Here is a 142,900-nt window from a genome sequence, read left to right as displayed (position 1 = left end):
AGATATAGGTGCCACTCTACAGAAAGCCCTGCATTCTCTATACTGATAATTCAAATTTGGGGGCGGGGGGTTTTCCCAGCTAATCTCATAGCTCCTTTGATCTGAGTCTCCAAGCATTTTACAATTTTCTTAATTTGCAACCCTGATAACAAAGGCCATTACCACTTCCTCCTCCTCCTCTTTTAACCTCCTGTCCAAGAAAAAACAAAAACAAAAAACAACCTTCTTCCTATGGCTTCTAGTGCCAATGCTTTATGGTACAGTAAAAACGTTAACATTCTTTTCCTGATCAATACTTTCTGTCTTAAAAGACACTGAGAGGAAAATTCATTCCCTAGCTTGCTAGTTATTCTGGACAACCTGAAACCATTAAACACACACACATACCACAACAACCTGCGTCCCACAGAGATAAATTACATGATCTTGTGGTGGAAACAAGAAAACAGGTAAATATTTCTTCGATCATTTGTAAAACAAGATTAGAAACACTGTTTTAGTGGGCAATCCTATATCCACTTACTTGGAAATAAGCCACATTGAACTAAATGGGACTTACTTTTTAGAATTCATTATTACTTTTATACCCTGCCATTTCTACAAGGAGTTCCAGGTGGTGTACATGGTTCTCTCCCTGCCTCATTTTTATCTTCACAACCCTGTGAGGTTAGTGAGGCTGAGAGGTGACTGGCCCAAAGGAAGCTTCATGACTGAGTGAGGATTTGGACCAAGGTGCCTACAGTTGTAGCTGAACATGCTGATCACTACACTGGCTCTATACATCGCATATTTTATTATTATTTATTTAATGTATTAGTTACCTGTTACAAAATATCTCTCAGTAATTTACATACTATACATCTATATCTATATCACATCAGTATATGTACAGGATTGTGCTGTTAACAATCTGTTACACCTTAAAGGACCCATAATTCTTTCTGAATATCTAGGATATTTTTTAAAGTTGAATAAGAGCTTCATGGTTGTTTTTTAAAACAGCAACAACAATCGTCATTTCCAAAGTGTTTTCACAAGCACACCAACAAAAACATTCCTGTCTAATTATACCTTTTTTTTAAAAAAGGACCCCTGACAGTTAAGTCCAGTCGCAAACGACTCTGGGGTTGCTGCGCTCATCTCGCTTTACAGGCCGAGGGAGCCGACGTTTGTCCGCAGACAGTTTTTCCGGGTCATGTAGCCAGCATGACTAAGCTGCTTCTGGTGAAACCAGAGCAGCGTACGGAAATGCCATTTACCTTCCCACCAGTGCAGTACCTATTTATCTACTTGCACTTTGACGTGTTTTCGAACTGCTAGGTTGGCAGGAGCTGGGACCAAGCAACAGGAGCTCACCCCGTTGTGGGGATTTGAACCGCCGACCTTCCGATCGCAAGCCCTAGGCTCAGTAGTTTAGACCACAGTGCCACCCATGTCCCTCTGAATATCTAGGAACCCTTAATTATTTTTTTAAAGTAGAATAAGAGCTTCATGGTTGTTTTTAAAACAACAACAATCTTCATTTCCAAAGTATTTTCACAAGCACACCAACAAAAACATTCCTGTCTAATTACAACTTTACCTCTTGATAAAATATTTTTTATAAGCACTTGAGGAGTCCACAATCTCAGCCCAATGCAGGTCTCGGGAGATATAATACGGCCTGCTTCTTCTATGCAGAGATGTTCAGGAACATCCCTTCAGGCAATGCGTCCCCCCAACCCACAACTTTGCATCCCCTCCTCCCCTCAGCTTCAGCCCTAATTATGGCTAGCAAGACATCCACACTGGCACTTTTGTTTATCTTTTGCTCAGCAGCAACTGGTGCCTGATGGAATTAGCAGGGCAGAAGGTAGGGAAACCAAAGTTGGTCAGTAGCAAACTAAAGATTGCAACCCTGGTTTTAAAATTGTGATTTGAACTATCTACAGTTGGCAGAAACACTGATGTATGCCTAGTGCTTACCATGGTTATCTTGGAAATGGTAGAAGAAAGGGAAAGAAGGAGGGCTCATGCTTCCAGGACACTCCCAATCTCCTAGCCATGGCTACAGTATGTCTGCACTGGGCCACAGAGTTAAACATGCTTAAGTTCCCTGAAAATAAATACAGCAGGGGTTGGAACTTGCAACAAAATGATATTATCTGCAGCCCCTAAAGGAGTTCTCCCTTAGAGGTCTCCAGCCAGCTTGGAACAGGAGACCTGGAGTGCCTTTCAGGGCTCTCGGAGAACTTCAGTTTAATTCCTTATCCTTTTGAAATATCCACCTGCTGTGCTGTGTTCTGCTGAAGGGCACAGGATCAGGGGCGGCTGCCATTCTTGAACTTCAGCGCTTTTGCTTTATAGCTGAAGGCAGGGAGCTTTTTAACCCCACTTTGCGCATCCCTCCCAACACTGTTTGGAATCATGTAACACTGATCCTTTTTGTGCGTGTGTTGTAGTCCAACACCTGGGGACCCAAGGATGGGAAAGGCTGTGCCCTGAGCATCACAATACCTCCCCTGCCTCTTGTTTCTCCGTGATTCCATCCCAGCTACGAACCTGTCAGCACATACCACCTATGTTTTCCATTAGAGGGAGATATGGTGGTTATTTGCTCCATCGTTTAAAACGGCCTTTTAAAATATGTTGTATTGTTTACATACACACACACCCAAAAAGAGAGAGAGAGAAGCAATGACATAATTAAAAAAAAAGTAGTGAGACCACACAGTGATGCTAAAAGACAATCAGCCAGAGAGACAAGGCATGCCCGTTTTCTGAGGTTAATGTTTAGACCTCTGTCTAATGATTCAGTTGTAGACCCAGAGCTTTGAGTTGTGGCTTTGCTGTAATATCTAAGGGTTAGGATCTCGTAGCACAGGAGCAGGTCCATGTACAAGTTTAATAAAAGGGTTTTGTTTTCAACCCGTTTTGTTGTCTCTCAGGCGTCTTATATCTTCATTTATGAGAGTTTTAATAAAAAAAAAAATACTATCTTGGCAGAAAGTGGAGCAACAAAGATTAAGTGCTCTTGGAACTTTCACATCCCCTTGAAATGCTTGATTGCTTTCTTGCAGTGTTTTCATCATTTTTTTATTATTAATTTATGGACTACTCTTCAATTTAAATATCCTCAGGACAGCTTACACAGTAACAATAAAACAGGTATCATAACAAGAACAGCAGATAGAAACTGGCAGCAATCTTTTAAAAAAGAAGAACAATTAAGAGCCTGCGAAAATAAAATAGCTCTTCACCTGGTGAGTCTCTCTGGGGAAAGTGTGTCTATAAATCGGATTGTAGTATCCTGTGGGTTTGGGAAGGGGACTCAACTGTGAGGAAGCCTTGAAGTGGGTCTGCCCTAATAGCAGGAAGCAGCTGCCTCCATCACAGCCAGATAAAGTTCAATAGCAGTATTTATTTGTGAATAACAGGTCAACCATTCAGCATAGCCACCAGGACTTGCTACATAGGTAAGACTAAGGGTGCATTCAGACAAGGGGATCAATACATTGGTTTTCCTGGTTAAAATGATAGAGGTTCTGTGCCAAGTTCTAACTTTTCTTTTATACAGTGTTGCCTGTTGCATTGTGGAACTGTGGCTTTTGGATCAACATACTGCCCTGTCATTCACACCAGTGGGTGTGGTTTGACACAACCGTGGACATCATCTGACACATCGCCACCACTTTTGCACATGCGCACTTCTGTTCCTTCATGATTTGCCCATGAAAATGGCAGGAAAGAACATTATGCTGGAATACAACCCCAAAATTTGTCCCATAGTGTGATCAATGAAAGTGGCAGGCACCAAAGTCCCATGACTTTCTAGGCTAACAGGGTGGGAAATTGATATATTTTTCCCTAGAAGCAATTAACATATAAATGAGCACTAAACTTCCACTAGATTCTGCTGGAATTCCAGAAGCGTCACATAAAATGTGGAACTTATCAGTTAAGGAAATGTTGGGAAAACTGAACAATGTGCTGTCTGAATGCAGCAAAAGATTCCTGCATTGCAGGGGGTTGGACTAGATGACCCTCACAGTCCCTTCCAACTCTACAACTCTATGATTATAAGGTTCCAGTTAGTTTCCACTGAGCTATAGAGTGCATACCATCCAACTTTTTCAGATAAAAAACTGGGATGCACATCTTCCGGGATGCGCTCCTGGACAAGTCATGTGACCTGCACTGCGCTCTCGCCACCCAAAAAGCATCCAATTGGTGCTTACCCTAATGTAGGTTGTAAGGCTAGCCCCCCAGCAGGGGAAAGGCAATACAAGTGTGGGTATTAGAGAGGGGGGAGAAATTTGATTCAGTTGGCATTGAAAACTAAACCTACCTCATTTCACTCTCTAAAGCAGTACACAAACTGAACTACAGCCTTTCTCTGAATTTTTGCACTCCTCCAAATTTTGCAGTGCAGTTCTTCAGCCAAGCAATGTGATCAAGAATGCAAATGCTCAGCTAACATGTGCATAGAAAGGCACAGCTCAGGGGGGGGGGGCACCTGCAGAAATGCGTTTGATTAGGGGGGACATAAATATTTGCAAAAATGTTTATATTAGTCAAAAATGTGTGCTTCAGGACAAATTTGCCCCCAAAATGCTGGCGAATTTTCAAATTTACTTTTTTTTAAAAAAGTGATGTGTAAATGTGGAGAACTGAACTTAAAACTGAGATAAATTATAACAGATTCACACATCCCTAGTGTGTGTGTAAGTGTGTTGGTGGGAGGGTGGGAAGGAGTGCACATGTGTGTGCATGTACAAAAGCAGGCATCAGAGGTGCTACTTGGGTCCCTGCAGCTCATAGCAGAAGAGCCCAGATGGCCAACCTCAATTAATCGAGACTATTTTTAAAACATGATCAAGCCATTAATCAGCTAATTGTGCCAATTAATCACTTTACACATTCTGTCCTAAAGAGAGCGTGTTAACAGAGCGCATGGCTCCTAGTGAGAGATTCACTGTGACTGTAAGTGCCATGATTCTGCTTATCTGTACAAGAAAAGGGTTGAGGGGGTCAGGCAGTATGGAGACTTTACATTCTAGTTCAGCGTTGTGGAATATTGGCATGAATTAGATCAGCCGTGATGCTGGCAAGTGCAGCCAATGACTGTTCTTTTGGAAACCACCACCAGTCTGGGTCAGCAATCAATTCTCCCAGAAAGCCACTGTGAGAAAACAGCTAAGAGTGAAGGTGAACCCAGAGTGGTCACAAGGATATTCTGTTTGCACAGACACCATACAGAGGGATGCTTGAGGGATCTGGTTTTTGCAGATTCTTAAATGAAAATTTACCTGACCCACACCTCTTGAACTAGAGCTGGCCAATGCGATCCCCTCCAGATGTTTTGGACTACAACTCCCGTCATTCCCAGCTAGCATGGTCAATGGTCAGGAATGATGAGAGATGGTACCTGGAAGACATCAGGTTGGCTACTTCTGCAGCAGTTGTCTGGAGATTAAAGTAGGGTAAGCCTGGTTCACTAGAGGTGTCAAGTCAGGAGCATCCCAGGGGATTTCAAGGCTCCAAGGTGGGACCTGGTGATGTCACAGGGGGTGGACTGCAGTTGCTATGAGCATGTCAAATAAAAAGTCTAACACATGAGCAAATATGTCACTAGTTGAAAATTAAGATAGGGCATGGAGACTTCAGGTCAGCCCGGTGGGGTGGGGTCTGGCAACCCTATGATTTACACTATGAGCTCATTGAACCAGGGCCGGGGAAGCTGATGCTCTCCAGACATTGCTGACACCAACTCCCATCGTTCCTGACCATTGTCCATTCTGGCTGGGGTTGATGGGCTTTGAGTCCCTTCATCTGGAGAGCTACAGATTCCCTGCGTTGTAGAATGAGTGTGATACAAATGTGCTTAATAATAACTCTCTTTGCCATGCTCTCCATCCCTCCAGTGGCTCCACTGACCCTCATTCACTTGGGTCATTAGGGGAAATTGCTTGAAAGAGCATTAGGAGAAGTATATACTAAGATGTCTAATTTCCATGAGAGTTAAAAAAAAAATATTGCAGACTGTTGTGGAAATGTGATGAACTGAATGTAATCTGGAAAGATGAGAAACTGAGAGACACCGAAATCAACATATTTGCCTATCGCTAACCAGTGTACTACCATGAAAGCATGGACATCTGACACCATTGTTGCAACAGCATTGTGTGCCTGTTGCAAGCAGATATGGAGACATAAATAGTAGTGTGGAAAAACCTGAATGCCAGCTTAGGATCCAAAATGAGGTGGATGATGAATAGTAAAGATCTTGCACTTGTCCAGTTTTAACACAATAATTTAAATGTTGTGAATGACTGTATACTGAGTTGGAAGAACTAACACCTAGTCTTCTACGACCCAACACTTGCTTGTTAAAGGATTACTTTCAGGGGGTTTTTGTTTTCATGTGTGCAAAGAATTAGGAACAATGTTCACTAAAGGTAAAGGACCCCTGACAGTTAAGTCCAGTCGCAAACAACTCTGGAGTTGCGGTGCTCATCTCGCTTTACAGGCCGAGGGAGCTGGCGTTTGTCCGCAGACAGTTTTTCCAGGTCATGTGGCCAGCATGACATGGCACAGCAGAACACCGAAACCAGAGCAGCGCAGGGAAATGTCATTTACCTTCCCACCAGAGCAGTACCTATTTATTTACTTGCACTTTTTGGTGTGCTTTCAAACTGCTAGGTTTGCAGGAGCTGGGACCGAGCAATGGGAGCTCACCCCACTTCGGGGATTCGAACCACTGACCTTCTGATCAGCAAGCCCAAGAGGCTCAGTGGTTTAAACCACACTGCCACCCACAGTCATTGGGTTGATAGGCAAATGTCATCACACCAAGAGCTGCAGAACAGAATTGCTCTTTAAGGACAGTAAAATATCTCAAATGGGACGCACAAAGGCTTAGTCAAAATAAACATGAGATCAGAATGCGCAAAGGCAAGAGAAGTACATCAGAAAGCCGAGGCAAAAGACTCAACTGGATGCCCTCTTGGTCTCTGCAGCATCCACGCTTAAAGCCTCTGGACACTTCGCATAAACAGATCATTAGCACCCTACATTTCAATCGAAACAGAGAAGTATGCGAGTAAGAAGCAAGCAAGTGGATGTATCAGGAAACAAAAATGCCCTGAAGAGAATGCACAAATCCTAAGAGAAATCATGTAGGTACTGGCGTTTGGCTGCTTTTTCCCGTTTGAACAAATGTTGGGGTGGGCATTGTAGGGAAGAAGTGTGCCCTGTTTCACATTAGAAGAGACAAACTGCTTTCACAATTGACTCACCTTCCTTCTCCCTCTCCCCAAATGGCTAGGGCCAGCCCAGACCATTTTGCTGCCTCAAGCAAAGGCCAAAATGACACCCTCCACTCCACATATAGAAGCTGTCCATATACAGAATCAGTGAGGTCTGACCATCAGTCAGGTTGGCTTCTGCATGTGGTATTAGACTAGGGGAATCTGGCCACTTTGGTATATCTCTCTGTCGTCCCCACACACGCACTATCTCCACCACAATTTGCATTTTTGTGAGAATTTCTCCTAACATACAGTTTTCTATGCAATTTTGTATAATATACATGTTTTTACAAACCAATTTTCCCCTTGTATAATGCATTTTTGCATATTATGTTCACTGATGTACATTTTAATGCACATATTCTCCCCCAACACAAGCATTTTTGCACATGTTGGAGATTTGCATTGCAAAATTAGGAAAAGTGTGGAATTTGAAAGGTGACTGTGTTTCGGTTCGCACGTTGCTTTGGAAAGTGTGAATTAGGTAGGCTTGCCTTCAAATGCACATTGAAATGACTTTCTCCCGTACCCATGGGTGGTAGCGGAGGTGCCCCAGTCAGGAAAACATCTTGGGCTAGCGCTGAACAGGTACTTTGAAAAAAATGCAATGTGTGGAGCAGCCTTTACCACCCTTCAGGGAGACAGACTTCGTTTAAGGAGAGTACACTGAGCTTTAGAGGGAAATGGGCCAGCAAGCCAAGGCAGACACAAGGTAGCTCTGTGTGTGTGTGTGTGTGTGTGTGTGTGTGTGGTGATCATGCCTATGCCACCACCTGCTTCCCAACTGAGCGGGGAACGGGGAAACAGAAACATGAATCAAGTACTGTTCTGCAAAATTAACAGTTTCCACTCACACCTCTTTTCCATGTCTCCTTTCCCTATATAATTAAGCAATAAGACAAGTCATACTGCGAGCTGCCACCGATTAATATACTCCTCAGGTGCACAGTGAGGCACAAGGCAATTGTAAAACCGGTATTTTAGAAGCGGCTATTTTCTTTCTTTCCCTTTTCTTAATGTTAAGATATTTACAGTTACACACATGCTTTTCTAAACGGCAGTAAGTTCAGCAAACCTGTAGTTTGGAGTGGGTGGCATCTGCGTGAGAACATTTGGTCTCTTATGTTCTTTGTCTCGTGGAAAAGCTCCACACACATTTAATGCAAGGTGGATATATTTGAACCCATTCGGAGGAATTAGTCTAAATGGCCTGCAGCCTTCATTTTAGAATAGGTTTTCTTAGAATAGGAGCTGAAGAATATTTCCATGACGGCTGGCTAGTCCCAGATTCCCATAAGTGGACAAATGATGGAGGAGATCCATGATTGCATCTCTCTGCCCCCACTTTAAATTTTGTAAAAAGCAATGGGTGCAAGTATTTATGGGAGAGGAGCCTGGACCAGAAGGGGGACCATGAGTAAAAAGCAGTGGAAGGAGATTATGGCACTGCTTGGGAAGGATACATGTTAAACTATTGTCACAGGTGTACGCCAGCCAGTAATCACACAGTTCAAAGTTGGAGTTAACACTTTATCAGCAAAACCACAGACTTGGCTGAGTGTCAGACCTAATGAGCTCATTCCCAGTAGTCTTACTCCATGAAGAGTTACCAAGACTGAAAGTCCCCACCTCTTCACAGCCAACTAAATCCCCTCCTCTCCAGGGCTTTCCCCAAGCAATCAGAGACTACGCCTGTGTGCAGCCAACCTCTCATCTGCCCTTTTTATGCCTCTTATAGTGCTGGGTGACAAGGATGGAGGGGAGCTTGTTGCAGCAGGAACAGGAGACAACTGTGACTCTTCAGCAACTTGAGTCATCTCACCCTCTTGGCCCACTGGCGGAGGAAGAGGAGTGCAGGGGGAGCGCATCGCCCCCGGTAGCGCAATCCTGGTGGGGAGCCATCGCAGCTGCCCCCCCGCCCGCACTGGGTGCCATGCCCCCACAGACGGCGTGCCACGCCCCTGTGGACGGCGCACCACGCCCTCAGGACGCGCGCCAGCCCCACCCCCGTCTGCTTCCACCCCCCACCCCCCGGTGCCCCCGGTGAAGCTCCACCACTGTCTTGGCCTTCAACTCTCCTGGTTCAGCCTCTGCCTCTGATTCTGCAACTGGGAACTGTAGCTCTGTGAGAAGGTAAGCTACAAGCTCCCAGGATTGGGGGTGGAGGCTATATGCTTCAAATGTGCGTGTTTGGTGTGGATGTGACCTATGTTCCTACAGTGGTGGTAAGAGGCACCATCTTGCCCTTCACCTTAGGCAGGTTCTCATGCTCTCTCTCCTTCTGTCCCACACACTTGCTTTTTACATAAAAAGACGAGAAATCCCAACACACATCTCCATAATCACATCTTATTTGGTCAAATTTCCAGTTTTTTTCTGGACAGAAGCTCTGAACCCTTCACTCCTGTATAGCAAAAAGGAGCCAACAGGCGAAAGCAACCCCTATGGCATCATCTTCAAGCTGTTAGTTCCCCAGACTCCTGTGGAACTACTTCAGAGTAAGTCATTTGAATGTGGAAACTCACCTCTTTTCAGGGTCATTGTCTGACATCTCCAGTCAACTGGTGAAAGGCAGGCTTGGTGGAAAATCCAGACACGTTGCTGTGCAATTTGTGAAAAAGTCCACACCTATGAGTGGAGATGAGGGAATTTGTCAGTTTTGCTCTCTCTTCTTTTCTTATTTTTCCCTAATCTTAAATTTAGCTCTCCACATTTCCACATCAATTTGCGATTTATTTATTTTAAAGCTCTCATGAAAATTCATTAGCAGATTTCTCCTAACATAAACACAGTTTTGCAGGCACTGTTCACAAATGCAATGCATTTCATATGAGTTTTTTCTACAACTATAATGCATTTCTTAAAAGTAAAGGTAAAGGACCCCTGGATGGTTGAGGCCAGTCAAAGCAACTATGGGGTTGTGGTGCTCATCTCACTTTCAGGCCAAGGGAGCTGGCATTTGTCCACAGACAGCATTCCGGGTCATGTGGGTAGCATGATGAAACCGCTTCTGGTGCAACAGAACAAAAGCCAGAGAGCACAGAAACTCCATTTACCTTCCTGCAGCAGCGGTACCTGTTTATCTACTTGCACTGGCATGCTTTCGAACTGCTAGGTTGGCAGGAGCTGGGACAGACCAATGGCAACTCACACCATCACAGGGATTCGAACTGCCAACCTTCTGATCGGCAAGCCCCAAAGGCTCAGTGGTTTAGACTACAATGCCACCCGCATCCCTAATGTATTTCTAGGCACATGTTACCCTTGTATATCTGTTTTTGTACACATTACTTGGCTAGAGTACTGCATTGCAAATTTCAGAGAAGTGCGAATTTAGAAGGACTGTGTTTTGGTTCATACATTGTTTAGGGAAAAACAAACTTTTTTTGAAAAGTTGTACCTCGGGTAAGTATTTGATAGCAGCTATAATTTGTGCACTAGGAACCATATGCACAGCAGCTGCCACCATGCAGATTTGCAGGTAGCCTCCTCATCTGCTCTGGAGCCCTGTGTGTTAAGAAGCTCTGCTTGCTTCAAGACCTCCAGTCTGCTTTTCATCCCAGATAAGTGCTCCCATTAACTGCAATGCGTGAACAAGCGCTAGACCTGAAAAAGATACTAAAACTGTTCTTCTAAAAGAAGTAGCACAGTTTCTGCACAGAACCGTTTCTGTATTTCCACACACACACTCGGCATAAGAGGTTTTCCTCCGTTAGCTCTGGATGGAAAAATCTTTTGAGACCACAAAGTGGGCAGGATGATGGCTTTCTGTTAAATTCCTTGCCAACTGATTATCTTTGGAGCCTGTTCGAAGGTTTTTAAGGAAAACATTGTGAAATGTATTATTTATCTGAGTAACCTTTGAAAGTCTCAATCCAAATATGACCCATTGAGTTTTATCTGAAGGGGGAGAAGATGGTGCAAAAATGACAGGTCCTAGGTTGTGTGTGTGTGTGTGCGCGCGCGCGCAAGAGAGAGAATGGGAACAGCTATTAACCATCCATGTATTTCTTATTACAAGTGTGGCACTCCAGACCAGCAGACCCAGCAAAGATCCAAGAGCTGCAGAGGGCAGGAGGCGTCTTACAGCATCAGGAGCCAAAGGGGAGAAGATCAAACAGCAGGAGCCTTTGCGAAGATGGAAGGCAACAGCAGGAATGGGAGAAATGCTGGAGGGGATAGAGAAGGCAGAACAGTCAGGGCATCCAGGGGGAACAGATAGGGGGCAAGAAGTCCAAAGCAGTGGGAGGGGAGATCAGAAGGAAAAAGGAGGCGAAGAAGAGATGGAGGACAGCAGGATAGGAGGTAGAAGTGCAGAGAAGCAGGGGGTAAGAGAAGGTCAAGGCAGAGCAACAGGAGAAGGAGGCAAAGAGGAGTGGGAAAGAGGTTAGGAATTGGAGGTGGGAGGAAGAGGCAGAGAGAATAAAACAGGAAAATGCAACCGAAACCAGCACAAAGAAGCAAAGGAGCTGCAGATGCTAAAAGCCTGAAGGAACAACAGCTGGGGAAGAGAAGCAAACTCAAGTCATCCTGGGGGGCACCTTCTTGCTCCATGCTAACCAATTCTGCCTGGGGATTCACAGGTCCAGAAGGGTTCTCCCCCCCCCCCTTTTGCAGGTATATTCTATAACATGTGACTGCCTCAATAATGATGGATTTATACTGGAGCATCCATACATCAATCCACTTTACTAGTTGTTTCGCAGTGCTTCATATTTTTGCTGTCTGGGGAGGCACTCTTTGTGCTATAGCATAAGAAAAGCAGGGGCAATTAGTGCATGCCCCATAGCTTCCTGCTGAAATACTTTAGCAAAACAAAAAACGCACTTTTATGATAACAAATAATATTCCAAAACAACGTATACAGCATTCATGCATCAAAACAGTACTGTATAGCCATATACAGCAATGCATGATAACATCAAATCTCAAGTGCAAGCAAAGAGAAGGATTTCTAAAAATCATTTTTATACCACACTAATGTTCTGGTTTATTTGTTCTGCTTTTGTTGCACTATAACACAAGAGTGCTCCTCCAGAAAGATCTCTGAAGACTCAAAGAGCAGTACGGGTTGTTTGAAAGTCCTTTTGCAATCAGTCTCACGCTGCTTTTTGAACCTCTGGTTTTTGGCGGTATATGGAGTTGTGCAGAGCTGTTTGCAGAGCCCCCTAAACATCCCAGCACTGTGCTTTAAAAGTCCCAAAAACTGGGACATCAATGTGCAGCATCACCTGGCATCACAGTTACTTCAGGTGACTGACAGGTGGCCACTCACCTTGTCAAATTTGCCCTTCCAGGGGTGGGGAGATAAGGATTTGGCCTGCTGTCCAGAAAAGTTTAGACACCCCTGTGCTATAGACAATATGGATCAATAGACTGACTCTGTGTAAGTCAGGTTTGTGCGCCTGCACAGAATATGGATTTGAAGCAGGAATAGCACCACTCATGCCTTGTAAGAAAAGCTACACCTGTGGAAATCCTCTTTTCTGGAAAGCCAAGAAAGGCATAGGGACCCCATCCTCCTTTCCATCTGCTTACCCTCAGCAGCTGTTCAGAGACCCTTTATGCCCCCCCCCCTCCCTACAAGCCAGGAAAGGGATTTTGGCAGGTCCCTACAATGTCTGCTTTCTTGCTTTAAGACAATCATTAAAATTCCATTTGGAGAGGCCTGGATTGAATCTCTATTACCTCCACTCTTTTTAAAAAGATCCTCCTGGTTTTAGAGGAAACTTTCTGCATGTAAGAACTCTGAGCCACATGGATAAAACATGAGAGGCAGGCTGAGCAGAAGCCCTAAACCAGGGAGATAGATAATGTACTCCAGGAATGCAGGAGATCTACAGGAATCTGTGATCTACATTAGTTCCTTGCTTAAGGCCACCAAGCGAAGGAGCACAAGGCTAATCCTCCGTAGGCTGAGCGGCAGACAGCACCAGTCAAACAGAAAAACAACACATTGAAGGGATTAAGGAAAAACAACAACCCACACACCCCACAGACAAAAACCAGCATTACAATTTTTGAAAAAGGGTGGAGGAGAATATGGCAAGCAAATAAAGAGCAAATAACTCCCATATTTGCTGAAACCGGCTCACACCGGAGGTGAGCACAAAAATCAGTGTATTATGTATATGTGTGTGGTGGATCACCACCACTGTAGCAATGAGGTCTAACGCAGGAAAAGCTTCCTGTCCTTCTCGCATCATGGCACAAAGGCGATATTTTTTTCCAGGGGGTGCCAATGGCACAAGGGGCCCTAAATATGCCTCTGCATGCACACACACCATTTGAACAGAGCCTTGTAGTCTAACCATCTCTCAGACAAGCAGAGCTAGCCCTTCTGTTAGGCAGAGTGATGCAGATGCCTCCAGCAGTAGGTAACGGGGGGAAACAGAGTGCTTGCAAGGTGTTGGAGGGCATCAGAACATGAGGCCAGCCTGCTGGATCAGGGCTGGTGCAGCCGTTAGATGGGGTAAGGCTGCCACCTCAGGTAATGAAAGACTCTGATACGGCACCCCATGGGCACCTTGCCACTTCTGTCGGTGGGAGAGAAGTGCCACAAAATCTTGCAGAACGCATGAGATCTCACTCGAAATTGGCACCAATGCTGGTGCCACTTCTCGACCAGAAGTGGAGGTGGTGGGGCAGGTGGCACAGACAGCAGCAGCAGAGCAGCACTTCCTGTTTTGCCACATGTGGCAAAACAGGCTGTACCACCCCTGCAACGACCCATCTAGTCCAACATCCTGTTCTCACAGTGGCCATCCAGATGGCCTAATGTTCTGGTCTGCCCTGACCCCCGCAGTCAAGTATGGCACATGTCCAATAGTTAAGTCCTTATTGACAAAGAAACACTTACAGCAGCTCCCACGGTGCTCCGGATACACCAGTGGCGTAGCGTGGGGGTGCAGGGGGGGGCCGGCCGCACCGGGCGCAACATCTGGGGGGGGCGCTGGGGGGCGTGCTAAAATCCACGGGTTAGGGGGCGCAAATTACTTGCCTTGCCCCGGGTGCTGACAACCCAGGCTATGCCACTGGGATACACACACACACTTCTTACCTCTAGGCAGCTGTCCTCAGGTCTGTGCCCTGTCGAGCAGTTGCAGCAGCAGGGGGACCATGCCCCTGTTGTAAGCCAAAAATGGGTTATCTCCCTGGGTTTATGCCAATAAAAACCCAGAAGCTTGAGGAGTTAGGAGTCCAAGGTTTATTGCAAAGCAATAAGTTACAGTCGAATCGTTCCACAAAACTACAACCACGCCCAGTGGTTCTGGCAGTAGAATTTATAAAGTTCCAAACAAAGGATTTCAATTTTCACCAATCATGTACATCATGACCTCATTTTATGGTTAATACACATGCGCAATAAGCACTGGCAATTTATGCTGATTCAGGTTTGATTCTCACCAATTTCTGTTGGCTAAGCTTTGATTCTCACCTTGTGCTGTTACATTGTGTTAGCATGCATGTTGCGAACCTGTGTTACATGTAGCCATTTGCACCGTGTAGCAACTTATGTTCTAGCTTTGAGCTGCATCTTTGTGATTCACATATTAGCTGTATTTCTGCCCTAATGGGGGGGCCAACAACTTGCAAAATCATCAGTTTCCTAAAGCAACAGGTTACCATAACTTCCCTATTAGAAGCTTACTCAAGGATTTCCAGGGGTACACATTATCACATTTATTGTGGCCCTTTGGCTTATGTACCCTCATCTGACGGATGTGCACACACACAGCCTGAGGCTTGTCCTACACAGAAGTCATATCTGCCGTTCCTCTTCGAACTCCTCCCGATTCTAGAAGACAGGGGGGAGGAAGATGGCGGGGAGCCTACTGGACCATTCCTTACCTGAACAGTCTCTTGCTCTACCACATCCTGAGCACCTCCCTCCATCTCAGACTGCCCTGCCCCTTCCTCCTCTTGCTGGTGTCCTGACTCCTGCCTTGCAGGGAGCACCAAACCCCATTAATTGCCATCTCCCTTCCCTGGGTCATTCCTTTGCCCTCCCCACAACTCTTCAGAACCCTGCCAGTCCCTGACACCTAATGAGAAGCCAGCAAGCTGGACATGAAGCATGACTTGGGCTAGTCACTCTCTCTCAACCTAACCTGCTTTGCAGGGTTGCTGTGAGCTTAAAATGGAAAAGGCGGGGTGGGAGAAGAAGCATGAATGTTATCTTGAGCTCCTTGGGAAAGATGGGATCACATGCAGCAATAAATAAATACAGCATGGCCTGCGTTCTAGCAGCGTCATTCAAACACATTGCTTGGCCCTGCAAATAACCATTTTGGAGGCAGGTCCTGAGCGTGTGCCTTACAGATGACATTATTGCTCTTCCATCAGCAAAAAAAAAAAAAAAAAAGTTGACGTGACTAAATGGATCAGAGGAGGCAGAACTCATGGTGCAATTATCATTAATAGCCTGTCTTCCGGTTCTTAGCAAGACTCTGGCGCTGCAGTGCTTTACCTGGGTCTCTTATAGATCCTTGAGCTGGGGGAAATCAATGGGACAGGGCTCTCTAATAACAGCAGGCTCTTCTATTATTTATTTATTTATTGCCACATGAGGATCCAGAGATACTCCCCCCCCCCCCCGCTGTACCAAAACAAAGAGGCAGCTAGTTTTAGTCTGTTTGCCTGTTTGATTTGCCAAGATGCAAATAAGGGCAAGTATATGAGGAACCTTTGGCCCTCCAGATATTGCTGATCTACAGCTCCCACCAAGGATGATGTGCATTGCAAGATGCTATTTGGATTCCTTAAAAGAAATTTCCCATGGAAGAGGCACTGAATGCACTGGCCTGCGTAAAGTTGGGCTGCAATAATTCATCAGTCTGACTGAGAAACTTTTTATTGACAGTAGTTGAGCTGTCCACCAGTGAATGAAATAAGTAAAAGAAGCCACCAGCCTCTTAAGGTGGTTCCTGGTTTCACCTAGCCTAAGAAAGGAGTGAGGAGTGTCCTGTTTAGTAAATCAAAGAAGCCATGCCAGTTTATTCTAGCATCTCTTTTCATTCTGGATAGTGATGTATGGTCAACAACATTTCTAATGAAAAGTAGCCTAGTGGCGACTAAAATAAAACGGTGGTCAGTCTCCTAAAATAGTCACTTAGCCATGTTTTCTGCAATCAAATATGTGTATTTCCCCCTTGCAAGATAAACCCCTCCAAAGAAAGTTTCCTTGGAGTTCTACCAAATTCTTCTAGCACTGTCATTATGCTGAGAAAGATTATGATGTAGTTCAACTTTAATTTCACTTTAGGATGAAACTTAGGGCTCCTTGTAGCCTTACCTGCAACCCCATATTTCAAAGACAAATTTTGTTTTTTGTTTTGCCTGCCCCCAAACAATAAAACAAAAGAGCTTGGAGGAAATGCAGGAACTTCTCTGTGTTTTGTCTTGTCTTTAGTTTGTTAAAAAGAAGAATAAAAAGAGGTTCTCCGTGGCTTTCCTAAAGGTACGAATTCCTCAAGGGCATTGAAACTTCCGAGAGAAGCACTGTAGCTCGAAGATGTTACTTGACCTAGCATAGCACTCTGCCCACCGAGGCCAGTAGAAAGATTATGAAATTTTAATTTGTCTGAGAGCAAGATACAAGAATAATTGGAGCCCAAGTGTCTGCGGAAGGCTGAGAACCAAGAAGAGGATGGAATGCCGCAACGCTGAAGCTTTTCTAGGGCCACTCGGCTTCCCTCTGCTATAATATTAAACACAAAAGCCAGGTATTCCTCTTCAAGTTGCTATCTGGGGCGCCTTTGCAGAATTAGGAGAGGCAACCTGTAAGGCTATATACATGAATTCTGCCTCTCTTCAGGCCTGTGTGTCTTTCATTTCTCCACCCTGGTTTGAGGTTATTGGTGCCAACGCAGAAACAGAAAGGCCTTAAAAGAAAACCTGTGCCAGAGCTGAAGCAAGCAGAAAACCCAATAAGGCCCATAGCTAGAAATCTTGTGCAAACCAGCTTAATGGGACAGGGAATCATCAAGCAGCCAGCATGTTAAGTAACATAGGCTATGTAAATACTATACCTTTAAAGCAAATTCAAAGCACAGTCTTACCCACAGAGAATTCTGAGCACTGTAGTTTGTCAAGGGTTGCTGGGACCTGGGACTCTAAGAGGGGTAAACTACAGTGCTCAGAATTCCTTGAGGGGTAGAATATGCTCCATTCCATCACCACCCCCAAACAGTAGGTGAAGCCACAGCAAAGGAGAGGCAGAACAGAAGTAATTTTAGTTTTGTCCCTATCTATCTCTGCTGAGTTTAAAAGGGCAACACCAAGGAGGAAACAGACCACCAGGGCCACTCCCTGGCTGTAAGCAAGAGTGCAGGAAGGTGGGGACTGGGCTGGCTGAGGACAGAATGATGTTGGCTGGGCACTACCCCATTTGCCCAAATGGATCATCCTCCACAGGCACACCAAAGACAGGGTAAAACCCATGTGTCAATACTGGAAGCTGTGCCTGACAGGCCCCTCCTAGTATGGCCAGCCAGAAGGGCCAAAACAGCTCATTTTACTAAAAATAAATAAATGTGTACCTCTGCAAACTGGGGTTTTTTTCCCAAGCTTGCTGAAACCTCCCTCTTGTGCATAGATGGTATCATTTTGGCCACATTTAAATATCCACATTGGGAGAATGATTTCTGTATTAGTATACTGAGGTTGTAATTATATTTGCCTTACCTGCTTCTTGTAATTAAGTGGATTTCTTATTGTGACTGTTTAATTTGGGCAAGATTTAATTCTGCTGTATTCTACTCTGAGATCAGTAATGATGAATGGAGGATTAGAAATAAACAAACACAGGGACAAAGCTATAAAGCTGGAGGGAGTCTTGTAAGCCATTTATCACCATCATCTGATTGATTTCTTGCTCACCCTTTGCCATAATGTTTCAGGGCAGGTTACAACAATATAAAAACACAAAGTTAAAATTCATTTTAAAATGTATAATCAAGAATTCTAGCAAAGGCACTCAGGAGGGGAAGGGCCTGCCCACCTCTGCTCCCCTCTCCCAATTAACCTCTGTCTCCAGGACCCACCCTGTAGGTCTCAGGTTTGGATCCTGAAATCTCAGGATCTGGACTGCTCCTGACTTGGCAACCCAAATTCCTAGTGGATATGAGCCATGCATCTGAGTCATGGGGGGACCACTAACAATGACACCCCTGGAGACCCCACCAATTGGGCAAGGTTATAAGGGCTCAGGCAGTCCCTGAGGCATCCTGGGCCAAAGTGTTGGGCCAGCCCTGTCTAGAAGCAGGTAAAACACAGGCTCCAAAAAGGAAACTATTATATGGCTGGTTAAGCCAGGTGCTTGCTATTGTAATTACCATTTCCATACACCGTCTGCAGGAGCAGTAAATTAAGCAAGAACTGCTCCCCACAAGAATCCCAGAGGGAGCTGTAACATTCCAGGGCACATACACTGAACCTCCCAGGTGTGTTTTTTTTTTTTTTTGAGAGAGAGAGAGAGAGAGAGAGAGAGAGAGAGAGAGAGAAGGCAGACTTAATGAAAGGCAGCTACCCAGATGTAACTGTCCCAACCTCAGGATGGCAAAGCTGTTAATGCAAAATTATATTAGGAACATGGCTTTCCTCTTTCTAGAAACGCCCAGCCTAGAGTGCTTGGAGAGTGCCTGGAACAATAGACAGCATTATCTCCGCCAACCAACTTGGAGGCCAGAGCTTTTCCTTTTCTTTTTTTAGGCTCAAGAATTCAATTTTGTTTGGATGATGGTTGTAGGTCTGGTTTGTTTCAGCATCACAACAGTAAAGTGGGGAAAAAGTAGGAGCTGGAACAGATTCAGCTCTCCTGTGCCAAGGTGAGGTTTTGCTGAAGAGGCCGGCCGTCAGTCGCCTTTGATTTTACAAATGGCCTGTGATAGGAAGCAGGCAAACTTTGAAGGTAGGTAGGGAGATATCAGAGGCAAGATATCAAGCCCGCCCCCATTAACCGTGAAGAGGGTTGCTTGTTGTGCTTGTTGACAGCTGGTGTAACACGGCAGCGGCTAATGTTGTGCGAGCTGTAAGGCGGAAAATCCCTGCATTAAAATCTCACCACAGCCACAAACAAACCTGCTACTATGCTTCATCTGTTGTATCTGTGATACACGGATAACAACACTCAACTGCCTTTGCATCTTGTTGCGCAAATAGCAGAGATAGAATATGAAATACCTTAAACAATCTTAAATTCTAAGGGCAGCTTGAGATGACCTGCTTATTCAGCATTTATCTCAATTTGCCTTCCACAAATGTGACATGATGGTTAGACTGTGTCTGGTCTTTGTTGAGCATTTGTGCAGATTTGTTTAAGGGGCTGTTTTAGGACAAGAAACACTCACCCTATGTTCATCCTAGCTTGCTTGTGGGATGTCCACATCAGGGTCTGCCAATCCATTCTCAAAGGCCTTCACTTTTGCCTGGAGCAGGTGCCTCAGACCCTGAGCTTCCTTTAAAAAATAAATAAGTTTCTAGTCTTCATAAAAAGAAAGTTATGGGGCAAAACGCACAGGTACCTTCTAAGCGTGTTCTGTGAAATGAGAGTGAGTGTGTTGTGGCCACCTGGTATATTTTCCCCAGTATAATACTGAGGAATGTTGCCTGTTGCTCTTAGACAATCTCTCTCTCTCTCTCTTTCTTTGTGTGTGTGTGTGTGTGTGTGTGTGAGAGAGAGAGAGAGAGAGAGAGAGAGAGAGAGAGAGAGAGAAATCAAAATTCACCATCAGGACATAGCTGACTTCCCATTGTAAGCATAACATTGTTGTGGATGCCTGTCTCATTTTGTGTCACCATGGCAGCCATTTTGGGTTATGCCATGATCTCCATCAGCCATTTTGTGACTGGTGTCCCCAGCACACACATTTGAAATGTGCCCTCTGATCCAAAAAGGTTGTCGACCTGTCAGTCAGTTTTCCTGTTAACCGTTTTTTCATCCCACACTTTTCAATGCATTTCCCCATCACTTTCCAAACTGGGAAAGGTTCTTAAAACAAAAAAAGGTTGATTGTTACACAAGTCCGAATAGCTCTTTGAATGTGCGCTTGAGTTCATCCTACGAAATACTTACAATCTGAAGGCATCCTTATTGCAATGATAACAAAACAAAAAGGCTGCAATCCTATGCACACATACTGTGTGTGTCAGTGGCAAATTTATTCAAATCTAGTTTTCCTGGCCAAATGGTGCTGAGAGCAGCTAGCAACATAAAATCTATTCATATCCAGTATACAATAATTTAAGTGACAGTCGTGACAATTACAATGTCTAAAAGTGAGCTACCTCCCTTCCAAATACAGTGGTACCTCGGGTTACATATGCTTCAGGTTACAGACTCCGCTAACCCAGAAATATTACCTCAGGTTAATAACTTTGCTTCAGGGTGAGAACAGAAATCGTGCTCTGGCGGCGCGGCAGCAGCAGGAGGCCCCATTAGCTAAAGTGGTGCTTCACGTTAAGAACAGTTTCGGGTTAAGAATGGACCTCCAGAACCAATTAAGTACATAACCAGAGGTACCACTGTAGAATGAATGAACAAATAGAAATGCCTTCAAATTCTGCCTGAATATGGCCATCAAATGGGGTGGCCTGATCTCCCCCAGAAGAGAGTTCCACTGGTGGAGACTCAGTGTTCCCTAGCTATAAAATGGGACTTTGTGCTTAAAAGAGCAGTTTCAACTTTTCTGTTTCATACCAGCATATGGCTTATGGAAGTTACTTGAACAGTGTATTGCTTATGTGATCAATGCTCATCCCTATGTATGACTCATGGAGGGGTAGCTGGGCACCCCCTCAGCCATCATTTTGTATCTGGATTCCCATCTTATGCCATGATTTGGTACCTAATTTAAGTCAATTTACCTCAGGGTTTCAGAACCCTACCACCACCAAACTAGATCCTGAAAACCTAGTGTATTTTATTTATTTATTTATTTATGATCTAGGTTTATATTTCATCCTTCAAATTTATTAATGGGGCCTGCTCTTGATACAATCACCCTACTTATATCTGCTGTGGGACTTCTAAGCTAGGCAATGTGAGAGGAAAAGTCATTTGTACAGGAACAAGACTGGGCATGCGCTGCTGGTGAAGAGGTCAGGGACGGCTCTACCATTAGACAGAGCGAGATATCCACCTCAGAGCAAATAGCTCCTGGCTCCTAGCTGCTCTCTCTGCATCCCCTAGCTAATTCCCATTCACCTGAGCCAGTGCCCCGCTGGCAGCAATGGTTTCTTGTCACTGTTCTGAGGTAACGGAACATGTCAGGTCTAGTCATTTTCTCCTAGCATATCACAGTTTTTAAACATGTAAAATGATGCCCGTTGACACACAGACAAAAAGCATCAATTTCCTATTTGCGTTCCTGGGGTCCCAACTGGAGGTGCGTGAGTGTCTTGAATCCTTGGCCTACCTGGCAGCAAGTTCAGTATGCCAAATCCAAAGTTCAATCCACATGAGCAAAGTCCAGAGGTCAGGAAATGGAGTTCAGAGTCAAACCTGAAGCACAGTCCCGTAGAGACCCAGGAGCATCCAAGTCAAGGTCCATCAACATGGGCAGCTGAGCAGACACAGCACCTCAGCTCTGCTTCCCTTTTGTAATTTGCATGCTGCAGCATCTGGGCTTAACGAAGCATGTGACCCTCACCTGTCCTGAGCCTACCTCAGCTGAGGGATGACACCTGGCCCTTGCCTGCCTCAGCCTCCCAGAGCACCCCTCTCACTGCTTCCTACACCTCAGAGCCTGCTGTGTTCGTGGGGACAAGGCCCCTCTGGCTCTGGTGATGGGTCCTGCTGCTCTGGTTCCTGTGCACTGACTTCCATCCCCTGATCATCCTCCATTGCATTGTGAGCGCTTCCTTCCCCATCCTTGTACCGGCTTCACCCCTCGCTGAGATTCTCTTCCTCCTCTCCGTCGTCCTGCCAGTTCATGACAGTGAGCAGGGATGAGACATTGGAGACCTGACAGATCACTTGACTAAGATGTTGGCTGTCTGGTAGCAGCGGGGGACATAATCTTGTCCTCTGCCTCAGTCAGCAACATGCCTTAGCCTGACCCTGTGAGAAAAGCCACTTTTTTGCATTTTAATTGAACACAACCAACAAAATAACTTTGGCATAGATTAGGGGGTTTCCAGGCCAGAGAAGCCCACCCCATCCCCAGGTGTTGTGGAGACCAGAAGCCAAAGGTTCATAACCAGGAAAGTGCAAACTATACCTCCTCATTGATTAATTGTCCTAAACGAGAAACTCTGAGGAAATCGGAGACGACGGGGATCACTGCTAGGTTTTATCGCTATTATCTTCCATTATTGCCAGTTCCCCCCCTCCTCATTATTTTGCTCAGTAAGAAGCATGCTTTGCTTTTCCTTTTTTTTTTTTTTTTAAAAAGGAGGGGAATAAAGACAGATTTAAATGAGTGTCTGCAAAACGTGGGTTACGGCGAAGCAATTCAAATAACAAGATTTTTTTTAATTGCAGAAATAAATGCTATTAATACCTCCTTTCTAATTAAATTCCTTCAGAAATAATACAGGGGTATTCTTGTCCTCCTGCTCGTTCTTCTCCCGTCATCTTTTGATTAACTCTCTTCATGCGCAAGGAATTAAGGCATGACCTCTAACTTTGCAAAAGATGTGCTGTTTTTAATATTAACATTGGCCAGCCCTCTTCACTGTACTTCGGAAGGGTGTTGGGAGGAGAAATCTAATTACACACAATGGGGGTATGATTCATACATTACGAGCTGCATTAGAATGATAGGCAGCGAAACATAACAACATAACACCTTGCCTATTGTCCTTTTTAGTGGATTACAGCACCCTTCCGACTCCATTACAAACCGTTCACTCTCGAGCGGATACGTTGCACAGATCGCACAATATATATTAAAGCTGCCCGGAGATCCTTGGGGAAAGGCGCTCAATACTTTGGGGATCCCTTGTGCAGAAGCTTTCAGGCCATCTAATTTAAACTTACTCTGAAACTATATTTCACCCTGAAGCTCCGTCTGAGGAGCCAGGCTGCAGGATTCCCCACGGTACGCGGGGGGATGCGGGGAGGCAAGGCGCACCATGACATATTTTCTGATACTTTCCCTGTATTCAATCCTTCTGGAGGGGGTGTGACAGACCAAATATTGCAAATTTCCTCCAGTGTAATCCCAGTGCTCCTATTAGGAGAGAACATTATGCAGTTTGATGTATCTGGGGCATCAAAGGCCCTAGTACATGCGTGACTTTTTTCATTTGGAGGAGCAGACCCCCTTGTCCTGGACATATTCTCTTTTACCAAAATAACATAACTGAGCAGTCTTCAGCTGCCTGGAAAGGAAAATTTAGCTTTAACAGAAAAACAGAAGGGTCTCCTTTTTAAAAAAACAAAACAAAACACCACCACATACACCTGATACGTGGCCTTCTTCCTTTAGTTTAGACCTGTGTATCTATACGACTTTTGTAGTTGCGTATTAGGATTTCAGCACACGATTTTCACATATTAGCGTAGCAAACTATGATGCTGTTTAATTCAGCCAGTTTTCAGCATAATCTACCCCTAATTCAGGGTAGCCAGCATGGGGTCTTCTGGATGTTGTTGGAATTACAGTGCCATCAGCCTCATCCAGCATGACCAATGGTCAGGGATGATGGGTAGCTGTTCCAACTTACTTAGTGTACTGAGTTGATTATCTGTGGACAGCACCCTCTCTACAATTCTATGATTCACTGCCATATTTTTTTGGGGGGGAAAGGGCACATTAGCCCAATACAGTCTTGTGCTTTTCTACCAGATTTATTGATGCAAGCATTATCTGATGCAATATTTTTGCAAAAGGCAATTATGGGCTTTAGCGATTTCTTTTTACACAATCAGTCTACAGGGAGTAACAGCACCAGGCTTAGCAATGCTTCCCAAGGGGTGACATCATGTTTGGGTGCTGCTGTGGTTGACTGCAAACAACTGGGCGAAGTAAGAGCCATTGCCTAAGTCGAAACAACTCTCTAACTCAAGCCCACATAATATAAATGGGATGAACTGCGTCTAGTCCTTGACATCTCACCAGCTGCTTTGAAAGCCTGTTGAAAGCGTGATCTGCTCACATTTTAATATCCCTCTTCAGCAGAGGCTTAATGTACCTTTAGTTCAATGCCCTCATCCCATTGATGAGAGGTTTAAGGTCAATGCATGGATAAATCCTTTCTGGTTCAGATTCTTAAAATATGCAAGCCAAATCTTTGGCACATCTGCCTTGTCAGAGGTTAGAATGGAGAAATATCAAGGTCTCAGAAACTTTAACATCTTCTGCCCAGGTTTCATCAGCATTCCTTTAGGTGTCATTTCTTTTGGTTTTGACATTTTCCTTTTAAAAGCTTCTAGTTGTTTCTTTTTCTCAATGTATGTAAATGCTATCGGAGCCTGGGTTGGCTAGAAGTGGGTTTTTAGATTTGCTGTTCTGATTACTGTGAAAAGGCATTATCACGTATCAATTTTATTTAAAGGGACGACTGCTCAGAGTCTGAGAGCTGAAAAAATAATGTTAATTTTCTTTAATGGATGGTTGAAGTCTTTTTTTAATGAGAGCTTAATTCTTAGAAGATGTTTCTTAATATAGTGGTACCTCTGGTTACGAACTTAATTAGTTCCGCAGGTCCGTTCTTAACCTGAAACAGTTCTTAACCTGAGGTACCACTTTAGCTAATGGGGCCTTCCCCAGCTGCCGCGCTGCTGGCACACAATTTCTGTTCTCATCCTGGGGCAAAGTTCTTAACCCAAGGTACTACTTCCGGGTTAGCGGAGTCTGTAACCCGAAGTGTTTGTAACCTGAGGTGTTTGTAACCAGAGGTACTTCTGTACAGGGATCTCTGGGGTATATTTGAAATGGGAAAGCCTTCAGAGTTGGGGGGAGCTGGATACAGCACACTGAACTAAGTGGGGGGTGCAGAGGAAGAAAACAAAAAAGAGAATTTGGAGGAGAGGTGTACTTAAGGCTAGAAGCATCTCTCTGAGCATCTGATGGATCTGCTGCCTGTTTTAAGTGTGCCTAATGTTTGCATCCATTTATGCTCTACTTCTAAATTTGTGAATGAAGCAAATATTACCAATCAAAATGCACATCCAAAACAGTTACACAGAAACACAAGGGATGGTCACCCCAGCAAGTGAATAGCCAGTGCTATTTTTTCTAGAAAAAGAGGTGCTGGAGCTCACCGCGAATTTCTCCCTTGTTCTTAGAATGGCCATGGCGCCCACCTGAGAGGTGCTGGAGCTGAGCTGATGTGAGCTCTGGCTGAAAAAACCCACAATGAATAGAATTTAGTTTTACACACTCCAAAAGCGAACCTTTTCAAGTATAAGGTTGAATCATGTCTCCATTTTTAATTAAGGAAAAAAGCTGTACAGGTGACCCTTTGAAAGATAATATTCACAAGGATCTTATTGACTGCATTTGGATGTGGCAATAAACCATGGCTTAGCATGATGGGAATGAGTCTAACTAAGCCTTTGGCTCATGCTACTCTTCTACTCTGATAGAGCCATGTAGAGGTGTATAGAAGTGCTCCCTTTCCTTTTTTATTAAGTAAAGTTTGTTGTTTTGCCTGCCTTAACTATGGTTTGCCTCCAATCATTTGACTTTACCCCCAATGGCGCACTCTTCCATTGTCTCTTGAGACAGACGGATGCCAACATGCTAACATGTCTTTATATGTCTGTATAGCTGTCAAGGATAATACTTCACGTGTCTGATGAACTGAGCCCTAGTCCATGAAAGACCATGTCTGTTGGTCTTTAATGTGCTACAAGACTCTTATTGCATTTAAATTTTAACTGTGTAGCATAACAGTTCTGTTGAATGAAATTGGTTGGTGTTTCCTCTTTCCCGTTTAAAGGGGGGAAAGGCAAGGAAGGACCACCCATGAGAAAAAAAGAAGAAAATGTTTTTAAAACACACTAATAAAGAATTAATTTTTTTAATAATTTCAAGCAGAAAACATATAGGATTTCAATTTTTAAAGCTATTTTCTGCTTGAGGCTATTACAATATTAATTATTCACTTGTGTGGTTTCCAACACTTTCTATGGTGTTTTTTCCTTTTTTGAAAAAACCCCCCAAAACAGTTGATGCAGAATGGGAACAGGAAATTAAGTTTTGAATGTTTCCTTCATAAAAATAGGACCGTTTACTCAAGGTAACAGTCCACCTTCACCTTCAGAGCTTAAGGATATCTGATGAGATGAGTTCATTGGCCCTCTCAACTTGCCAATTGACTAGACATAGATCTGATTTCTTCCCGCTACGTGTATAAATATACTATCATGGAAAGCTGATAAGAAACACCAGTCAGGAAGCCAAGTAAGAACTTGGTTGCCTCTCTTCAGAACAGACAAGTGGCAGAAAAATTCTGACACCACCCAGAGAAAACTAAGTCCAGTGACACCTAGTGATTAAACGCCATAATGATACTATTCATTCATGCATCTTATGAGGCTTAGTGAGCGGCACTCAACTCTGGCTTCAGGCAAAGTTTATTCTTGGCCTCTTTCTTCCACCTCTCTCATCTTCTCCTGCTATCTCTTTCTAGAATGAGAAGATAAGGTAGACCCACACAATTTAAGGAAATTGAATAAGGGTTGACCTTCTGTTCCTAGGTCCTTTCATCTTTGACCCATTTATCAGTTGAAAAGTAGAAAACGGAATAAGCGACGTATCTACAGGTGGAGGGATTGAGATTGTTAAGAATGCAGAGAAAGGAGGAAGACAATCTGAGGTAGACCTCTTGCCACTTGGGTGAACATAGGTTACTTCCTGTTCATATTTCACAGCCCATGGTTTCTTCCTTCATCTTGACCTTCTCTTTTCCCATCCTGTTAATGTCTCAGTTTCTTACACTATTGGGAGTGGATTGTGTGCGGATCACTGTAACTTCTGGACAGGTCAGCCATCTCAGCCTGAGCGCTAACTACATGGATACCACTAATAAGAAGAAACGAATGCATCAAACGCACGACTCTCTTTATCTTCTCCTACCCCTCTCCATGGCACTCGGCTTTCTTCTGCTCTTGTTGTTCCTGCCCTTTCTTTCTTTGTCCTCTGATTTTTTCTTCCGCCCTTGTATAGATGGTTCTGTAACAAGGTAAGGATGGGAAGTTGACTTTTTCCAGGGCTTTGCCGACACTGCCTGAACAAAGTCTGTCTGTTGCTAGCAATTCAAAAGGGAGGAGAGAGAGAATGGCAAGTGTCAGATAAACAGGCATTCACATGCACACAGGGTACAAAACTGTTGCCATTCTTTTCCTGCCCTGGCTCCTAAGTCAGTTGAAGGCAATGTGAAGAAATGATAAAGGGATGTACTTGTGGAATTTGAAAATGGCTATCTGAAAGGCGAATGTGAACCCTGAAGGTCCAATAGATGCAACACCGGCCCTACCATTTGAGAGCATGAAGCAGCTTCCTCAGCCAGCAGGTGCATACAGAGCTGTGTGTACCAATGGTCCATGGCCAATATCACAAGGAGTTCAGGCAAGATACAACATGGCAAGACACGAAGACTAGACTTGGACATTAGAACCCAGAGTTATTGTTGCTTTCAACAACTGGAAGGTTCAAATGTGAGGCCTCATATACTTAGGCCTCCTAAACGACACCCTAACCACAGCTGCTGGCCATGAAGGAGTACCTTGCTCATGACAGTGATGGGATTGGTTACTCATTAATAGACTGACAGCTCTGGGTTCACGAATGCATACTGTGCCATCACTCATGGGTAGAAACTTTTGATACCAGTGCTCAGAAGGGCTGGGCATGGAGATGCTCCACCTCTTCCTGTGACAGTTCCAGGAATTCTTCATTGATAACAACCTAGAAGGCCCCTCAAAGGGATCCTCAGGATTGGATCCAGGGTGCCCTTTGACCTGTGACGTATCTGGTTCATCTTGTGAGGACTCTTAAGTCTGGTACCAGGTCAGGGCTGGGCATGACATTTTAATATGAAACTAACTATAGTAGACTTGCAACTTATGTGGTGTTTATGTTCTGGGGATGGCACATAAAGCCAAACTCACGTTTAGTCAAAACTGACCGCACATGAGCAATCTTACCTTCCAGAGCTTTTAAGCTCTCTGCCTTGCCTACCAGGCTCTGGGAGGCTCCCATGTGATCAGAGCCTGGTGAGCTAAGCAGAGAGCTTAAAAGCTCTTTCTGTGCTGGGAAAACCAAGCGCTTAATTTGTACAATTTCAACTGGCCAGTCACCAAGCGCATAAAGTTGAAATCGCAAAAATTAAATACAAGTAAGTTGCACATCAACTGTAATTCACAATTCATTACACAACATGTGACGTGAAACAGCACTATCCTTTGAAGTTCAGATTTTGCAGTGCATTTCTCCAATCAAAAGATGTTTAGGAATGTGTGTGTACTGGAGGAAAATATGCACACAAATGCATATACTAGTGAAAATGCAAAAGTGCATTATCTTAGCATAAATTGCTATCATAAATATGTGTATATTAGGCAAAAATTGTGTATGGAAATCCGTATCAGGAGAAATGCACAGAATATACTGATGAATTTTCATGATGACTTTTTTTTTCCAATTAAAGCAAACTGATGCAGAAATGTGCCAAACTCTTCTTAAGACTGGAAAAATGAAAAAATTAAATTGACGGATTTGAGTCCTTATTTCTGTAGCTTATCATTCCACCAACTGACCTCCCCCAATGAGGGCAAAACAGCACTTGCAGAGTTTTCAAAATCTCTTTAGACAACCTCCTGGGAAGGTTAGTATTGCAGCATCAATCATAGCCTTCTTCAAATTTCCAAACCATTTTTCTAATTATTTTGTTATCTTATTTTTCCCCCTTTTCCTTTTGCTGTTTCTGAGTTAATCTGATTTCCGCCCTTTTTCCTCTATTATCAGAGCCAAGTTTCCCTTAATTAATTTTCTTCTTTCTTTTGTACCCCTACCTACATGGTATTAAATTTTATAGTGATTTACAAGAGATACAATTTCAAACTCTAATACAACAAATTAAATATTTACCCAAACAATGAAGATTTAATTGCCTTCAAAGCATGTCAGATATATTTATTCATCAGCAAATTAGAAATAAATTTCATATTAAAATACAGGGGTTTATAAGTAGATTTAAAAGCAGTATAAATATTAGCAAATTGTTCCGGACATTAGAAATGAATAATATTGTTTTTTATCTTAAAGTCCAATTGTTACTACGTGCCACAACCCTGGCCTAGGCCTTAAACTCAGAAGAGGAACCTGGGAAGATTAAGTCTCCACCTGCACTCTACATTTAAATCAATACAGTGGTACCTTGGGTTAAGAACTTAATTTGTTCCAGAGGTCCGTTCTTAACCTAAAACTGTGCTTAACCTGAAGCACCACTTTAGCTAATGGGGCTCCCGCTGCCACCGCCACACCACCGCCACACGATTTCTGTTCTTAACCTGAGGTACTATTTCTGGGTTAGCTGAGTCTGTAACCTGGAGCGTCTGTAACCTGAAGTGTATGTAACCCGTGGTACCACTGTATTATACCTCCTTTGTGGGATCCTGGTTATTGAAGTTTATTAAGGGTGCTGAGAGTTGTTAGGAGACCCCTGTTCTCCTCGCAGAGCTAGAGTTCTCAGGGTGGTTTAACTATCGATCCCTCATTTTAGGTAACTCTGGAAATTGCAGCTCTGTGAGGAGAATAGGGATCTCCTAATAACTCAGCATCCCTAACAGAGTTATCAGAATTCTTGGGGGGGGGGGTGGAGCCATAACTATTTAAAGTGATGTGATACTGCTTTAAAATGTATAGTGGAGATAGAGCTCAAGTCTGCCATGCTACTGACTGGGGAAATGGACCAAGCTCCTGATACTGAACCTAAGGCTGGTGATTGAGACTGTGCAGAACTGGAACCAGGACCATCTCGAGCACCTTCCCCTGCACCCAAGGATCTGAGTCGTCTTGTACTTCTCCTCCTGTCCAAAAGCATCAACACGATAGCACTGGGAGAATGTTAGCTAGAGCCAAAAACCTACAAAAGACAGAGCATTGCCCCCGTGGCCTAACACGGACAGCAACGGAGGTGTTTAGATTTGTTCAGGTTGGGGCAGGTGGCCAGGATTCCTCCTGTGACTTTCTGTCTCAGTAACGGCAAGACATACACCAGCCCAGTTCACACATAACAGTGAGTCAGTCTCCTACAATGCAAACAATGCAGTGATCCTTAAGAGCATGTGCCCCCCTTCTCATTATCTTTCGTGTGCCAGAGGAGATTGGAATCTTCCCGGTTCTGTTTTAAACAAGGCACAGCTGCTTGTTACATCTCAGCTCAGGGAACTGTGATTTAGTTAAATTTAGCCCAAAGGTGAGGAATCAGTGGCCCTCCAGATGTTGCTGGACTCCATGCCCTAGCCAGAATGGCTGAGGATTATGAGAGCTGTAATCCAAAAATATCTGAAGGACCACAGGTTCTCCAGCCCCAGACTTAAGCTCTAATTCTCCGGCTGTTGAGGAGCTACAACTCCCATCATCCCTGACCTTTGGCCATGCTCAAAGAGGCTGATGGGAATTGGAGTCCATCAAATCTGGAAGGCACCATGTTGTCTAGCTTTGCTGTAGCTGGTGATAGCACATCAGGATCCAGCTCTGATTCCTGACCATGTTTGCATTCTGGGGTTTTTTAACTAATTTCTGAGTCATGACTGAGCAGGGATTTGAACTTAAGGGATCTCAGTCTCACCCATTCTCTCACAGGCATAGCAAACCCTAATGACCTTTGATATTCCTTCCCCTCCTACAGTTCATCTGCCATATTTGTCAGCTATATTAATTATGCCAGTCTGGGAGCTTCCTAGCAAATGCTGCAACTTGGACGTCAGTAGTTCAGTAATAATGATGACTGACAGCAACCAGTTCCACTTCACACAGGCGGCCAAGTTCTCGTAAGCTTCATTTGACAAGAAAGCTGTTAAACAAATCAAAGGCCTTTATAACACCCGCCCCCCAATGTTCTAAACATCCACCCACCACACATTTATTAAGAATTCACTGCCATGCCATCATTGGATATTCAGGTGAGAATTTAAGTGAACACCCTGAGAGCCTTGACAGTAATTCAGGATTAGTTAAGCATTATTTGACAGCTGTACAAAGCAAAACCATTATCTGTCATATATTCTGCCGGGACCTCCATTTAAAAAAACACACCAAAAACACCCAAGACCAGACTATTGTCATTCTCACCCACTGAACTGCATCCTAGCGGGCGATCCAGGCTAGGAGCTGCCAAGAAAACAATTGGTGTCAATTATTCTAGTGTTAAGGGACGCGGGTGGCGCTGTGGGTTAAACCACAGAGCCTAGGACTTGCCGATCAGAAGGTCAGCGGTTCGAATCCCTGTGATGGGGTGAGCTCCCGTTGCTCCGTCCCAGCTCCTGCCAACCTAGCAGTTCGAAAGCACATCAAAGTGCAAGTAGATAAATAGGTACCGCTCCAGTGGGAAGGTAAACAGCGTTTACCTTCCGCTGCTCTGGTTTGCCAGAAGCGGCTTAGTCATGCTGGCCACATGACCCAGAAGCTGTACGCCGGCTCCCTCGGCCAATAAAGCAAGATGAGCGCCGCAACCCCAGAGTCAGCCACGACTGGACCTAATGGTCAGGGGTCCCTTTACCTTTTATTCTTGTGTTGTTCTTTCTTCAGAATTTAGGGGTTCAAACTTCCAGGCTAACTGTGGGGGGCGGGGGAGAGAATTGCTTGTGTACATGTTTGTTTCCATTTGCCTCTTGGCTTGAATTGTCCACTCTCTGCTCCTCTCTTATCATGTATTTATATTTTCAGAACATAACTCAGTCCAGAGCTAAAATATAATCATATACAAAGTTGTCAGGTATTATTGGCTTTAGTAATGCATTATCAGTGGTTTTGTTGTTGTTGTTTCTTCCAGATGTTGTACAGATAGGTGTATTACATGATCAAAGTCTTAGAACAGTCCACTTACAACCCTAGATTCCAAATCCTTGTTTATGCTCATTGAAACTTCCTCTTTCTTACTTTCTTACTTACCTATATTTAATATACAACCTTTTCATCAAATGAGCTCAAGGACCCGTACACATTACGCCCCCTCCTCATTTTATCCTCACAACAAACCTGAGAAGCTGGTTAGGCTGAGAGGCAGGTCATCCAGACAGCATCATGGCTGAGTGGGGATCTGAACCACCATCTCCCTCAGGTTCAACACTCTATCCATTAAACCACACTGGCTCACTGGTTGCCGCTTGACTTGCCAGCGTACAAAATAGATTTGTGCCAGTCCACAGAGAATCTGTATGTTTCTTACCTTTTAAGAATGCAATGATTGAGTGAGCTTTTTCATTAAGTGTGATTTGCAAAACTTTGGCACCATCTTGCTTTGTGACTAGGCTACCATGGGTGGAACAGAGTTACCTGTGCCACTCTAGAAAACAGTAAGTATGGGAGTGGGCAGTGGTGGTTGGTGCCCTGTGTGTGCGCTTTCTAATATTGCCATTGAAATACGTGTAATAGATTTTCCCATCACAGTGGAATTTGTGTACTAAAGTAAAACAACACACAGCAGCATTAAGCAATTCCTGCATTGCAGGGGGTTGGACTAGATGACCCTCATGGTGCCTTCCAACTCTACAATTCTAGGATTCTATGTATGTAATAAATTTATGAAATTCAGCTGCTCCCCACTCAACCCAAAGTTTCTTTACTTTGTGGTGCAGTTTTGGGCACTATACAGAAAGGAAATTTTAGAAATGGGGGAAAAAATGCCTTTAATAAACCTTTCTCCAGCTCGCTCCTTTTTGTTTACTTTTACACACAAACTCAGTGGAACAAGAAAATCAATTAGGCAAAATTAGCTTGCACAGCTAAGCCATAACCGTTTATTGAACGGTTATGCTCAGAGACCTGAGTTCAGGGGATGACCTTGAAATTCCCAGTCTGTTGGCTAGTGGAAAGCCAGATAATTTTGGAGTTTAATGTGTTTGATTTCCAGGAGGATTAAAACACAAAGTATTTTCAGATCATTTCCTAGGAGTGTATAACAGTACTGCATGAATGCAGTTCTTAAAGAGACCGCAATGCATTTGGACTAGTTAATACTAGAGATGGTGGGGAAATTCGGTTTGGTTTGGTTTTTAATGTGAACCTACCTAATTCACACTTCCTGAAATAATACACAAACCAAAAACACAGCTATCCTTCAAAATCAGCACTTCTATGAACTTTGTGATGCAGCTCCCCCCTTTAAAAAATGCACAAAAAAATGTATATTAGAGGAAAACGTACATAAAAATAATTCATAAAATAAACTATATTAATTAAAAGTCATTGCAAAAAATCATATATAGGGCAGAAGTGAATGCAAAAATGTTGCATATTAGGAGCAATTTGCACTAAATTGCTGACAAATTTTCAAAAGGACTTAAAAAAACCAAATTCATAAACTGCTGCAGAAATGTGGAGAACTAAACTCAAGGGTGGAAAAATTATAAACTGGTAGTGTGTCACTGGACTCCGATCATTCCTCTCGCTTGTCTCGATGGAGGCTAGAGAGTGATATGTAGAAACTAGCTTATTGTAGAAAAGTAAAATTTACAAGTGTTGTTTTACCCAGTTTTTCTTCTGCCTCCACTCACCACTGGTATATGGCTCTTGAAAGGTTGCTCAGAAGGGAATGTGGCCCTCCGGCTAAAGTGGTGCCTTCGCCCCTGAGCTAGGCTCTGCTTGTATATTTATGAATAAATAAAATACTGTAAAAGACCGGTGTGTCTCCCATGAAGGAAGCCAACTCCTGCTGAGTGCTGGTTCTAGAATTTGCAGGAAAATGGGAAGACGTAACAGTATATAACTATTATGTAACTGATTGTTTAATTATACAGTGGTACCTCGGGTTACATACGCTTCAGGTTACATACGCTTCAGGTTACAGACTCTGCTAACTCAGAAATAGTGCTTCAGGTTAAGAACTTTGCTTCAGGATAAGAACAGAAATCGGGCTCCGGCGGCACGGGGGCAGCAGGAGGCCCCATTAGCTAAAGTGGTGCTTCAGATTAAGAACAGTTTCAGGTTAAGAACGGACCTCCGGAACAAATTAAGTACTTAACCTGAGGTACCACTGTATTGCTTTCTTGCTTCTGATTAGGGACGAGAGAGAAATCTGGTTCCATCTGCATTTTAATGCAAACCTACTTCATTTGTGCTTCCCAAAACTATATGTGAACTAAATCACAACTTATCCTTCAAATAGCTATATGTTCTGCAGCATCAGTTACCATCCCTTTCTGCATTATGCTCAAAACCCATGCCTGTGAGCTATGTGTGGCATGAGGAGACTTGGACCACTGTCTTCAGAAAGGCCTGGCTATTTGTAACAGTGGGGTCTGGATGGGAACTCATTGAGTAGAGGTGCTGCAGTGTCCATTGATGTGTTTTCTTGGGAGGAGACATGAGGCCATCCTGGGTGGGGATATGCCCCTATTATTGTGAGCTCATTGGCTCCCTCCCTCTGTAGGTGGCATGTGGATGTTGTCACCACACCACAACAGCCCCTGAAATTTGCCTTGATCTGAATATTGCTTCTCCCATCAATGATTACAAAAAAAAAATGCATATAGCAGGGGGCAGTATGCATAAAAATGAAGGCATTATTGAAAGCAATGTGCAAAAAAATGCATTAAAGGAGGGAAAATTGCTTGCAAAAATATGCACATTAGTCTAAACTGCATTTAAAAACGTGTTTGTTTAGGAGCAATAATGAATTTTCACAAGGAGTTTATTTTAAAAGAAAAAAGGAAAGGAAATTGCTGCAAAATGTGAATAACTAAATTTAAGACTGGAAAAATAATAAACTGAGAGAACTAAAATGGACATATCGTTCCATCCCTATTCTGATGGGAGTCAGATGTCCAGCAACTGCTGGCTCTCTCTGCTGGATAGACCTGGGCTGTTGCACTAGTATCATGGTGGCAGAATTCTCTCACCCCCTGTAAGATTGCTCATCTGGTGGCAGCATTTTTGCCATCGTCAACCATTGGATTAAATTCACCCACAGCCATTCACCCCCCACCCCAAGTTATCACTCCATGAAATAACAACATCCTCTCATCCTAGAAAGAAGATTTCCGGGAACCACAATTTCCTCCTTACTGCCATAGCTTAGTAATGTTTTCATGTGGCTCAATTTGCAGCTACAAATGGATGAGGAACTTACACTTGGGATGGGTACGAGTTTTTCTTGTACCGAGACACCGTAATCGCTTGCATCCCAGTGATGCCTCAAATTGTCTAAGTGATGGCGTCTCCGCCAGGCAGATGCTTTGAAGCATAGCAGAAGGTGATTCTAGTAAGATCTTAGCAGGCTTTGGTCTAGGAAAGAGAGGTTTCCAAGGGCAGCCTAAGAGGAGACAGAGTAAGTTATAATGAAGGAACTCCTGCTCTGGAGGGAAAGAGTATTCTGGGAGAAGTGATCCCCGCTGAATACAGAAGGAGTTTCAGACAGCTGTGAGTGCTGAAGGAGAGAACTGATGGTCGTCTCTTCCATGACCACAGGGTCGTCTCGAAGGAAGATGTCGCTCATGGACAACCCGACTCTAAATGAGGCTCTCTCTGCAACAGCTGCAAGATGCCCCCAAAGAAGGGTTCAACTTCTCAAAACTCAAAAAGTGATATTTTCCATTCCCCTTTTCTCACCCATTCCTGCTTGGATTTTCATTAAAGAGGAAAACAGACAGGAGACAGTTTCTTTTCTCCTTTTTATATATTTTCTCCAGCAGCACTTGCCTATCAGCAGCCCCACACAGGGTTGGCAAATGCAACTGTGTTTGTGTCTTAACTATGGACTTCTGATAACATTTGGCTAGTGATATGCAGTCTGTTAACAAATCCAGTGACTGTGATGCTGTCCTGCAGGCATTAGGAAATGTTTTCATAGGGAAATCCTAACATTTAATTGTGTCAGCTTTTAAGAAAAACTCAAAATGCTCCTTAAAATAGTGGTCATTTAAAAAAAAATAAATTGGGTCTTCCATTTGCATTTACAGCATCACCTGCAAGTTTTCACAGGAACATAGGAATCTGACTTATACCGACTCAGGCCATTGGTCCATCTAGTTCAGGGGTCAGCAAGGTTTATCTTGCCTGGGCTGGATCGGTCCCGTGGAGATCTCTCCATGGGCCATATCACGTGCACATGTGATTTGTGGTGTCTGCGCATGCCGGTTTAGTGCAGAACGCAAGCGGGCAGCTCGGTTTGGGGGTGGCTCATGAGCCAATCAAACGACCTCTGTGGGCTGCTTCCGGCCCATGGGCCTTAGGGTGCTGACCCCTGATCTAATTCAGTACTGTCCACACAAACTGGTAGCATCTCTCCAGGGTTACAGCCTGGGGCCTCTCCCAGCCCCACATGAAGATGCTGTAGATTAAACAAGGACCATTGAGCTGTGGTCCATTCCCATGATGACATCACACTAAACCAGGAGGGGGTTGCTGGAGGACAGGTCCTACATGCAGGTTGTGTGGAAGGATCTGACACCAGTCTCTCTTCCCCTCCCTGCATCTACATGAATTTCCTCAAAAGTTCATACAGTCCTTGTGTTTTCTTCAAGGTCACCAACCCCATATGCAAACTGTAAACTGTTAGGGAACATAAAAGCAAGTGAATGTGTGTAGAAGAGAGCTTGCTGCTGACACCCAGGGTCAGGTCACCCATGGTGACACCCAAGCAGCCACCTCAGGTGACATAATCCCATGGGGGGGCATCCCCACTGGCCCCAGATGCCGCCAGAGAAGCAGTGGTGATTTCTGGTGAGATCTCGCAGGAGTTTTGCAAGATCTTTCCAGAACATCTGCCACGCGACTCTAGTAAGTGAGGGGCAGGAGAGGCACTTTCCTGTTTTGCCTCAGGCGGTGAAATGGGATGGACCAGCCCTGCTGCCAATCCTTCCCACGTTTACTCCGTGTGTTAAGATACATGTGAGCAGCATCCCTCAACAGGGCTAAGGACATCAATTACTTGTCTTAGAATAACCTCATTCCACATGAGTAGTTTCCCAGTATGGGCACATAGGGGTAAATCTCCTAAGAGGAAAAAGTCCTATTTTGCCACAGAAGGAGGCAAGTCTATGATGGGAATAGCCAAAGAGTGGCCGGTTCCATCTGAACTGATGAAGATCCCTTGGTATCTCCTCCTTCTTTGGAGTGTACAGGTGGAACAGCTGCTGATGGCAGTTGCAGGTGTTTGGTATGGTCAGCATGTTTGCTTGTTCTTTTTGGTATTGCTCCTTTTAAATGTGGTTTTAAGGTGGTCCATTGATATCAGTAAGATTCATGCAACTTGTTTGTGCAGTGATCATGTCCATGCGGAACAGCATCATCATGAAATACAGACGGCATCCAATTCCAGTTGGCAGTTCCAGGGATGTCCCGCACCACCACTCCACACAAAGTCCCTAACAAACTACAGTAAGCCCGCAACTTATGAGGAGATTATGTTCTGGGGATCACGCCTAAAGCCAAAATCGTGTATAGTCAAAACCCACTGAGTTCAATGGCAGATGGGATTGCCAAAGTCATTTTCCCTAGAACCTCATCCCCTTTCCACCCCTTTTAAGTTGTTGTTGTTTTGCCAGGTACATAAAGCTGACTGCACACAAGTTTAAATGAACACAAGTTACAGCGTTACTGTACTGTAAACCCTTTATTTGTCTAAATTCTAGAATATTACACCTGCAATCTACCTGGGAGTAAATTTCATTGAACTCAATGTTTTCTTCTGAGTAAACATGTGTAGAGTATTGATACTGTCAATGTGCTGTTTTTCAAAATTTCAGGCTGGTACTCAAAATGGATTTATTTCCTCCTAATGTCTAAATGGATTATTTATGAAATACCTTTTTGGATTGCATATCCGTACACAACAGAAGGGAGGGTGTAACCTGCTTTGTCCATTTTTATTCTATCTTCTATTTAAAAACAAAAAACCTCAATATATTGAAGAGATGTGTGCTTGTGTGTTTCAGGGTTAAATTTCGGAACAAATCTGCATCTGAATAGCCTATTTAATTCTCTCTTATGTCCTCATGATGCACACTGAGTCATCCCAAAGCATCCTCCTCCTTCATGTGAGGATTTGTGCAACATAGCTAAGACCCCGGGGAAATAAAGCAGTAAGATCAGGGTGAATCTATGACAGGTTCCCAGGAGCAGATGCAATGCAAAACTGCTAAAAGGCTCTGCCTGAGGCCATCTGCAATGCACAACTCCTACAACATCTAAGCCCATTTGGCAGGAAGCAACTGGAAGCCTATAAACAAGTTAGAGTTTTAATTGACCACCATCTGAATGAAGTGAGCTTCTTAAAAAGGCACCTTGGCCATAGGAATGAAGAAAACTGTCTTATACTGAGTCCTTAAGTAGGATGTGGGCAGACTGGAATGTGACCAGGGAAGGATGATGTCACGGACTGGCTGGACACAAAGGAATGGTGGGAGGAACCAGCTGGGGAAGAAGGCTCAGAGCCCAGGGATTGTGGGACAATAAGTGGTCCGAGGGAGAAGAGGGAAAAGATCCTGTCAGGTGTCAAAAAAAATAAACAACTGACTTTTAGAAGACATCTGAAGGCAGCCATGTGTAGGGAGGTTTTTAATGTTAGGTGTTTTACTGTGCTTAATGTGTTTAATTTGTTGGAAGCCACTCAGAGTGGCTGAGGCAACCCAGTCAGATGGGAGGCATATAAATAAATCATTATCATTGGAGGTGGTGTTGGAAGCTGAAGAGGTAACAGGGTTTAGTGAGCAGGGAGAGTCTGTGGCAGAGAGAAGTCTAGCATCAGAATCAGAGGCAGAAGTAGAAGACAGCTCAAGAGGCAGAGTTGGCTCAGGCTGGTGAAGAAGCCAGGTTTCTCCCCCAATTGTTGCAACAAGCTTCTCTTCCCTCTGGTCTCCCAGGACCAGAAGAGGTATTAAGAGGAAGGAGCAGAGACAGGTGTGTCGGCGTAGTTTCACTTCGCTTGGGAAGGAGCCGGGGAGGAAATTTAGGCAGCTGTGGACCTTCAGCCTCCACAACTGCCTCATAGAGGCAAGACCAACCAAGAAGAGTTGCAGTTCTCATTAGGCCTGGCACTCCTGAGCCAGCCATGCTTCTTCTAATAGTTAACTTCACTTACCCTGTGTTGCTGGCTGGCTCCCTGACAGATGACAAATATGGTGAAGGACTGGGAGACCAAGTCCTATGAAGAAAGGTTGAAAGAGTTGGGTATGTTTTGCATGGAGATGAGGTATAGGAGAGGTGATGCTAGGCATATTCAAGGAACCGAAGGATGATGGCCACCTGCTGTGATTTCTTCACGTGCAATTCCTTTGCATGGGGTTGGAAAGTACCCTGGGGTGGAGTGGGGTGAGGTGAAGGATCCTGGGCTAAACTGGCTCTTTGGGCAGGTTCCTGCGTTATCTTCCCCAGGTAAAGGGCAATACACAGATGAGGACACATTAATAAGAGGAGCTGGAAGAATCTCAAGTAAGCTAGCTCGGTGTAAGGTATAGCTCCGCACAATATTATTCTAGGCCCTACAACAATGTGAGAGAGGGCAAATCTGAATCTAGGGCAAAGGAAGAGAAAGGCCTTTTACCTGATGACTCTCCTCTGGCCCATTGGCCAGTTTTTCGATAGTCTCCTTTCATAGATAGTTGAAAATACTTAGAGTCTCTGCTAATCTCTAAGCAGTTGTCTATGTGCTGTATAGTTCCACATGTTTATTTCTATTACTTTAGCTGGGTTTCTTTTTCATTTTGTATGGGTTTTTTTTTTTAATGTTCTTGTGAAGCAGTGAGAAATATGTATTGTTTGTATTTTAAGACCCTTGCGAACCATCTCTCAAGAGTTTTCTGTTGAAAAGCAGTTTATAAATAGCATGAATAAAGGCAGAAAAAGCATAATTGGTCAGTTTAAGACACCTGATTTTATATACAAATCCCGTATCTTTGTTGTTACTTGTAAGTGCAAGATTACATATTATTCGTATGATGGTTGCTGGAACAGAAATGTCACCTTTTCCTCTCATGCCTACTACTTTGGCAAATTCGGGAAAAATAGTTTGTTATTTCTTCCAGTTAAAGGATGCCCCCTTCTGGAGAAAAACAAGTGGCCCAGTAAGCTCAGAAATGCAAGAGGAAGAGAAAATACCTTGTTTGTGATTAATCTTCAGGATGATTACTTCTATGAACTACAGCTCTTCTGTCAAACTAAACTGGCACAGTTTGACAAAGCTGTACTTGACACAATGGGAGCTGTAAAATACAATGCCAGTGATTCTTTAAAATGGAGATTGGCTGAGCTATAAGTTCTGTTGGAAGGGAATTTCATGAGGAGAAGTGGGGGGGGGGGACAGAGATCCTTCTATTGTTATCATATGTAAAATGTAATCGCAAGTCCCTTAGGGATTTGCCATTTATTAAAATGGAGGGGCAGTGTGGCACCCTCATTCTTAATCTCTTCTAGGCATCAGCAACAGTGATTGTGCTAGTCGCCTCCATATGTATCACAAACCAGCAAGCCATATGTCAGACTGAATGCATTTGATGTGTGTGTGTAGAACAGTAGCAACAATGCAGAACATTAGTGGTGGTAGCTCCCCTGCTCCCCATGGCAACAGATGCGTCTTTTGGGAAGCACTTCCTGCTTCACTTCCAGGTATGTGGCTACCATTGCAAGGGGACATGTAGCAGTCCTTTCAAGTGAGGAAGGGTATGTAGCCAACAATCCAGTTTAAAAGCAGCCAGGTGTCAACCTTAATGCTGTGCCTGGTGCCCAACTATATGCACAGAGAGCTCAACAAGACCACTGTCTTCCCCAATAAGCCAGTGCAACATCCAGGGGTTATGTTCAGGTTGGAAAGTACTTTATAGGACATTAAAACATCATGATGTATGAAATGCAATAGGGCTGGGAATTAAGTTTGAAACAGAGAAAACTAATAAGTGTCCTGTGAAAATTTATATTTTGAATGGTAGTTACCACCAATAGTAGTGCATCAGGAAAGAAAACTTTAAAAAATCAGCAGCCCTCAATTTGTTGAGTAGAGGTTTGGAGCAGTTTTTGTAATTTATTATCTTATTATCTCTTCTGTTTTTAAGCACTGAATGCATCCTTGAATATTGCAAAAGCAGCCCTAAAGTATTTGTTTGTAACAAACACTGCCTTAAAAAAGAAAAAGAAAAAAAACACTGGTCCAACTGTTACCATTGGCCAAATATGTGATTTGTGTTTAAAGAAGGCAAAATAGCAAGTGGAATTAAAGTATATTATTTCCTGCAATGCTTGAGAGAGCAGTAATGCATGCATATATATTGTAATATAAAGCAAGTTGTGGCAATGTTTAGTTTTGCGAGTCTATGGCTAAATGTCTGTGAGACAAGTTATTCCATAGTTTTTCTGAATCTTACAATGCCACATCAGACACAGTGGAAACTAATTTATCTGGATCTCCTGGATAAGCATAATGAGTGGCCCAAAGGCTAGCAAAGTACAGTGGTGCCTCGCAAGACGAAATTAATTCGTTCCGCAAGTTTTTTCTTCTTGCGAGTTTTTCGTCTTGCGAAGCACGGTTTCCCATAGGAATGCATTGAAAATCAATTAATGCGTTCCTAGGGAAACCGCTTGCCAGGCTGGCGGTGCGGAGAAGGGCTTTTCTCCCCACCGCAAGCCTTCAGGACAGGTACGGGAACAGAGGGGAAGGCGCGCAGCGCTTTCCCTCTGTTCCCGGGGCTTGCGTGGGAGGAGGGTTTTTCCTCCCCACTGCCAACATTCAGAACAGCATTCTGAATGTTGGCGGTGGGAAGGAAAACCCTCCTCCCACCCCAAGTCTTCAGGAAAGCCATCCGAAGCTGGGCGGCGGGAGAAGGTGTCCCCGCCCCCCGCCCGGCATCGGAGCTTCGTTCCGATGCCGGGCGGCGGGAGGAGGCGTTCCCCGCCCCCCGCCCGGCATCGGAGCTTCGTTCCGATGCCGGGCGGCGGGAGGAGGCGTTCCCCCCCCGCCCGGCATCGGAGCTTCGTTCCGATGCCGGGCGGCGGGAGGAGGCGTCCCCCCCCCGCCCGGCATCGGAGCTTCGTTCCGCTGCCGGGCGGCGGGAGGAGGCGTCCCCCCCCCCCGCCCGGCATCGGAGCTTCGTTCCGATGCCGGGCGGCGGGAGGAGGCGTTCCCCCCCCGCCCGGCATCGGAGATTCGTTCCGAAGCCGGGCGGCGGGAGGAGGTCCGAGGACAGTGGGGAAGACGCGCTGCGCTTCCCCGCTGTCCCGGAGATTTCCCTATGGGCTGTCGTCTTGCGAAGCAAGCCCATAGGGAAATTCGTTTTGCGAAGCGCCTCCAAAACGGAAAACCCTTTCGTCTAGCGGGTTTTCCGTCTTGCGAGGCGTTCGTCTTGCGGGGTACCACTGTATTCATAAAGAGTGTTCAAGTCTAGCTAGGAGCTTACATATACAGAGGAACAAGTTTATCACCAGACAAATTATCTAAGTGGAGCTTAAGTCACAAAGAAATCAAATGACAAACTGTGGAAATAAGTCATTTATTCTGGGATGATATTGGTTTTTTAAAAAAATGTTAGTACTGGGAATCTACAATACTGATAGTTCCACAAACACCTATTTTCACTCTGCCACTTAAGTAAAAAAAAGAAAGAAAATACCCAGGAAAGTGTAGAACAGAAAACAATACACATTTAAGCTTGTCTGGTGTACTAACACACATTTGTCAGGTGCTGCTGTCTTGCAAGAGGGATGATGCAAGCAGGGACTGCCGTGTACTCCATTTAATCCAGGTGTCCAGTCAAGCTAGGAACTTTGGCTTGGGTACCCAATGATGCTGTGCCTTAGCAACTGTGAAATGAAGAACAGTTAAGTGGTGCAACACTCTTAGCCTTTAATTTTTACAGAACATGTTTAATGTTCAAAGTGGCCTTCTACATGGAAGAAAACAGCCTCTTGTCTGGACTAAAATACAATGCAATGCAAAAAACAAAAAACCCAACCATTCCTTTACTTCAGAACTTATCAGTGCAAACTGGAAAACTGAAAGCAGAATAGGGCAGCTGTCACTTTCTGCATGCACTCATTTTTCCTACAAGCCTCTCTTCAACTCTCCCAGAATCCTAAGGGTGCTGAAAATTCACTGTATTTTCTCATTTAAATCAGTGTACTTCTCTCATTTATATTAGCTTGGACTCAGAGATAGAAAAACCAGGACAAATGAACAGTTATGGTTCAGTCACACTTGAGAACAGCCTGGATTGCGAAGGCTTGGGATCTCACAAAAGTTGCCAATGTGGACTTAAATTTGCACCATTTACTCCAAAAGTCATTTTGGGGCACTTCACAGAATTTTGAATGGATCTCTTAGAAAATGAGGTAGCGTTTGGGAGGGAGGTGCGGATATGCTCCAAGAGCAGCAATTCCCCCGTTTGACCTTTTGAACTTTAACAGACACTGCCGTGATATTTCTTGGCAGCCATGAAGGCTGCAGGCATGGACTGCACACAGCCCTGGCCCACATCCACAGGACTGTACAGCTTGGTGTTCTCATACGCTACTTGATATGAAACATGAACTGCTGTTAGTGCAGTATAAAGAATATATGCATGCAAAGAGAACTGGCTCCTAGCTTAGCTCATAAATGAAGTCTGCTTCAGTTGACAATTACTAAGAGTTCAGAGCTTTGCAAAGCTTTTGGACTCAGGAGAATATCTAGAGAAGCAAGAGCCATAACAAGACTGAATAATATTCATCAAGCCAGGGAACTGTATAACTGGATAAAAAGAATACCGTAGTGGCCACAGCAATCCTGGTCTTTGAGGCTCCTTATTTTATTAATCTTAGACAAAAGTCATGAACTCTGAAAGAAGTGCCAAAGTGTGAGAAGGATTGCAAACTATTTGTTTAGCGCCTCCCTCCACTGAGCTTCAGAATAAAATTTTCTTCCAGCTTCCAAGTGAGCACAATTCTCTATCCTGTAAATTCAAGGATTTACAGCCCTAGCTCAAGATTCCAATCATTATGAAGAAGTAGGCATGAATGGAAAAAAGAGAGATCTACTTTCTCAAGCACTACCTCTCCCCAGTCCCCGGACCATGCAATCATCATCCGAGGCCCTTCTTCGTGTGCCCCTACCATGGGAGGTCCAGAAGGTGGCAATATGAGAATGGGCCTTTTCAGTGGTGGCTCCTCAACTGTGGAATGCCATCCCCAAGCACCACTGTTACATAGCTTAAGTGCCAGACAAAAACATTCATCTTTCGTCAAGCCTTTGGCTTTTAATTATCTATGGTCCTTTTATATGGATGGAATGTATTAATCTAGTTTTTAAAAACTGACTTGTCTTTTAGATTGTTTTTTAATGCTAGTTTTAATGTGTGTTTGCACTTATACGTTTAAAAGAACTGCAAGTGGATTTTAGTTCTCTTGGCAAAAAAAGTGATCAATAAATTTAATTAATAATACCACTTTGAAAGTAGTACAGAAGTTTGACTTTAAGGTTTTAAACGCACACAAAAATAGTGGAACACCCTCCTTAGTCCCCAACGTGAGCCTCTCCAGATATTGCTGGTCTCTGAACTCCCTTCAACCCCAATCAGTGGACAGAGATTATGGTAACGGTAGTCCAAAACATCTGGAAAGCACCAGAAGACTATCCTAGAGCATCATGTTTGCAGTTGCTGAATTTTGCACACTTAAATTTTGCACGCATCTTCTGCAAAGAAGGTCACCATTAACCCAGCCAGTCTCATCAACATCTAGAAATGAGAAATCTACATTTGAAATCTTACTGAAGTTGTTCCAAATCTATTGGGCAAGGATGGGGAAGCTTTTTTGCTCAGATAAAGGTCCAGATCTTTATCAGAATTGCCCTCTCAGTCCAAATATGACAAGTGGGTGTGGCTGCCTACCAGTCAACACCCTTATGGTGTTCCCAAACATGCACTACTGCTGTGTGAAGAGCAAGAAAAAAATCTTTCCAGCACTTCACATAGCAGCATCAGGCACTTGGGAACCCCACGAGTTTCCTTCTCACCCTTCCATTGGGGAGGGGCGGGATGGCAATGAAGCTTTCTTTCTGTCCTTCAGCTCTGACAAAGAAGGGAAAGCAATCTCTCCCCACACTCCCACAGAAAGGAAAGCAACATAACAAGCTATAGCATGTGAATAACATTATGCACCTCGTGTAATGGATGGAACACTTTTAATGACTTGTTCACACACAATGCCAAGTTTGACTTGCGATCCTAGCTCTTGGAAAGGAAGTGCCAACCGTGATTTGCCAGTTTTTATGCAACAACATAATACAGTTTGCTCCAAGCAGAAAATAGCAAATTGAATCGAAGAGCCAGGGTGGATGAAGAGAATGGATGCTCAAGGGTAAGGCTCCTTCCTGCAGTACCAAATGTGGGTCACCCAGGAGGTATTTGAACCCTTGGTGAAGTTCACCAGGCTGCCCACTACTCCATACCCCATTTCATGAATTGGGGAAATATTTATTGGAAGTGCAAAATGACCCCCTTTCATTCCTGTGCATTCAGCACCTAGCTTACTCAGCTCTCACCTGGTGTTGGCAGCAAGCCCGGTCTGCCACTAAGCAGTGGTCGCTTTGCAGGCAGATGTGGAGATGGAGGTAGGTGGACTGGTCTTTTAGCAGACTTTATCAGAAGTGGCGGAGGGTTGCCCTTTGGGCCAGCCAGCCCTGTTTGGAAAGAGGGAAGAAGAAAGCGTGGAATGGGGGGAAATGGCCAACATTTCTTTATTAATTGGTCACTCAAACTAGAAATTATTATTTAATTTCACTATGGTTGCTATCCTGCCTTTCCACAAATATGCACCCCATGCTGCTAACATATATCAATGATTAGTATGTAATAATATACCAAGAAGTTGCACAACTAGCAGCTAAGAAGCAGGGTAAGATAGAAACAGCAGCCGAGTATAAAGCACCTACTATCGCCTACCAGCAGAATATAATCAACTCAACAAGCAGTAGGCCTGTCTTAATGTTTTCACTTAATGGTCAGCGGTCAGAAAAGGCACCAACCGAGGTTCTCTAGGAAAGAAGTTCCACAGTGTAGGTACAACCACTGAAAAGGCCCTCTCTCGTGTGCCTGCCCAACTTGCCTCTGGTGCTAGCAGATGCAGAGAACAGCCTCTGCTGATTAACTACAATATCTGGGCATGCTCATATTGAAGGAGGTAGTTTTTCATATAGTTATCTTCCAGGAGGCCTTATCCAAAGGATTTTTTGTTTTTAAAGAAATTGATTCAAAGAGTGATATTACACTGCATATGTAGCATGTATGTATGTACAGTGGTGCCTCGCAAGACGAAATTAATTTGTTCCGCGAGTTTTGTCGTCTTGCGATTTTTTTCGTCTTGCGAAGCACGGTGTCGGGAAAGTTTTGGAAAAGCTTCAAAAATCACCAAAGTCTTTAAAAACCTCAAAAAAGGCTACCACACCGCATTCTATGAGTTGCTCCTCGAAGTCAAGTCGCAACTGTATTAACGGTGTTAAGAAAAAGGAAACAAACTTGCAAGACGTTTCCGTCTTGCGAAGCAAGCCCATAGGGAAAATCGTCTTGCGAAGCAGCTCAAAAAACAAAAAACCCTTTCGTCTAGCGAGTTTTTTGTCTTGCGAGGCATTCGTCTTGCAAGGTACCACTGTACAATGCATATTTTAACATTTCTGGTGGACCAATTAAGTTTCACTGTTAGTTACCCTGGGTTTCTCATCTCACCTTAGGTGAGAGTTAACCATCAACCACACCCACCCTTCTATTTCCACTTTCCTCTCCCTGCTTCACTGTAAATTTTAATAAAACATCAATACAGTTAACAGGGTTACCAACCTGGTGTGGGAAGAAGACCTGTCAACGGTCTTTCACCCAACAAAGCTGGCTTAGCTGAAGATACAGATGACTGGCCTAACACAGAATTCCGGCCAGGAGTTGGAAGAAGGGGCGGGGGTTTGCTTAGAGTCTGGGGGAGAGCACTAGTGCTTGGCCGGACACTTGCTGGATACACCGTGTCTTCAGCTGCAACAGCTAAAGGGTCTGTTTCTGCAACAAAGCCTGGTTTAGGAGAACCAAGAGTTAGCAAGCAACACACAATGATTAGTGAACACCCGATTTATTAAAAGCAAAGACTGTAGTTTGCCTCTGATTTATGGGAATATCACACTCTTTAACTACCTACTTTTTCCCCTCAGGGAAATACCTCAGATCTTTTAAAGACGCCTCAAGTTAGATTTACAGACGTAAGTTTAATTTATTTTAAGGACTGAGCTTCTGAACTCTTCAGTTTGCAGAACATAATAAAGGGGTCGGGGTCTGCCATTGTTTTCGCGAATATTAAGGTTTCATATTTTAATTTAATAACTTGTTATAAGTGTAATGTCTTTTTGCCACGTGAAATGTGATGGTTACCAGAGGGTGGCAACGAACAATGGAAGTGCTTGCTCTTTAAGACTGTTTTTCCACACTGGCCTGGGGCTCTTCCATGGAATACTTCTTGTCACCCCATAATGTGGTTGCTGCTCCTTAAGTAGCTTAATTCCTGCCTTCCATCATTAAGAACTTAGCAAGCAACAGTAAAAGCCCTGCCACACGATAAAAACACGCAGTTTCTCCCCGCTAGTGTATGAATGGGACTTTTAAAAACTGTCTTCTTGCACAGCAGTAACAACATGCTTTGAAGGCCTAGCTGGAAACAAGGGTCACTGTGTAAAGAAGAGCTGTGTGCATGCGTGTCGTGTGATGTACATGTGAGAGTCTGGATTCATTTTAACCACCAACACACACCCAGGCAAGACCTGCTGGAAATATTACCCACCAATACCACATTATAAAACTATGTCTACAAAGCCAAAAAAAGAGCAAGGTAGTTTTAAGAAGTGTTCACATTCCAGTAAGAAGTAAGATTTTATGGCTTGGGGATGGGGTAGGATTAACCTTTACATTCCATATTTTGATTATTATTTTTAATATAAGTTTTAACCAAGAGCCCGTTTTAAAATAGTGGGATTTATAGGGACATTCTTGGGGAACAGGTGGGAAAGTAATGAATACCTTCAAGCTTATTTCTCCTGGTCTTCAGGAAGTCACTTATTGAGTTCAATTCTTCCATATACAAATGTTTTCCCTCACTTAACAGAAAGAGGAGATGTCTAATGCCTAGAGGCACATGGTAACTGTCATAGAGATCCCGCTCTAGGTAGTCATTCGCCAGATCAGCTGCTTTGTGTGAAATCTCTGTGCGTTCCTGTTGTTCGCGCTCAGCACAAATTTTCTCAAACGCCTTAGCTATCAGAGCCAATGCATCCTCCATGGGCATATTACGGTGTACTATAGAGAAGAGAGATACCTTGCTTTTTAAAAGGTTACATCAAGACAAAACCAAACACAAAACTGCTGTGTTCCTGAACCATTATTCTGAAGTTCAAAGTCAACGTCTGTTTCAATACGAGCAAATTTATATTTTTAACTGAATGTTATATGTTCATGATTCAACACAAACATGCTCAGTTCTATTAAGTGTAATGTGCACATGTAACTATTGAGATCTCATTTGTGTGTTCATTTAAAGTAAGTTAATTTCATGCTTGGAACAATTTTACAAAAACTTTTCTAAATAGAGGAACAGTTCTAAGAAATTAGTGTTGAAGGTGGGTTTGTTTGCTTTTTAAGATCCAGAGAAAATACCCAATCCAATGGTTTACTTTATTGTTTCAGACAGAAGGCGAAATCTGAGAAGTGTAGAAAAACACCCTCCAGTAAGATGAAATAAATTTTGCTCAGTGTAGAAAGGGTTTACAACTGTATGAATATTTAATAAATGTAAAAAGTGTTCCTCAGCACATTCAGCAGTTTTGTGAAGCAGTATTAATTTTCAGTTAGAAGTATTATTCCAACTTGTGACATGTTTTAATATTGTATATGTGTTGAGGAGGAGATCTAGATAGCATATTATGAATGGGGACCATTTCTGAATGAATCTAAACTTACTTTTGATAGACTGATGAAGCATGATTACGGTGCAAGAGGAAAGTGTTACGTTAGATGGTTCAACAAGAACACAGAATGGGGAACCATCATTTTTAACTTCTTGTAGGGCACGTGTAAGACCTGATTCAGATGTAAGGTATATCATTTCCACAACAAGGCCATGATCCTGCAACCGATGGCCTATGGCTGTTGAATATTCCCTTGAAGGAAAAAAAGAAGAAGCAGGTTATTTTACAAATAATTCCTCCCCAAATATTAGTGCCAGTGTTCTAGTCGCTGCCATTATGTGTGCACGGAAAAGACTCAAGAGTACCAGACTTGTTATGTCAACAGTATTCCTTTGGGATTCAGGCAACCCACTGGAACTGGGAAGAGTGAGCAGATCTGGTTTGGATGGTGGACTTAAACAATAACTGAGCAGTTGTTTATGCAAATGGAAGCTTCATTGTGAACAAGGCCTATCCCAACTGCAGGGTATATACAGAGCTTAGGGTTGGAAGCTATGATTGAATGTTAAGAGTGTCTGACAACATATTATGATTTTCAATTATACTTTTTAACTATATGCTCTATACTGACATACACTTGTTGGTGAGGCAACACTCTTCTTATTTTCATTTAGTTTTCCCTTTTGGGAAACACAGATTTCTTTATCATACCAAACTGAATAGCAAAGCCTTTGGCTGCCTGAGGAATCCATTCAAGCAAGGCTGCATAGAGTCCTGAACTGGGATACACTGGTTCAATTTTCCAGTTACTGTTAAGCTGCAAAACCGCTTGGCGTCAAGGAACATTTGGACAAAATACACTTAAGTGTGGACTCATGAACACCTGTAAAATAGGAATTTGTGGGGTTTGGAAACAGGTGTGTATGGAAATTTGTTTATCACTGTGTGATTAACTGCACCATAATTGATAATGCGTATGTGAAGACATGTCAACTTTATATTCTGTTATTTTAAATGTATTTTTGAATCCAAATTGGTAGGACAGCAAGAATTAAATATCAAAGTAATTAGGAAAATTACCAACTGGTTATGGCAGTACATGTATTCTTTGACTTTTACTAGCACTTTATAAACAAAAAACACCTTTCGTGTTATGAAATCATGGCAATGCAACTAGGTTCTCAATCTGGGTCATTCCATGCTAAATATGGACAGGAAATCAATTTCAAAGGCTTTAATTTTACAACCAAGATAAAAAGATAAAATCATGTGAAGAAGAAGAAGAAGAGTTTGGATTTGATATCCCGCCTTTCACTCCCTTTAAGGAGTCTCAAAGCGGCTAACATTCTCCTTTCCCTTCCTCCCCCACAACAAACACTCTGTGAGGTGAGTGAGGCTGAGAGACTTCAAAGAAGTGTGACTAGCCCAAGGTCACCCAGCAGCTGCATGTGGAGGAGTGGAGACTCGAACCCGGTTCCCCAGATTACGAGACTACCGCTCTTAACCACTACACCACAGTGGGCAAAACACTCAAGTTTATCCAGTTAGATGGCACTGAGTGCCAGCCAGGATGATATAATGTGATTAACTATGGGTACCCCAACCTTTGTAATATATGTTGATTCACATACCTGGAGCTTCAGCAATATAAAATATAGGTATTATGCACAGAACGCGCACTGTGATGTTAAAAGTCTGTGTCCATAAAGTGTAAAATGAATTGCCAATGTTGAAATTAATAGAAAGTACAATATTAGAGAGCTTTAAAGACATGCATTAACCTCAGCTACCTGAGAAAGTATGAACAGTTGCTAACTAACATTTTATTACATTTGGGCAAACGTTTTAGTAAGTGTTACTTTGCAATGACTCTTCTGGATTTAAAAAGGGAGGTGGTCATTCAACCAGAAAGGAAGGTGCTCGTGTTCTGAAGATTGTAGGAAGAGGTCTAACGAGAGACCCAAATGATATCTCCAATATATCCCGCTCTATGGACTCCCAAGATCTGCTAGTGATATTAGCGGCCCAATGGATGAAAGGCAGAAATGTATTCAACATTTCCATGTGCTACTGGATGGGAAATTAGAAGAGGTCATGGAAATCGCTTACTACAGCAAAGCAAAAAATCTAATACAACCACCCTATATTTTTCTTATTAGTATAATATCCAAGGGAAAGTTGAGAATATTTAAGGCATGCTTAAACATCATCACACAGATTCAATATACTTTCAGTGAATAAGGTGTTCAAATTATGCTGGTAACTTTTTCAGTGAAAGCCTACAGCTAACTGTGGCACTTTAAAAGAGATGGCCATTACTGTTTTGACTCAAAATATGCTTGACCATTATGTGGAGAATCAGAAAATAGTTTTCAGTGGGATGGTTTCAGAGCAAATTAAGAAGCTCTAGTTAATATTATAACAGACTGAAGAGTCAGGTTGGAATGACAAAGTGAGAAAGACTTGGTTGAAATATCATGGAAATTTCATTGCTTAGAAGCAGAAGCATCATATTTGTCTTGAACTGATAGACACCCTTTGTATTAGAAAATATTCCGGGCAGGGGCCACACCAAAATGTTAAAAACAATGAAAGGTTTTAACAAGTAGTTGAGTACAAGACTATAAATATGTATTTTGTTTTAAGAAGAATATAAAAGAAGTAAAAGCTATTTTAAGAAGCAACCTAGAATGTTAAATATCAGGTGCTGATATGCTTATTGAAGTTCCTAGCATTCCAAGTCGGCTTACATAAACAGTACTCAATAACAGTACAATCTAATTGATTAAACAATCTTACAGGCTGCCAGACTACCAACTTTATGAAAACCCACAGTCCTGTAAACCTAGAGTATGCTTCGTGAACAAGATTCATTCAGCTTAGTTTGTCATTCAAACATTAATCTTAAAAAGTGTTGAAATATTGAGAAAGTGTGTTGCTGTTTTTTAAAGTCTAATTACCAGCACTACATTATGGGAACATCAAATTTCTGTTTGGGCAATCAAGGAAAAAGTGGGTTTATAAATGGAAACTTTAAGATTGCAGAATAATCTCTTAATGTAAGCACTTATAGTATTTAATATACAAAAAAAGAGAAACTTCTCTTGGTTCATATTGTACATTTAAGATTCAGAGAGGAGTATGGGGTGGGATATACGTGGAGAATTGGATTCAAAATTAATTATTAATGTCATAAAATTTATAGACCGCTTGGCTGTAAAAAAGCAAAAAAAGCCTCAAAGCGGTTTACAAAAAGATACAAGAAAATCAAAGGGGGGGAATACATATATGCAACCTGCTAGTTCATGGATAAAGACTGTATTTACCGTGATACAAATTAACAACACTGCAACACTGTTTAAAGCGACCTTCCTGCTAAGTATAAACTGGTAATCAAAAGTAACAGCTTCAAGAAGCACACGAATTAAGCCCCAAACTGCACTGGATCATGGCAGGCCCACATCTTTAAATGAAAGTCTGCCACACTATACAAATCAGTTTTTGGGGGGAGGGGTTGTTTAAAGGGCACAAAGAGTGTGGGTGGTAGGAGCTGACCCCCATTACTTTTATCCCCACTGCCCATGCCACTAAGTGCTTTTCCCAGGGAGGCTCCAATACCAACACAGCTAAGAAAAGAACCTGAGGGAAAGTTTTGGCATGTCCCTTTAATATCTCTCCTTACATGCAAATAAGGCAGGTCCAACTTTAAAGACACACCCCTGCTGCTATCCCATGTAATACAGGCTTTAGGCTTGCATAACTGTCACAGCTGGTACCATTTCAGGTAAAATTTTGGTATGGAAGCAGAGAAATCCTAAAAAGATTGGCTCAAAACCAAATTACACATTAAGATGTTAGTTCACAGCTCAGCTCGAATCCTTAAGTACAACTTTAAAAACAAACTCACGCTTGATCCTTGCTGATGGAAACAATGACACAGTCTGAAGGTCGGTCTTTGTCGTACTCCTTCTTTAACTGCTGGTAAAACTGCAAGTACAGCTTGTCCCGAAGAACGTCCTTTGTGTAGTCATCATCTAAAGAGATACCCAGACAGGCTGAAGTGGAGTTGCTTAAAGGACTGCACCCTCTCCTTGCTAAGACAATTGCAATTTCAGGGTAGGCAAGTCAACACATTTTAATAGCTTCCAAGTAAACAGTCAGAATTTAGGAATACATAACAGGCATCTTGGCCCACAGGACTGAGAAACAGAAGCCAACAATATTTGACATGCCTATCACTGATCATTGGTGCAAGCTGCCAGAGAAACTCTCTCTTACCTTTTTGAGAATATTGGTATCTCTCATAATTATCTTCATTCCCTGTTGATGGATGATATTGCTGCCCGAAGAGTTCTTCAAAGCTAACCATACAAGACACAAAAGTGAATCAAGCAGAGTTAAAATAAAACTTCCTGTTTTTGAAGAGTACTCTCTCTCTTTACCTTCTCATACTGGGGCATGTGATTAATGTATAAACATTTTTCTTGATGAAGCACGCTGCTGGTCACTTAGTGCAATGCTTATACCAGTGATACAGGTAATTGGGACCCCAGAAGACAAAGGCATAGTGGGGTGTCCTGGTAATATCGTTGAGGGAGGCATTTGATTGAACATTTGAATCAATGTTTAATAATATGAAGGTATAAAATAAAGAATAAATAAATCACATGGCATTTTATATATATATAACATGTGTGCATGTTATGTGTACCTGTGGCTCTTGGGCTGCTGTCCCCCCCCCCCTTGATTCAATTTGTTTAGGAGATTAACTGCTGGTATTTGCTTCAAACTGAACTGTAAATCACCTTCTAAACTGAAAGTATATAGCATATATCTAGGTGCAATTTTAGAGCACAGGAAATTCGCTTGTAGCAGGCAAGACTCAGGTACTTATTTGTAGGCATCATCTACTTTGATTGGCAGCCACTTTCCAACATCTCAAGACAGCAGTTTTACACACCAACTGCTATCCTTCCTTTTCTAACTGGAGATGTCAGGAAATGCACCTGTGACCTTGTGCATGCTGAGCATGTGCTCTACCACGGAGCTGTGGTCCTCCCAAATTTAGGGTACTCTCATGGCATGAGAAACTGTCTGGTCAGTGTGGTGCTGGGCATGCTATGCAAAGGCCACAGCTTCGCATGGAATCAGCGCCTGCCTAAAGCCACCATGTAAGAGCCATATGGGCTGGTTTTAGCAGTTATGCTCAAAGAGAGCTTGAGATCAGCCACTTCTAGGTGTTGGGAATAAATATATTATGGAAATTCAGCCTTTTCTAAAAGCTAAAAATAAAAGTGTATGTATGAACTTCATATGATGTTATACCCTTAAAGTGAATTCATAGAGAGCCAAGTAAAAAGAAACCATACTTAAATCCTACTAATTGAATACACTGAACTTTCAAAACACTGTTACGTGCTGAATCCATTGGTCTGTATCTGTTTCAAAATAGTATATAGCCCAGTTTTCCTGAAATGTCTCAATATATCTGATGAAAAGAAGAAATTTTAGGACATGAGCTTATTTGTTAACATTGGGTTTCACATCTTCTTTGAGCTTTGGGGATGGGGTCAGGTTATTATTCAAATAAGTACTGAGAAAAAACCCTCTAACCTGTTAGCATCTTCATAGTCCTTCGAATAACCCTCTGGAGACGAGTAAGAGCTCTTCTGAAAGGTTTTGTAAGGATTTATGCTGTAAGGCACAAAAATTGTAACATATTTAAGATGCTGGATTGCCATTGTTTGCACCTCTTCTGGAAAGCTCAGTTCTACTTTTACAATATAGTACAAGATTGCCAGGTTCATCTATGTGCAGTTATTTACCAGAAATCCCACTAGGTGGTTGATTCCTCAGCCAGCTTTGCCTGCTGGCCACTTATGGATACTCATGGAAATACAACCACACTCTGAAAAGAGAAAGTGTGATAGGCTAATGAGCTGCTCCACTGTACTGACTCTTTGCACAACTGGTATTGGCTTCCTATGCTTATTTTTCTATCCAAAAATGTAACTGCCGGAGAAATTGTGTACTCTTTCCCCTCAAAACAGAACCACAAAGTTAAGCAACTGACCTAGGATAACAAATGCTAGTAGGGTGAATCGGAGAAGAAGCTAATTCCAAAGAACAACAACAGCAAAAGCAATGTCTCCTTTTTATATTTAAATGTAAAAAGACAACGTAACCATCAAACTATTTGAAGGTTTTTTTAAAAAAAAGTATTTTAAATGATTAAAACATTGAGGATTACTTACTCTAGAAGTCGTGGAATCCATCCAGGTCTATGCCTAGACCCAAAGTGGGAAAAAGTAGGTTAACTTATGCAGAAGATATGCTGCAAGCATCTGTCATTAATTACATCACTGTAGAAGTAAAAGGTACAAATTGTCTTCGAATATGAAGACCTTATAAATCCCAAATGCTTTAAGACAGAATGATAAGCTGAAAGGATAAAATATGAAATTATGTATTTTTTAAAATGGGGGAAGAACAGAAGCCAGTATTGCCTGTATTAATATTCTTTTTTATTATTACCTACCATTCACCCTAAAAAAAAAACAATTTTAAAAACAATTTTTAAAAACTTAAAATCAGAAAAATAAGGTGCATGACTCACATACACATAGAAGTGCACAGAAATTCACCTAGAAGTATATATCATAAATGTAAAATGTAAGAAAAAAATCCCTCAAATAATTATCAATGAAATATTTTGATGCTCTTGGAGGATGGGAGGAATTATACAAGATAATAAAGGTGTAATAGATTGGTCTATGAAAAGTCTGAGGGTATCTTACAAAAAGTTACAACCCAAGACATACTAAATTCTGATCTCTTAAATGAATAAATACTTAAGGGCATTTTTTTTTTTTTTAACAATGGGACCATCTATTAAAAGAAAAAGGTGAAAACATGATGCATCAGAAACCCAGTTGGAAGCAAGGCATCTTAAGAAATGCTTATTCTGGTTCTGAACAGGAAGGATAATGTTCAACAATCTGATTTCTTGGGAAAGAGGTTGTCTGAACCTAGAGAGGGATAGCTATAGAGCAACTCAAACATAATAGACTTTCAACAGTGTAAAGAAGAAACTATTTAACATCATAAAGCATTAAGAGAAGAAAAATAATAAGTAACAGAAATAATAATAATAATAATAATAATAATAATAATAATAAATTTTATTTATATCCCGCCCTCCCCAGCCAAAGCCGGACTCAGGGCGGCTAACAACAATAAAACAGTACAAAAGTACAGCACAAACAACACTCTAAAATCATTCATTATAAAATTAATTAATTCAAGCCACTGGCAACCATTGGGCCAGAGCTCCGCGAAGATTGCCGAGGGAGGGAGTCAGGCTGTGTCCTGGCCAAAGGCCTGGTGGAACAGCTCTGTCTTGCAGGCCCTGCGGAAAGATGTCAAGTCCCGCAGGGCCCTGGTCTCTTGTGACAGAGTGTTCCACCAGATCGGAGCCACGGCCGAAAAAGCCCTGGCTCTAGTTGAGGCCAGACTAACTTCTCTGTGGCCTGGGACCTTCAAGATGTTTTTATTTGAAGACCGTAAGTTTCTCTGTGGGGCATACCAGGAGAGGCGGTCCCGTAGGCACGAGGGTCCTAGGCCGTATAGGGCTTTAAAGGTTAAAACCAGCACCTTAAACCTGATCCTGTACTCCACCGGGAGCCAGTGCAGCTGGTGTAGCACCGGGTGAATGTGATCTCGCAGCGAAGACCCCGTAAGGAGTCTCGCTGCAGCATTCTGCACCCGCTGGAGTTTCTGGGTCAGTCTCAAGGGCAGCCCCACGTAGAGCGAGTTACAATAATCCAGTCTGGAGGTGACCGTCACGTGGATCACAGTGGCTAGGTCAGGGCGAGAGAGGTAAGGAGCCAACTGCTTAGCTTGGCGGAGATGGAAAAATGCCACCTTTGTTGTAGCTGCAATCTGCGCCTCCATGGAAAGGGAGGTGTCGAAGATTACACCCAAACTCTTAACGGACGGTGCTGGCACTAATTGCACCCCCGCCAGAGATGGGAGTTGCCCCCCCAATCCCATATCCCATATGATGATTTAAGGAAGCTGCAGCATGCTACTCATGTCAATGAATTATGTCAATGATTCCCTTGAACCACTACGATGTAGTATTATATTTTAAGTCTAGAAGCCGTATCACGGGGAATGACACAAATAGTGCAACCACCCTTTCCTGCCCCCTTCCAGATGAACTCAGCAATCCAGCTGTGCTACACATATTTGTTTAAGCTGCTGGATTTGAAGTCTGCACAGGTTGGGTAGAGAAACCCATCCAAAAGAAAAAAGGACAACAGATGTATAGTCTGGAAAGTTATGTCAAGTATCAGAGACAGCATAAGGATGACAGCTGCTTGGTCTTGCCTCATTTGCTGTTAACTATAGCTAAAGGACAGATAAAAACAAATTCAGTTCTGATGAAGAAACTAGCTTAACTTCGAACATAAGAAGCATCGTTCTGAACCCTTTAAGCAGAGCTTCCATCTAAATACACAAACATATAAAGCCCAAGAGGCCAAGAAACTCAGTGTTCATTATACTGCCCAACAATGTAATGGTACTAAATATAGCACACAACTCCAATCTTTTACTCCAAGTAAAGTTACTCTTCAAGTAATCCTTGTTGGTACAGAAATGTCCCACTGTGCAAGACATTTATTTGGCATGCGCTAGTTGGTGTACTGAAGCAACTAGAAAACAAGGTGGGATAAACCCCCCAGGACAAGCAGTGTTGCCAAGGAATATGTGATAATAACAGCCATTTCCTGGTGCAAAGCAGCAACAGGGAGCTGCTTTTTCACGTAAGAAATATACTTGAGGTAACTACTTATGAGGTTCCATCTTAAAATGTCAAGGTTATCTCATCAGTGCACCAGTTGCTAGCAATGAGCTGAGAAAACTATTATTAGCTTCTAAAACAGAAGGAAGATTGGTAATATTATTCAGTAAACCCAGTACAGCAAATGCTTTTTCTTCTCACCAATAATTTATTTCAACTGCCTCAAATGTTTCTTAATAAGGAAAGAGTCTCATTTTTTAAAATTCCACTTGCTTTCCTCATCTCACTCAATTCTAGAAGAGAGAGTAGTTGCAGAAGGCCAAACATTGTTTGGTGGTTGTTTATAACCTCACTGCGTGGTTACCAGTAATCATGGCAACTGATCATGCCATGAGATAAAGGCTGTTATTATTTAATGTACTTAAATAATATTACAGTGCCCCCCATCACCCTGCATTTTCCATGCTGCCACATGGTAACATCCTCTTCACTGCGTGGGTAGTCACTACAGGACTTGAAATGAGAACAAGATTGTAGAGGGGCACATGCTCTGAATGCAGAAGCTTCCATCTTGAGCATCTCCAGGAAGGCCTGGCAAAGAGTTCTGTCTGAAACCCTGGAAAGCTGTGGCCAGTCAGCACAGCGGTAGATAGCACTGAGCTGGAGACCAAATGTCTGACTTGAACTAAGGCAAATACCTGTCACTAACGAGGTGGAAGGGGGTGCTAGGATGTGACCATAATATATTTATGGGGTAGAATTCCACATGGACTGTAACAAATGTTTGGACTGCGCAATCATTTCAGATTGCCAGACAGAACGCTCCCCCCATTACATCCTGATCTGGGGGTTTTCCTGACACCCCCAGAACCACTTTTTGGGCGGGGGCAGGCAGGAGAGGGGTAGAAAGCCCTGTTGCCCAAGTGGAAGCCCTTTAAGTGAATTTCGCCTGTAGTTTCTAAAGGTTTTATAATTGCACTTACATTTATGCGCAGAATTCTGAATGACATCAACGGGATTATCTCTTGTATTATTAAATGTCAACTTCAAAGTATTTAGCAGAGCACTTAGAAACATATACTGTGTTGCTTTTAAAAAGAAATGATCATTAAATTGGGAGTAAAGCGGGGGCAGGGAAGTTCTGCCCCTCCAGATGTTGTTAGACCAGCTCTCATCATCCCTGAATATTACTCATGCAGGCTAGGGCTAATGGAAGTTGGCATCCAATAACATCTGGAGTGCCACAGATTTCCAACCCTTCGACTAAATAATTAAGAGCATTTTACTAACTCTGAAGCAGAAGTAGTAGTAAAACAATTTAACTACAGCTTCTGGGATTATTAAATTCCAACCAATCATTTTTAACTGTAGAAGAACAAACAGATAATGCAATTTTATTTTACCTCTTTTCTGGAACAGGTGTTTGTGCTTGATCTGTAGTTACTTTGACCCACGAAGACATTTCAGTTTCTATATGAGGGGGGAAAAACTATTATTTTCATCAGGGTGAATTATTTCCAAAATAAAAATATTTCACAGACCTTCTCTTCACATGACAACCATTACACCAATAAAGACACAGTTAACCACATGTTTCCTTCAGACTATCACTTCATTCCTGAAATGAAACAAAGGCCAAATGTTCAAGACATTTTCTTACTCCAAATTAACTTGTTCATTAACTATATTCACCTTTTCACTCACAAAAAAGTGAAGGAACTGCAAAAAATATTACCAGGATACTGGGTCAAGTAGACTTGCTTTCTAAAGTCATTTATTTTGAGGGAGTCTCCAGGTTCACATTCAAAGTCTATTAATATTTAGTATTAGAAATGTCTTTTCCCAAGTCAGGTTAACTGAAAGGTTTATGAATTTAGAAATTCCCCCATGGTATGTGACCTTCTTGAAACTATATTTTTATGTGTTTATGTACCACGATAGTCTAGCTTACATGGGATATTCTTTGGGGGTGGGCAGATCCCACCTAAATGAAGAGACAGGTTGTGGACTGAACTTTCTGTTCTTTTCCACTCAAAAAAAATAAATTGCTTCTCCAATAAGGAATGATGCCTTATGTTTTTCCATCACAAGAGCGCAGAAAAAACACACTCTTACCCTCTCTGGGGAACTTCAGTCCACAAAATGCTGCATATAATTACAGGCTACCAGTTCAAACACGATTACATACATTGTGCAAAAAACACACAAAGCAGCGCAAATATAGATTAAGATAGCAGGGAGGGATTTGGAGATTCTTTGATTTAGCAGAGGAAGAGGACATGTAATACAAATTCTGCCAAATATATAAATATTGTTACAAAAGCTGGATGCCTGCCTCCCTCTCTCTGCCAATGGGTGGCAAGAGCCCATGGCTCACACCTGGGGCAAGAAGCTCTATTATATTTTAATGTCCTCTATTGTTCTCTTGATAGCCTTAGCTTAGCCAGGTAGGTTTGCATAAGCCAGCCCAGGAATTTTCTGTTAACAACTGCAATTAGTCCTACAGGAAAAAGCAAGGGATAGTATGCAGATGATCAGCATATATAATGAGACAGAAATCCAATATCTATATTGAGACCAGGTCTCCCCATAGTTTTCAGTTTAGTGATAAGTTGACATTCATAAACTTCTCTTTCAAGTCTGTTTCTGAAATTCTTTTGTAATAAGACAGCTGCTTTGAGATCCTGTATTGAATGTCCTGAGAGAGTGACGTAGTCTCCTACTGGCTTCTTTGTCTTGTGATTCCTGATGTCAGATTTATGTCCATTTATCCTTGGATTCCTGTTCAGTTGTTATCAGTCGTCAACAGGTTTACCATACCCATTGAGTCAATCACCCATCTCTTACTACCCTCCTGAGAAAAGCCCCACCCCACCCTCCCACTATATATAAGGGTCTGGTGACTTCTGTTTCAGTGTACTGTATCTGAAGAAGTGTGCATGCACACGAAAGCTTATACCAAGAACAAACTTAGCTGGTCTCTAAGGTGCAACTGGACAATTTTTAAAATATATTTCAACTATGTCAGACCAACACAGCTACTTACCTGAATCTAATACCTAGAAAAGGCAGCTTAGAATAAAAGCAGCAATGGGTGGGGGGGTGTTGGGAGGGAGAGCAGGAGTGGAGCGCTTCCCCCTCTAAAGCCACAAGGGTCTTTTTGCCAAAATATGTTTTATTTTTTAGCCAAAAAATTTCAGTATGGGTGTGGAGGAGAGGAATAGGAAATGGTTCGTGTTGAGTTTCTTCAAAGGCTCATAGTTGGGAAAGATTTGCAAGAGTCTCATTCTGTTTTGGATTTTTAATGACAGAGCATCTTAACAGTTTTGCTGTGGATTGTGCGTTTGTGTGCCTCCCCAATACCAAATGTTATTGAGAGCCAGCATGGTTACAGCACTGGACCTGGGAGACCAAGATTTCAATCCTCACTGGGTGACCTCAGCCAGTCACTCCCTTTCAGCCTAAACTACCTAACCTACTTCATGGGGGTAAAAAGGGAAGGAGGAGGAGGCCTAGGTACACCATTTTGAGCTCCTTAGAGGAAAGCTTGGATATAAAGACTAAAACAAACAAATAATGAGCCGATGCACCACTTCAGTTAAGCATGTGAGACTAGGAACAAGAAGACCCAGCTTCAAATCTCTACTCAAACCCATCCCCCCAAAAGCAAAAGCTCTTCGGGTGAGCTTGAGCCTGTCGCATTCAACTACCTCGTAGGACTGTTGTGAGAATAACATGGTAGCGAGGAAGGGAGAAGGAGGAGGACCATATTATGCCACCCTGAGTTCCTGGCATAAAGGACGGATGAAGAAAAACACAATGGTGATTATAAACAACCTAGAGACCCGGGGAGTAATGCGGAACAAATATGCAATCCACTTCCCCACCTCGAATGCCGTCTTGCTACCCTCTTCCCAGTCGAGCCCCCCCCCGTCCCAACTCACACGTTCAAGGCTTCACGAATCTTCTGCCGCCGCCGCCGCCCCCCGAAACGGCCTCAACCTTTTCTCTCCCTTCCCGCAGATGAAACACAGTCAGGAGGAAACTGGGAGGGAGCGCGGCCGGGGCGGTAACAACAGCGGTGGCAACAACAGCGGCAGCGGCGTGAATCAAAGACAAACACGCTACCGCCCATCCCCGGCTCCTCCTCTTCCGCGGGGCGGAGCATCCTTCGTGCGCCTGCCTGCCAGCCCGAGGGCCGAAAGCGAAGGGCGGCCATCGCACGCGCACAGCGCCCCCGGCGCCGCGGCTGAGCTAGGCCCCGGCCTGCTTGGTTTCCATGGCAACGGCACGGCAGTCTGCGGCGACTCCCCGGCCTCAAAATGCATCCCTATGTACGCTTAGCTGGCTTGTTGATTCGAAATGTTTCTCAGCCGCCTTTCTTCCAGTGGGGGCTTACAAAGGACAGGAACGTCATTCAGTCAAGAGTGCGAATACAGTACAATAACAACAAAGGATCTGATCCTGCCTCTTCTTCCCAGTCCTAGTCCAAAACAGTGTTAAGAAACTTATATATGAAAGCTAGGGGCGAAATGACACCTTAAACCTAGGGTGTGGGCGCAACAACGGAATGTCTACGTGTGTTTTTTTCATAACAAGAATAGAAAGCTGAAAATGAATGAACTGCCCCTAAAATATTATGTTCGTTTTTCCCATGGTCTCTAGTCCTTCCCCTGCTCAGCCCCCTAATATTCTTAAGAGGGTCTCTTCTCCAGTCTTCAGAGTAGCTGGAAGTGGGGAGGCAGAAAAAGGTCCCCCTTTCCTCCACTCTGCAGTTTTAATCTGAAATCTTAGGCGCAGTACTGCGCTCAGAACTCAGAAGCTGCTCCCACTAATGAAATTCCCTGTCGCAAAACGCCCCTAGAACAATGGGAGTTTCAAACACTGGTCCAAAATTATAAGCAACTAGAGGACATGGCTGCATGGCTCCAATCCTGTTTTTGCTTCATCCTGGGGGTGTAAGTTCCAGTGAGGTTTATTTCTGAGTTAAAAGTACAGTAACTCAGTGTTGGTTTAGCCTGAGTTAGAACTTACTTTAGCCTTAGTTTTTTTTAAAAAAAAAATTAAGTTAAATAACAATTAAGCTATCAAATAATTCAGCGTGACACAGCAAACCTCACAAAGGTCAAATCAGAGATCCCTTATTTTATACTGAAGGCATTTAGTGCTTTTAGTGAAGACTGGCAAGGACTGTCTTAAATTCTTAATTTTTAAATAGTGCCTGGGTTTTTCTTTAACACTGTGGGATAAACAACGGCAGCAAATAACGTGCAGCACCAAGAAATCCAAGCATTGTTGTTCCTGCTGTCTCTTACAGTAGTAGACCTGGCTAATAAGCATAGTAGTGGTGCTGATAGTAGTAATAATACCTTACAGAAGTTTAATGTGATCTTTTAGAATTTGTTTGCACTATTTTGTGAACCACCCTGGAAGTGCAAATATATAACGTTCATCGGTCAATTAACTGTCAGTGAAACCTCTGCAAAGACACAGCAGGAACGTAAGGATCTTTTGCAGCAACTTTTAACAAATTCTAGGGACCAGACGATGGGTGGTCGACGGCACAACGCTACTGACCGTTACGCATGCGTATTCTTCTTTGCCCTTTCCCTTCACCTCCCTTCTTCAGCCTCTTGCCCATACGTAGCCTGTCCAATGAAGATGAGGTTTGTTGGACGGCGGGCGCTTGAGGGAGAAACTGCCCAATAGAAAGAAGCGACGCTTTCATTGATTTGAAGGAAGTTCGAGAGCTTACGGCGCTACATGAAAGGGAGGAGGTGGAGGAAGAGGAAGGAAACCATAGACTTTGCGTCTGTGAATGGTGGTAATCTGCGAGTTCTCCTTATTCCCTGGCCCTCACAATGAACTCGCTGGAACAGGCGGAAGGTAATTCGGGGTTCCCCTGAGGCGGGATGGGGGGCGTCATAAAGGCACCAGCCTCCCTCCAGGGAAAGGACATTTTGCCTGTCCTGTATCCTCCTTTTCTTCCTCTCAGTGTCCCCAAACGAGTTTCTGAGGCAGCGAGCCGTCGCGGAAGAGAAAGAAAGCGGCTGGACCTGCAAAACTTAGTCTTCCTGATTAAATTGTCCTCCCGCTGCAGGGCTGACAACTATCCAACTGGCCCATGTGGTTGTGCCTTGAAACAGCAGACTGGTCCTCGAGAGACGAGTCGTACCGTGACAGTCTTGTTGCAGGACCTTGGCACTGGGTAAGGATTAACAAATGTTGTTGCTGTGGCATAAGCTTTTGTGAAGTGGATTCAGGTCTGCAGAAGCTTACACCATAATAACATTTTGTTAGTGCTGTACCCATCGAAGCTTGCGGCCAGTTTACCTGTGAGAGCGCCTCACCCCCATATATGCCCACTTGACCAGTCTGCGGAACTGGCACCGTTGCAGGTGCCACATAATACCCGTTCTGCATTTATAAGAAATAGATCTTTTAGTGTAACAGCACCTACACTTTGGAACTCCCTGCCTATGGATATAAGGCAGGCGCCTTTCTCTATCCAGGCATGTAGAATGTTGATGTATGTTTTAATCTGTTTTTAGTTTATTTGCTTATTTTATTTTGGAATATTTTGCATAGTTGTTTTTAACTGTTTCTACTGATAATTTTATTTATTGTTTTATTCTCTTTCTAAACTGATTTGATTTTTTAAAAAATAAATAAGTGGTATAAATTTTGTGAAATAAATAAAATAAATAATATCTGTTCGGCACCAATTCATGATCTTCCTTTTCCAACAAGCCTCTTGAATTGAGGGTTTTGTTTTTGTTTTTAAATCCCAATCTGTATCCATAGTGGAATTTAAATTGTTTTTAAATACAATTCCAATGTTAAATGACTTCCGGAGGTTTCATGGAAAATGATAGATAATACTGTCTTATACTGATGTCTAAAAAGGAAAGTGTTTTGTAGCACTTATTTATGTTATCTAAGTGCTACAAAACACTTTCCATTTTAGACATCAGTATAAGACAGTATTATTTTTTTTATCTCCATGCCTTCAAGTTGCTCCTCAATTGCTTTCTGCAAATCAGGTGGTTGTTAAAAGGAACACAAGCAAATCTGTAGAGTTTTTTGAAGCCACTAGTAACTGAACTTTTGTCAAAAAGAACAAAATTACTGAAGGCAGGGTTTAGGGGATATTTCACAGATGGTGCAATATGACCTTATTTTAGACCTATTATTAGTACTGTTTATTGTTGCTATAGAGGCAACTATGCCGAGTATTTTGAAAGCCTCTTCTTAATGTCTGCAAAATGTGTATGATGGGGATAGTCAAACCTTTTTTCAATTGTGTGCTGCATTCCCTTTGGGTAAACTGTGGAGAGCTGTATGCTGGTGGTCAAACCTAGTGAATGTGTTGTTGATTAACTAATCTGGAATAAAGTCTGCCCTACTTCATTTTTTTCACTAGTGTAAAGTAAATTTAAAACAGTCTAACACCACAATCCAATACTTGTCTACTCAAAAGTAAGCCCCATTTTGTTCAATGATGCTTACTTCCAGTAAGTATAGTATTTCAGCATAAGTCTAATTAGATGGTTGCCTTTCTTTCTTTCAGATCTCAAGGCTTTTGAAAGAAGGCTTACTGAATATATAGCTTGTTTACAACCAGCTACTGGACGCTGGAGAAGTAAGTCAAGCTCTCTAAGAGCAGTACAAATTTGCCTATAAATGCTTCGATCAAATTGTACCTACATAGTGTAGTATTAACATTTCAGTAGCTTTTATGATATATTTGTGATGCAAAATTCTGCATAAGAAAAGAAAATATAGGATAAATAATACTGTCTTACTGCCAAAGAGAACTATAGTACAGTGGTGTCCTGAACTTCTGAAAGCCGTTATTTTTGGAACTAAGATGAGAACAGCAACTTTTTTTTTTTTTAAGCATACCAACAATCCTATAAAGTAGGTTAGGCTTAGAGATACTTACTCAAGACCCTTGTGATTGCTTTACAGCTGAGCAGGGTTTTATTCTGGATTTCCCACACGAAAGATCTCTATTTAAGTGCATCTGCGTCTCCTATGTGTTCACTATGCGTTTGAACACCTCTTAAGATATTGCCACCAAAATTTGCATGATGATTCCTGAGATCAAGGAGCAAACATCTATATTTGAATACAATTGGATTCTATTTTGAACGAAGATGGCAGACTGAACCTTTCAAAACTGCACTGATTTTTTGATTTATTGGAATTCCATGTACAAGGCTGCTAGTTAATGAATACAGTCATGCTAATTCTAGAAAAACAGAAGTCCTCTTCAGACATTACTTGCGTGAAGAGGGGCAAACTGTTTTAGGGCATAACTTCTGTAGCAGAGAGTCTGCTCTTTGAATGGAGGCATGCTTCTGTCTATGGAGCAGCACACAGTGGCAGAAATTGTGCCCCAGGACATTAGGGATGGGGCTAAATGCACAACACTGCAGCCCCCTTTACTGTGCTTCTATTTTTCATGTGAGGAATGCCTGAATACTGCTATAGTTAATGGTTGCCTATGGAAGAGAGGTTACTTCTGCTCTGAATACCCATGTGTTGAAGAAGTATTTATTGAACTTGGAAATTTGCAACACATTTAAATTACTAGCTAACCTAACAAAAGGCAGTTCTTCTGACTTTTTGTGCCTATTGAATATTGCATAGAATTATCTATTGATGGCTGTTCCTGTGCAGATATTTTTTTTTAAGGATGAATGAGGTACAGGATGTGCTGTTCAATGAACTGCAGGTTCCACTTATTTCAGTGGAACGTAAATCGCCCAATTTAGTACGACCGTCATGTTCTTTGAGAATAACTAAGACCTTTTTTAGAAGTTATCCCTTATATGTTGTGCAAATATATTGCTTCTAACATTTTCCTTTTCCATTAGTAATACTTATAGTCGTATCAGTCTGTACAGCAACTGGTGCCTGGAACTGGTTAATAGATCCTGAAACGCAGAAGGTGGGTAGTAGCATTCTCAAATGTCTTGCTACTGTGTTGTTTTCCTATTTAATCTATTTGAACTTGTGGCATAAATTCATGCATAATGCTATGCATATATTAACAGGTTTTATAGACTGCTGGAAAGTTCCCCATGGTATCCTATAGCCGAACCTAGACATCGTGTTTAGTGTCAGTGCAGTATTTCTATCCAGGGTGGACTAGAACAATGTTTGTGTCACAACCAGGGATCTGGTTGCATCATGATTTTTGGCTTGTTAGGTTATAGCTTAATCTAGTAGCTATAATGTTCTTAAGATCATATCTATGTGCCTATTCTTTGGGACACTGCTAGCCTTCATAATTGCAAAGGTAGAAGTTGGGACCTTTATGTCAGTCAGAGCTTATGAAGAGCCCTGCTGGATCAGACCAAAGATCTGCCTTGTCCAGCATCCCGTTTTCACAGTGGCGAATGAGAGGGAAATCAAATCTGTTACTTTATATATTAATTTCTAAATTAATAATTTATTCCCCCTCTTATATTAGTGTTAAAATTAGTAACTTGTTTGCCCCTCATTCTCGACTGTATAATATGCTTCTTTTAAAATCAAAACAACTTCTGTAGGTTGAAGCAGACTTGTGGACAGATGCCTTAAAAGTTAGCAGTGGTGATTCTTTAGCTGAGTATTGTGCTCTCCAATGAAGATTTAAATATTTTAGTTGTATTAATTTTATTAATTTCAAGCTAATCGTGTATTCATAAAGCGTTGTTTGGTTTTCTCCTAGGTTTCTTTCTTCACATCTCTATGGAATCATCCATTCTTCACAGTTAGCTGTATTACTCTTATAGGTTTGTTTTTTGCTGGAATACATAAAAGAGTGGTGGCACCCTCAATGTATCCTTTATTCAGTACCTGGCATATATTTAACCATGATCACACTGGCAATAATTTCAACTGAAGAAACTTTTAACTACTGTTCTATTCTCTCTGAGAACAGAGTCAAAGAACGGAGAGAGTTTGAACACTTTTCTTGAACGGGGAGTACGGTCCTAAGCTCCTGTACTCCCTCTTTGTGGTGACATGTGAATAAGATCATCTCCTCTCAGGGTGGCGCTTTCCACAACATTGTGTGTGACCCTACAGCCACTCTGCAAAACAACTCTATGGTAATTGTTCCCAGGATATAGCTGGAGTGCAAGGGTAGTCACAGAACTTTGCTACCTATTACTTTACTGATAAAAAAAACCACACAGAGAGCATACAACTTGGGTGGGAAACCACCACCCAAGGGCTGAATGCAGCCCGAGACCTCCCCATCTGACCTTCAGTGCCCCTTCTCTCTAGTGCAATCACTTTGCTTTGCTTTGCCATGACTCTAGAGACTGGTATGTTTCTTTGATGTTTTCTGTTCAGCATAGCAGCGCGATGTCGAACAGTCCTGGCAGAATACAACATGTCCTGTGATGATGTAAGTGGCTTTGGTTTCCCTGGCCTAATAATCTTCCAGTACACATTGTCTTACATCCTCTATTGTCTTTAAGTTCCCAGTTTACTCTATGTGCTTCTAGTTTCTTCCTCCCATCAGTGTGCTCGAGGTGGTCTATTCTGCATGGGACTAAGACATTAAGGATCTTTTTGCCCTATATCCTTCTATAAGAAGTGGCCTAAATATTCCTTATAATGTTGCTAGTAGACAAACCTGAGTGCCTTCCTTATCTGACATGAAATCCTTAAATTATTAAGAAATGAAAGATCAATCAGGGTGCATATTGTGCTATCTTTGGTCTGTAGCATGCAAAAAAAAAAAATCTATAAATTCTGTAGATTCATTGCACAGGGGACTGGGAACCTATTATTGTAGTTCACATATAAAAAAGAAAAGAATTAATCTACTAATAACTGGCTAATTAGATTCATAATCCTTGCAAACAAACTCTGTTCTCAGTTTCCACTCTTTAAGCTAGATCAGCCTTTGTTAACTTGGCTCTCTCCAGATGGCCATGCTGACCGGGCTGATGGGAGTTGTAGTTCAAAACATCTGGACAGCAAGTTGGCATAGGCTTAGCAAGACGACGGAGAAGTAATCCAACATAGCAGGAGTTGCTGTAATGTGAAAGTGATTTCTTTCTTCCCCAGACTGGAAAACTAATATTGAAACCCCGGCTTCACGTCCAGTAACCCACTATCTCCATTCAACTCTACTCGCTGCTGTGGAAATGTAAGAAAAGAACTTTCTTTGAGAGAGTGAGGCCAAATAGGATTGTGGGGTGTTGAGTTGACAGCAAAAGCGTGAAAACATCTGGTTTATTTATTCATAATTTCCTTGCGTTTTCTTGTCTGTTTTATGCTTTCAATTCCTTCTCTGGCAGCAGGGCGTGAGTAAGCTGTAGCCTTCCAAATGCTGGGGGACTCCGACTCCCATCAGCCCCAGCAAACAGAGTTGTGGGTAAGGGATAATGGGAGCTGTAGTCCAATAGCAGCTGGAGGGACACAGGTTCTCCAACCCTGCCAGACAGTATTAGTATGTCTCTGGGGTTTCATCTTCAGCAAGGTGGGATCCTCTATTTAGAAAAGGACTCAATGGGTTTTATGATGTGCAAATCACTGTAAACAGAAAATGGAACCAGTATTTGAAGAGATACTTAAACCTGCCATTCACACAGCGTTTTACCATTACATTTGTTCATTAATCATGGCTATCTCCCTCCCCACCCAACGCTGCATTTTATATATAAAAAATTACTCTGTCAGAACTCTTCTTGGTGCGTATTACTTTGAATTTTGTCACAAAAGCTCCTGTTCTTCAGTTCCTTGCATTAGCAGTAGCCTATTTTCAGCAAATTCTATGTTTAGGCTTTTAATATTTTAAAACCTCTGTGTGTTTGGGGCATACAGTAATGATGTATTGTATCTGAAATTTACACTGTGGTAGTTTTGCCACAAAACTAGTATTGCTTAACTTCAGATTACTTGATAAAAAGAAAGTGCCACCAATGTAACAAAGCTCAAGGTAGATTCAGACTTTCCTTTGGGCCCAGTCTGACATAATGCTGCCTGAGTCCTTAGGCATCATTAGGCAACCTGCAGACCTGTGTGTGCTTTTCCCTCTCAGGTGAAACTTCTTTTCAGTTTCTGAGCTAGTGAAAGTTACTGCTTCCTTGGTGCCAGCGTTTTTGCTAACCACATTTGGTGCCAAGCCAGTTTGCAAGCCTGCTTCGAATCACTGCTGCAAACTGTGGTTTGACTTTAGCTAGGGTTGGCAGAAATGTTAGCATAATGCATTAATTCACTATGCAGTGGAGCATAAGCTGCATTATTGATATTGCAAGAGAGGGTTAAATGCCCGGAGGAGGAAGAGTATGCGAAGCTGTGGCACGCTATCTGATTATATGAGCAGGCAGCATGACACTTAATGCAAGACCATCTATTTCCCTCCCTTTGCCCAGTTGGATCATCATAATCAGGCATGACAAATGCACAGTAGCCACTGAGTCAAATTCTCTATCCTTAAATGCCTGTGGAACTTGGTGGGTTGGGGATGGCAATTGAAATAGCTTTGTGAAGAGGCAAAATCAGCCATCTGAATCTACCTTTATTACAGAAAAGTGTTAAAACTTAAAAGTGGCTGTTACGCATAGTATGACTTTGAAATACTGACACAAAGCAATTTAATTTTAAATCCTTCCTGTGCCTTTTTACAAGACCTGTTTCAAGCTATTTTAAGAAGAGTATAAAACTTTAAGAGCACAAAGCAACTGGCAGTGTAGGAAATGCTGCACCACAAGGAAGATTTTGTACATACACTTGTACATTTTGTACATACACTTGTACATACACAAAACTACACTTGTGTCAATGTTTAATTCTCCTTTGAATGCTGCAATTAAATCCTGTGCTCTCAAAGTCTTCTCTGCATTTCTTGCTCCACCTGTGTTTTTAAGTGCTGTAAATTTTTGTGTATAAAATAAACATTTTATTTATAATGATATGTTTGCTGGCATTTGTATTTGAAATTGCAAGTATATAAAAGTTAGGAGTGCTGAAATCTATTAATTTCACATTTAATGCTTCTCATGTTACCAACTTTTGAAAATTCAGTTTTTAAAAACTCTGCTTCAGATATATAGAGTTGGTCAGCTTCTGCAATTCTGCATCTACAGGACAGGTGTGGAATTTTATACAGTACTGTAGTTGTATTCCTGCAAAATTTCAGACAAGACCCAGAACAGCCATGACAGTCTTTAGCAGACTGGGGCAACTTAGAGATGGATAACTTAATTGGATGAGACCTTTATTTAAATATAGTCATATGAGTTTTCTCATTAATGGTATTCACTAATACCTTGGGCTTATTAGAACAAGTATTTGGTACTAAATGCTGACCCACTGACATAACAAGTAAGAGAACAAACCAGAAAGTCTTCCATTAACCATAGTTTCCTGTGGCTTCTGAAACATGAAACTCTGGCTAAGGGGTTCAGAACAAGCCACTGTGGTTTGAAGTTGGTTTAATGTCTTGTCTTGTTCTGAAGCCATTAATAACCAGTTTCCCAGTTTGGTGTAAGTGGTAACCTATAAATGTTAAGGGAAGACTTTCTGGTTTGTTTGCCATGCATGCAACCCCTTCATACAAGAAAACAATCACCTAAATTGGCAGTTATTAGATGCTTTGATACTGAAGCAACTAAAGGAGGACTTGATGCTTAGTATTACAGTACTGAAAATCTTTTTAATATCTAAATTACAGAGCATGTGAAGATGTAAGTAAGACCTTTGAACATTGCATAAATCTCAATTTTTGTTTTCCTAGATCAAGATAGGTTCTGTTTTTATTTGGTTTTAAGTCTATACAGCAGTGTTATGCATTTGGGTTCATGTTGCCACCAGCTTGATTCCAAAAAATCTGCAGTCTGGCTTTCCTAAATTGCAGAAACTTTCAAGCTGCAGAAATCCAAACCACAGCTGCCCTCCACAAACCTCTTCCTCCCCCCACCCCATTGCTTAGGACAGTCAGTATGAGTCTATGGGATCGCCCTGGTTTAATTACTCAGCTTGACCACAGTAGTTCAGATACTGGTAACTTCAATATTTGATTACCGCAATGTACTCTCTGTGGGGCTTCTCTGTGGATCTGGAAATGGTACTTAATGTAGAATGCTGCAACACAATTGCTGATGGGTGAGACCTTATCAATCATTTAGTATATCAGCACCTACTCTTTGGAACTCCCTGCCTGTTGACATCAGACAGAAGCCTTCGCTGTACTCTTCAGCACCTGCTTAAAACATTTTTGTTTATGCAAGCCTATCCAGAAATGTAGAATGCTAACATGCATTTAATCTTTTCATGCTTACTGTTGATTTTTGAACGTTTTTAAATAGCTGTTTTTAATAGTCCTTTGTTGATAATTTTACTGTTTTGATTTTATCTTTCACAAACCTCATAGAGGTTTTATTACAATCAAACACCACATCAATATTGTGAAATAATAAATAAACTTCTGAAATCTTGGTGGGGGGCAGAATGTAACATTTGATGTATTAGTACCAAATTATTAGCTTTACAAAGTGTTTATTCTTGTTTGAATTTTACGGCTGTTATGATATAATGATTTTCTTCAAAATCAGGCCCATGCGACCCCAGGGGCTAGTCTGGACATGTCTAACTTTCCGTAAGCATGTAAATGAACACTCCCCTTCCCCTTCTGGATAACTGAAACCGCCAGTCTTCCCCAGCCTTTGCTGCAGTCTTACATTTTGAACTGAGACAATGGAAGAGGAAACTTCACAGCAGGGAATATGTGGGAAAGATTCTCATCAAGACAAATATACTGGAGAACTTGGGGTATCATTTCTCCCCCTTCTGCGCAACGAAGCAATTTCCTGACAATTCCATCGATTTTTCCAAGACTGACACTGGCGGATCACCTAATATGTGGTATAAGAGACCTTTCATTTTCTAATTATTTTCTGTGGGAAGCAGCTTGCATTTATTATTTAAGTGTTCGCTTTGCCGTACTGCATAAATAGAAACTAATGCTTCAGTCCTGGGCTCGATTTCCTAGGAGTAAGTCCCGGTGAACTTGCTTCCGAGGAAATGTGCATAGCACTGTGCTGTAAGATATGCTTGAGGGGAACACGTGTTGTTTCACGGGCTTCTAAAACCTTAATAACATGAATGTTTTTTTTCAGTTTTAAGTCTATACAGCAGTGTTCTGCATTTGGGTTCATGTTGCCACCAGCTTGGTTCTGAAAATCTTTGAAGTCTGGCTTTCCTAAGTTGCAAAAACTTTCAAACTGCAGAAAGCTAAACTATGGCTGCTGTCCGCAAACCTCTTTTTTTCTTTCCATTTCTTAGGACAGTCAGTATGAGTCTAAGGCGGCAGTGGTTTTCAACCAATGTGCTGGGGCAACCCACGATGCCTTGAATGATGGTCAAGGGTGCTGTTTGGCAACACTGGCCTCTGTCCCTCTTTCCTTCCCTCCCATCTCTTGATGCCCTCTCCCATCTCTGCCTCGCAAAGGCTTGCACAGCTGTTTGTTGCAGCAGCCCTGGTTACAAGCTCTCCAGGCGAATAGTGCCTCTAGGGCTGGCCAGAGGGTGCTTCCCAGGCCCTTGTGGGGCAGTGGGAGGAGGCACCTCTCTGGGGTAGGGTGGGCCCTGGGTTGCCTTCCAACTTTGCCATTCTAGGATCCTGTGATTAAGGCACCAGGCGAAAACGCTTCTCTTCAACCAGGCATTGAGCTCAGGGTTATTGCTTTGGTTTTGGTTATGTATTTTGTGTTCTCGTTTCTTATACTGTGAACAGCCCTGCGATCTTCAGGCGAAGGACAGTATACAAAATTAATAAATTAATTAATTAAAGTAATTAAGTAATAGTAGTAACAAATAATAATAATAAAGCCACCTTGAACTGCGACATAATATTTCAACACCCCTGAAATGATTACGTAGCTACGTAGAAGCGGCTGGTGCTGTATATTTGCAAATCTTTGCATACGGTACAGTACTTACTTGGGAGCAAGCCCCTCTCAACTCCAAGCAGCGTGCTGCGGAGGTAAGCACACAGCTGGGTGAGCTGGGTGGAAAGGCTTTTCCCAGCTTATTCTAGCTGAGATGCTTCTCCCTCCGTCTCCCAGCTGCTTCTGGCTGCAGCCCGGCCCCCAGTGCAAGCGCATCCGGGGCGGACGTTTCCCGGGGAAGCAGCAGCAGCGGCGCCTGCGCCGGAGCCGCACACGTGGGGGTGAAGGCCAGGCCAACACGCCCCGGTTCCTCTCCTCGCTTTCCTTGCCGTGGAAGCGTCCAGGGTTTGCAAAGATCATGGGCAAAAGCAAGACCAAGCGGTTCCGCCACGAGCCGTTTTCTCCAGCGGGGACCCTGAGCGTGCAAGACGGGGAGGCCGGAGCAGGATCCCCGGCCGCGGAGTTGCTGGAAAAAGTAAGAGCGGGGCGGGGAGGGAGGAGGGATAAACCGGTTTCCGCCTCCTTCCCTCTCCGAGCCCGAGAGCGAAAGCAAACCGCCTGCATGCATAATCGCCCGCCAAGGGGTTTCAACTCGGGTTGCCAACTTACCAGGAAAGATTCGACCTGGTCTGCTCCTGCGCGCGCTCCAAGGGAGGCTGAATGGAGGTTGCCAACTGACCTGGCCTGCTCCCCCCCCCCCCGAGAAATCAGCGAGTGAAGCTTCTGATAAAGGGCGTGAAGCTGAAATGTGATCGCTTGCTCGTGCCCTATAAGCGATAAAGGCAGATATAGGGTTCAACTACGAACCACGAGGAACAAGACAGATCGGTCTTCAACCTACCTTTTCTTAGGGTGCTTGTTGTTACTGCAAATAATAAGTGCTTTATTCTGTTGTCTATGCTCTGTTAACTTCTAGGTTATGTTATTGTTGTTTAGTTGTGTCTGACTCTTTGTGACCCCATGGACCAGAGCAGGCCAGGCACCCCTGTCTTCCACTGCCTCCCACAGTTTGGTCAAATTCATGTTAGGCTGTCCAACCATCTCATCCTCTTTCGTCCCCTTCTCCATGTGCCCTCAATCTTTCCTAGCACCAGGGTCTTTTACAGGGAGTCTTCTCATCTCGAGGTTATATTACTGCAAATCATTATAGGTAGAGCTGCCTCTAAAGATGGTTCGGAAACTTCAGCTCATGTAGAATTCAACAGCCAGGTTGCTCACCAGAGCAAGATGGTTTGAGCATATAACACCAGTCCTGGCCCGACTGCACAGGCTGTCAATAAGTTTCCAGACCCGATTCAAATCGCTGATTTTGACCTATGAAGCCTTAAATGCCTCAGGGCTGCAATTCGTCAAAGTCCACCTCTTCTCATGAACTGACCCAGACCCTGCGATCCTCAGCTGAGGCCCTTCTTCATGTGCCTCCTCCATGATAGGTCTGGAGGGCAGCAACATGAGAACGGGCCTTTTCTGCTGTGGCTCCCCATTTGTGGAATGCTCTCCCCAGGGAGGCTCGCCTCGTGCCTTCCTTCCATATCCTTAGGCACCAGGCAAAAATATTCCTCTTCTCCCAGGCCTTTGGCTAATCAAATAATTCATGGCTTTTTAAACGCTCTGTGTGTGGGGTTATTGTTTTTGTTTGTCACTATGGTGTGTATTTTTGAGCTTTTATATTGTAAACTGCCCTGGGATCCTTGAATGAAGGGCAGTATAGAAAATAAATAAATAAAATCTGTCGGCGTCTCCCATCCTGTGGTGTTCTAACCTCCCTCTGTGTGCCTCTTTCTAGCTTCAACACCCCAGTGCTGACATGCGAGAATTTGCCTGTGCCAGCATCTCCAAACTATTGCAGCAGAAACAAACAATCCCAGCTTTTCTGCAGAGGGATGTTGTCCGGTGTTTGGGTCCCATGCTGCTCGATAAGAGTTTGGCAGTTCGAGAGACAGCGGCAGGAGCTCTTCGGTGAGTTACAAATGGTGGCAAGCTGGAAGAAAGCAGTGTTTTGAAGCATGCTCAGGAGGGCATGTGGGTGGTGGGTGCTGAGAATTCATGAGCATCTGTTCCCCCCCCCCCCCACTTAAATGCGTAAGACCATGTCTTTTTCAGTCACACTACAGAAAGCAGCCAAATCAGGGAATGGAGATAATGAGCCTTTCCCTGCTGTTGTCCTCAGCACATGATATTTTGAGATATACTATCCCTGAACAATGAGGCTCCATTTAGTGATGGCTGTTAGCGGTTGATGAATCTGTATAATCCTTTTTTTTTTTTTTTTAAGCCATCTAAGTGGCGATACATTTCATAGGCAAGTTCCACCAAGTGTAAAGAGTACACCCTTAGGAACATAGAATATGCCTTCTGCTGAGTCAGACCATTGGTCCATCTAGCTCAGTATTGCTTGCACTGATTGGTCTGGTTATACCAATATGTTCCCCGGACAGAAACCATTGTAGCCTGTGGTAGATAGAGTACCAGATCACAGCAGTTGTTGCTTTGAGGCAAATAGTCTCCATGTCCAGTGACAAGCTCATAAGCCCATCCTTTCCCCATCTCGCTTCCCTGTTCCTTATCCTCCCCTGTTTATTACCATTCTGTTTCAAATATACAGACTACGAGCACTGTAACTAAAAGAGTAGCATTCGTGGATAAAGGGGAGGTGCAAGCAATGTAGGAGGAACCCCTAGGTTTTTGTAGAAGAGCAAAATAAACTTTTTGGACGGAGAACCTCAGAAAAAAAACTTCCCAAAATGACCCAGTGAGACTGAGTGCATTGTGGACAGAACGCCAACAATATGGCGGGCAGGGATGTAATGGAGGGGCAGGTACCCTGAATAAACATTAGACACTGCAGTATCACATAGAGGAGGGAGAAAGGTTGTTTTCTGCTGCTCCAGAGAAGCGGACACGGAGCAATGGATCCAAACTACAAGAAAGAAGATTCCACCTAAACATTAGGAAGAACTTCCTGACAGTAAGAGCTGTTCGACAGTGGAATTTGCTGCCAAGGAGTGTGGTGGGAGTCTCCTTCTTTGGAGGTCTTTAAGCAGAGGCTTGACAACCATATGTCAGGAGTGCTCTGATGGTGTTTCCTGCTTGGCAGGGGGTTGGACTCGATGGCCCTTGTGGTCTCTTCCAACTCTATGATTCTATGATTCTATGATTTTGTTGCAGATCCCACTTGCCTGATAGCGAGAACCAGATTTTCTGTTACTTTGCAAAGGTCCAAGAGACTAACAGCAGCAGCATAGTTTGCCAAAGTTTAATTATTAGAATACTATTTTATTTCCAAATGTTTTGTACCACCCAAGTGACAATGTATGCATCTGTTATTCAAAACTTTTGGTTCTTGTTTTAGGTGAAATTTCTCTGATTATGTATTGTTGTTGCTACAGATGATGATGATGATGATGATAAACCTTAATCTGTTATAACTTATTTTAACAAGAATCTGAACCCAAAGTTTTTGGCTGTGTTACAGAAATCTCAGTGCTTGTGGAGGATTTGACGTCTGCGATGACATGGTCACTAAAGATATCATGACTCCTCTTGTAGCTTTGTTGAAAGAGGTATGTAGCCATCATGGTGGTGAAAGAACTGAGCAGTGAGCAGGAAGCTCCCATTTCAAATCCTACCTCCGCCATTAACTCACTAGGCAGCCTTAGGCTGCTTTCATATGGCACTGACCAAGGAGTGCCCATCTAGTCCAGCATCCAGTTTAGCACAGCGCACGAGCAGGCAACTCGATTCAGGCGCCACTCGTGTGCCGGTCAAATGACCCGTGGGCCTTAGGTTGCTGACCCCTGGTTTAAAACAACTTAACATCACAAAATTATATATCTAAAATTATATACACCATGTGCTGTGATACTACTTTAAACAGTCATGGCTTTCCCCAAAGGATTCTGGGAGCTGGAGTTTGTTACGGGTGCTGAGAGTTGTTAGGAAGCCCCTATTCCCCTCCCAGAGCTATACTTTCCAGGGTGCCCAGGATTGGCTGTTAAACTACCTCAGGAATGTGGTACTATAGTGCTTTTAAATGTGTGGTGTGAACATGGCTCAAATGCCTTCTTGCCGCTAGCTGTTTGGTCTGATTTGTTCTGCTTTTACACCCTCCTCTTCGTAACCCATCTTGCAATGCAGTGTCGAGCAGGACTTGAGGAGAGCAACGGCTCTCTGAAGGAAATCAAAGATACACACAAGAACTGTATGGAAGATATTGCCAACGAGGCTGTGAACCTCCTCTGGAATGTCTGGTGAGCGCCATCTTGAAATACTTGGTGTCGGAGCTGGGTCCAGTTTTGATGGCCCCACTGGCCGTGGCGGCTGCTGCTCACTGAGATTGGTGCAGTGGAAAGCAAGGAGACCCACAGTAGGCAGAGCCAGAACCAGTGAGAGGCAGAGGCAGCTAATTCTAGTTTTGAATCCATCCTTGTCCCCTGCGGAGTACTACAAAGGCGCAACGCCAAGACCAAGGAGAAACTGTCAGGCATGGCCTTCCCCTGCACTCTTTGTAAATAAGAAGGCAGGTGGACGGTTGGTTAGTGGGGGGCAGACTGCGCATGGTGGTTGAGCTATGGAACTCCCTCAGGAAGCAGTGATGGCCACCTACCTACATGGCTTTAAAAGAGGTCATGAGGTGAAGAGGGAGCGTACACACTGGTATTTCCTTGCAATGCTAAAATGTGGTTTAGCCTTACATTGCTTTCTTTGTTCCAGGATCAAAGAAACATATATATTTTTTAAAATTAAGTTTTCAATGTGCTTGCCAAGCTGGTTTGCTAAAGATCCTTTTGTGTCTTTGTTAGCGAATGTAACAGTACAGCGGTCTCTATATTCAACAAACAAGGTTGCTTGGATGTTGTGCTCCAGTATCTGAAGAGATTTCGCAAAAACGTGGACTTGGCTATCGCAGTGGGTGAGTAAAGGGACATGTTTATGGGAGGTTTTCAGCTGCAGAGAGCCTCTGTCAGGTGTCTCTTGCAGATATGAAACTCTCTCAGGTCCACTGGTTCTGGGGTTTCTGGGCAAACACATCCTCCAGAGCCTCTCAGCAAGCTGGTACAGTGGTACCTCGGGTTACAAACATTTCGGATTACAGACTCTGCTAACCCAGAAGTAGTACCTCGGGTTAAGAACTTTACCTCAGGATGAGAACAGAAATCTCACACCGGCGGCACAGCGGCAGCGGGAGGCCCCATTAGCTAAAGTGGTACCTCAGGTTAAGAACAGTTTCAGGTTAAGAACGGACCTCCAGAACGAATTAAGTTCTTAACCCAAGGTACCACTGTATTGAATTCCAGTTCCACAGGTAGAGCTGTGGTTGGCAGAAACCTGTTGCAGCTGAAGAAACTCATACTGTTTTATTTCTTCTTTAGCAGCATTTGTATACTGCTTAATTGTTACAAACCTTTAAGCAGTAGACATGAAATATAAAATATAAATATTAAAATTACTGATGGAACTCGAAAGGCAAAAACAAGTTAAGCTAATTCCCCCAATATAAATAAAATCAACAGCTTAAAAATATACATTATGAAATAATATGGTATATTAAAATACATGTAAGTCTTACCTAAACAGACAAACAAACAAACAAAATATTTTAGGATGCTCCAGAAACAGTACAGAGAAAGCAGCTGCCTTATGTCATTAGGCAGGGAGTGTAGCTGCTGCCTCACTGAAGGATCAATTTCTTTACAGAATTATTTGCAGAAAGAATGCTGTATGGCACTTGTAAAAGTGACAGCTCCACAGATTGAATTGGTTGAGTGGGCATATATGGGTAAGGTTATCTTGACAGATGTGTTTTAATGAGTGACATCTTGGAATTGCAGTCTCAGTTTAAATGCTTTCTTCTATCTCCACAGCATCATGTTTACAGGCTGTGACAGAAGATAATCCAGACCTGCTGTCGTCCTTTGATTCTTCTGCACACCAAGTTCTGGAAATGATCTTATTATCATCAGAGAAAGGCATGGAGGACATTCTTTTACGGACTCTGGTGGCAGGTAGGTTTCAACTGGGTAATGAGTGCTGTGTTGTGGCAGTAGCGTAATGTGAAATTCAGAAGTGCAGGGTCCCTTCATGATAGTCACATCTGCTCTCCCTTCTCCTGAATGCCATTAAAGAGGAGGACTGCCTGATTTTCCCTGGGAGTTCCATAGCTTGGGTCCCACCACAAAGAAGGCCCTGTCTTGGAGCCATTCCTACCAATGCGATCACAAGCAGGGCCTCTCATCCCAGATTTCAGGTCATAAGGTACGGGTGGAGGCACTTTCAAGGATTTGGGTTCCAGTTCACCTAAGGGCAGATACAATATTTGTACCTCATCTTTATCTTTCCTGATCTGCATATTCATCAGAATGATGTGATAGCAGCTGTTTGTGGACTTGAGTGCCTTCTGGCAGGTGGGGAAATTGCAAGTGTTTTGGATATTCTCCAATGTGGGAACTCCCCGCATCAAGAAAATTAGAATGTCAGGGAGATAGCTAGCCTAGTACTCTTCTCCTGGGTGATTTTCTACATGCAAGGAGTTGTTTTTCATGGAGGAGCACTTGCACTTTATTTGCTCCGCAGATACTCTAACCAGGGTTTATGGCTTTTATCTATGTTAATCTCTTTCTTGTTTAAGGTGTCACTTGGAATATAAGGAACACCCTGCCATCTGGTAGCCAGGCAAGCACCATGAATGCCATCCTGAAGATTTTCTCAGAGTGCTTAGCCATTGATGCTGGTGAGATGATTATTCAGATGAAGGAAGTGGAAGTGGAAAGGTTGAAAAGCTCAGCTGAACCAGAGGCTGAGGGAAATCTGGGCGATGGGGACCTCTCAATACTTAATAATGATGAGGAGATGGAGGAAACTCCTAAAGGAGCCACCAAACAAGAAAGTGACATTTCAGATCTACTTCCTGTAAGTGTGGCTGATCTTAGCCCTAGATGTTGCAAGCCAGACTTTCCCTGCTGGAAAAAAAACACATACAAAACCAGTACTGTTTGGGTGCTGGGGGTGGGGGTGTTTCACTTTTCTAAAGGAACTGAGTGTAGGGTGAAGGATGGTAATAAATTTTTTAAAAGCATCATCAACCTCAGCCAATTTGGTGATTCTATTAAGTGCTTTTTTTGGGTAATATTACATGCTTTGTGGGTAATATTTCTGAAATTTGTAAATTGTAATTATATAGCATTTCTATGTATCATTTGTACACAGTTTGCTTTTCTGGCAGTTCTTTGTGTTCGTTGTTGAAAGGTTTATTTATTCACATCACTTAAAATGCAGGCTAATTGTTAAGATGATGGTGATTGGTAGTACAGTTTGCTGCTGAATGTGGGATTTGTATTGTGTTTCTTATATTGGTTCTTTTTTGGGGGGTAGAATTTGTAAACTGCTTAAGGAAATATGAAGGAGCACATAAAATAAGTAAATCGGCCATACTGCCTGGGGCTGATGGGAGCTGTAGTCTAACTGCATCTGATAGGCCCCATGTTGGCTAAGCTTGGAGGTAGGCAACCCAGTGCCAGATAGGGTCATTGTCTTTGAGACATGTGAGTTGGTGGCACTGTGTTGCACTGGTATCGCTCCTTCCTATGGGTCTGGGTTCTAAGATTAGGGCCATATGCACACCATACATTTAAAGTGCCATGATACCACTTTAAATAGTCATGGCTTCCTCCAAAGAATTATGGGAGATGTAGTATGGTATGAGTGTTGATGGTTGTTGGGTGGCCTCTACTCCCCTTCCAGAGCTGCAATTCACGGAATTGTTTAACATTCAGTCCCTCTTCACAGGGAACTCTGGGAATTGTAGCTCTGGGATGGCAATGGGAGGGGTCCCATTAAACTACAGCTCTCAGAATTCTTTGAAGGGAAGCCATGACTGTTTAAAGTGGTATCATGACACTTTAAATGTGTGGTGTGGTGTGGCCTAGCATTGAGGGGATTATGTGTCCGCCCCTTGGCAGTCGTACTATGGAGTGGTGCTGGGCATTATTCTATCCTGAGTGTTGTTTAATACACACGCACACACACACACAGACACACACAGACACACACACACACACACACACACACGGCCACTGGAAGCAACCATCCGGCGATTTGAGGCTCTTATTTCTCAGTTACCTCTGAATCAGGCTGTTTTATTTGTTTTTATGCTATTTTTATTGGTTTTAGGTGGCATTTTTGTGCTAATGGATATCGTTTTTATACTGTACACAGCGTACACCATGTAGAGATTATTAATTTTTTTGCAGAAAGTTGTTTAGAAATGCCTTTAAATAAATAAAACAAATGGACAAATAGCATGACCTGGCATATCAAATATTTATTGTGTTATTTGCTTTGTAGGGCAGTAAGCAGGAGGTGAAGCAGGTGGCAGCTTTACTCTTAGCTCAGCAGACAGCCCTGGAAATCATTGTTAACATGTGCTGCAATGAAGGTATTTCTGTTGCCCTCTTGCTCAGGTGGTATCTGGGCTTCTGTTTCCTTCCTCTTGTAGAAACAACAAGAAAAAACCCACTATCTTTGGCCCTGGTTGCACTATACATTTAAAGCAGTATCATACCACTTTAAAAATGATCCCGTTGAGATTTTTTTAAATGCCAGAACTGCATGTTTTCAGACCCCTCCGATGACGAATGGGAAGAGCTATCCAGTAGCGATGAAAGCGATGCCTTTATGGACAACTACAACGAAGGTGGGAAGCTTCTGTCACCCCTGTGCCTTTCGGCTGAGCTGCACACAGCACTTCGGAACCACCTTGTTCCCAAGAAGGTAGAGTCCTCCTCTTCCCTCCCCTCCCCCCAACACCTGTGTGCCAGGGTCCAGATGATCACGTGACCAGTTAAGTTCTGTGTTTCCAGATACGACCTTTGAATTGCATTTCTGGAAAAGTGCTTTTGTGATACTGGGATGTGGAGTTGTGGTTCACTTTTCATAGAAAGAAGTCTACCTATGTATCTTTTGGTAAAGTAGGTATTAGGAAGACAAAATCCCTTTTGGGGTGGGACTTCCCACCTCCAAAAAAAAGAAAACCCAACGGTGGCTGCAAAATAGTGGCTGGCTGTTGGAAGGGAAATGCAAGGAAGTATCCTGGATTGGAGGCATCTGAAGTTCCACAGGGTAATGCCCACACCAAAGAATTTGAATTACAAGGAAGGAGATTCTGACTAAACATGAGGAAGGACTTTCTGGTGGTAAAACTCACCTTCATTTGTGTACTTTTCACTGGAGGTTTTTAAGCAGAGGTTGGCTGGCCATCTGTCAGGCATTCTTTAGTTTTGATTCCTGCAATGCGGGGGGTTGGACTAGATGACAGTTGGGGTCCCTTCCAACTACAGTTATATGATTGTAGTCCATCATCTTGTTCGCACAGTGGCCAACCAGATACCTGTGGGAAACCTACAAACAGAATATGAGCACAAGAGCACTCTCTCCTCTGGTGGTTTCCAGCAACTGGTGTTCAGAAGCATTACTGCTTCCATCTGTAGAGGAACAGCATAGCCTTTTCCTCCATGAATTTGCCTTTTGGAGCTATCAAAATTGGTAGCCATTACTGCTTCCTGCAGGTATTCCGTTGTTTAACTATGTGCTGTGCAAAAAAGAACTTTCTTTTACCTGTTTCTTTCTGAAGTCAAGGATGCTAACATAACTGTTGTGAAGATTATCAAGGCAGTAAAGCACTGAAATTCTGCATCAAAGCAAGAAATGCTCAATTCCACAACCTGTATGAATTACAAATTATGCAAAGCAAGAAAAATTGCATATTTTGCATAATTTATCCTGCCATTAAAACTGTTGCCCATGCACTTCTATGCAGCCATAAGGACTAGAAACATCGTTTGTTTTTTAAGGAAAACTGGTGTTCTTAGGAATTTGAATTTTGTACTTGGTGGCGGTGAAGCATAACAGCTTTTTTCTTTTCCTAGATACTTGAAAAAACTGGGTTTCCCAACAGTGTTGCTATTGATGTCTGCATGCACAGTCCAGCTTGGAAGCCACTTATTAAAAAGTAGGAGTTAATTCACTTTCGTTATGTTTCCAGTCATATTATTAGGAAAGCAATGTGTCTCCTCATTTGTGGGGTTTCCAATGGGATCCAGGCTCACTGCTATTGAAAAAAAGAACTGGGACTAAACGGGGCTTTATTCTTTTCCATTAAGACAAGAGCACTTTTGTTATTTAAGAACTGTCACTTGAACATCTGAGCACTTGCCTAGTTCATGATTATCACGTTTTTATATATACAATGACATACTAATAAAGCAGTCTGTTTCAGTGATCTGTATTGCTGCACTTCAGTTAATTTTTCCTCCCCTCCCCCCCCCCCCACAACCCTTTGAAAACATTTGAGGTGTTTTTTTGGAACAAGAAAGTCTTAGTTATGTTCAGCAAGAAAGTTCAGCAAGAAAGGTGCCTGTCTAATCTCAATTGGGATGGAGTTCCACAGGCTTGGTTCCACTGCACAGAATGCAGGACATTGGCAATATATAAGGGGCTGCTCTTTTGCTCATTTCTTATTTGCACTGTCTCACCCTTTCCTACTTTGAACGCATCCCTTTAAGCATGCCCACATTTCAGTGGAGGCTGGGGTTGGGCACCCTTCCTCCCATCTGTTCTGAATAGAGGAGGGGTTTCCAGAGCCCCCTGTGATTTGAGTACAGCATTTTCCCTGAAGGGACAGGCATGTCTCTCTCTTTCTCTTCTATTTTAGATGTGGCACCCATGATGCCATACCTCAATGGCAGCCATTTTGTGTAAGGACATGGCTCCCCCCGGCAGCCATTTTGTCATTTCCCATACCTCTACAGGAACCATTTTGTGGCTAACACCCACAAAATTCCACTGGCTCAAAAAGGCTGGCAATCCATGATGGAGCATATAGCCATATGACCCCTAGGAAAATGGGGGCTGGAAGATCCATTCTTTTGATGGGGGGTTGTATTGTTGGTGTTCCTCTTCTCTGCTTTATGGCTCTTGATTAGGGGCTGTGCTGAATGTTCCATTTTCTTACAGGTTGAACATGGTCCAGTATAGAGCCCTGACCTGTCTCCACAGCATTTTGTTGGTGTCTGATGTGGAATGTCTTGGGGGTGCTTCAGTGCTTCAGTCGCTCTCCCAGCACCTGTCCCAGTTAATATTTTCTCAGCCAGGTATGTTTCATGTGCTACGGTCATGGCTACCTCAGCAAATCTCTGCCCTTTCCCTTCATATTTCTCTCCTTTTGCTTCTCCTACCCCCACCCCACAACCCACTGCTGTTCACAGTTGCTACCAGCATCCCACTTTTATTGTATTTCCTTACATCGTTCTGGTTTACATGTGGGCAGTATGGGTTTTTTTTTAATTTATTGACAGCAGGGTTTCTCAAACTGTGGTCTGTGAAGCTTCATTCTAGCAGTCCATGATGTATCTGTGAAGAACACTTAAAACTGGAATTCAAATGGCCGTACAATAAAATGAATATGAGAAGTGAAAGAAGCAAGAAAAGTACAATTAAGAATCATAGACACACACCCTAAAAACAGCATAACACAGTAGGCAAACAATTCTGGAGGAAAACCGAGAGCGAGGACATACTGGATGGCAGCCAGATCAGAGTCCTGTTGAAGTCTGGACACTATCAAGGAGGAAGCCACACAGATGTCCTGGGGCAGGGAGTTACGCAGCCTGGGGACAACAGAACAGAAGAAGACCCCTACAGGAGAAGTCCAAAGGCCCAACTCTTGTTTCCCACAGTGGCAAAGCCATGAGCAGGACATGGGGCAGTGGATCTCTCTTACTGACTTTCTCCATCAACACCCATATTTGAGGTGTTCTAAGCCTCCTGTGCCTGGCGTTCTCTGGTCCATGGGGTCACGGAGTCGGACACGACTAAACAACAACAACAAAACCTCCTTATTTAAACTTGTGGAGCGTAAACTTAAAAAACTAGCTGGCTGCCTTAGAGCACCACAAACCCAGCTGAAAGTCTTTTATCAATGAGTCATTGATAACTATAGCCAATGTTGATTAGGCATAGTTTCTTGAAGACCTTGGCAAATGGTTGTCCTTTGAAGTAGAGCTGGTGGGTAATTTGGGGACGAGATTGCGATGAGGTGGGGATGGCAAAAGTGTGTAGACAAATGCTGAGCCTCTGTAATGTGGGGCGCTACTCAAAATAATTAAAGAGTGTTGAGAATCACCAACATTTCCCCAGATACCATATGTGTTTATCTCAATGAAATTTGCCTCCATGTAAGCGTGTGTAACTTCTTGGGTTTCAAGCCCTGAACAACTTCATTGGGATTTTTCCTTTTCTGCAGAATTTTCAAAGGAAATGGAGTTCCTGGAAGCCGTAACCAGCGCCTTGCGAGCCCTTTTGCAAACACTGGCGTCTAATAATATATCTCAGGTGAGACTGCTTTTTTCCCAGGGGTGGAGGTGCCAGAAGGGGGATAAACTGAGAAAACTGGGTGAAGGAGAAGTATGGAAAGGCTGTTCTCCTAACATGCAGCCAGTGTCTCCAAACATGTACAGAGTGCTTTTTGTCTATATCCGTTGCTTCTGTGCAACCTGTTTGTAAGTAGCCTGAGGTGCTAGCCCTCCACTTTTATATGTTTGATCTCTTAAACACTTGAATTAAAAAATGTTCTTTGGCATTTGCTTTTAAACAGCTTGGATGCTGAGTGTTTTATCTCTTCCCCTCACCAGTCCCAATTTTTATTCTTTTAAACAGAGCATGTCTCCTGAGCAGCTGATGACTTTATGTGAAGCCGGTATTCAGAATACCAATGTTAGTGTCCGAGTAAACGTGGTTAGCATTCTAGGAATTGCTGGCAGTGTGCTGGCCAAGGTGGAAGACACAGCAGAAACACTAAAGGTAAAACTTCTGTATGGAAATACCTATCTCTCACTTCTGGCAATGACATTACTGCTTGTAAGATCTGTAGTGATTTTTGGGGTACCTGTTTCTGTGTCATTTCAGATGATTGGGAAATTCCTCCTTGACGTTGCAACGAAGGATCCTTCCCTTGTGGTGGTGGGGGAAGCTCTGGATGCCCTCTTTGATGTGTTCGCTGACGGTAAAGAAGCCGAAAAGGCAGGAGAGCAAATAAAGTTGTTATATGCACTTAAGGAATTCCAGCCAGTTTTCAAATCGCGGGTAAGCCTGTTTTATTCACTGTGAGAGGAAAGTACTTGAAACACTAATATGGTTTGTGACTTCACTAATGCCACCAGTTGGGAAAACTTTTCTTTACCGCAGTTGCATCCAAGATTCATATTGAATACCTAAAAAAAAAAATTATTGTTGAGGGAAAAAAAGGGGAGAGCAAGTTTCTAGTCCTCATTGGTTCAATAATATCTCTCCAAAGATGGAGGCAAGTCAGTGTTAGAAGTGTTAGAATGCTAGTGGTGAGAAAGGAACGTGTTTGGTTCCCCCCTTCTCTTTTTGTTGAGCCCTGTCTGTCGTCATAGACCTGACCCAGCTCCTTGTCGGCATCTCATAAGAGCCGTTCTTTGGGTCTGTCCTTCTTCAGTGTCATGTTGCTGTTAAGACAAGCTTGCCTAGCTTTGCTCAGATAATGTGTGTGCTTCTGTCACAGCTGAACAGAGTTTAGTAAATATGACCAGGTGGTTTTTATTAGGTCAGGCCAGTGCTAGCTGTTTGGAATCTCGGAGAATTTGGCTTTTTGTGGGGATTGAATTTTAGGTTTTGAGGGGTTAATGCAAAGGCATCGTCTGAGAAATAATTGCAGTGCTGTACCTGCCAGCCCCAGAGAACATGTTGCTCTGGAACACAAGGAAGGAGCTTGTCTGCCAGCCTGGGAGACAGATGCTGCTTAGTCATTTCCTAGTCTCCCGAGTCAAAGTGTACTAGTGTGGGTTCTCCAAGGAGGAGAAAGGACTAAGGGGTTGAGTGAACACCTATGTGTTCATCACTGGGGCGGGGGGAGTCGCTTCTGAATACTAGTTGCTGGGAGCAACAGGAGGGGAGAGTATTCTTGTGCTCGGGTCCTGCTTGCAAGTTATCCTTAGGCATCTGGGTGGCCATTGTGAGAACAGAACTCTGGACCAGATGAGCCATTGGCCTGATCCAGCAGGCTCTTCTTATGTTCTTAAGGTCAAGTAAAGACTTGCACATGTGTGAATGAGCTAGCACACATCAGCCAGCACTTCCAGGCCTTTCCTAGCAATCGACACCGGCGTAATCAGTGGTAGGAGTTCACACATTCAGTTCACATCTAAACCATCTATTCAAAGCAGCAACATACCAATTCAAACCATCAGCCCCCACAAAGATTCCTGGAAATTGTAGCTTGTTTAAGGGTATGGAGAGTTGCTAGGAGACCCTGAACAAACTACAGTTCCCAGGGTTCTTTGAGGGAAACCATGACTGTTTAAAGTGGTATAAGAGTGGCTTTTGAATGGATGGTGTGGTTGTGGCCTTGGTTGCAAGTTATCCATGACAAATGTAGCAAGCAAGCCCTAGGATCAGCACACAGCAGCTGTTGAGGCCTCACCATCCCTGTAGACACAACTCTGGTGCCTGTCCTGAGCCCTTCTTGAAACAAACAAACAAAAAAACCCCACCCACAATTGGCTACTGTAATCAGCAGTGACCAGCTTGGTTTAAAAGCTGTTGTTTTAATTTCCCGTAATGCCTACACTAGGGCATTATGGAAAAATTTTAAAAGGCGACTTTCAGCTGCCCAGTGCTGTCTGCTGCTGATGACATCAGATGATTCCACTAAACTCACCTACACAGAAGAGCTCCATTGATTAGGAGGGGACCCAACAGAGGGCCTTCTACTATGGGCCTCCTCAAACCTGGAGCTGGTCCTGGTATTTGAGCATTGTACACGTGTGAGTCTGCCGCTTGGGTTGTAGCCCCCTAAGAGGTACTGAGATTAGACCAACTTCAACTAATGAAAGTAAATCATGTGTGTTAACTTCAGTAGGTCTGCGCTGAGTAGGACTAGCATTGGATACCACCTAAAGTGTTTAATTATCAAAGGGAGGGAGCGCTCACCAGGATTATGATTATGATTTATTCCGTGGTTTTATAGCCCACCTTGATCACTGAGATCATCTGCAGGGAGCACTGTTGGACATTCCCTGTGTTGGTGAGGCTCATTTGACCGTAACAAGAAACCAAGCCTTTAGTGCAGAGCTTACTAAATTGTGTGTCGCGACACGTTAGTGCGTTGGCTGCAGTGTTTTGGCGCGTCACACAAATGCTCCCTGCGCTCCTCCCGGGGCTAGAAAAGGGTTGATTTAACTTCTGGTTTGCTAGTAAAACTGAATTACTGTGTTGTGAAATGATACACGTCTAAAAAGTGTATCACCAACATGGAAAGTTTGGAAAGCTCTGCTTTAGTGTCATCAGCCCAGTCCTGTGGAACACTTTGTCACTAGAGATTCAGCAGACACCTTCTCTTCCGACTTCTAAATGCCTGCTGGAAACGTTTCTGTTCTGTTGGATTTATACAGGCAATTGAGAATACATCTTTCCATAATAGCTTTTTTCTGATTTCTAACTTTTTGCTGCATGGTTCAATGTATAATTGTTGTAAACTGCTCCAATTTTTTTATGAATAGCTGAATAGAAATATTTTTAATAAATAACTGTTGGTGGAGCACTGCCCATTTTAAGCTTGTGACTCTTAAACTACTATATCTGGGTGAGTGAAGATAATTTAGTTATTCTTGCCACCCACTCCAACTTGTTACTTTGGGCAAGAGACATCAATGCCCTTGTTTTGAAAGGACTGCATACAGCATCTCCTTTTGCAGAGGAGGACTGTGAGTTTTTGTTTTGTTTGTTTGTTTGTTTGCTTGCTTGTTTGTTTGTTTTTGGATGGTTTAGGATTCCTCTCTTGTAGAATTTCAGCATAATACATCTGTCTTTTTTCCCCCTTTTGAATTGCAGATGCGGAAAGAAGGGAAAGGACAGTACAGCTCAGATCAATTATGTGTGCTTGACAATGTGAAACTGAACTTACGAAGATTCATTGCCTATCAAGAGAAATTGGAGAGAAAATAATAATTTTTGAATAGAAAAAAAAGACTGTAAAGCTATATTTTTATTATTGTTTGTTAAATACTTTAGTTTGGGATTTTTATATAGCGCCTTGCAGTGATTGGTGGCAGGAGGAGAGTTAAGAAATTGTGGAGTTACGGAGCCGTTAAAACTGGATTCAGGATCTGTAAGTGCCGCACCATTTGCTTTTGATTCAGTGTTGACAGTAGCCAGAATGTGCCCTTAAATACTGGAAAAAAGTATATGTCACCCATCAGTCTCTCAAGAACCAGCATCAGATTTTAGGAGTAAGCTCTGCTGAAGGCCTAATGTAATATTCCTAGTCTTCCAGCCATCATTAGAAGATTGGGAAGATCTTGCTTTCCTTCCACTCTCCCTATTTCATCTACACATGGCGTTTCTCCCTGCCCCACTTTTCAGAGATAATTTGTGGGTAGGGTTGGGCCATGGTTAGCTCAAACCGGAGTTTGCACACCAACTTCTAACCATGGCTGCCAGCTCTGATTTGATAGAATCATGGTTAATGTTAACATTGGTGCAGACATTAAAAGGGAAGTGAGGGAGCATGCAAGCCTGTGGAGTACTCATACTCTCTTAACCAAGGTTAAAAAATCTAGACTATTACATCAGTACTGGCTTGAAATCTCTGGATTTTATTTTCATTGTGTGGAAATATACATGCCTTCTATGTACAAAAGCATTGTTCTGCAAAGGAAATGTGAATTTAATTTATGTTGGAAGCCTATTAAAAAGGTATGCTTTTATAGACTGCTCTGAGGGTATAATTCCCTGAAAAACCAATATTTGCTTTTAAGTTGATCTACTTTAATACACTTAATATTCTTGTGGATTAGACCCAAGTGGCTTTATCCTAGGGGTGGCTTTGTGCCAACTACATATTAGCTAACTGCACTGCAAAAAAAATACCAAGATTCTTTCAACCTGTAATATACTCTTTGCCATATGTATCAGGCTCAGACTAGCAGGTGGTGGAGCCCTCCCTAAGTACCAGTTTTGATCCTATAGGTGCCAGCTGTACGCAAGGTTGGAAAAATATTTCCAGCATCTCCTTTTCTAGGCAGCGCCTTGCTTGGGATTTTTCCAGCCTGGGCTATATAAATGATAGATTGCTATCGACTGCTACTGTTGAGCAGCTACAACAGGTGTGACTGTTGTCACTCTGCAAAGTCACCCACACCTGTTACCTTGAAATGTGTTTGCTGAACAGTTGGGAAAATATAGATAGCGCAAAACCAGCTCAAGATTTCCTTCGAGTCGATTAAGTGGGTTGAAAGCAGGCATTAACAGAAAGCAGCAGGTTAGCCATGTTGAGCAATAGAGTCGTGCGGCACCTTTTGTTACCATAAATATGTGTATGTAGAATGTCGGCTTTCATAGGCAAGTGACTACTTCCAGCAGCATCAGATGAAAAAGGGTATTTCCTTCAGAAGCTCATACAACAATATATTAGTTGGAGTATAATTCTGGCCTCCGTTTGTGGACGGGAGGGCATGGAAGCTCCAGGAAAGAGAATATGCTGTGCTGGCATTCTTCCTGCCTTACCCAGCTCACAGGGTGTCCAGCTTTAAAGCTGCCTCTTCTACCAAGGCATCAACTAGCACAGGTCTAATTCTGTGATGCAGTTCTGCTGGCTCCTGACAGGTGTGCAGCATGCATGTGTGAGCATCCGAAGTGCCCTGCTGGGTCAGACCAAAGGCCCATCTGCTCCAGGATCCTGTTCGTACAATGTCCAACCAGGTTCCATGGGGATGTCTGCAAGCAGGATGCCACATGTGGTCAGGTGAATTGAGGTTTTGGGTGGCCGTGCCCTGGTATATCAGTCACCTGGATCCTCTGCACTGCACCCTCCATACAGCAAAGGATTGTACACATAGGTCTTCTAAGGTGTCAACTTGCAGAAGGCTTCCTGAGCAACACAGCAGAGGAATACTCAGCATATTATTCTTTTACCATTTGTAGCATAGACTGTTGTCATATCACTTTGAAACTGTTATATACCGTATAAGATGCCCCCATGTATAAGACAACCCCTATTTTGGGGGACTGATTTAAGAAAATGGGGGGAGATGGCCCCCGTGTATAAGACGCCCCCAAATTTCGGACATTATTTTTTAGGGGGGGGAACCTAGTCTTAGACACGGAAAAATACGGTATACTAGGGTAATATACAGAAGCCAAGAAAATACGCTACATTTTGTTTCTTAATATCCCCCCTGCCCAAAAATCTATGAGGGTTTTTCTTTTTTTTTTGAATTGTGTATTGTTGGATAGAGAAAAAAGGCTATTTGATCGGTGTCTCCTCTCCACCTTGCATAGAATCTGGTGATGTTTCAAATGGGCAGGTAAATGAGCCACATCATAGTGGCTCATAGTGGCTCACACATAGTTTAGTGTTTTTGCACTAAACTTGGATGCATATAAATATTTTTAAAGTATTTGCAGTTCTACTAAAATATATATTGTGGAGATTACAAGTTGGAAGGATTATGTTTAGTAAACCAAGTTTTAACTGAATAGTATTTTATTTGAAAAGTGATTCAGAACCGTTAAGTATTTGTCTTAAGTTGTGGGGGTGGAGGGGCATGACATTAATTGCAATCACACAAAATACGTAAAATATTGGAAATGCTGAAGCCCTGTAATAATGGGGAATTTCTGATTTGTGTTTATATCCCTGGCTGACGACAATAATCACACGACTCCAGATCTAGGAAATAAACCGTACCTCTAAAGACATGATAAACTGACCACCTTAGCCCCGATTTCATAGGGACATTTTCTCTCCACAAACACATTGCTAGTTCTGCATGAGGGTGGCAGGAATCAGAGAGAAAATTCTTGGCGGTGATTGTTAAGTGCTTGCTTTCTCTGCTTTCCTTCTCTTAAACCTTTTGGGTTTTGCCATGGTGTGGTGAGAAAGGAGAAATTGCAAGCGGTGTCTGTTGACAATATCAGACAGAGCTGTAGGTAGCGTGAAAGTGGCACCTGGAACTTGTTGCTCTGAAAATCTCAGCATCAACTTTTCTGGGATAAGAGAATCTCATGCTGAGGATTTACAGAGGCCATGCCTCTGTCTCTTCATATTCAGGCTGAAAGCACTTTCATGTTGCTAAATACAAACACAATATAAACAGTACCTGCTGCTGGCTAATTTCCTGCATTGTTTTGGTGGGAGGTGCTACACATTTAGAAATCAAGCTTCCACTTAGTACATTTTTACACACCATCTGCTCAAAGCAATTTTAATCATGCATTCAGAGATGGAAAATCTCTGTGAGCCTTTGGTAAGCGAAACAATTAAAACCTTTTTTTATATACAATCGGAATGAGGAAACTTGAATGAAAACAAAGCAATCTCCCTTACCCAGTTAATTGAGACCTGTGTTTATTGCTTCACTACCTTTTGCCCGTTTGTCCTCCGACGAAGAAATGACCAGTCCATAATTTTAATTGTAGGTTTATTGTAGCTGTGAGAGACAGAATAACAACAAATTGCTTTGAAGCAATTTGATGTTATTGTTGGGGCAGGTTCCCTGGGAATCTCCATAGGACTGTACTTCAGATTCCTTTTTATTCAGCGAAGTGTGTATGTATGAGAGAGAGAGAAAGAAAATGTTATAGTATCCAAATAGTAATAACTCTCACCTCAGATTCTTATTTTGATCAGACCAGATGATATGCCTTGCTGTGTGAAGGGTTTGGATGCTCAGTTTAGGCAAGACGAAAAAGGTCAGTGCTTCTAGTGGAATATATAGTGGTACCTCGGGTTAAGTACTTAATTCGTTCCGGAGGTCCATACTTAACCTGAAACTGTTCTTAACCTGAAGCACCACTTTAGCTAATGGGGCCTCCTGCTGCTGCCGCACCGCTGGAGCACGATTTCTGTTCTCATCCTGAAGCAAAGTTCTTAACCTGAAGCACTATTTCTGGGTTAGCAGAGTCAGTAACCTGAAGCGTATTGTAATGGTTCCTAAGGGGGTTGCTTGTGTGTAAGCAGGTGCCTATCTTCCTGGCTGGGTGCAAACACCTGGCTGGGTTCCCGAAGTGAACCTCCTCTGGCCGGACAGCCACTCGCCCGTGGCTGACTCAATCGCTGGCAAAATCCGTGAGTGGGCGTTTCTTAAACCTCTTCCAGCAAAGAAGTTCTTTGACGCCTAGTCTCCGCCTACCCTCTCTGCGCGGAAGCCTTCTGCGCAGGGAGGGCGTGGGCAACGGAGGACGCCTAGTCTCCCCGCTGGTCCCAGGCAAGGAGTCATGGGACCGCCTCGCCACTTCGCCCACCTGCCCCCCTTCTCCACTGGTGCTACGCTGATTCACTTCCCCAGAAGATGGGCTGCTTCTCCCGATCCCTGGACGCCCTCTGGAATCCCTCTGGCTTTCGCGCTCTCCCTCCAGTACTGATGGCAGTTCCCTGATACGTATGTAACCAGAAGCGTATGTAACCCGAGGTACCACTGTATTTGTCTTTTCCTACTGAGCAACACGACTGCCTTGGGGTGTGGGATTCACCTTACAATTGCCATGTGATGTCTTTGGCAATAAGTGTTTCCCGCCCCCATCTGTAAAACAAATTCCCAAGATTTGGGTGTTTGACCATTGTTTATGGGTGCAGTTTTCTTCATAGCTATCTACAATTTCTGCAAATGTCAGATTAGATTGCTGCCAGGCACGCCACTGTAGGTGGTATGGTCTAGCTCAGGCTTGCTCAACCTTGGCCCTCCAGATGTTTTTAAGACTACAATTCCCATCATCCCTGACTACTGGTCCTGCTAGCTAGGGATCATGGGAGTTGTAGGCCAAAAACTTCTGGAGGGTCGAGGTTGAGGAAGCCTGGTCTAGTTCAGTGAAGGGGAACGTGGCCTCCTATATGTTGCTGAACTAAAGTTCCCATCATCCCTGACTGTTGGCCATGCTGGCTGGAGTTGATGGGAGTTTGAGTCTAGCAACATCTAGAGGGCCACAGGTTCCCCATCCCTGTCAAGTGCAAAATGCATTTGAGTGATAGAGGGACACAAGCTACAAGTAAATAGCGTAACATTTTTTGTTACTCCTTCAGATCTTTTCAACTTGACAAACTACTTTGTTTATGTGGCTTCATAGTGGTTAAGATTCTGTGAATTATTTTTGCTAATGGTTTTGATGAACTTTTGTTTGTGGAGGAAGGGGTAGCAAGGTGTTCTCCAGAAAGGACACTCACATATTTAGCATTTAGTATGCTTTTTAAGGCCTGAAATTGCTGACCTGCAGAAACTAGTTCAGGCCCTGAATACTATGTTGAACATTATTCTTATTCTTAATTTTTTATTGAATTTATATACTGCCCTGTACCCGGAGGTTTCAAACAAATGTGTTCTGAAACACATTACAGTGGTACCTCAGGTTAAGTACTTAATTCATTCCGGAGGTCCGTTCTTAACCTGAAACTGTTCTTAACCTGAAGCACCACTTTAGTTAATGGGGCCTCCTGCTGCTGCTGCGCCACCGGAGAACCATTTCTGTTTTCATCCTGAAGCAAAGTTCTTAACCCGAGGTACTATTTCTGGGTTAGCGGAGTCTGTAACCTAAAACGTATGTAACCTGAAGCGTATGTAACCCGAGGTACCACTGTAGCAACTAGAAGTTTGCACTTGAACAAGGACTATCCCTTTAGTCAACCAGACAGTTTATCTGGTTTTCTAATACATCTACCAGTATTCTAATACATCTACCAACACAGTCTTCACTTACTTGCATGCTGTATTGCTGACCTCAACCCTTTGGCTTCCCCGTCCCAGCATTTAATAAGTGTAAGTGTGTGTGTGTGTGTGTGTGTGTGTGTTTATATAACACACATTTCTCATGTTAACATAATGGTTCAAAAAAGGGACCCGCAGAAGTCCCTTTTTTCAACTTGACCTTGTGATAGTGGAAAAGGGGTGCCCGTTTATCATTTAAAAGATATTTGCGGGGGTGGTGTGGGGACAAAGAAGTAATCTCAATTGATGTTCACATAGTAAGTCTCATTCTTCCACTGCCATCTAGTCTGGGCTACACACTTCTTTCACTTTTGTGAATAATAGCAAACATTTTGTATACTACAAAATATGTGAACATGATTAACAAATCTGGGAGGAAAACTCATGGATAAGAGCAGAAAGGGAAGATAACCAAAGCACAACATGAAGAAACAATCAAGCATCTGAAAAAGGAAGGAGCACTCTAATGGCAGTGAGTTTGAGGATGACCATATTCTATAAAGTGAATTAAAATGCAAAGAAAGGTAGAAAAAGTCGGAGCCACTGCGTAAGTCAGAAAAAGGCATAATGTTTATAAGCCAATCTACGGATTGAAAGAAGCCAGGGGGCGGGGGGGGGGGAGATCAGAAGATAAAGCTGGAAAGTAAAAGGTGCTATGGTCTATGCATTTCTGGAAGCAACGTCGTAAGACAAGCCTGCAGTGCGGTTGACCCACGCTGAGTATAGCCTGTTAGTCCAATACTACAGAGAGAAAGAGTTCAATAAAGCTTGCTTTCCTTACCTGCTTGGGATCGTAAAAATGAGACTAAAGGAGGAAATGGTGCACTTTTATCACAAATTAGTCTCATTTTATTGAATTTTGCAAAATTAGCCTCTTATTACCAGAGACAAATCATTGTTTCCAGGTGGAAGATAGAAAGCGGCTTTATATTGGTCCATGTCGCTCAGTATTGTCTACACTGATGGCAGCTCTCCAGGATTTCAAATGAATGTTTCCCAGCCCTACCTGAAGATGCTGGGCATTGAAGCTGGGATGCTTTGCTACTAAGCTGCAGCTGTAAGATTATTTCCCATTTAATTAAATGATTTTGTCAGGCTTGGTTATTGTTCTGTCTTGACCAAGTCCTTAAATTTAAAACAAAATTGGGGGAGCTGTCAGGACCTGGGAATGTGAATTTGGCAAACTGTTATCTAATCCTATATCTGTTAGAGAAGCATAGCATTAGTAGGTAGGTAGAGAGCTGAACAATGCACTCTACTCATAGTCAAAGTGACTATCTTTAGTATTACGGTACTTCACAAGTTCCACAGAGGAGGCATGGTATTAAAAACCAATTGGTGGATAGAATGCAGGCAAGCCTAAAGGAGAGATGGCACATCTGTTTATGAAGGTAGTGGGCACAGACAGAACTGAAGGAGAGTGTGTCTTGTTGTCTCTCCAGCAAAAGGTTTGCGTACATGGAGGTGTGTGAGAGCAGTAGGTTGTAAGGATAATGTACAAGGCCTCTTACGATGTAAAGTGACATAAATGAACTATTAGAGCAGGATGGTCTAACATGCAGTCTGAGGGCCATGTGAAGCCTTCAGTGCCTTTTTTTGGCAGCCCTTGGAAACATTTGACATCCTCCCCACAGCTCTTGCACTGCCTTCCCAAAGCCAGGAAAACAAGATTATGGGCTTTGGGAAAAAGGCTTGAGGGCTCTGACAGGGTCCTAGGAGCCTCTAGCCTGAGGTTACCAGGCATCCCTGTTTCCTGGGGACAGTCCCCGGATTTACAAATCAGTCCCCATTCAAAATCCATTGAAGTTGAAAAGTGTCCCCGGATTCATTGAAAAAAATCTGGTAACCTTACTCTAACCTCCTTTCCAAAGCCTAGTTAGTGCTTTCCCAGCTTTGGGAAGAACATGGGAGAGCTCTAGGACCCTGCTTGACCCTTGTGCCTCCTTTTCAAAGCTTGGTGCCTCACTTATTCCTTTGGGAAGGCAGCATGGTGGTCTGGTGGGGCGTCAATTCTTGGCCTCACCGCCTTACCCTCTGCACAACAAGGCAGTGTACGGTTTGCAGGTTCCATGTTGAAGTACTATTGTGGTCCACTCGGTATGAGAAGTTAGACTGCCCTGTATTAAAACAATCATAGGGATGGTTGGGGTGAGATTTGGGGTTGGGGTAGCATGAAGAAATAGCAGCTTGTCAACAAATCAATTTATTATCGTGTCATTGCAGGCAACTCCCCTATGAAGAAAGGTTGTGATGTCTCGGATATTTTAGTTTAGAGAAAAGATGAGAAAGGTGTCATGATCAGGGTCGTAGCTAGGGGTGGTGAGGTGGGCCTCCGCCAGGGGCGCAGGCGATGGGTGTGTGTGCGCGCAAAAATATGTCCATAAATATAAATATTGATTATTGCCTCATAAGAAATGGTTTTCAATACAGAGTGAACTGAATTGGGGGGGGGGGGTGGAGAGTTGGAAAGATGAGCTAATTTGTCCATGGCTAGGGGGTGCAATCTGGACAGGGGCGCAAGATCACCTAGCTATGGCTCTGGTCATGATAGAAGTTTATAAAAGTATACATGGCATGGAGAAAGCAGTTAGAGAAAAGCTGTTTTTCCACTCTCGTAATAGTACAATTTGTGGACATCCAGTGAAGCTAAACAGTGGGAGATGTAGGACAGATAAAAGGAAGAACTTATTCATGCAGCACATAGTTAAACTATGACACTTGCTCACATACATGAGGCAGTGATGATAGCCACAGACCTAGATAGCTCTAAAAGATTAGACAAATCCATGGAAGTTGGAGGCAGCAATGCTTCTGAATACCAGTTGCTGAAAACCACAGGAAGGGAGAGGGCTCTTGTGCCCGAATCCAACTTGCAACAGGATTCCCACAGGCATCTGGATGAACAACAGGATGCAGGAATAGTTGGGTCATAAACCTGATTCAACCGGAGTTCTTTTGTTCTTACTGGAGTACTGTTGCTAGGATTTTTAATGTTCAAAGCACCAGCTAGTTATGGTGAAGCTTAGGCTGAACAGCCGAAGCACGCCGCTGGTGTAGCTCCGTGAAAGTTTCCGCAGCATTAAGTGAAGCAGTCCTTTTAAGGTGCCACAAGACTACATTTTGTGTTACACATATTTGAAATGCCTCGGGGTGTGTGTGTTTGTGTGTTCTGATAAAATGGCCTCTAGTCCACAGAAGCCCATGCCGCAATAAAATCAGTTTCAGCGCAACCCTGCGCCTGCCCCGCTCAGGAGTGAAGTCCTTTCCCGTTCAAATGGGACTCGCTTCCAGTTCAGCGCGTATACACAGGATGGCAGCCCAAGCCCTCGAAGGCGCCGAGAGGTCTCGATTTTGGCGCTTGCCGTAACAAGGACTTAACATGGCTGCACCTCTGGACTCTTGCCATGATTGGAGTTGTGTGATGGCCCCTTTCACGCGGCGGAAAGAAATGGGACGCGGGGGTGGGGCGACACGACCAGCCCCATGATCCCGGGTCAGCCCTTTTAAGGGATCCCCCTTCTGTGACCCCAGAAACGCGCCTTCCCCTCCTCCGGAAGAACGCGGGATCTTCTTCGCTGTGTCTCTGTCCCCCCCACCCCATCCCAAGTGAAAGAACGACGTAAGAGCTATTGTTATATCACGAAATAACGATGGTGATGGTAACAGTAATAATCTCGAAAGGAGAAAAGAAGCGTGCGTGCTTAGTGTACAGCGCGGCCCGTCGCCACGGTGCGACTGCCATGGTGGAGGATGTAACTCCATGGGCTGGAGCACGCCTGAGGGGGAGAAGGACGACGACGGCAGAGGCAGGCTGAGCCAGGCCGGGCCTAGCCGAGCCCTGAACCGCGCACGCTTTCGGCAGCAGCCAAGCCCGGCCACAGCGCGGTTCTCCCGTCGCCGTCGCCGCCGCCGCCTGCTCCTCCTCCGTCTTCCTCCCACGCCTTTATTACGCGCGGCCCGTGCGGCGGCGGCCACCTCTTCGCCAGGGCCCCGCCTCGCTCGCCGAGAGGGGCGGGGGTTGCTGTGTGCTGGAGGCGGCGGCGAAGGAGCAGCGATAGTGGGAGCAGCCCAAGCAAGGAGGAAGCCACTCAGCGCCTGGCCGACCTCTCTCGCCCCGGACCGCCAGTCATTTCACTGGGCAGAGGAGGAGGAGGAGGGCGCCGCCGCCGACACAGCGCAGCGGAGGAGAGTCTCCTTTTCTCTCTCCATTGCTCGCTGCCGCCGCCGCCTTCGTCCGCCCGCCATTAGCGCTGCGAGCCGGTGGGCGCCGCCGCGCTCTCGGCCGGCTGGGCTGGGCCGGGCCGGGCCAGGCGGGGGAGGAGTAGCCGCCGCCGCCGCCGCCCAGTCTCTCGAGGGCCGGGTCCCCGTTTGATGGATCCCCGGATCGCCTGGTTCCAGCCAGAGCAGCTCGGCCCCTCGAACCGCCTGTGGATGCAGATCTGGGAGACCACGCAAGGGGTCCGCAATCTCTACTTCCAGCAGCAGCAGCAGCACGAGCAGCAGCGCGCCCAGCAGCAGCAACAGCAGCAGCCTGCCTCGGCCGCCTCCAGCAGCAGCAGCAGCAGCAGCAACACCGCCGCCGCCGCCGCCGCCAACCCCGGGGTCGGCCCGGCCTCGCCGCCCGGCATGTCCCGCGGCCCCCGCTGCGACCCTCAGCCCGACTTCCTGCCGCTCGAGAGCGCCAACCACCAGCAGCACAACCACCACCACCTCCACCGGCGGCAGGCCTCCTCGCCGCAGCCGCCGGCCGCCACCACCTGGGCAGGCAGGCCCGGCGCCCGGGCAGCGGCAGCAGCCCCAGCGCCTCCTGTCGCGGCCGTCTCTTCCTCCTCGTCTTCTTCTATTTCTTCTTCCACCGCCGCCGCCTCTTCTCCTTCCCCGGCCGCCGCCGCCGCCGCCTCTTCGGCAGCTGGCCCTTCTTCGTCTTCCACTTCGTCGCCGCCCGCCGGCTCGGGTTCTTCGGCCGCCAGCAACAAGAGGAAGCGCGACAACAAGGCCAGCACCTTCGGGCTCAATTACACCCTCCTGCTCGGGCCCGCCGGGGAGAGCGGGGTCCCGGCGCCGGGGGACGGGCCCCTGGGGAGGCCGCAAGCTGGCTCGGACGAGCCCGCCTACACCGGCACCCCGTGGAAGAAGGCGAACTACAGCCAAGGAGTGGTGGGGTGAGGAGACCAACATGGGGGTTAGGCTGGCGCTTCTTTCTCCCTCTCTCCCAACCCCTAGTATCTCTTTTTTCCACCGTGGAGGGAGGCCTCGGGAAGGGGATCACATCGGGGAGGGGGAAGTGGGGTTAGGATAGGGAAAATAAAAGGGGCGGGTAGTGTGACTAGGCCCTAGTCAAGGTTATAAAACGGTGGAGCAGTTGCTTCCCGGCAATGTGTACTTAATGTATCGATTGGTAAGAGCAAGTATTCCAGGCAAAGGTTCATTCGTTCACTTTTCCTTTTACCTCCTTTTTTATTTTTAAGTGTTTCTATACCTTTGGACCTAGAGGTAGGTCCCGCAGATCGAGTCCCAGGTGCCATGGGTGGCAGAAGTTACTCAGTGGCCAGGCTGTGCTATTCCACATGTGCTGGCAGATTCCTCCTTTTTTAAGGATCCTTTAGCATTGAGATTTCCATAGCTGTGCTCCAGTGCTGTTTGAGACGCCCCCCCCCCCCATTGCTCATAGGCTAGTATTGAGAAATACTGGACAGAAGTAGAAACTTGGCCAAAACCTCATATCTACAAGCTGGGGCGAAGAACTTGCGGCAGTGATACCAATGTCAGGAAGGTGGTTGGGATGGTAGCTTGGTTAGGCTGGAAAATATATGGCGGAGTAGGTTTGTTGAAGGATTGTTCTTGGGGGCTAGTCTGGATTACATGATTGCCACTCAAGGCAATGCTGTTGTGCCCTTACTTTTTGGCATTGGGGCAGGGGACAGAGTTGTCTTGCTGCAGAGGTCTGAAAGGGCCTGGAATGTGTTTGGGGATTGGCCAGATTTGTCAGCTGCTCAGGTTTGAATTTGACAGAATTTGGGGTGCAGTTAGCATAATGGCCATTGGGTGGGTGCATAGGGGAGAACATGTGGCCACCAAGACCCCTGTATTACTGTTTTATTTTTTAATCTGGAGATCCACAATAACTCATATGAGTTGCGTATGTGAGATTCTTGTAGCATTTTTCATTCTGCAGCTAATGATGTGCTTTAATAGGGGGTGGTCTCTTTAAAATGCTGTCTGGCAATCTTGGCCCAGGAGCACATGGCGTGGGAAGCAAGAATATGTTCCTGTTCCTATCTGAGATGCAAGTCAGTCTCTCTCTTTCTCTCTCTCTTCCTTCTCTCAAATTGGGATGTAGTGCACCCCTTTCTTTGTTTCTTTTGAATATGGGAATTCCTCTACCATTGTGTGCTATGTGCATCCAAGTTGAAATGCAGGAAGGGGGGGAGCTTTCACATCTCTTACGCAGATTATATATTTTTGCTGTGGTGTGCTATTTGGTCATTGTACATGTAAAAGGGTGGAGAAGCACTCAGGTGCAATTTTTTTTCTATGGAGGGAAGAAAATTAGTAAATGCATGCTACTCATGTGTTTGAGTACCACAGCAATAGGTGCACATGTGCACAGTATCAAAGGACACGCTGAGGGTTGAGTCTTTCTGTGCTGTCGCAGCATGTGTTCCAATGCATGGTAGCGCGTGGGCCAGGAAGCCTACTACACACAGAGAAAAAGAGCATGGCATTCAGGGGCTATACATTTGGGTTTTTACCAAGGCCTGTGTGTTCAACACATCAGGGAAGGGGATGTTACCTCATCTATCGGCTCCTGCAAAGACTTGATTTTCTGTACAATCCACATTTTCTAAAGAGAATCTTTGTCACTCATAATGTTACATTATGCAAGGTCCCAGGAGATAGGTGCCTTTCTGAATACAAATGTTTTGCCTGTGTGCAGTACAAAGAGGGCGTGGAAGAAAGTCATCTGCGCAGTTGATGCACAACTCCTCCATGGCACGTTACACACACGTTTGTTAAATTAAATGTAAGGTATTTCAACGTGTCTTAAAATGCCCCACCTGTGCACAAAGCCCCATTCTTGTGCCTCCATCATATCCTGTCTGCTCTTTTTGCTTTTATTTTTCGACATTGCTAGCATTTTAAAGTTCTCTAGGAAGTGGCCATGCTGCCTGTTTCTTCTGTGCTTGGGAAATTTTTTTTAACTGTAGTAGCATTCCACATTCACTGTGTTTTAGTACACTTCACATGATTTTTACAGCAATATGTAACATCTGTCAACAATGTGTTAGTCATGCCCATTTAGTTTAGGGGGGTCTGCTCTGGGTAGAACTAACATTAGTTACAACATGCAGTGTTCAGCAAAACAATTTGGCTTTTGGAGTTTCAAGGTAGTTTGCAGCTTTTACTTGTTTGATTTGTGTATCTTTAATCGTAATAATCTTGTGTATATATGGAAACGTTTCAGTGATTTTTACCCCGACTTCTCATTACTTTCTAATTTTACAAATGCTGGTGCCATTGCAGAGTCAGCATTATTGTTTTTCATTGCAGGGTGGACACATTGTCCCACAATCACAGAAGGTTAGAATGTGTAGACGAGAGAATATTTTAGCTGCATATTTATTGCTGCCGTTGCTTGTGGATTTATTCAGGTAGCAGTATATGTCTCTCTTAGAACCTGCTTCAAGGCATGTGGGACCCATATGAACCTTTGCAGTAAATGTAATGTTACCTCTGGAGTGCGAAGTGTTTGCTTAAACTGAAGAAAAGAGTTCCATTTAGAATTCCCAAACTTTCTGTTGACAAATCTTGTTTCAAATAATGGAACTCCTGTAAGTTTCTCCTGCAAATCAGATTATGAAAAATCACCTCCCCTTCCATCTTGCAGACAGGTATAGAAGTCTTACTTTGCAGTTTTATAATATAATATCAATTACTATTGTAGAAATTTGTAGTTTAATGGACAAACTTTTCTTCATGTGCATTGTTTTCTGGGGAATCCTGTAATTTTGAGATAGGCTTGTACTGAAAGTGGCTGAGGCTTGATTGTCTGTTAGATGTTGTTTTTGTGCATTTCTTTAAGTACTGTCCCCTGTTTTAGTGTGGGTATTAAATTCAGTAGTTTGATGCTCTGCGATAAACATAGTTTAGATCCCAAGCCATAGTTTGTGCTTCCAAACATGTAACCAAATCATGGTTTAGAGCTGTGTGTCTACTGTCATTTAGGACCATAGGAAACTGCCTTCTATTGAGTCAGACTGTAGGCCCTTCTAGTACAGTATTGGCTATACAGACTGGCAGCCGTTCTCCAGGACTTCAGACCAGGAGTCTTTCCTATCCCTGGCTGAACAGGATTTTACCTGGGACCTTCTGTATGCAAAGCAAATGCTCTTAACAAGAAGCTACAGCCCTTTCTATCAGCTCATCGCTACTGTCTCTAGGCATAGCAGCCCCCAGATGCCAAGCTGTAACCACAGTCTGTCCATTCATACATCACATCATATCATAGTTCAGCTCTTTTTCTGGGGTGGATGCAAGGAGGACATTGGAAGTTTTGCTTAGTTAACTGTGTTCAGGGGTATTTATACCCCACCTGCTAACCAAAGTTCTTGAGGTGCCTAAGCTCAGAATGTGGTTTGTTTCAACTGTGGTTGGGAAACAAGCCAGAATCATAAACCACATTTTGAATTTGGCTTGTTTCCCAAATAATACTTCAGACTAACCATGTAAATGGAAATGAAAGCTTTTGGTCATGCCAGAGGGTAGAGCTAACAAGCCCAAGGGTCATGCACATAACTCTAAGCCATAGTTGAACATTACGTCCAAATGCAACCACAGTTGGGCATTGGGTGTTGAGAAAGCATAGGAAATAGTGTGTGCTACGCAGATGCATTGACTTGTGAGGTAAACTAATACTGTGCTCCGTAGTCGCAGTCAGAATAAGGCTGCATAAAAAAAACACCTCAAGATAATCATCACCTCAGATTAGTAATCATTGCTCAAAGCAGATCTCATGATCTTTCATTTTGGCAACTCCTGTGTTGACCTAAGTGTTATAATGATGATCATTTAAAGTGTAATCCTAGCAAAAATATGATTATATTTATAATTTTATTCTTTGTTAATACGCACTACTTCTTCAAACCTTTGCGGATAGCTTTTGGATCTCAGAAAACTGGTCAGTATAATACTTGTGGACAAAATCTTCTGATGTTTTTGTTACGGTTGTAGAGAGCCTTGTAGGCCATCTATTCAAACTCCCTGTTCATTGCAGGAAATCAGAGCTTGAACATCCTGTATGGCAGAACCCACCATTCTCTCATGGGCTTCAGTGTTGAACTGTTCCAACTGTTGTGTGTATGTCCTAAACTCTAGTTTATCACATAGTTATTTATTCTTACAGCACTTTCCCCCCTAATAACTTGTCTATTTTGCAAAAATAAATTGCCTTCATGGTGTAGCATTATAGATACATGATTACCCACTGCTCTGGCCAGCACTCTGATCCCATTACAGTGGTACTTCAGGTTACAGACGCTTCAGGTTATAGACTCCACTAACCCAGAAATAGTACCTCGGGTAAAGAACTTTGCTTCAGGATGAGAACAGAAATTGTGCGGTGGCGGCGCGGCAACATTAGCTTCTGGTTAAGAACAGTTTCAGGTTAAGAACGGACCTCCAGAACGAATTAAGTTCTTAACCCAAGGTACCACTGTATATCTGTCCTGACTACAGTGTTACAAGATGCTAGCAGTGCTGGCTACTTAACCTTTTAGCTTGCTCTGAGTAGTATTAGTATCTTCTGCTAGTGGTACTCATCCAGTTGCAGGTGTTGGTTAAAGAACAGTCTTACATTGGGTCAGGCCATTGATCCATCTAGTCAAATGCTGCATGCCTTGACAGCAGTAGATCTCCAGCATTATGGGCATAGATTTATTGTGTGAACCTACCTGAGACCCCCAGGTATAGGGCGGTGTATAATTCGATTGATGATGATGATGATGTTGATGATAATAATAATAATAATAATAATAATAATAATAGGTTTTGTGCTGCTATCTCAGATCCTTTTAAGTAGCAAGATCAGAGATGGAAATTTGGACTTCACACATGTGAAGCATGTTGTACCTCTTTCCATTGAATCAAAACAATTTCCTACCTGTACTGTTTCTCAAGCTGATCAGCACTACCGCTTGCAGTGGTACCTCAGGTTAAGTACTTAATTCGTTCCGGAGGTCGGTACTTAACCTGAAACTGTTCTTAACCTGAAGCACCACTTTAGTTAACGGGGCCTCCTGCTGCTGCCACGCCGCCAGAGCACGATTTCTGTTCTCATCCTGAAGCAAAGTTCTTAGCCTGAAGCACTATTTCTGGGTTAGCAGAGTGTAACCTGAAGCGTATGTAACCCAAGGTACCACTGTACTAACAATCCTCCTCCAGCACTGGAATTTCAGTGAACTCAAGCTTAGCTTCCTTCCTGGTCACCCATCAAGCTACAGGGTCTCATTTAGACATATGAAAGACATGTTGAGTTTAAAGTAATAAATTGTAGGATTGGGAGGCTCCAGCCTTCAAAGCAGGGTCATCTCTTTGCCAAAATGCAGCTGAATTTACTGGCCACCGTTACCTGTACTTCATGGAGAATATAATCTTGCATTCCTTTTTCCCCGTAAAAGCATTGTACTATGTTCTTTCACACCACCCATTTTAATAATTTTCATTTTAAAAATAGTTTTTCATTATGCTTTGAATTTATTATTAAAGGTTCAGAAATAAAATACATGAGACAGCTGGTTTAGCAAGGTGCATCAACAAAATGCATGTCTTAAAATAATTTGTACATACCACAGAGCAGTTGAACCCATTCTCTATTGCTGACTAATGGAACAGCTGTAGGCAAGGTGATAAAGTTCTTATACAGGGATATCCAGAGAGGCTCCTGAGTAATGATATCCATTAGTTGTCTACCAGTAAATTGAAAGGTAAGACAGTCCATTTGAATCTTTGCACAATAATCCAGTATCAGTTTTCCTCACCTGTCTAATTGTATGCTTCTTTTCCACAAAATTGTTCCTCAAGCGGCTCACCACATATCAATTTAACAATAAGTATAACAATTCAAAAACATATTGGAAATGGTCATAATGCCAATAAGTAAACAAAAAAATCCATACAGCACTGTATAAAACAAGACAAGCTGAAAACTAAACAGAGAATGATGCCTAGCAGAGAGAAAATGTGTGTTGGGCGGGGAGGGGGAGAATCACCATTCCAAAAGGGTGTTTGTTCCACAGAGGTTCATTGTAACTAAATTGCATGCATTGGATGGGAACCACACTCTCATGTGTGGCAGTCGGTTCCTTCCCTGCTCTCATGTGCCTCTCCTCCCCTCTCTGAACATCCCCATCTTTCATTTAGGAAGGTAAAGATTGCGGCTGCTCCTTCAAGCTCCTCATGCAGTCATAGTTTTAATACTGCTCACATTCTCCTACATCATACATTGCTTTCCAGGCACTTAAGAAACCACAAGCCAAATTTGACCACCTAGACTTTTGCCTGATAGCGTGTTGCCCAAGGAAGCCGTCCTCCTCTTTGCCCTGCACTTCATACCAGCCTTGATCCGACAACTTTCCCTTAACAGCAACAGCAAAGAAAAGACAGTGTGGACAGGGATTCCCTATAACCATGTTATCCAGTAGTTGAGATCCAAATTTTCCAAACATCCTGGGGACCCAGCAGCATCTCTCATCTGGGATGATGCAGATGTTCTAGCTCTCACCCGGAGGGCCTTATGCCTCCACTTTTTGTAGGCTCTCACACCACATGGTGGCCAATAACTTTCACATTTGCTCATCAATTCAGGAGGTGGGTAGGGCTCTCCTGGTAGTTTTTGAAGTGGCAACACCACTTCCCTTAATTCCAAAAATGCCTTCTAATCTAAATAGCTGCCTTAGTAATCAGCATTTATATTTTATACAATTTAGTGACAAAACTAGTAATGATCTCACTTTATTATGGCCTGTTTCTGACATTCTATATGCGGAAATCTAGCAACGTAGAATCAGCTGTCATGCTACTACATTTTGAAAACCCTTTGGGTCAACTGTATATATTTCATTATTCTCCAGAATGGTACGAGTAGCTATTAGGGTGATTTTTTTGGTAGATTGGCAATATATGAAAAAGTTCACAGACCCATCCATTGATATTGCCTTGAGATTTATGGGTATAGGATGGTATACAAATTTAATAATAATAATAATAATAATAATAATACCAGTAACCATTTTTTACCCAAATTAAATCACATTGAACATATTACTGCCCTACTCATTGTTTGATGACAGAGTACTTCAGCGTATTTCCCCAAAAATATTTATTTCTTATTGTTAATTCTACCAAAGCACATCACTTTTACTTTTACATTTACTTTCTCTAAATGTAATAAAATTAATTTGCAGTAACCATGCATTTTTTCCCCTTCCAGAGTTCATTGGCGGAAATGAGCTAATTTTCCAGTATTGTAGTGCAAGTAAACATGAAGTTGCTAATAGATTGGAGACAAATTCATCTTTCCTTCCTTCAGCATAGTTCAGCAAAAAAATCAGTCCACTTTGGGGAAATGAGATGGTAACAGTCTGAAATCTCTTAAATTTTCTCATTTTAAGGCCAAACGCATAAACCATATGAATATTTTGCTGTTTTTATTATTTAATCTCCAGCAGCATTGGTATTAAACATTTTTTTTCAGCACTGAAAGAGGGAGACAACACTATGTGATAATAGTTTAGTGTTCAGTAATATGAACATGACTGTGAACAGTGTTAGAAACTGGGATAGGAAAGCTAGGAGCCAAACGTCTTCTGAAACCTGGATTGTGAGCGCCAAAACAGAATGTCTAATCACCATGGGGTGGGTGTGTCAGCAACACGTTTTATTTATTATTTTGATCAAAATGAATTAATACGCAATTCACTTAAGTGACACATTGTTAATCTCACATTTTTAGCAGAAATAGTTAATACATGTTTAATTTGGTGTTTACAGTAAGAATATCAGTACCATACTTCAGTTTTCAAAACACTCTACTCTTTATTGTTAAACTCCTTAACATACTGCTGATCCTTAATGTCAGGGAACTGCCATCGGAGCTAGAGGCGGAGGGAAGGCTCCAGAGGGATGGCGGAGAGGGTCCCAGTAGGGAGAGAGGCAGCCCGTCCGCTGGGGAAGGAAATCAGCGTAACACCAGTAGAGAAGGGGGGCAGATGGGGGAATCAGAGGGGAGACTCCAAGACTCCTCGCCGGAGACCAGCGGAGAGAGTACGGGTCCTCCGCTGCCCACACCCTCCCTGCTCAGAAGGCTTCCGCGCAGGGAGTCTAGGCGGAGACTAGGCGTCAAGGAACTTTTGTGCTGGAAGAAGTTTAAGAAACGCCCACTGATGGATTCTGCCAGCGACTGAGACAGTCACGATGCTGGAGGCTGTTCAGTCAGAAAGGGTTTAACCAGGCAACCTCGCCAGGAGTGGCGGCAACTTAGGCACGAGCAACCCCTAAATCCATTACACTTAACCTATACTTTGAGGCTTCAAAGAAAATACATTTCAGTAATTCTTGAGTGTTAGCCAGGTGCAAAAAATGGCACCCAGACTTTTGGAGGTACTCACAAATGGAGAATGTTTAGGTGCAAAATGCACCTGGCACCTTGCTAATTTCAAACCCTGCCTGTGAGTAAACAAGAGGAGTAAATGATAGGGAAATGATTTCTCCTATTTTAATGTGCAATAGGGCCCAGACATAGAACTAGGACATCTGTGTCTGAATCTTCCACTGGAGTGTGTGAAATGGGTTCTCTCCCACTAAGCTATGAAGTCTCCCCTAAAATGCATACCTGAAGGTGTGCAGACTCTTTAATTCCTGCCCCTTCCAGAATACTTCAAACTGCTGAATGGGTGTGCCCCATCCACAGCTTAACTACGGTAGTCCTTTTAAGGGTTGATCTGTTTTAAGGGAACCATTTATCTTTCCAATCCCTCTGTACCCTTTTAAAGGAATCTTGAGCTGGAGGGTATTGTGGTCATGATGTACCCCATCTGTGTTAGGCTCCAGCTGCCAATATGAATAGTCTTGTGTTGTTCCTGCACTCTGCTGTCATGCTTTCAAAAGTTACAGGGCAGCTTGAGAGCAATGCACACATTTAGGTGTCAGCCTTCCTTCCCTTTATCCTTCCACACCTCCCCATAGGTCTCTTGAAACCTACGTGTACACACACACACAACTTTTTCTGCATACCTGGAGTGCCTCTTGTGTTTGCAGGAACTTTTCTCTCTTGGAGGCTGAGTTTTGCAGTTGTACTGGTAGGCAGGGGCTGCCAACTTCACAATTAGAAGAAATGATGTTGAGGTTTTTCATCATTTCCCATATATATTCTCAATCTGAAGGGCTTTTGAATTAGCTACACTGTTAACAGGGGTCAGCAACCTAAGGCCCATGGGCCAGAAGTGGCCCGCGGAGGTCATTTGACTGGCCCATGAGCCACCCCTGAACTGAGCTGCCCACTTGGGCGCTGCGCTAAACCAGCACAGCACAGGGACTCGCTTCCGCGGTGTTAGAAATGGCGTCTCCGCGTGTGCAGACGTTGAAAATCACAGGGGTGCGCACACAATCCGGCCCACAGAGGGATCTCCGCGGGACTGATCCGGCCCAGACAAGATAAACCTTGCTGACCCCTGATTATTAATTTTACCTTTCTCCAATCCTGTTAACGTGTGGCAGATTTCTAGCACTGGCTAATCCATTATTGCTATCAATCTGTTGGTGCCAAAAAGTACTTTGCAGACTTTCACCTTCAAGCTAGCTAATTACCAGCAAATCTGATAATGCCACATGTCCCTAGCTAGCAGTGCTTTTCTTACTGCATTTCCCATATAGAGTAACTTAAAGCCTTCAGATTGTCCCATTTTGAGTGTAAGCTTTTCCATAACTTTTATAGCAGTTACCTTACTCTTTCTGTGCCAGCTATGTATTTATATTCAAAGATATATGTGTACCAGCCTTTCAAATAATTTTCAAGGCGTTATATATATTAATGAGATGTAAAACAATGTGAAATCCAATAGAAATATTTTTTTTAAAAAACCCCGAACACCATAAATGACACAGCAGTTGATAAAGTTGAAGCCAGAATTCAAATGTGAGCAGCAATAAAAGTTCTAATGATTGAAGGCCTGGGCAAATAAAAAAGTTTATATGGCAACTAAAGGTCATGAAAACGGGTACCAGGTGAGCCATCCTGGGCGGGGGATAAGCATCCTATAGCTGGGATGCCAGCACCAAAGAAGCTCCCCAATACCCACTTGCCTCGGATCATTATAATTGTCATTCAGGTTCATTTGGTAGCAGATTCCTAGGTTTCATTCTGTATTCCAGGGGTCAGTAACCTTGATGGGCACATTTGGAATTTTGAGAAAGTGTCTCAAAATGGATGCTATGGGGGTGTGGCATAATACAAAATGGCAGCCACATCTAAAGAAGCAGAAAAAGACAAATCATGCAAGTATTTCCTGCCCACCAGCACCCTTCCTTAACAATGGTAAAAAGGCAGCTATATTAGCCACCACTGCACTTGTTCACATGGAGAAGTTCTTTATACCTCTCCTCTATTCGGAGTGGTAGGGAGGGTGGATGAACAAACCTGGCATCCAGTGAAATTCAGGCATGTTTAAGAGTGTGTGATCCATGTAGGAAAGGGTGAGCCAGTGCAAGTAGGAACTGAGCAGAAAGAGTAAACACTTTCTGGTGCATTGTTGATTTTTGGGGGGTTATATTTACAGAGACCTTTTGCAGGTACCGTAGGCGGTACTGGCTTTGGTGCCTGCAGGTGCCATCTTGGTGACCCCTGCTGTATATTATGCAGTGTACAGGGGTTTAAATATTAAAACCAGCACTTTGAAACAGTCAGGAAAATACTGCAGTTGATCCAGAACTGATGAGATTTACAGTGGTACCTCAGGTTACATACACTTCAGGTTACAGACTCCGCTAACCCAGAAATAGTGCTTCAGATTAAGAACTTTGCTTCAGGATGAGAACAGAAATCGTGCTCCGGCGGCGCGGCGACAGCAGGAGGCCCCATTAGCTAAAGTGGTGCTTCAGGTTAAGAATAGTTTCAGGTTAAGAACGGACCTCCGGAACAAATTAAGTACTTAACCCGAGGTACCGCTGTATTTATATTTTAAAAAATAAGATTTTATTAAAGTGTTTTCATAATACAATAAGATAAAAGAAACCAATCTAAATAAAAAGAAAAACACAGAGAAAAAGGAAACAGAAAATGCAGAGTCCTCTCTTAACCCATGTCTCACACTGAGTGATGGACCCTCATAGCTCTTACCTAGGAGCTTTCCTTTCCTTCTCCCAGTCTCTCATCCTGGAAGGTCTTCCCTTCCCTGCCTCTCATTCAGGGTTCTTCCACCAACCATCCACCCCCTTCATGTGTGTGTAATCCTTAGACCCCAAAAACGGCCCAGAGTAGGAGACACCAAAGGAAAACCTAAAAAGAAAATAAAAAGAATATACTATAATTTCTTTATAGTAGCCTATGCTTTTGAAATCCACATCACGGAATGCTTTTGAAGACTGGATTCCTATTGAGCAAGTGGATATTGCTCAAATGATAGCTGATAGCTGCTGAATATTGAATGCGTGTGCCCTGGTGCAAAGATAGTTGGTCAGTTGGCAACCCATATTTCTTATATGAGGCCAGTCAACAGTGGTCTTCAGAAAGAAGGGCTTTTCCTTAGCTGTGAGGAAAACCCAGTTATTGTTGGACCTGAAAGAGAGTAGTATTCTTCTGGGATACATTGTAATTGTCGTTTGAAATGTGCAACCATCGAGGTCATTTGTGCTGGCTGGTCATGCAGTCATGGATACTGAGAAATATGTGTTGATTTTAGTTTCCAGGTCCTAAATCAGGGGTAGGAAAAGGTTGGCCCTTCAGAAGTTTCTGAACTTCAGTTCCCATCAGTCTCAACCCGCATGGCCAATCAGGGATGATGGGAGTTGTCATCCAGAAGCACTTGGGGGCACGGCGGCAAAGGTTTCCCAGCCCTGTCTAAGTGAAAGAAGTGGATTGATGTCTAGGAAAAATGTGCCTAAAGACTGATTTTATTTTTATTTTTTTAAAAAGATTAATTGGATGTAAATTGTTAAATCAACTACTATGCCTATGAACAAAAATACTCACCTGATTGCCTGTGGTGTAGAAATATTCCGGTGACTATGGTTGTCCCTAGTTTCTGACTGCACTTTCTGCTGCTCTTTATGGCTGGGGGTGGTGGTGACAGCAGACAGGGAGAGAGAGGTTGAGCGCTGCAAACCCTGCTCTGTTTGTCCACCTGAGCAAACACAGTAGGATATCTTGGCTGCACTTTCTCTTCTCCACTCTTGCTCCAAGTATAGCTGGACACAGAAAGTCCGCTCCATGTTCATTCATAACAAGGAGGGCTGTCTTCTTCCAGCCTTTGAGTCTATAACCATAAGTTTGAAAGGGTGGAAAAGCAATTGTTGTTAGCCATGAAAACAATGTAGTACAAATGGTAGCTGTTGTCCTCGGACACCCCCTTGTTTATTTAGCTAGCCCTACTGATTAATGTCAATTAATTTCATTGATTCAACTCTGAGTAGACCAAGCATTAGCTACCACCCTTTATTTTTACAAGGCAAGTTTTCTAATTTTCAAAGTACTTTATAGTCTTCATATTTGTACCTGTAGAAGTAGGACTATTGTTTCCATTTTACAGATGGCAAATCTGTCTCATGGCAGAGACAGGAGTCAATCTCAGGTCTACCGGATTCAGATTTGCAATACTATCCACCCACTCATGTTTGCTTTCACTGTCCATTTGGCCTTTGACATTTTATTTCATGTTCAACTTGAAATTTGTGCCCTACAATGACCTTCAAGGCAAATTCCAATGTTGCAAAGTTACATAACTTTACAAGTGTGCAACTGCTGTTTTTGGGGTGTGCACATATGTACAAGGTTGCAAACTGAATGAAAAATTTGTGATCTTTTGACAAGTTACTCATGGAGATTTTAATTGCATTCTTATATGCCCAGAGGAGAGATGAATAGCTCAAAAGTAATGCATATTACTCTCCATCATGTTTCTGCAAGTGGAAATATTTTCAAGCAATTGGCAAGGCATGGTTATAGAAACTTGGCCTTCCTATATTTGGCAGTACTCCTATCTTTGTTTATTACTAGAATTATATGGCTACTTATCAACACAGGTTCCCTGAGTAGCATACGGGGCAGAGAATAAAATGCAAGATGATAATTACAAGCATCAAGAAAGATAATAAAATGCAGCATAGAGCTTTTTAAATAGCTCAGTAAAATAAAACACACGTACACAATGAGAGCCCAGAATTTGCAAGTTTAAAATGCTAGGTGTTTAAAAGGCCTGGATGGCTATGAAGATCTTCACCTGCTGCCCAAGAAACAATAAAGTAGGTACCAGGAGGGCCTCTATTTGGAGGTTATTCTACAGCAAGTGTTCTATACAACCAAGAAGGCCGTCTTCCTAATAGTCGCTTGTATGACTTTACAGGGGCACACAGACTCCAGTTCCATCAGCCAGCATGGCTAGTGGTCAAGGACGATGAAAGTAGGAACCCAACTCCATCTGGAGGGCCTCCTTTTCCCAACTCCTGCTTTAAAGTTTCAAAACACCACTTTAAATTCAGCCCAGAAGCTAGTGAAGCTGATAAAACACTGGCATAATGTAATTGAAATAGCCAGCTCCAGTTAATAATCTTATGGTCCTATTTTGGACCAACTACAGTTTCTAGATAATCGTTTAAAGGCATTGCAGTAGCTGGAGATTACCAGTGTGTCTGTAACCATGGCCAAGCTACCCCCATCCTCATATGGTCATAGCTGGTGTATCAGATGAAGGTGATTAAAGTTGTTTTGAACCACATAAGCTCCTTGTGCTTCTAGTGACAATGTTTGATTCCCAAACACTCCAGAACGGCAAACACTCTGATCCTTTGTGGCGAGTGCAGCCCCTTTCAGAACAGTTTGAACACCAACCACCAATAAACACCTACCAGCAATACCTCCTTGTCTGAACTGAATATCAGTTTAACCCCTATCCAGTCCTTTACTGTACCTTAGTACTGTTTCTAGAAGTGATAAGTCAGTGTATGTTCTGTGAATCAAGTGTTCACAAGATTTCCACCCTGACCCATACAAAGTCCTGCAGTTGCATATGACAACTCACTCCTTGGCTAAAAGCTATTCCAGACGAAACTTATTGGCAGGCAGTATGTAGCCTGTTGATAATACATTGTTTATACCTAGTTTAGAAGGTTTCAGCAGTGCTTTGTCTCATTTTTGATGATTTTTCTGCAAATTGAACATCTTTCTTAATCCTCCTTTCCCAAGGAACTTGGCATAGTAAGAATGAAAAACTCAGCTGACTTATCCCGCTGGGCAACACACTGAGCTATGTAACCTTCCAGTTCTTACATTCCCAGGGATGAAATTCCTAAATGACCTTGTCAATTCTTTGAAATGAAACTTGATAACAATCTGAGCTTTGGTGTAGTATTAAAAGGCTTACTAGACTGTTTTAACATCAAATATCAGTTGATCAAGATTGCCCAAACATTTCTTTAAACTCTGCTTTTAATAATAACACAGTAAAGAAATGTAGTTCATAATAGGTTGAGTCTGTCGACACAACCAAATATCATGGCTTAAAAGGACAAAATTGAGGTGCAAATCATGATTTTTGGCTTCTTTTGGCCATACAATTGCATTGATACGCAACTAGGGATAATTGCAAATCATGTGGTCATTCTCTCTCTCTGGTAGTTCAGTATTAGTACAGGGGAATTCCTGCTTCCACAGGGGTTCTTGGCTGCCACACTTGCCAGTGGGATGGGTGCAAATCCAGTCCATCCCGCTCTGCTGCGTTCTGCTCCCACCCTGCTCCCTTTGAGTGCTGAACACGGCATGTGTGTCAGCAGTCATGCACATGCTGATCTCACACGCAGGTGGGAAGGTGCCTGTATTACTTTAGGAGGCATGGCAATAAATATTTTAAATCCTGTTATACCAGCATCAAATGTATAGGTGACAAGCTTACTACACAGACATGATGAAATTCATAAGCTTCAGTGCCAGGGATTTTTCCAGCTCTGTTGTTACAATACCAGTGCTATCTAATTCTGGTGTTAAAATTGAGCATTGGTGATCATATCTATACTTTTGTCAGGAGTATGTACTGCTAATAACCATTAATTATACAAGGCCAGATTTCCCCCCAAAAAAACCTATTATTGAAGTTGCATGTAAAAAAGATGCATTTAAAGATACAACTATTGACTCAGTATAGAATTTATGGGGAAATCTGCTTTTAAAGTGGTGGCATTTATTTAAGCATTTCTCTTTAGCTTTAATGAAGAAAAGATCATTCAAATGGAAATATTTTATGAGGTAAGACGGTGAAGGTTAGAGTGTTGGGAAACCAGGGTTCAAATCTCCACTCAGCTAGGAAGCTCCCTGAGTAACCTTGAGCCAGTCATTGCCTCCCAGCCTAACTTCCCTCACTAGGTTGTTGTGGAGATTAAATGAGGACAGGGAGAACCACGTACGCCACTTTGAAGGCGTTGAAGAAAAAGGTGGGATACAAATGCAATGAATGAATGAACAGCATGATAAGAAAAACTATGTAAATAGCTTACATAGCAACTGTTGAAAATTATGCTTTTTTTTTGGTTAAGTTATATAAGAATTAATGCTGTAAATACAGTATTGGAATTGTCCTTCAGATCACTGATATGTTGGTTTCTCTGTTCTCCCATTGGTGAAAGTAATATTTAAAGAGGTGATTCTTGTCTGCTGAGACCAAAAAAATAAAAAAATTGACTCTTCTCTAGCTAAACTTCGTTGTGACTAAGGCCCAAACCAAATGTAATGGGCCAACCATGTTTGCATTCATGTGTGTCCCCTAGTCACACTTAAAGCAAACGTGTGTGTCTTTTCACCCCTTTCTTTATTATTTTTGCATGAAAAACAATGTGTGGGCATGGGGAGCAAAATCACACACCCCACCTGCCCTCATCTATTCAAGCATCATTTTCACCAGCCTGACTCACTTTTCTTAATTATGTGATGGGTTGAAAGAAAAGCACTTGAAGCATCAGAGCAGAGTGAAATATGGTGGACTAAGCACATGGGGCTAAGCTTCATTCGCCCCTTAGTTCCATTTCATGTGGATAAGGCTGTATATGTGAATACAATTTGTGCATTTCTCTGGTGGCATGCAATTTAGCCCCAAGTTCCATTGAAACCAGTGGAAAAAGTTAGTTGCCAGTATCCCATTATTTTTTGTAGGACTTTTCATTGGATTTGGGCTTTTAAGTTCAAGGTGTGTTAAAATGTGCTCCTGAGTTTGAAAGGCATAATACAAAAATAGAGTGCACAGCAAATTCTCAAGATGAGCTGTGAGTCTGGCTTCCTCCCAAACAGACATGAATACTGACAAATTGAATGCTGGCATAGCTGTCGGTCTTGACTCTTGCATGCTTTGAGTAAGCTATCTATATGTTTTTTTAAGTGTAAAACTGCTTCAGGCACTGGCGGGGAAGGGGGACAGAGTTTCTTGGTGTCACTATAGGGATCAGGCAGTTGATGCAGCTTGTATCTAGTTGCTGTGCTAAACTTCCATGACTGTTTTTTTTAGAGCCTGACCCCAGTAACTGATAGGTGTGTTTGTATTAAACAAAAGCAATTTTTTTCTAAAAATATCACACAGGTCTTTTCACTAAAAGTAAGAGATGCTTCTTTGTGAACGGCAAATCTCATGGCCTTCAGTGAGTCTTTCATGTAATGATAACAACTAGCTAAAGGCTTTGTAAGAAACACTTACAAATTGCTCCAGAATTCATTTATATTCAGTATTCTTTAAACCCAGCATTGCCTTCAAAATGACTTGCAGGCCGCTTACTTTTCTACAGCCGTCTTTTTTGAGTTTGAAATAATACATTTATTGTGCAGACTGCACTAAAGGCAGCTTCAGGAACCTTTTATGAAGTTGAAATAAAATAAAAAATTGTCCAGTAGCAGCTGATCTCGAAGGTGCTACTGGATAATTTATTATTATTATTATTTATTTCAACTGCGTCAGACCAACACGGCTACCTACGTGAATCTTTTATGAAGTAATTCTGAAAGTATTCTAGAACACTTGTGTTTGAACTTCTAACTTCTTGGAATTATATTATTTATGTAAGTTTCTTTCTTTTTTATTTTTTAAAAAGGGAAATCTTGAATTATAATGAATTATTAGTGACGTAGCAGAAATAGTTGGGGTTGGTGCAAATGACCCTACAAGCAGGGCTCTGCAGCTGCTGGCTGAGCTCAGAGCTCTTATCATCCCCTTGTTGGTTGGAGCTGCTGTGCAGCCATTATAATTACTTTATTATTTATTGAATTTTTATACTGCCCTATACCCGGAGGTCTCTTGGTTGCCTCCTGTCTGCTTGCCTTTCTGTTGCAGGAAAGGCAACCAGAGACCTTGCTGATTTGGCTACTGTGCAGCTGGAGAAGCTTCCTGCCTCCCTTTCTTGAGGAAAAAGAGGCATAACAGTTGCTACCTTGGCCATTCAACCATGCAATGGTTCAACCAAGTGCTGCCGTTTCCTGCTGGGTGATTGGGGAGAGGGTTTGCCTGTTTGGTTCTACATTGCCAGTGCACTCCAGGTGCCTCACCAATGCACCATCCAAAAAGACCCCGGCCTTCTTCCCAAGCTTGGAGCTTGGGAGGGGGCTGGATATCTCCATGCACCTGTTGGGGCTGAAATTACGCAGCTCTACAGTTCAGGAGAAAAGCTGGGGGCTCACCATTCTTGCCAGACGTTTACAGCACACTTGCCATGGTGAGTGAAGATGTGGAAGCACAGTTGCTATGTTGTCCTTATCAAAAAGGCTCAATCCTTCTGATGAATTTTAATTTTGTTGAAATTAATCTTGAGAATTAAGACAATGTGCCACTCTTCCGTTTTCTCTACGATTCCAGTCCATGCAATACTGGCGGCACTGTTCTTGTTGAATGGGTGCCTCTGTGGCAGACATCTCTGATCAGGAAAAGGAACACAAGTAGCCATCACTGTCAGAGATTGTTGCCTAGGACAAGCACTGCTGTCTCCATAGCCCAACTACCTTTCATACTGCGATATATCGCTGGGGTTTTGTTTTTTTGTTTTTTTAAAAAAGTAAATTAAGAGGTGGCTGACTCCAGTGTTTCAAAAACAACAACAGCAGTGGCAGCAAAATAAAGAACTGTTTGGTGAATTCTCCAAATTTACATAAACCTTAGTTAACATTGTTCAGTTATAATATTGCATTAATTACATTTTAAAAATACATTGTTTCACAATAAAGGTTCACTAGTTCGTGTCTGTATCTAGGAGATGTAGCAGATCTGCTGATAATGTATCTTTCTTGTTCTAGCAAGAGATAATGCTTTCAAAATACTTGATCAACATGTTAGGATGTTTATCTTTGGTAAGTTTTAAAAGCAAGACTGAGGGAGTTTTTTTAAAAAAACAACAACAACATACCAAACATTTTGATGTTCTGATTGAGGAAATAAAACACCCTAATCCTCAAGATTCACATCAGTCCTAGCCAACATGACCAGTAGTCAGGAGTGAAGGACAATGTAATTTTTGAGGCAGCCCCTGCAAGAGCATCTGCCTGGGTAGTGGTGCCTGCAACAAAAGTGATGTGGAGGCTGAATCCAGCAACTTAACTGTAATTGATAAAGCTCATCATCATGGGTGATGCCTTGTGTTGTGCCTTGTTTTGAGGCAGAATACAGTGGAACCTCTGGTTGCGAACGGGATCCATTCTGGAGGTCCGTTCGCAACATGAAAAGAGCGCAGCCTGCAGCGGTGCATCTGCGCACGCGCTGGTTGCGATTCGCTGCTTCTCCGCATGCGCATGGCGTCATTTTTCGCTTCTGCGCATGCACAAGCGGCGAAACCTGGAAGTAACCCTTTCCTGTACTTCTGTGTCGCTGCGGGACGCAACCTGAAAGAACGTAACATGAAGCGGACGTAACATGAGGTATGACTGTAGTGTCCAATAGGAAACTAGTTTGCTCCCCAAAGGAAGTTCATTTTTCTGCCTTTGTGGGTGGTGTGCAGCAACATCTGGAGAGCCACAGGTTCCCCACCCCTGCCATAATCCAGCCAAGTTTGACATGTTTGGAGGAATGTATACCATGCTAAATGACTTTTAGGTTATTGTATTTTATGCTGTCTTTTTAAAATACACATGTCCCCATTATGAGCTGTGCTAGAATTAGCATTTCTGTGTTCAACTTTGGATATAAAGTTGTACTTTGGAAACTATAAGTGGCACCCAGTGCTAGTCCTACTTAGAGTAGACCCATTGAAATCAACAGACATGGGCAATAGGCCATCTGCATTTTGAGAAGATGACTTTCAGTCAGTAAACTTGCTGCCAGTGCAATCTCCATACTCCATGTCTAGTGTGGAATAAATTATTTAAAGACAGGAACCTATCTGCCAGAATTAGGAGAGAAGCAAAATCACAAGATGTGGCTTTCTATTAACATGCATTCTTGGGCTGAAATAAGTTTAATGAGTAGCAACTTGAACTTTAATCAGTTGGGAGAAACTGAATGCTGAAAGAATAATCTTCTTACCGCTGTTGTGTATTGACATGTTTGAAAATCATATGTTTCTGGCTATTTCAGATTAACTATTAGTGCTGCTATGCAGGATTCTTCAAGGTTGTATTTGTTTATTTGTTTGTTTTGTTCAAATACAGTTTGTGTTCATAGGTAGTAAAAAACCTAAAAACTTAATATTTAAAAAATTCATAGGTGTCACCACCATATTTTTAGGCACCTGCAAAATATTTAGTCCACACCTTAAGACGTTTGACTAAAGCCTACAAATTATAGAGGAGACAATTTCCCATTTGTCCCCAACCCAGTGGTTATAGCAAAAGCTATAAATGCATTTGAAAAATACACATCCAGGCATTTGGGCCAGTTGCGAATCCTTTGTGTTTGACAAAATTTCCTTTGTTAGTATTAATTTTCAATGCCAACTTTGTGTGTGTGTGGATGTGATGAATCTTTATAGCTGAGCAGAGTGTGTCTCTCAGACATTTTGTATGTTCCTCAGGGTACTGGAATTCAGAGAAAAATTTACTGATTTTTGGCAGATATCCTAGAAAATGCTAGTTATTTCTGACCAGCACTGTTTAGCAAGGTTTCCTGAATTAAGAGTTGTACTTACTATACTTGAAAGAACTGTTTATATCAGTGGCTGCTAGTTTTGTACTCAGAAGTATTAAGTGGAAGTTGAAAAGAGAAGGAGGAGGAGGGGGAACTTGATTGAAACTGCTAATTGTATCTCCATGTATCAATCCAAGTATTTATGACTGAACTAGGATATAGTTGTTTGTCCTACAGATTGTGGGTTCTGAATGTTGAAGGATGACAGAAGACCCAACTGACTTGTCATAGATGGTCACTTTAGGGCTTCCTTGGAGAGAGGAAGACTTACGGTACTCTATTGTTGGGAACACACTTCTACACCCTTCTTCTGCTGTTGCTAGTAGAAATAGGTTTTGACCCTTTGTGGTTGGTTTTCACCATAAAGGCTTGCTGAAATCCATAATAACTCTTGTTTGCAATATGTGATTGCATTTGATGCCCTATTGTCTTTTGAAACATGAAGATGATTGAACTACTTTAACTTAGGAAAGCCAGTTAATTATCTAACCAGCTTTCCTGAGTTTAAAAAAGTAGTTAAATCCAGGTTGTCTACCCCAGACTAGAGCAATGAAATTTACAGTTTGGGGGAACTTAACACATATATTACAGCAGTTCCTAAAGGGGTAATCTTTTGTAAGTATCAGATCTCACATTGAACTGCTTTAATATTGACAAATGTCCCCCAAACTGCAGATTTCATTGCTCTAAACAAGGAGCAAACAACCTGGTGTCCTCCAAATGTGCTGGACTACAACTTCCATTATCCTGGACCATTGAAGCTGGCTGTGGCTGATGGGAGTTGGAGTCCAGAGCATCTGCAAGGTGCTGGGCTGCCTACCCCTGCTCTAATCAGTGCACGGCTGCTGCTATTTGGAAATTTAGAAAACTTGTTCATTGGATTAGTGTTACGTGTGAAGAAGTTACAAATAAAACTATCATGGTAAAATAGGCCTGAGTAAATTGAATTTTATTGATGTTCAGTTATATTATTTAGTTATATTTGTTTCGTCTCTTTTTTGTGAGTAGATCTTTGCAGCTTCACAACTTACCTGTGAAAGTAGATGAGCCTGAGAGAGAGCAACTTGGTCACCTTTTAAAATTATCCCTCTGCTGCTAGAATTAGACCTGAAACGAGTCTCTAATACAAGGCTTTTTGGAGTTGAGATGGGATTTTTTTGGCATGGGGGTCACAGCTGGAGGGGGAAATGGTTAGCCCTCACCTTCCCAGCTGTGACCCGCCCCCCAATTCCCCCATGCTTCAGTCAGCCTTGAAAAAAGCCTTGCATTGACTGCAATATAGGGTGGAGGAGTAGGGTGAAGTGAGGAGCCTGGGCACATGCTTAGTGTAGATGCTTAGTTGGCAACTCATAAACTTGACAATTGGAGCACCTTTAATAAAACAATTGCTCAAGTAAACTGTAAACGGTTTGGGTTTCTTTGGCTTAGTTCCATATCTTGATAATTCCCATTGTTTGTGTATCATGGTGACTTGTAACATTTTCAAAAAATAGAATACTTTTCTTATAATCTTCTCTTTTTATTTGCATTTTTTCTTGATTCTGAAACTTTTGGAAAGCTTTGCATGTTTTCACTTATGGTGAAGTGGACCACATAGTGAAAAGGAAAAAAAATTTGTTTTCTGAACAATGTGATATGTAACCTGTGTGCTTTTTAAAATTAACTCAGGAAAAGAACTCCTAGAAGAACATTGTAGACATTCCACAAATATAGCTAGTTAAGAGAAGTCTGCTTTTTCATCAAAAGGAAACAGTTAGATGCACTAGTTCTTGCTTGAGAAAGGGAGAACTGTGGGTTCTTGTGGAGTAGACAAGAAACAACCAACACTAACTTGGCCAGAATTTTTTGCATTCTGTATCCTGTGGCTACAGCATCTCTGGATGTGTGTGTGTGTGTATGGCTAACCATTTATATTTATCCCAGAGCCTGATGTGGGTGACTTCCATGCTCTTTACGCTCAACTTCTCCGTAATTTTTAATGCTGATAATCGGGTATAGACTAAACCAGGGATGGGGAACCTCTTACCCTCCAAATGTTGGATTCCAGCTCCCATTAGCCCCAGCTTGTATAGCCAATGGCCAGGTAGGATGGAGCTGTGGTCCAGCAAACATTTTGAGGGTTCAACTGATGTTACACTGGCACAAAATTTAGAGTAGGTCCCATTCCCTCTCCTTCAATCCTTTTATCACACCCTTTCCAGTGAAGTGTTCCTGCAGACATACAATAGGCATAAAAGCTGGCATATATTTATTTAACTTATTTCCAAACTACAGTTTGTATAATTACCTGGAACATAACCAAGCTTTGAGTTACTGCTCAGAAATGTGATATAAAAAATGGCTATTCACCTGTTGTCGATAGCAGAGCATTCCTCATAGGGATGACACTTCTTACTGAAAGAATCAGGCAGGGTCCTCAAAAGCCATTTGCCTAAGAAATGGCTGCCTTGGTCTGAACAGTCATAAAGGTTGGATAGTTGGTATGGGGTTGCCCGTATACTCTGAAACTCTGAATTGATACCTGGGGTGACTCCTTTGCTGCATTGTTTTTTGGCATATTCTAAAAGCTTTTACTTTTTGGGGGGTGGGGAGTAGATCAGCTTGTTGTTACCATTTTTATTTGTATTTTTAATGTGTGGTGTGTTTTATGTAAACTATTTAGATGTTTTGATGATTTAGTGGCACGCAAATCTGGTTAAATAAAAAAACAGAAGGAAGTCCTATTGAAATCTGTGGCACCAAAGACACAACTACACTTACGCAGCAAAGATAGGTTTCCAAGTGTGAATGTCTAGATGAGGGGCAGTTGTGGGTTACCTGTTAACCCCAGGATTGCCTCCTCTCAACCCACACCTCCTGCACAGCCTGCTTTTTATCTCAGAGCTTGGAAAAAAATAAGATGAACATTGTCCAGTGGAAGGAGTTGCAGAGATGAATCTTAGGGTGCCAAAGTATTAAAAGAGCCCCTCCTGCCTGCTAGTATCCTGCCTGCCAGTATTCCTCTGCAAATGCTTCGTCTCAGCAGAGCATTTTGAGGCAAACACTAGTTTGTACATTTCCTTTTCACTTTATGAGTTGTAGGTCTGCTCTTATAAGTGATTTTAAATTGGTTGAGACTGTTATCCTTACCAGACTTGGGCTGTAATCCAAAGCACACGTAATGTGGATGCAAGTCCCATTGAACACAGTTGGACTTACTTTCAAGTATGCATGTACAGGATTGGTGTTAAAGATTACAACTGAGACACTGTTCTTATCTTAGTCATATTACTGTGTAATTGGTCTAACTCATCTCTCTCTTCTTTTTCAGTCTTCATGAAGAAATCATTGATTTCTACAAGTACATGTCACCCAGACCTGAAGAAGAAAGAATGCGAATGGAGGTGGTGAATAGGATAGAAAACGTTATAAAGGGTCTATGGCCCAATGCTGATGTAAGATTAACAAAATTCTGTTGTACTTTACTATTTTAAATATTTCTATTTCTGCTTGATGATTGGGATGTGTCCCCCCCCCCCCGCAAAAATCCACAATTCCACAACTAGAAATGTAAGCCCTAGAATGAAAAATATGTAAATGAGGCAAATATGAACAATTTCAACCTCAGTTGATATTAAGGTTATGATTTGTTGTGCACTTATTCTCAGACTCAGTGTGTTAGGAGCATATTAGAAGAAAAAACAAATTCCTGTACTGAATGAAATATCACTGGAGATTGGAAGCTCCAGCAGCCAAAGTTTAGCAGCAAGACTGATGCCTGGTGTTTTTGTGTACTAGGGGTTGTGGGTCCACAAATCACCCCTTACTTTCCATTTCACCACTTGCATGCAGCAGTTGCCTTCAACTGTGTAGAAGGAAAGGGAGCAAAGGTAAAGGGAAGAGAGAAAGATATGCCCCAAAATAATTGTAAAACAAACAAGCTGCTGAATTTTGGCTATGATGAGCTTTGGGTTTTATTCTGTAGCTGCGTAAATTCTGTGACTTAAGTGATTTGCAAAAGAGTAACATGTAAGCAGAACTTGGGGAACTGTTTAATATGTCCTTTACATAAGGTAGTGAAAGCATGCTCTGAAAGCTGGTTGAGAAATTCATTTAGTTGCTTACTGGCTTAACAGACAAGTCATCTTCGCTAGCAGGAAGAGCACCTGTACAAAACCTGCCTGCCCCTTCCCTCTACTCATTCCTAAATCCATTCTTTTCCTGTTAACTTGATCCAGTCATACTTGCCGTCCACATCTGGACTGAAATGAAAACACTGCAGTCTTATATTCCATAGAAATATTTCCTGTGGCTGCACAATTCATAGAAAGCTCTTGAACCCTGCCTCCTTTTTAGGGAAGAGGATTTCTTTCTTTCTTTAAGTAGTTTGCGTACACTCGGTGTGTTTAAGAAAAAAGATAAAACAGGATCGATGGTATTAAGCAAGCATTTATTAAAACTATGCCTTTATTTATAGAAGCCAGCAATTGTGTCATTTGCTCTATTGCTCCAGGGAATGTGCTTAGACGGAAACATTCCTAGTAAGTGAGAACTGTTCTTGGCATCAGCTGGGCTCCACTATAAGAGTGGCTGAGAGAGGCTTTAATTATCCTGGGGTTGGGACGACAGCACAGCTGACATGAAGAGGAAACATGTTAGATTGGTTTTGAAAAAGAAAGTAAACCTTGTTAAAAAGAACAAACAGTACACCATTGCATTTTAAAACTCTAAATGGTCCTTAGCATGACGCCATGCAGTTTCCTGCATAGGAAGCCTGGCGCATGCTTACAAACATTGTTATTAAATGTGGGGTGGCTAGGAGGGTATGCACATGCCAAGAATCTTTCGGCACCTATCACAGTGACTCTCCCATGTCCACCAAGGAGCCTTGGATCAGGAGTGCAGCTAGAGTTATGCCTGGATTTGCATCACAGAGTCCTCATAACTTAAAGGGCTTTCTAATCTCTGCACACTAGTATTTACACTAAGTCCAGGATCAGTCTTATCACTGATCGTTTCTATATAGCTGGTTCCACTGAAAGAGAGTTTCAATTATAAGGTGACCCAGGGTCCTCAAAGCTGAGCAGAATTAGCTCTCTCAGATAAAACCTTGTGTTGTTTTGACCACATTGACTTCACATTGTGTATTGCGTAATTACGATAAGAGTGTGTGAAAGTTCAGTACAGGAAAACCTGCTGGAGGAAAGAGTTCGGCCTCTGAAAACTGACCGGAGGAGCCATAGCTCAGTGGTTCAGGTCATGTTTTGCATGGAGGAGGCCTGTGGTTCAATCCTTGATGCCTCCAGTAGCAAGAATCTGGTAGAAGGTAAAGCATTTCTCATTGCCTAAAATCCAAGAGAGCCACTGCCAGTCAGAATAGACAATCTTGGGCTAGATGGGCAAATAATTCTGGCCTAGTAAAAGGCAGCTTCCTATGTCTCTAAAGATATTGGCTTGCAGGGCAAAGGGAGAGCTACCTGGGGGAGTTGTGCAAGATGGAGGGATCCTGGCTTGCTTTGTCTGATTCAGTAGAAGGAAGCTTCATAAGTTGAGTTGGCAATACTGTGGTCCTTCTTAAAAACAAAGGTTGAATACGCTTTACAAATCCTGCGGGAAAGGGGTGGGACATACTACCGGCTATTTGGATCCTGAAAACCACGGGGTTCAAAATAATCCTGAAGGTCACTTCAGGTTCTGCAGAAAAACTTGTGTGCTGCTGCGGCCTTCCCCAAAGAGCACATCTTGTCGGTCTAAATTATAGTTTGGAGAACCTGCAGTTACTGTGATTTGTTTGTGCTGGAGTTGTTTCCACTGTGTGTGTGTGTGTGTGTGACTGTGTTTTCTCTGTTCTGCACAGCTCAGCATGATGATGACACAAAATGTCTAGTTAGCATATCTGTTTGAAGAGAGCTGCTAAATTATGGCACGTGAAGGATATAATTGAAATTCAGAATTTTCTTACAAATAGATGGCAGTAGGTACATTGTAGAAGGCTGGCATAACCTGATCAGACTATTTGCCTACCTCAGTTTTGTCAATTGTTGGTGGCACCAGGTGCCAGCTCTCAGGCACCTGATATTTTTATTTAATTGAACCTGGAACCTCCTTCATGCAAAGCAGATGCTCTCACTGAGCTTTGGCTTCTTCCCATTTGTCCAGTCTGAGGGGAATGGATAAAGCTATACTCATCTCATTTTCCAAGTGTGGTCGAGAGCTGACTTTTTCTTAATATGGGCCCCATCTATGCTATCTAAAGCAGTATCATACCAGTTTAAACCAAATAATCCTAGGAAATGTAGTTTGATAAGGGCACCGAGAAGTGTTAGGAGACACTTTCACCTTCCAAAAGTCCCAGTTCTCAGAGTGATTTAACAACCAGTGACTCTTCCCAAGGAACTTGAGGGAATTGGAGCTCTAACAGCTCGTGGCACCTTCACCCAACCACAGTTCCAAGGATTGTGAGGCAAGCAATGACTGTTTAAAGTGGTATGACGCTGCTTTAAATGTATAGTGCAGATGGGGCCATAAACAGAAAATAAGTTTTGAGTTGTAAAGGCACCAAGAGGAGCGGTTTATTTCCCCCTCCACTTTCAATTATTTTTGTAAGAGTTTGTAAGTTTTAAAAATTGAGTATAGTGTTACTGTTCTCAATCATTACAATTCACATGGTATTTGGAATATAACAGTTATCTAATTTTGAAATAATTTTGTTAAAGTGCCTACTTAATAACATTACTTTTTAGAATTGGCAATTAGCTGCTATGGTGTTGAATATTCAGAGTTCAAATTCATGTCCTATATTATTCTTCAAGCTTTTCCAAAGTCTGCCAGTTGAGGGCAGTCACATTCAATGTTAATTTTTTCTCCATATGTTTTTGGTGAAGGATTTTAACTTCCTACTTTCATGTTTTTTTACAGGTACAGATATTTGGAAGTTTTAAGACTGGTTTATATTTACCTACTAGGTTAGTAGTCTTTAATTGCCCCTTATTCTTACACTGAATATCACATTTTTCCTTCCCTGCTTATATTTAACTTGTAAGTCATATTGAAATTGCATAACAGCTGTTTTGATGTTATGGAGATGAAAAGTTATATAATTTCACCGGAAAGCAAATTTGAAGTTCAAGGGAGTCAAAGTCGCTGTCAACATCACTTTCCCTTTACTGACTTGGCTGTTGACAGAAGATAGTCCTGCACATTTATAAATTATTGTTTCTAATTATGTATTTCCAATCTTTACCAATGGAAATCTGGCCAATGTGACTTGCAAGTACAGTCAGAATACAATAATAAAACCGCAGTAAGATTTATTGAAGCTCATCAGAATCCAGGAGAAGAGAGTCTAGCTGGAGCAGACACCCGGTTTATCTTTTGTCTAGCTCCCTCAATCTCCTGTTCGTTTCAGCAGGACATTTTGTGATCCTGTGGAAAGGAGAAGGGGCAGTCTACTTGGAGTAGGCATTGGTTGGTATATTTACATGCCTCCCTTACTGTCTCTCACTCCTTTCCACAGGGCAGCTTGTGTCAGGCAATGCCCTGAGTAGACACTTCAGAGACAGCTGCTTGAACTGTCATTTAGTATTTGACCTAGATGATGCTGTGCAATAAAATACCTACCTGCTTACCTACCTGGCCACCTATTGTGTTCTAACACTGGGCTGGTGATGCATTTAAGCTGGAGGATTAACTGATTTATAGATGCTTCTAACCCACATTTCAACCGTAAAACTCCTTGGGGCGGTTTAAAGTTAAAAATCACAATAATAATAAATTCCAAAAACAAATAATGACAGCAGTGTCAGAAAAGAATTGGCACAGGGTAGAAGTAGCAAAATGAAACCATTAAAAGCCATGGATGCGAGTTAAAAGCTCAAGTAGGTAGGATGTCCTCAGCCTGGTATTTTAATGGTAACAGTGAAGGCTCCAGGCAAAGCTCCCGCGGAGGGAATTCCAAAGATGGGAAGCTGCCATAGAAAGGGCCCTTTCCTGCAGTTGATACTCGCTTTATATCTGAAGACAGGGGAATTTGGAGAATGACCCCAGAAGGTTCACTTGGGTAATGATGGTATTTCAGGTACTTGGTCCCAGATTCTGTAGGATGGCACAGGGGATGGGTTATCTATGTTGGAGCTATTTGTGTCATCCTGTACCTTTGCTGTGGTTATGATTGTGTACATTCACCTGCGCATTTAGTTGTATCGCCTCTGTGGCTGTGGTTCAGGGAGTCTTAGTGTGTTTCCCGCCCCACCCTATCTTGGATCTTGCAGCTGAGAAACACTCTGTTTCTACAGATTTCCTCATAACCTGTGAGCTGCGAGTTATTTGTCTGAGAGACTTGGGGACTTCAGAGCCACAAGCCACCAAACTGCCAGGGATATTAGTTTGTATATTAGGAGGTGGCCATAGAGTGCCGTTTCTCGAACTCTCACAGCCAAGAAAAGTGTTTTGAGTCACTTCTGTTCACTTCAGAAATACATGGCATGAACAGGATTTTAGATCCCTGCCCTAGAAAAGCTTTGTGTCAAATTTAATCACAGTTCTGTGATTAAAAAGAAAGGTCTTTCTGAATTTACTTCATAGAGAATCGTCTATTAATTTGCTGCCTCTTAATTTCAGTGATATAGACTTAGTTGTGTTTGGGAAATGGGAGACGTTGCCGCTATGGACCCTGGAAGAGGCTCTCAGGAAACACAATGTGGCAGATGAAGGTTCAGTAAAGGTTTTAGACAAAGCAACTGTAAGTTTCTTTCTCTCTCTCTCTCTCTCTCTCTCTCTCTCTCTCTCTGCTTTACTAAAATTGGGTATTCTTTAACAAATAGAAAAAGAAAAAAGAAATACACTAAAGGAACTTTGTACTGTACAGCTGCCCTTGATCTCTGAAAGTTGCAAGCCGAATCAGTAAATTATTGTTGATTGCTGTTGCTTTTTAAATTCTCTGTATCTGTTAGAAGTGGGTCCTCACACATACAAATAAGCCCAAAAGATTAAGGAAGGGGCAATAGAGTAAGAATGGGCTTGGTAAGGAAGGTTCTCATTCTCAGCAAAACAACTATGGGGGAGGTTGAAGAACACAAACCATGAATCTTTTTTCATGGGCACACAGTTACTGCAAATGTTGCCAGTGTGACAATTTGCAGTATCCTTTTAAAAGAAGCCTTCCTTGCTTTATTGCTGTTCTTGTGCCAGAATCCAGAGAACCACACAACTGGTTGTGCATGCCCAAAGGAGCTTTGGGTTTGCATTTCCCAACAAACACATCATTCTGCACAGCAAAAGGACTGCCAAAACCAGTTTGGGAACACCGCATTGGGGGTTGTTGTCATTGGCGGTCTGCAGTTCAAAGAAAAGTCTGGTTTCAAAGGGCATCCTCAAGCCTCTGGTCACAAGTGTTGTTGCATTCTGGTCTCAGTAAACAGTTAGCCAAATAATCTAGACTTTTAAAAAATTTTAGAGACCAATTTCAAATCCTTGATGTACTTTAGCACTATGGATTTGAGTCTAGTTGCTATTGCTTTTTTCAATGATATTTCCTCAAATCCTTACATGTGAATTCAGCTCCTGATGATAAAGCCACGTTTTCTTTCTGAAGTAACATGAGAAGCACCTCTGGGATGTGAATGGCTTGCTTCTTATGTCAGGCCTTACGTGAAGAATAGCTTTATTCTGTGGCCTCCTATCTCCCCCTGCTGCCTGTTCATGACTGAAAAGCAACTGCTTTGTGACTGGAGTACTATTGCATCCCTCCATGGTTGTATAAAGGACCTCTTGTATGTAGCAAAAGGCTGAGCTCTGTGAAGATTGTTTTGTTTTAATTTTAAGTGTGTGCTGTCCTTGTCTAAGACTAAGCGTATAGGAGAAAGAGAGTTCACTCTTGGAGATAAATGTGTTGTTTTGCTTTTTCCTCAGGTCCCTATAATTAAACTGACTGATTCCTTCACTGAAGTAAAGGTTGATATCAGTTTTAATGTACAGAATGGGGTAAAAGCTGCTCTTCTCATCAGAGATTTTATCAAGGTTAGTTGATACATGGAAACATCAAAGAAGCATTTCAGTAAAACGCATTGCAAACTTTGTATGAGAAATTGGGTGAGCAAAAACAGAACTCCACAGTGCCTTCTGGTGTCACAGTGTAGAATGCATAAACAACCCATATAAAGTGCTTTTTCTTTGCCTGTGTAGCTGAGGCCATGGCTAAGCTTCAAGAGGTGTAGGCAACAGGAGATTTGAGGCATGTTCTTGAAAATTCATGTTGTTTCTCCTCTCTCCGTTTCTTAAAAAAATACATGGTATTTCTGATGGTCTCCATATGTTGTTGGACTCCTTTTCCCCCATCAGCCTCAGCAAGCCTGGCCAGTGGTTGGCATAGATGAAACTGTGCAGTCCAATAAAATCTGGAGAGCATCAGGTTGGAGAAGGAGGCTGCTAGAAAACCTCAACCCAACCGTGTTTAAAAGAGTGAAAACAATGAAAAAATTGAGAGGTCCAAAGCATTTATATAGGGTATCTCCAATGGTAGATTACTCTAGTAGAAGCTCTTGCAATCTGCCTGCCTTTCTTCAGGCCTTCCTACATCATGTTGTCTCCCAAAAGCTTCTCCTGATTGTTTGAGAGCTCTCTGGTACAGTGTGATCTGTATTCTGGTGAAAAAGAAGCCTTAAAATGGCAAATGGACTTAATCAGAGCCTGTGAGAAGTTGTATGGAAGGGATGGTGGTTCTGGGGTCAGACCTGCCCTACCCATGTGGCGGGGTGAAGCAGCCACCTCAGGCTGCGAAAGCTTAAGCAGTTGCACCCCATCCACCCCAGCCTTTTTGCTGCCACCGGAACACACCCCACCCCGGCACAGTTTTGGGAAGAGGGAGGCATCCTGGTGCATGACATTGCTGCTTGTCTTCCCCACCCTGGGAAACAATGAGTTTTGGTAAGAGGGGGGGCATTCTGACAGCAGAAGAAGTGGTGGGATGGGCGGAGTGGCAGCAGCAGGGGGCAGGAGGTGGCACATTTCTGTTTCACCTCAGGTGGCGAAACGGGATGGGCAGTCCTGCAACTACAACCAAGTTGAGCCTGCCTGCATGCCAAGGCTATTCACAAAAGAATAGAAATGGAAGTGTTAGCTTTTTGTTTGCCAAAGTGGTCCTTAGCACTCTGGGGCCAGTAAGAAGGGTAGTAGAGTCCTACGAGAGGGGCAGGTGGGGCTTGTCAGCCTGCGAAGGTAGCCTATCTAGGAGAAGGACAGCTCTGATCCTAAACAACTGCCTTGTGGGATGTCTTCAGGAAATGCTAATGAATAGACCCTACACAAATCTGGAGTAGAGTCCCTAAGATGTTTGAATGGCGCCTTGTACACCTCCTTCCAGCAACACATGTAGCTAAGCTGGTGCCAAATGTATTGCTCTGCTTTCATTTGGACCACATCAGCGAGGCTGAGAGGGGCTTCTTATCATCTGGGCTGCCTAGCACCTCCTTACGCACTGCTCAATCTTGCGTCCTGGGGAGGTCACTCCGGTGCAGCTGATGCAGCAGTTTGACTTCAACCCCGGAGGCACACTCCATTGTCTCCCAAGACAGAACACCTGACCCTGAATGGTGTTGCTCCTTGTTTTTAATTATTTTATCACTAGATGGCACCAGAGGATATGTGTGGATCTGTCTGTGGCTCTCCCCAGTTAAAGTAGACTTTTTGAGCAGGTTATATTATTATTTATTACCAAATTGGATTGTACAATTAATGCAAGCGTTTGGTATCACGTACTATTTCCAGTATAGAAAGCTCTTATACCTTTAGCATTGGATGAGTTTCCAGAGGAGTTTTGTTTGTTATTAGACAGACAACCAACAGGTTGTACATTTTATGGTGTGTCTGAGAGTGCCTGTAAGGTGGCTTATGGCAATAAGTATGAAGGCTGATTTCACATTTTGTTAGCAAACTGGAAGTTAAAGTTCAGTGTGAGAAGGAATCTAGAAAAGGAACCATGGAGGCTTGTCCACTAGTCATGCTAGTCCATTATCTGTTGTTTCAGCAAGTAGCAAATCAGCAAATAAATTGGCAGGCCCTTTTTCTCTTGCAAGGCATGAGTACTTTGAACACCACTGAGTGACAGTTCACCTATTAAGCTGTCAATATCTGCTGAGATCAGACCCATATTCTTTGTGCAATACAGTGGTAACTCGGATTAGGAACTTAATTGAGTAGTATTAGTAGTATTAGTATCTCTGAGTAGTATTAGTATCTTCTGCTAGTGGTGCTCATCCAGTTTCAAGCTTTGGTTAAAGAACAGTCTTACATTGGGTCAGGCCATTGATCCATCTAGTCAAATGCTGCATGCCTTGACAGCAGTAGATCTCCAGCATTATGGGTATAGATTTATTCTGTGAACCGCCCTGAGACCCCCAGGTATAGCGCGGTATATAAATTTGATTAATGATTATAATGGTGATGATGATGATGATGATGATAATAATAATAATAATAATAGGTTTTGCTCTGCTATCTCAGATCCTTTTAAGTAGCAAGATCAGAGATGGAAATTTGGACTTCACACATGTGAAGCATGTTGTACCCCTTCCCATTGAATGAAAACCATTTCCTACCTGTACTGTTTCTCAAGTACTGTACTGATCAGCACTACCACTTACAGTGGTACCTTGGGTTAAGTACTTAATTCGTTCCGGAGGTCTGTACTTAACCTGAAACTGTTCTTAACCTGAAGCACCACTTTAGCTAATGGGGCCTCCTGCTGCTGCCGTGCTGCCGGAGCACGATTTCTGTTCTCATCCTGAAGCAAAGTTCTTAACCCGAGGTACTATTTATGGGTTAGCGGAGTCTGTAACCTGAAGCGTATGTAACCTGAAGTGTCTGTAACCTGAGGTACCACTGTAAATGGAAGTCTAATTCCCATCTTCTTTTTCTCCCACAGAAATATCCTGTATTGCCATATCTAGTTTTAGTATTAAAACAGTTCTTGTTGCAGAGGGACCTGAATGAAGTGTTTACAGGTGGAATTGGATCTTATAGTCTTTTTTTAATGGCCGTCAGTTTTCTCCAGGTAAGTTGGGAGGAATTATTATGTGCTAGGTCATGAATGGCCTTTCCCTTCTTTTAAGTGTAATATCACTTTAGGGCACACAACATTGTAGTCCACCCATTGGCTGTAATAAAATAATTACTATAAAAATTGCATATAATGAAACTTAGTATGCAAACTTAGTGGAATGAGCACTGCTTTGGTAATAGCAGTTCTAAAACATTCACTTGTTTAAACTAATTATTTGCTTTGAATTATTTTGTACCATTTCTGCCAGATGTTTTGGGGATATTTTTAGCTGCAAACTAAAAAGGCAAAGAAACATAAAGGAAAGGGTGTGGAGGGAAGAAGACAGAGGAGGAAGATCAGTGTGATAACATCAGAACAATGTGGTGAGGTAGCCTCATCCCAGATACGCCCATTCAGCTGCTTTGATCGGCTGAACTGCCACTGTTACGGGTGCTACATAATTCTTTTTCTGCATTTTGTAAGAAATTGATCTTTTATTGTGGCAACACTTAACAATTTGGAACTCCCTTCCTATTGACATCCGGCAGGTGTCTTCACTGCACTCCTTTCAGCATGCCTGCTTGCTTTTGTTTAGGCAAGCCTGTCCAGATATGTAGAATATTGACAAGTGTTTTAGTCTGGTTTTGCATATCCCAGGTCCCAACTTCAGCTCACTCACTATACAGTGTGCTTCACTTACAATCTGCTTAGGTCTTTTTTGTGTGTTAAGTGTGTATGTTGCAACGTTCCATTTCATTCCTCCTTCAGAAGAATCCTGTGAAGGTTGATCATTTATTTCGTTGTATTTTATAAATTTGGGGCAGGGGGCAGAGTAAGGTAATGACTTGCCCAGACACCCACAGAGTCTGAGTGGAAGGCTTGGGGCATTTTGCATCGGAAATAATTGAGTGATGGGATATGTGCAAAAGCTTTTCGTGTTTTGTCCCCTGAGCCAGCTATTAAATTGGTTGATTCTTTAATTTCACTATTGATTTTAGTGTTTACATGGATTGTAAAGGAATCTGGAGATTTTTTGCAAATAATTTTTTGTTCTTGTTTCCCCTCCAATAGCTACATCCCAGAGAAGATGCTTGTACCCCCAATGCCAACTACGGTGTCCTTTTAATAGAATTTTTTGAATTATATGGGCGTCATTTCAACTACCTGAAAACAGGAATCCGAATAAAGGATGGTGGCTCATATGTGGCTAAGGATGAAGTGCAAAAGAATATGCTAGATGGCTATAGACCATCAATGTTGTATATTGAAGACCCACTGCAACCAGGTATTTGGGCTTTTCACTAGGCCATAGGAAAGTAAACAATTTCTATGGAGACTTTTAACCCAAGGATGCAACAAAGCAGCAGTAGTTCCTGAATTGCATACTATCTAGTTTCAGGTGATTCCCAACAAATTGGGGGTCTAAATGGTACAAAATGTAGTAATATAAAACTGGTATTAAAAAAAGATTTTATACCACAAATATATATATAACACAGATGACCCACGAGGATGACCCTAAGACCAAAATGTGTCTCAGTTTATTTTAGAGTTGAGTTAATTTCAGGTTATGTTTGTTTGGAATTGTTTATATTATATAGAGTTTTAGAGTTGAGTAATATATATACATAAGCCAAAAGTAATAGTGACCCACCTTATATACACATGCTCACATATTTGTATACATACATACACACATGCTCTCTCTATGTGTATAATGTGTGAAATTTGCAAATATCTATATTGTGTGTTTTAATATATTGCCATTCCGTAGCTGCAACTTGTACAGTAGAAGCTGGAAAGCAAAAAGCTGATGAATTATTTCTATGTATATGTATAGGTATATGTATATGTATATGTATATTTATATCCCTCACCTTAAGGAACACTGAGGAAGACCATAAAGTCAAAAAGCATTTGGGATTATTTTATTGAGCTGAATAATTTCAGGTTATGTTTTTAACTGTTTTTATATTTGTGATATAAAAGTGCAATATTTGTGTAATAAAATTGCTTATTACTTCATTTTGTATTATTGGGATATTTAGATCCCAGTTGATTGGTAAATTACCTTGTTTTGTTTTGTTGGGACTAATTTCCTTTTTGCTGTGTAAAATCATATTATATTCAGAGAAAATGTTTACCCGTTACAATCACCCTAATGGTTGTTTTCTTTTTTTAAGGTAATGATGTTGGCAGGAGTTCTTATGGTGCCATGCAAGTGAAACAGGCCTTTGATTATGCATATGTTGTTCTGAGCCATGCAGTATCGCCAATAGCTAAATATTATCCCAACAATGAAAGTGAAAGGTAAACATTATATGTCCCAAGTTGGATTCATTAGTGATGTCACTCTCCCCCCCCCCATCCTTTAAAAATCCAGTTAACCTTTCCTTTCTCTTAAAATGTTCACAGTATATTAGGAAGAATTATCAGAGTAACACAAGAAGTTGCAACATACAGAGACTGGATATCAAAGCAATGGGGAATGCAGAATAGCACAGAGACGTCATGCAATGGTAAGATTTTCCTGTATCTAGGCTTGCAAAACCCTTGCAGCCAAAAGTTCACTTTAGATCCTGGCAGGGAGGCCTGTAATATAGGTATAAAAGCTTCTTCCTATTCAATAAAGTTTGATTTGCATTATGGACAGTGGCACAAAAAGCTTCAGGCATAATGGAGCTTGCTTCTTAGTAAACATATATAAGATTGCATGGACAGATACAGAAAAGCAGAGGCAAGAAGCCTGCAAGCATAGGTTCATGATCAAGAGAGAAAAAGTTGGCTTGATAACTGACTACTTTGGTAGAAAGAACACAGGGAGTAATAAATAGTGACATTCTCAAATAGAATAGAATATAGGCTGTGGAAGTTCCATAAGCAGTATAAGATACTTTGGGTTGTATCTGGCAGATTTTCCCCCCTCAAGAGTAGGCTTGCTGAAGTCAGTGGATGTGATTTAAATCCATTAGTTTCAGTGGGTCTACTTGAGTATGACATACTGTAGTTGGGAGTTCTCATTTTAAAACACGTTGTTAACCCTCATGAGTTGCAGACTGAAATGTTGACAGCAGAATCTGCTAGAGGCTTAATCTGGCAGTAGTCCCTTCTGTTGTCATAACACTTAGAATGGTTGAGTCAAAAAGAAAACCAAAGCTGCATAAACTTAAATTGGCCACTCACTAAATCAAGGCCTGCTATTCCCAGATATTCTGAACAGCATAAAGCCTGTATGGAAGCATGCAGACTCTGATGATCCAGACTACGATATATTGAAATCAGAGAACAGGAGGTAGAGGAGAAACTACAGTGTCAAAGATAGCTGAAAGAAGTGCAGTTGACCATGCTTTTCAAACCACCTGTGGGTGATACCCTGTGCCCATTTACTTAAAAGTAAGCCCCATTGAACACAGGAGTTGTTTCTAAGAAAACATGTTGTTGGGATGCACTGGAGGGATGAAAGAACTGTTGCAGGCAATTTACTAAATACTCCTATTCAGCAAAGCTTGTTTTGTTTTATTGATATAGACCTAGGCCCCAATTCTAAACACACTTACTAGATATAATGGAGTTTGCTTCTGAACAAATGTGCATAAGATTGCACTGATGGACGCAGAGAAGCAGGGTGGAGAAGCCTGCAAGGAAAAGAAAAATCATGGTCCAGAGAGACCAGAAAGGTTATTTGATAGCTAACTATTTCAATGCAAAGAACTGAGGAATAAAAATAAAAATGAATTGAGATAAATGATCATATCTATACCTTGACAGAGAGTCCCTGTTCTATACAGCATGTGTCAAAACATGAGTCTCTGAGGAGTGTGTGTTTCTGGTTACAGAGATAATGCCTTCCTCCCAGGAGTAGTATATGTGTTATAGAGAACCACTCTGCCAAAGAGTTCTTTGTGCAAATCATGGATTTAACCGAAGTTTTAGCAAATTCTTTTGACATAGCATTAACTGAAAAGTTCCATGTCTGTAATAGGCACTTGGAGCACTGTGTCTCTGACAGCAATCTTTGTTACGCCATTTATTAACACCCATAAATACTTTATGCAACTTTCCCAAAAGCTCAAAAGTAGTGTACAACCAACAAAAATGCTCCCAAGTTCTAAAGTTTAAAACGACAACATTTCACTTAGCTTTCCATCATGTCATCCTCTTTCAGCTATGCTATGCCATCCTTGGTGTGTCTGTCCTGCCTTGCACAAGCTCTGTCAGGATGAAGCAAAGTTAGATCAGACCAACGCTTGGATAATTACCTACAATATTTTAGAGAAACTTAACTGGATTCAACTAAATACCCCCCCAATCCAGCTAAAGTTAGTAATGAAGAAATCCCTTGGGGAGTAACAGATCTACCTTAGTTGTGTTCATTGTGTTAACACCGGTTTCAGTAGTACATAGACATGATAGAGTTATTTGGTTAAAAGCCACGGTCTCAGATATGACTGGATTGCTGCCCTGAATGCCATTTAACACCTATTGTCATTCAGGGCTTTGAAACAAATTAAACCCGTCTTGCATGTCATTTTTGCACTAAATGCATCTCAGCTGCAAGCATGATGCAAAAGTGGAAACTGATTTTCTTTACAACCCATTGTTGGTCTGAGAAGGGAGCACAGTGTGTGTTCATCTAACATGGGTGGGGAACTTGTGGCCCTCCTAATACTGCTGGTGTACATTTTCCCCAGACTATTCACCATGCTGGGTGGGGCTGGACCACATATTCCCCTTAATCCAAAACTCTCTATACTGTTGTGAGCAACTTCGTTGTTGTGAAAGAATGCTTATGTGCTCACTATTCTGTACTTTTTAACAGGTAATGGGGTGACCTTGATAGACAACCAGCAGTTGGACAAATGCAACAATAATCTTTCCGAAGGAAATGAATCACTAGGGAAACCTAGAAGTAAAACAGAGACACCAAGCAAACACTCATCAAATTCTTCATCAGGCCCTTTATCATCGTCGTCATCTACACTCTCCAGCTCCAGCGACGTAGTAAGTATTGTGCCCTGGTCACTGTCCCATTGGATTATTATAATACACACTTCCCTTGAAGCAGTGTAGTTACCCCAGCTGGCCCAGAATATAGCAGCCAAACTTTTCGCTGGAGCTATATGGAAGGCCATATTATGCAATTCTTGTGTTGTCTTCACTGGCCACTGTTTCCGGACTCAATTTGAAGTGCTGTGGCTCTGGTCTTTTAAAATAAAAACCTAAGTTGTCAGGGAACATGGTATCTTGGGAATTGCCTTGTCCCATACGAACCCATTCAGAAACAGTGCTCGTTTTCTGAGGCCCCCCCTTGTGGTAGCACCGTTGGCAGAAGTTCAGTTAATGGGAGCAAGAAAAACGACCTTTTAAAATTGTGGCATCCAGGTTATGCAATGGCTTCCCCATAGAAATGTGCCCACCCCTCCAGGAACACCAGCTTTTAAGAGGGCTCTAAAGACAGCCCTGGTTCAAGGGACATTTTAGTTAAAGATTTCAGACTTGGATAAGTTATTCCTTTTGTCTGTTTTGAATTGTGCTAATAGTCTTTTTTATAGCAGTATTTTTTCCCCTCTTTGCTGCTTTGTTTCTTCATGGAGAGAAAGGCAGAATCAAACTGCTTTGCTCAGGAGAACCCCCTCCTATCACCACAAAGTTGTTTTGTGTATTTAGGGATGGGCAGCTTTGAATTTTCCTGTTTTTAAATTTAAAACAGTTTAAAAACGAAACAGAATTGTGAAGAGTTGCAAAAGCATATTTGTTTGCACTCAGTTATAAACTCATTCTTATCTTTTAGCTCCCGAAGGCTGTGCTTACATTATCAATTAAAACAAGACATAATAAAAAAAGAGATACAAACCTGTGAGAGGGGCAAAAAAGCATAGGACAGTTCAAAAGTTTGGCAAAACATAAAAGCATGTAGCGAATTAATAAAAAGCCAAGGCGAAGGCTAGTAGTCTGCCTTCGTCAGAAGAAGTTCTGAAATCTGGATGCCATAGTCAAAAACACCATTCTGCCAGTCCCAGCCACCTAAACCTCCAAGGCAGTGGGAGATGGAACATGGCAGTCCTCTGAGAAGAGTGCAGAGGGTGGTTAGTGATGCCGGGGTTTATATGAGTCTGATCTTCAAGGAACATAAGTTTTAAAATGAAACAAAACCATACAGAGCAAGCACCTCTAAGCATACTTTAAAGCAGCACTGTTGTTTATGCAACCCAGCAATTATGGCAATATCTGCTTTTCTATTTTATGTTCTTAGAAACTATATATGTTAGTTTCAGTGGATGCCCTAAAATTTGGTGAGCGTTGATTGTTCACATGGGAATTCCAAAAACCACAAGATGGAAGTTTAAAATGTCCAGAAAGGCATATACTTTCCCCTACTACTCATACAGTAGTGAATGCTTGCAATAATTAGGCAATTGTCAGGATTCCCTGGTGTACCCTTGCACACATTCAGCATCTCCCGGACTGAGATGGTCTCAATCTGGTTTCAATATGATGCTTTTGCTTTCTGTCTTTTGGGTTTGATATAAGCAGCATGTGCTTGTACAGCTGCACTTGTAACTGGCAAGGCATATAGCTCACCAGCCCTGTATGGCTGCCCAACAGAGACTAGGTGATTCTCCAGCTTTCACTGCCTGGGACAAAAAACCAACCCAATGGATGCTGAAGCTCCCAGCAGCCCTTAGTACATTGCTGGTGGGTCAGTAGTTGTGCAGGCCTAGCCTTCTAGATCTGGGTTTCCTGGAAAGTGTATTGGCATCTGTAGGATATGAAAGAAATTTATGTTTGTATAGGACCTGCTTCCTTAGGCATTCCTGGTGCCAGACATGAGCCAAAATGATCAGGACAGCAAATATTTGCCAGACTTGCATTAGCCTCTGAGATAATTAAAAAGAGGGGAAACGGTGTATGAGTTGGGATTGTCTTAAAGAGCTCTCTCTCCTCTAGCCTCATGGCTTCCATAGAAGCAGATTATCCAGAAAATGCAAAAAGAGCTAATTCCTTAGGCCTCTCTAACATGATAAAAGCTAGTTACATAAAGAAAAGGCAGGGAAGTATTGCATTTTATGCAGCTGTTGGTGGGTCTAAAATAATTAGATGGATGCTTGCCTCAATCCAGCATTTTAAAAGCTCATTTTTGTGGAGAATATTTGCATAGTACATACATGAAATGTGATTTGGGAACATTCCCTTCGTACACATGTGATTCTGATAGGTCACTGGATCTGGGAGCAATAAAGGGCCCTTATCACGTCTTATATTTGAGAGCAGTAGTCCCTTACCTGGTTGTAGTTTTGAAGGTGCTGACCATCTGAAAGAACTGGCCTCTCCTGTCTTTCCCCTTAACTGACATGTTCCTGCTGATGCCTGTTTCCCAACAGGAGTCTGATGGAACACCATGCAAAACCTCTAAACAGCTGGGCTGCCGCCAAACTACAGCAAACAGAATGGCTACTCAGGACATATCACTGGGATCCACGCAGTTGAGTGGGAAAATACCAAGTGGCCAAACAGTGAATGCATCCAGTGTTGTAAACAAGTCCCAGGTTGGTAGGGCATTGGGCTCAATCACCTTGGTCCCCTTCCTTCTTCCACTGCCATCATTATTATCCTTAAGTGGCATCCCCACCCTGCCCGGGATTTCAGTACAGCATTTTGTTGCTTGCAGAAATTCTGTAACCTCAGGCTTACACAAGCTAGCATATTTTCCCTTGAGGTTGAAATCTGGAGGGATGGGGTCTCTTCCCTCTGCCTACCTCTTCAGAGATTGATGGTAATGAGGAGGCTACTAAAATAAGACTTCTCCAGCAATAGGAAAGGGATCTATAAAAGAGGTTTCAGTGGTCACAAAAGAAATGTAGAGAAGTACATTTTTAGGCCATTGTTCTGAGCAAATGTCTGTCCAGAGTGACGTACAATTGAAACCTAAGATAAAAAATAGTGCAAAATTTAAAACTCTAAAAGCTCTGCTATTGGAAGTCATCAGCACCTGACACAGAATGTTCTGTGTATATGCCTGGAATCGTTATGATGTGTTCACACACATTTTATGGGGTACCTGTGTAACATCCTAAAACGGTTGCCTTATTTGCTTCTTCAGTTTTTTCTAGGCCACAGAGAATCAAACGTATTTTGGGATCAGTAACACAGTCTCCGCAGGTGTAGATCTCCTTAGGGCTGTTGCGTATTTTTATTTAGAGGCGTTGTTTTGACAAGTGCAGTGGTGCATTAGGGTGAGGCTATTGCCATTCATCTATACCACAGCATACCTTCATTGAGATTCCTGCATTGCAGGGCGTTGAACTAGATGACCCCAAGGGGGTCTCTTCCAACTCTATGATTCTTTGATTATCTTTCCAGTGAACATCGTTTTAGCTGTGTATTTTTTTCCAATCAAGTAGCTATTTTAATTACTACTTATTCACCTATATTTTTTAAAATATTTGATGGCGCAATAGCACAGAAATGAAAATGCATTTTCTATAAATTATTCAAAAGGGATTAAAAAACACTGCCTTCTGCATCTTTCCTGTCAGTGCCATGCCATTTTATCTTTAAAATGTGGATGTGCTTTTGCTCTTCCTCCTCCTCTTTTTCAACATGATTGGAGTAGTTGCACAATAGTGCTGAGATTTTGAAAATTCCAAGCCAAAATTTTAGACATCACTTTTAACAGTTGGCCAGTAGTTCAAAAAATGGCATTTTCCCACTAGCAAGTAATTGAGGTGCATTCAAAGAGATACTATATACCCCCCT

The 142,900-nt window shown here is 42.7% G+C and overlaps 5 protein-coding genes and 2 long non-coding RNA genes across 10 annotated transcripts in view; 3 read left to right on the top strand and 4 right to left on the bottom strand.

Moving 5' to 3' along the window:
• Positions 1-9,910, bottom strand: part of ZNF423 (zinc finger protein 423) — a 319,298-nt gene extending 309,388 nt beyond the window's left edge. Inside the window, exon 1 of the mRNA XM_081015494.1 lies at positions 9,815-9,910. Coding sequence (XP_080871620.1) covers positions 9,815-9,830 — 16 coding nt within the window. The 5' untranslated portion in view covers positions 9,831-9,910. The remainder of the gene's footprint in view (positions 1-9,814) is intronic.
• A 32,956-nt stretch (positions 9,911-42,866) lies between these two features.
• On the bottom strand, positions 42,867-63,766 carry LOC308482438 (uncharacterized protein). 3 transcript variants are annotated; one of them, XM_081015544.1, is made up of 11 exons: positions 63,688-63,766; positions 59,514-59,580; positions 55,559-55,591; positions 54,918-54,998; positions 53,583-53,665; positions 53,212-53,338; positions 49,357-49,556; positions 48,421-48,696; positions 47,203-47,424; positions 45,912-46,049; positions 42,867-43,195 (listed from the first exon to the last, which is right to left on the bottom strand). In XM_081015544.1, exons 1-11 carry the CDS (start codon positions 63,749-63,751, stop codon positions 43,146-43,148), a joined length of 1,341 nt encoding a protein of 446 aa, XP_080871670.1. In that variant the 5' UTR covers positions 63,752-63,766; the 3' UTR covers positions 42,867-43,145. The 3 variants fall into 3 exon arrangements, with proteins under 3 accessions (XP_080871670.1, XP_080871672.1, XP_080871671.1); XM_081015546.1 differs by lacking the exon at positions 63,688-63,766 and adding an exon at positions 62,055-62,347; XM_081015545.1 differs by lacking the exon at positions 63,688-63,766 and adding an exon at positions 61,821-61,920.
• A 62-nt stretch (positions 63,767-63,828) lies between these two features.
• On the top strand, positions 63,829-69,754 carry CNEP1R1 (CTD nuclear envelope phosphatase 1 regulatory subunit 1). The gene is made up of 6 exons (XM_081015576.1): positions 63,829-63,996; positions 65,681-65,752; positions 66,993-67,066; positions 67,832-67,941; positions 68,461-68,515; positions 69,184-69,754. The coding sequence occupies exons 1-6, from the start codon at positions 63,972-63,974 to the stop codon at positions 69,223-69,225; spliced, it is 378 nt and encodes a 125-aa protein (XP_080871702.1). The 5' UTR covers positions 63,829-63,971; the 3' UTR covers positions 69,226-69,754.
• A 4,394-nt stretch (positions 69,755-74,148) lies between these two features.
• Positions 74,149-90,792, top strand: HEATR3 (HEAT repeat containing 3). The gene is made up of 15 exons (XM_081015525.1): positions 74,149-74,484; positions 75,796-75,968; positions 77,485-77,572; positions 78,147-78,259; positions 78,812-78,921; positions 79,874-80,014; positions 80,638-80,918; positions 82,353-82,443; positions 82,627-82,778; positions 83,933-84,015; positions 85,020-85,156; positions 86,308-86,396; positions 86,721-86,864; positions 86,970-87,146; positions 89,916-90,792. Exons 1-15 carry the CDS (start codon positions 74,164-74,166, stop codon positions 90,027-90,029), a joined length of 2,214 nt encoding a protein of 737 aa, XP_080871651.1. The 5' UTR covers positions 74,149-74,163; the 3' UTR covers positions 90,030-90,792.
• Positions 85,476-87,061, bottom strand: LOC308482463. The gene is made up of 2 exons (XR_013989284.1): positions 86,950-87,061; positions 85,476-85,876 (listed from the first exon to the last, which is right to left on the bottom strand). It is a non-coding gene; the product is annotated as an uncharacterized lncRNA (long non-coding RNA).
• Positions 90,793-99,421: 8,629 nt separating the features above from the next.
• TENT4B (terminal nucleotidyltransferase 4B) overlaps positions 99,422-142,900 on the top strand; it is a 46,551-nt gene continuing 3,072 nt past the window's right edge. Inside the window, exons 1-11 of one of the 2 annotated variants that reach the window (XM_081015523.1) lie at positions 99,461-100,944; positions 124,439-124,562; positions 128,026-128,072; positions 129,727-129,847; positions 131,017-131,124; positions 134,027-134,155; positions 135,215-135,428; positions 136,327-136,453; positions 136,559-136,662; positions 138,963-139,144; positions 141,526-141,690. In XM_081015523.1, coding sequence (XP_080871649.1) covers positions 100,154-100,944; positions 124,439-124,562; positions 128,026-128,072; positions 129,727-129,847; positions 131,017-131,124; positions 134,027-134,155; positions 135,215-135,428; positions 136,327-136,453; positions 136,559-136,662; positions 138,963-139,144; positions 141,526-141,690 — 2,112 coding nt within the window. In that variant the 5' untranslated portion in view covers positions 99,461-100,153. Of the gene's footprint in view, positions 100,945-124,438; positions 124,563-128,025; positions 128,073-129,726; positions 129,848-131,016; positions 131,125-134,026; positions 134,156-135,214; positions 135,429-136,326; positions 136,454-136,558; positions 136,663-138,962; positions 139,145-141,525; positions 141,691-142,900 lie in introns of both variants that reach the window. The other variant, XM_081015524.1, reaches the window with a different exon arrangement.
• On the bottom strand, positions 125,539-127,562 carry LOC308482465. The gene is made up of 2 exons (XR_013989288.1): positions 126,585-127,562; positions 125,539-126,492 (listed from the first exon to the last, which is right to left on the bottom strand). It is a non-coding gene; the product is annotated as an uncharacterized lncRNA (long non-coding RNA).

This window comes from Podarcis pityusensis (assembly GCF_964106645.2).
Source record: "Podarcis pityusensis genome assembly, chromosome: 8".
Taxonomy (NCBI): Eukaryota; Metazoa; Chordata; class Lepidosauria; order Squamata; family Lacertidae; genus Podarcis; species Podarcis pityusensis.
Note: the sequence above shows the minus strand (reverse complement) of the source record. Positions and strands in the feature narration are given on the sequence as shown.

What these genes read in the sequence shown, in the direction of transcription:
- LOC308482438 (XM_081015545.1), bottom strand. Translation starts at nt 61,905, where the DNA reads ATGCCAGGAACTCAGGGTGGCATAATATGGTCCTCCTCCTTCTCCCTT. An exon ending in TCCATCAGCAAGGATCAAGC is followed by an intron (nt 49,557 to 53,211) that starts GTGAGTTTGTTT and finishes TTTTCCTTCAAG; the next exon opens with GGAATATTCAACAGCCATAG. An exon ending in CAGGAGAAATAAGCTTGAAG is followed by an intron (nt 47,425 to 48,420) that starts GTATTCATTACT and finishes CTCCTAAACCAG; the next exon opens with GCTTTGTTGCAGAAACAGAC.
- CNEP1R1 (XM_081015576.1), top strand. Translation starts at nt 63,972, where the DNA reads ATGAACTCGCTGGAACAGGCGGAAG. An exon ending in AGCTACTGGACGCTGGAGAA is followed by an intron (nt 65,753 to 66,992) that starts GTAAGTCAAGCT and finishes CTTTTCCATTAG; the next exon opens with TAATACTTATAGTCGTATCA. An exon ending in ACAACATGTCCTGTGATGAT is followed by an intron (nt 68,516 to 69,183) that starts GTAAGTGGCTTT and finishes TTTCTTCCCCAG; the next exon opens with ACTGGAAAACTAATATTGAA.
- HEATR3 (XM_081015525.1), top strand. Translation starts at nt 74,164, where the DNA reads ATGCTTCTCCCTCCGTCTCCCAGCTGCTTCTGGCTGCAGCCCGGCCCC. An exon ending in AACCTCCTCTGGAATGTCTG is followed by an intron (nt 78,260 to 78,811) that starts GTGAGCGCCATC and finishes TGTCTTTGTTAG; the next exon opens with CGAATGTAACAGTACAGCGG. An exon ending in CGTCTAATAATATATCTCAG is followed by an intron (nt 86,397 to 86,720) that starts GTGAGACTGCTT and finishes TCTTTTAAACAG; the next exon opens with AGCATGTCTCCTGAGCAGCT.